Source organism: Homarus americanus, unplaced genomic scaffold (assembly GCF_018991925.1).
Source record: "Homarus americanus isolate GMGI-L3 unplaced genomic scaffold, GMGI_Hamer_2.0 scaffold30440, whole genome shotgun sequence".
In the NCBI taxonomy this organism is placed as follows: Eukaryota; Metazoa; Arthropoda; class Malacostraca; order Decapoda; family Nephropidae; genus Homarus; species Homarus americanus.
The window spans coordinates 232,151-363,446 of NW_024752506.1; the positions used below are offsets into that span (position 1 = coordinate 232,151).

General features: G+C 41.4%; 1 protein-coding gene across 5 annotated transcripts; it reads left to right on the top strand.

The window, feature by feature from the left end:
• The first annotated feature begins 57,791 nt into the window (after positions 1 to 57,791).
• LOC121855124 lies at positions 57,792 to 118,084 on the top strand. Of its 5 annotated transcripts, XM_042349989.1 has the most exons (6): positions 57,792 to 57,921; positions 67,074 to 67,110; positions 110,994 to 112,097; positions 112,616 to 112,720; positions 114,234 to 114,422; positions 114,852 to 118,084. In XM_042349989.1, the coding sequence occupies exons 3-6, from the start codon at positions 111,009 to 111,011 to the stop codon at positions 115,293 to 115,295; spliced, it is 1,827 nt and encodes a 608-aa protein (XP_042205923.1). In that variant the 5' UTR covers positions 57,792 to 57,921; positions 67,074 to 67,110; positions 110,994 to 111,008; the 3' UTR covers positions 115,296 to 118,084. The 5 variants fall into 5 exon arrangements, with proteins under 5 accessions (XP_042205923.1, XP_042205924.1, XP_042205926.1 ...); XM_042349990.1 differs by lacking the exons at positions 57,792 to 57,921; positions 67,074 to 67,110 and adding an exon at positions 83,719 to 83,847; XM_042349992.1 differs by lacking the exons at positions 57,792 to 57,921; positions 67,074 to 67,110 and adding an exon at positions 88,341 to 88,488.
• The last annotated feature ends 13,212 nt before the right edge of the window (positions 118,085 to 131,296 follow it).

The window sequence follows — 131,296 nt, forward strand, 5'->3', positions numbered from 1 at the left end:
GGCGCCTAAATTCTCTTGGTCTCGTGGTTAAGCTATTTGGAAGCCTTTGATGAGTGGGCTGCTGGATACAGTCCTCGATGGCCATAGGCTAGACCCCCCCTCGTTAAGCGTTTATCCCTCGCCTGAAAGTTTCTTTACGCTTCTCCCACGCACCACGGGCAGTGAAACCTTCGTTGAACGTTTAATTATTGAGTGAAGGCTTCGCTATGTTCCCAGCCTCTTTAACCAACTTGCTATTCCTTTAGTTATTGGAAGTCTTCATGGTCAGACTACTATGTAATGTAAACAAACACCGAAATGTTCCCTGCAGTCTACCTCACAAAACGTTGCCACTAAAAGCCTGCCACACAAACGTTGCTCCACTATAAAACCTACTTTACCACCTTTCCCTCCCCTCCCCTTCGCCCCTCCCTTCGCCTCCCTACCCCATCACGTAAAAGAAAAAATCTCGTAATTAAAGAATCGAGGATGTGTCTGATTTATTTACTCCTCTTAGGAAATAAGAGATGACAAAAAAAAAATGGCGTCGTAATTGCACACAGAGCCTAGAGTAATTTAGTCAAGTCATTACCCCATTCCCTCTTATATCACGTTTACATCATTATACATTTACTTATTTATTCACTAATTATTCAGTTCCACTTCTTCATTTATAATAAGAGTCTTCAGATGCTTAGTCGTGTATAACCATTTTTTTTTATTGGTTGATGTATTTTGTAGAATTTTTAGCGTAAATAAAATTTGTTATTGTTTATTTGAACTTGGCAGATGAGCTGTGTGAGGTAGAACTTTATCGCTCTTGTACGGGAAACGAAACACAAACGAATATTTTTTATATTTATTATATTTTTTTTATTCTGGACCTTGGCACGATAGAAACAAGTGATGGTCCTCCTCCTCCTCCTCCTCCTCTCCCTCCTCCTCCTCCTCCTCCTCCTCCCCCCTCAGCAGTAATTCTTCCTCCTCTGAGCGGCTGACTTTTACTGCTTCGGGAACGTTGCAATCTTTCAGTGGGTGATATAGTGCTTGTTCCTCTCCCTACTACTACTACTACCACCCTCTCTCCTCTCTCTCCCTCTCCCTCTCCCTCCTCTCCTCACCTTTCCTACTTTATTCCTCTCCCTCCTCTTACTGCGACCTCCTCCTCCTCCTCCTCCTCCTCCCTACCACGCCTCCTTTACCCTCTGTCCAACGATGTCTTCCTATCCTCCCCTGTCTCTCTTCTTCTATCCTTCTTTCCTTCCTCATCCTCCTCCTACCCTTCACCTCTCTCCTTCTTCCTTCCCTTTCACGCCTCTTTATTCATAATTTCCCCTCCTCTCTCCTCCTTCCTCATCTTATTCTCTTCCTTCCTTTTCTTTCTCCTGTTCTTTCCACCTCACACAATGGGAGGGGAATAGGCACAGTGGAATGAGTTGTGAGGGATGAAGAAAGTGTAAGGAATGAGGGGAAGTTATGGGAGGTGTTGGTATAAGGGAAAAGAATTAGTGTAAGAAAAGGGGGATTAGGGAGGTTGAGGAGGTGTGGTTGATGGTGTGGCTGCAGGGATGTGGGGTGGGATGGTGGGGGTAAAGGGCTGACCAGCTTGATATTACAGGAAGTTGTGTGATCATTAATTCAGGTTTGTGTTGCGTCATACCTGTGGAGATTAACGTCGGCTGAGGCTACATCGGTTGGGGTTAGATTAGGTTTGGTTTAGGTTGAGTTAGGTTAGGTTAGATTAGGTTAGGATATAACGACAAATTTGATGTAATTTCCTCTTTTATTACAAGACTTATAACGATGATAGATTAGGCATCCAGTCTTATTTTAACTTTAGATTAACTTAACCTAACCCTCTTAGTAACACCTTAGTAATTATTATATAAAGTTTAGTATCATCTGGATTACAACATGTTTACACCGTGTTGATAAATATGTGTATTGTTTACGCATCTTATTTTAACCATTTAATTATATATTAATTATTTATGGATTCTTTTAATATATAGTTGTTGATATAATGTAGTCAGTTAGTGGAAGCAATACAACTTGGGTTATGTTAAGGTGAAACAATGAAACACGCACAGTCATTATCATGTTATGGTGATATATATAATGATTAACCCTTTGAGGACCATGATTTAACCCTTTGAGGACCATGATTTAACCCTTTGAGGACCATGATTTAACCCTTTGAGGACCATGATTTAACCCTTTGAGGACGATGATTTAACCCTTTGAGGACCATGTTTTAACCTTGCCCCGAGGACGATGATTTAATCCTCCAGTACTCAAAGGGTTAACAAAGGTAATATATATTTTTTTCCTATCAAGGTGTTAGTATATGTTATAATGAATGGCCTTTAATGACAGTAAAAAAAAGACAACTAGTAAAATAAATTAATCTTTAAATGGTAAATGTGTTTTCAAAGATGATTTAACACCTATTTTGTTTTTTATGGTGTTTTTTTTATGTTTTTATATTTGATGTGTTTATATATATGTCTTAATTTGGTGTTTTATTTACTGTACATATTTTTGGTTTTTGTGTTACTTATTTTTATTTGTTTGTTTATTATGTTGTGGGTAAAGAGAAAGTGTGTGTGGAGGTAAGTGGTGGATGTTTGCCTCGCTGGAGATGTATTGCTCGCCGCTTCTAATGAGGAGAGAGAGAGAGAGAGAGAGGGTTAGTTGCTCTCTCTCTCTCTCCTTCTCATTTTGTTATCCTTCATATTCTCTTTCTCTATATAATTTTTCTATCATCTTTCATTTTTTATCTTATTTTAGTGAAAGTAATAATGATGATGATGATGATGATGATGAGTACAACTGTTTGATAAAGAGGCGGTAAGAATTGACCTCACTGGTTCGATGTAAGAATCCTGAAAAATACTGTACAGGAATAGGACTTGTACAGATTACGTTCAACCAACATGTAAAGGACGTTATATTAGAGGTGGGACTTAGCCAGATGACGTTTGAGGATCACTAGAAGGACTTTGGTGGAGTAGGACTTGTCTAGATGACGTTTGAGGATCACTTGAAGGACTTGACCCAGATAAGACTTGCCCAGAAACAGGTAACGGCAGATACCATCAGTATACTGAAACGCGATGCAGTGATCCGGGGGCAGGGAGGCGGGAGGTGATGGAGCCCCTGAAGTTGACACCAGGTAAGGCGCCAGGTAAGACGCCAGGTAGTCTCCTAGTGGCAGCAAACTGGTCGGGTGGTCGGGTCGGTCCGCCTCCCCTACAGGAAGGTTGGAGGTTGTGTAATAGTTTGTCTTGCCATAACTCCGGCTCACATACCATTGTCGCTCAAAACAGGTTCTCTCTCTCTCTCTCTCTCTCTCTCTCTCCTCTCTCTCTCTCTCTCTCTCTCTCTCAAGTGTTCCACCTGGGCGTAAGTCAGGTTAACATAAAGTTGACCCTCTACCACCACCACATCTTGGATCGGGGGTCCTCAACAGGGTGTGTGCGTATGACGTGTGTTAGATACGGTAGGTTTGGCGTCCACGCACATCCCCAGGTTATGGCAGAGACGCTGACCTACATACGCGGGTTAGCGTTACGTCGAGGCGTCTGTCATGAGTTGCTTGACACACTGTGCATGTCGGCCTCTTTCTGGTATCATGTGTTGGTGACGTATTGCTGTAAACATTGATTTTATTAATAGAGACATGAGCTTTGTACAGTGTTAGAGGTAATACAAGTTTGTTTTCCTAGTGTGGTATATTTACGGGTTCAGATATATTGCCTCTAACAACATGTGTTTCAAAAGTTTGTAGACCTAGACGAGTACATTTTGACATATCTTGCTGTTTGATCCTTCTGTAACGTCACTCACCGTTACCAGGCCACGCAGCCCGTAAAGAAAGGTACCCCTACCCTGGATCCTCACTTCCTCACTCCCCTACATTGTCGAGGAGTCCAAGATGTAGCCCCATTCATCTTCCCCTGCCTGACAATACTTGCAGACAGCCGCCTTTATCAAGTTCACTCCGCAGATTAAAAATAAAATAAAATAAATAAAAATAAAAAACAAAACAACTTTAATCGGCCACTGTGTGTGTGTGTGTGTGTGTGTGTGTGTGTGTGTGTGTGTGTGTGTGTGTGTGTGTGTGTGTGTCGTCTTGAGTCACCTAATAATTATGTGCGTTCATTCTGGTGTTCGTGTACGTTTTAGTTTTTCTTTCCTTGACTCACTCATTCACTCACCTACCTACCTACCTACTCACTCACTCACTCACTCACTCACTCAATCACTCACTCACTCCTCCCCACTCACTCAATCACTCACTCACTGACTCACTCACCTACCTACCTTACTCACCCTCCCACAGATGGTTACCTGGTGGCTACCGAGTCATAGAAAACGAGAAGAGGGTCAGGTAGTTAGGATAATTAAGGGAACCAGCAAGTGAAGTGTGGTTGAATATTTCATCACATCATTTCCACCCTCTGATGAGTCAGTGTGGTGGTGGTGGTGGTGTTTGGGGTGTGTGGTGGTGGTGTTTGTGGTAGTGGTGATGTTTGGGGTGGTGGTGGTGATGTTTGGGGTGGTGGTGGTGATGTTTGGGGTGGTGGTGGTGATGGTGTTAGTGGTGTACGTGGTAATGGTGGTAGCGGTGTAGGTAACGATGATGGTAGCAGTTATAAGTGGTGACAGCAGAGAGGATAATCACCTAACCTAACCTAACCTATCTAACTGGTTCACTTAAGTTTGGATACAAAGTTGGATTCCCAGATGGTCGTTTGTTTTGTTCACTTAGGTTCCGATTCAGTGTTGGTGGTCGAATGGGTGTGGAGGGAAATTTAGCAGTCTCTCTCTCTCTCCTCTCCTCTCTCTCTCTCTCTCTCTCTCTCTCTCTCTCCCATCCGCCTAACCTGTCTCTCCCTCTCTCCAACTTTCCCTCCATATACTTACCCTCTTCCTTTACCCCTCTACCCTCCTCCTTCCCTCCTTCCTCTTCTCTCTAGGCCGGAGGGGAAGTAGGCCGCCCGTACACGTCTTCGCCAAACACGGCATCAAAGGGCCTTAGTGGACACATGAAGAGCGTTTTATTATTTAACAGATTCTTTAAGGGGTAAACACGACCCGACTGTCAATATCTTTACTAAATATTTTACTCAAGCAAACTCTGCAGAGTCGACTCTCTCTCTCTCTCTCTCTCTCTCTCTCTCTCTCTCTTTATTCAATTTTCTTACTTCCACGGAAAATGCGATGAGAGTGTATCTAGATGTCCTCGTGTCTGACTGTCTGTCTGTCTATAATTTCATTCAAATTTGAAAGATGTTTTACGAGTATTTTTTTTATGATCCTGGACCTCTTCTTCATGCCCCCCCTCCTTTTCCTTTCCTTTCATTACCCATTTCCTCCTCTTATCTAAGTTGTTTGTCGGGGATAGGCAGCAGCTCCCTCAATAGACTTCATTTGCTCGGCCGGCCCAAGGGACCTCTCGAAAATTACAGGCCTAAGTATGGCGCTATATTAAGAGTAGGCCTAGAAAGTCAGCGAAAATTTTTTGTCTGTCTGTCGCGAGTTTTGGTGCTACTGCGACTGGTTGTTCATGGTGTCCGGGATGGTACCTTTTGGAGGGGGGCGGAAGAATGGAGAAGGAGACGTTGGAGGTTGAGGATTTTTTCCTTTTTTTTGGAAGCAGGGATTTTTTTAGAGGTAGGATTTTTTCTTTTTGGAGGTGGGGATTTTTGTTTCATTTTGGAGGTGGGGATTTTTTAGTTGGGGGGTGGAATATATTTGGAGGTTGGGAATTTTTTATTTTTAGGAAGGTGGGGGTGGGATGGGGACGATTTTGGAGGTGGTTTCGTGACACAATACCACTTTAGGACACAGTGGCAATTTAGAACAAAGGACTACTTTAGCTTACGGACATATTATCTAAGGTAAATAATCATTACGGAAGATCGGGAAGAAGAAGAAGAAGATGATGATGATGAAGAAGAAGAGGAGGAGAAAGAAGAATAATGAATTGCTGATAATATAAGCTACACCAGGCTAACATTTGCTATACCTTCTGTTAGTACTGGTGGTTCTTCCAATTTTGGGAGCGAGATAACCTGTTGGATTGTGGGCCGGAGGGAATATAAATTAAATGCTGAATTAAGGTGAGTGTTGGGTTGTGGGGGTTGTGGGGGTTGTGGGTTGTGTGGGTTGTGGGTTGGTGTTGTTGTTGTTGACGTTTGCTGGGGGTTATGTCTCTCTTTGTTTGTTGACAGGTTGTAGGTTGTTTGAGAATGACGTCAGATACATTAACGTCTTGTAAAATATTCTGGATGGATAATGTCTCTCGTTACATGATTAATGACGTAAAGCTCGAGTCGTTAGTGTACAGTGTGTTAACTGATTGAATTGTTAATATGAAGACCATTAGGTAGTTGATAGAAGTCATGATTGATAGCGATTTGATGTATGTATGTATGTATGTATGTATGTATGTATGTATGTATGTATGTATGTATAAGACTTCAGATACATTATAAGTCATTCTGAAGTGAAAACATACAAGATTAATGGAATTTTGGGCCTGAAGAGTGTAGACTTGTGTTGTGTGTGAGGCAGATGAATCGTAAATCGAAAGAGCAAAGACTATTAAGAAATCATGTGGCTTTGGCCCAGTGAATAATTGATAATTTTAGATGATGTGGTATTTGAGGAACTCGAGGAGAGAGAGAGAGAGAGAGAGAGAGAGTGTCTATTTATTTTCTTCTGTAATTCATCAGCTGTTGATCTTAAACTTAGTGTGGGCGGCTCATAGTTAGGAAACATTAATTGAGGTGCTTGGTGGTTTAAGGTTTAAGAGGGTGAGGGGAGGTTTGTAGGGGGATAGGATGAGGGGGGAAGGGGTGGAGGTAGGAAGATGGGGTTTGTGGAGATGTTTGTCGGGGGTGGAGGAAGGAAGGGGAGAAATGGGGAGGAGAAGATGAGGGAGGGGAGAAGGTTTGTTAAGGGATTGAAGGAAGTGGAGGAAGGAAGAAGGAGTTGTTGCGGTGGGTTGGAGGAACAGGAAGGGTGGGAGAGAGTGTGAGGGAAAACGAGAGGAAGAGGGAGGAGGGGTGAGAGAGGGGGGGGTGAGTGTTGCATACTGTAATACATCCCCGATAGGTCAGTCAGTCAGTCAGTCAGTCAGTGTATCTGTGTGTTGTAGAGGTGTCGAGTGGGCAAGGAACTTAGACGATTGTAGAACTTGTAGGTAGGTAGCTCTCTCCTCTCTCTCTCTCTCTCTCTCTCTCTCTCTCTCTCTCTCTCTCTCGTCGACCATCTTCCGTGTAATAAAGAAATATATATATAAAGCACACCTTTGTCTTAGACTGCCTCTAGGCGCTCTCTAAACAATTACTGCCCACACACTCTCCCTCCATCCTTCCTTCTCTCTCTCCCTCCTTCCCTCTCACCTTCTCTCCCTTCCCCTCCCTTCCTCCCTCATTCCCTTCCCTACCTCTCTTGTACGCCATCATCTTGTATATGATCTTTCTTCTCTATCTTCCCTCCCCAACCTTCCTTTTTTACCCATCTCCTTTCCCTCTACCCACACTCCCCTCTTCTTCTTTCTTCTTCTTCTTCTTCTTCTTCTTCTTCTTCTTCTTCTTCTTCTTCTTCTTCTTCTTCTTCTTCTTCCATCCTTTCTCTACTCCATTGTTTATATTGCCTTCCTTTGATCTATCTTCCTGTCATCTACTTTATCAGGCTTTCCCTACTTCCCATCCATTCTTATCTCATTTTCCATTTCTTCTTTCCTATTTTACACTAACCCCCTCCCCTCCTTCCTCCTATTCCAGCCATGTTCTTTTCTCTCTCATTCCTCTTTCCTTATCATGTTCCTCCTTCCACCATTACTTTATTTCCTTGTCTTCATATTTTATTCCTCCTCCTCCTCCTCCTCCTCCTCCTTCGCTAGACTGTCTATATTTAATTTCTCCTGCATTTCAATTGAGGCGTCAGGCCCCCAGGGATGTGGCTGAGGGGAGGGAAAAACGGTTGAGGTGGGGGGTGGGAGAGGGAGGAAGGGGATGGATGATTGGATGGAAGATGGCTGGTAGGGAGATAGTAGGGATGAATAAATGGGGGAGGGAGTGGGATGGAGGTATAGGGAAGGGAGAGGTAGGGTAAAGGAAGAGGAAGGAGGTTAGATGTTGCTAGAGGGAAAGGGAGGGAGGAGAGATGGAACAGGAGGTAGAAGAGGAGAGGAAGAGGGGACCAATAATTATTAAATTATTCGTCTGCTTTATCAAAATTCCACTATTTATTTGCATCTTCTCTTTGATATCTTTAGGGAGTCAGGTTTTTTTTTTTCAAAGGTAGTAAAAGCCATGATGTGCCTTTGTTTTGATTCTTAATGCTAGTACACATGTCTTTGTTTTGATTCTTAATGCTAGTACACATGTCTTTTTTATTCTTAATGCTAGTACACATGTCTTTGTTTTGATTCTTAATGCTAGTACACATGTCTTTGTTTTGATTCTTAATGCTAGTACACATGTCTTTGTTTTGATTCTTAATGCTAGTACACATGTCTTTGTATTTAGCCAAACAAAGTTACAAGTGTAAACCTCGAATCTATCTCCTCCTCCCCATAAGAAAAATCCATATGAAGATAAATATTCAGAAAACAAAAGTTATCCCTCAGATTTTGTCTCTGAGAAGTTACCCATTAAAATGAAACCGTAACAGCTGTTCTCGTAGCGTAAGAAAATGACCAAAACACTTTATTACGTTGGGGTGTGTGTGTGTGTTTTGTCTCTGTTTGTTTTTGTTTTGTTTTTAAGCAATTTCCACCGTCCAGAATGATTATATTGTGTGAAAGACTCTCACGATGTAAAGGTGTGCTAATTAAATTGCACTGGCCTAGACAACACCACAGAACCTGAGGGAAATCAGAAAAACTGAGTTGTCGACACACCACATAGGTACCATCTGTTTATACCTTTGTGGGGGGATGTTGAAATGGTGTAGGTGTAGGGTGTAGGTGTAGGTGTGTAGGTGTGTGTTCATTAGATTCGTTAAAAAAGCACCAAAAATAACGAGAAAAATGCCCATGTGATGTATGTCGCATCACCAATGAGCTGAATTTGAGAGCTGAAATTTTTTGAGTTTGTGATTTAATGTTTGTTATTTACGACTGCTGAGTTGGTGATTGGGGGGTGGGGGTTGAGGGATAAAGAATAGAAGGGTAAGGTGTTAGGGTAGGGGAGAGGGTGAGGGGAAGGGGAGGGTGAAGTTGGGAAGGATGTAGGTGCGTGAAGGGGTAAGATAAGGGAATAAGGGGAAGGCAGGTTTTGGGTGAGTGGGGATGAGAATGCGGATAAATGGAAGGGGAATGGGAAGAAGAGAAGGGGGAGAAGGAGATGGGGAGAAGAGGAGGGGGAGAAGGGGAATGGGTAAAAGAAGGAGAGGATGGGGAGCAGGAGTAGGGGATTGGTTGGTTGATTATAAACTATGAGGGAATCAGTAGCGTGTAGGAGGTACCTTGACTCAAGAGACCTAGGTAAACAAAACACACACACACACACACACACACACACACACACACACACACACACACACACACACACACACACACACACACACACACACACCACACACACACACACACACACACACCACACTCACACACACACCCACACTCCACACACACCACACACACACACACACACACACACACACACACACACACACACACACACACACACACACACACACACACACACACATATACAGCACACACCACACTTCCACACACACCACACACACACACACACACAGCCCAGGGCACTTCTATACTGTGGTCGAGACGTTCTTGCATTCTAGCGTCTTCAGGTATGAGGAAGAGTTACATACCTTTAAAGAATCTAGTCTCGAGGCTTTTATTGGGGGGGTGGGTGGGTGGGTAGGTGGGTAGGTGGGTTGGATAGTTAGTTTAGGGCTGGACAAACTGGTGAACTTTATATTTTTATGATACCTTTGATAAAAAGAGACAGGTTTAGACGCTTGTTAGAGGGACATTAAGAGGAGACGTGGCGGATAACTAACTATACCCAGTATTGTCCTCTTGGAAAGTAGTTAGGAGAGGGTTATCACCTTAATGACCCGATAGTGACGGAGATCAAACCGAGGTTACATTTGCTTCGTGAGGGGAACTGATTACAAATTACATTAAGCGAGAGACATATACAGTAAGCCGCAGGTGGTGGCCCCCTTGTGTCTCGTTCTCTGCCTGAAATCACGAACGTCGTCTGTAACTTATTGTGGGTTTTTTTTTCCTTTGTTCATTCAGGTTGTTTTCAGTATGGTTGAAATGTAACTCACAAAATGGCGCTGGAAATACTTTTAAGGATTTCATTATAACTCTGTGGGTTTTTTCTTCTTCAATGTATAGACGAAAGTAGTGTGTGTGTGTGTGTGTGTGTGTGTGTGTGTGTGTGTGTGTGTGTGTGTTGAACAGGTATATGGTTAGGTCAGGTTAGAGTAGGTTAGGTTAGGTTAGGGGATAGATTCGGTTTGGTGGGATTTGGTTGGATCGTGTGGTTACCCCGGTCCAACCAATCATAGCCTGGATGATGAGCGTCTTATAGAATAGGGTGACACCATCTTGGATCATGGTAGCACCCCTCACCCGCCCCCTTCACCTTCCTTTTCGGATCATGGTAGACCAGACTCACCATATAAACAAACCATAACCACCATGACATAACCCCAGGTAGCCTCAGCAAATGGATCATGGTAGCACAGACACTATCTTACCCTCTCCACCTACCACCCACAAATCATGGTAGCACCCCCCCCTCTACCACCTCTTCTTCTCACCCCCTCTACCCACTCACCCAGGAGGATCACAGTGGCGGATCATGACAATATCCACCCAACACACACACACGGATCAGAAAAGTCCGCAAGTTTTGATAGAAAATAAAGACTGTCCCAAAACTATGCAAAATGGGTATCCGTTTCAAATCCGATTGGAATATTGATTTGTGAATACATGAATCAGAAGTAGGTAGCCGGCCAACCATCCATTCGGCTAGCCTTTACTCTACGGCTGAAAATACAAGAGGCGAAATTTTTGTGTGGGCGTTGAGTGTTCTTTTTTGTTTTGTTTTTTCTATTCTTCTATCTTTTCTGGTTTAGGTTTTGTGTAGTTTAATTTGTCTTTTCTTTGGTTTTTTTTCCAGTTTAAGGTGATTTTGCATGGGATTTGTCCAGTCTAAGCTGCCTAATTGTGTAGTTTCTCTTTGTTTATTATTATTAGTGTTATTGGTAGTTATAATAGCTGTTGTTGTTATTGTTGTTGTAGTCGTTAGTTATCATTATTATTATTATTATTAAAGAATAGATCTTGACCTCCCCCCCCCTACACACACACACACACACACAGAGACAATGTTTACATGAAGCCTTAACCAAACGTTCCCTCAAGATTCAACCACTCATGACAAACGTTCCTTAAGCCCCCCCAACCCCCCCATGTCCCTCCACCTGCCCTTACGTCCCTCAACCCCCCCATGTCCCTCCACCCCCCCCACCTGCCTTACGTCCCTCCAACCCCCTCCCATGTCCCTCAGAAGCCCCACAACCCCCATGTCCTCCACACCCCCCACCTCCCTTACGTCCCTCAACCCCCAACCCCCCATGTCCCTCCACCCCCACCCCCTTACGTCCCTCCAACCCCTCCCATGTCCCTCCACCCCCCTCCCACCTCCCATGACCCTCAACCCCCCTCCTGTCCCTCCAACCCCCCCATGTCCCTCCAACCCCCCTCCCATGTCCCTCCAACCCCTCCACTGACCCTCAACCCCCTCCCATGACCCTCCAACCCCCTCCCATGACCCTCCAACCCCCTCCCATGACCCTCCAACCCCCTCCCTTCCTCAACCCCCCATGACCCTCCAACCCCCTCCCATGACCCTCCTAGTCCTCGTTTATGGCTATTTTCGTGTCTATTTTTTGTGTCTATTAGTACAAGGACACGGGCAAACTTTCACTCTTACTTGGGAGTTTATTTGAGGAGATGGGAACCAGTTTTTTTTTTCTGTCGTGGTTTTAGGTTAGTTTATGGGTCACTACAGAGGCTTGGGTTTATGGTGGTGGTGGTGGTGGTGGTGGTGGATGAACTTGATGTGATTTAGTGACACAAGAGTTGTAAAAGAGAGAGAGGTTTGTTTAACTGTTGACGTGGAATTGAAGCACCAGGTTGTATGGTGAGATTATTATTATTATTATTATTGTGTGTATATTATTATTATTATTATTATTATTATTATTATTATTATTATTATTATTATTATACATTATTATTAATATTATTATTAATATTATTATTATTATTATTATTATTATTATTATTAATATTATTATTAATATTATTATTATTGTTATTATTATTATTATTATTATTATTATTATTATTATTATTATTATTATTATTATTATTATTATTATTATTATCATTATTATTATTATTATTATTAATATTATTATTAATATTATTATTATTGTTATTATTATTATTATTATTATTATTATTATTATTATTATTATTATTATTATTATTATTATTATTATTATTATTATTATTATTATCATTATTATTATTATTATTATTAATATTATTATTATCATTATTATTATTATTATTATTAATATTATTATTATTATTATTATTATTATTATTATTATTATTATTATTATTATTATTATTATTATTATTATTATCATTATTATTATTATTATTATTAATATTATTATTAATATTATTATTATTGTTATTATTATTATTATTATTATTATTATTATTATTATTATTATTATTATTATTATTATTATTATTATTATTATTATTATTATTATACTTCGTTCTTGGAATCTTACAAGAAAATAACAAATTCGTTCTTGTGTGTACAATAGAACTAAACCAAGAGGGTTCCAACACGCACGAGAAAAGACTTGAACGCCAACACGAGCAATCAATATACCTGGCGTTTCCCGTCACTTCACGAGCATTCATTCGCCTCCCTTCTGCCTGCATTGGCGTTCTGTTTACAAGAGATCACGGGCATTTAATTTTCTTCGTTCGATGTTGTGTTTATGATTCCAGATGATCCCAGTTATAAGTTGTGGTGATAAATATCATTGGTAGCTATGTGTTTAATAGCAATTCACACGTAGGTGAATGGAGTAGAGAAGGGCCTGGGGAGGAGAGGGGAGCATGGGGAGGAGAGGGGGGCCTGGGGGGAGGAGGGAGGGATAAGGGGGGGATGGGGGGAGGGAGAGAGAGAGGGGGCCTGGGGAGGAGAGGGGCCTGGGGAGAGAGGGGGCCTGGGGGAGGAGGAGGGCCTGGGGAGGAGGGGGGATGGGGAGGAGGGGGCATGGGGAGGGAGAGGGCGGGATGGGGAGGAGGGGGGCCCCGGGGAGGAGAGGGAGGAGGGATGGGGTTGAGAAAGTGAGGGAGAGGGAGAGAGGGAGGGGGTATGTATAAAGACCCACAGGAGAAAACCAATAAAGCTACATAAGGGGTAATTTTTTTTAGTCATGGCTTCGTGTTATGGTGAAAGAAAACGATGTGTGAGTCTTAACAGCTGTCACCTGCTTATCTTAGCTTGTGTAACAGGTAAAGAAAGCTAATTGGTGGTATTTTTACAGCTAAATTTACAGTGAGTTGATGTTGGTGTAAAAATTAAGCTGATATTTACAGTTATTAACACTTAAAGCATCTCGTATAGCTAACACTTGGATTGATTTATCTGGTATGAAGTGATGGAAGAGTCTAGTGGAGGGTGGCGGCTTTATTCTTTACTGGCATTAATAGAGAGAGGACCCGGATGTGCTCAATCTTAAAATCGTGTCGTCACCGTCGAAGAATTTTTCACCGGGGATTTTTTTTTTTTTATATAATCGAGATGAAATATTCTTGGAACGGAAAAATGTGCCAGTGACGGTTCTCTCCCTCACTCTCCCTCACTCTTTCCCTCAGTCTCCCTCACTCTCCCTCACTCTGCCTCCCCGCGATAAAAGGAGTTTCAGGAAAAGTTTTTTACTACGCTGGGGAAATTCGCAAAAAAATAAAATGTCGGGATTTTTTTTTTTAATTCGACGTGAGGTGGAAATTCAATATCCATTTTTTAATGTGTTAAATTGGTTGGAAAAAATAGGTTATGGCTGGTGGACTGTGTTCATCTGCATTTAAAAAAAGTTAATTTTGTGTAAGTGGGAATTTAAATAAAATAAAATAAATACAAATACTCAAAACTCGAACGTCTGATTTTGTTTTGTTTTACCATAATTTTCAGGCACTTTGGAATGTATGCTCGTCTGTCTGTAACATTTTTTTCTACACTGAACTTGAACGCAGAACACATTCATAATTTCAAACATGAAAAAAAAAGGTCGAACGCTCACCTGTGGAAGTTTAATTTTAGTAATGGTAGCAAAGTCGAACGTGATGGCCAGCTCGTTTCAATCCAAACATCTGCGCAAATTCTCAACACAATCACCTCAATATTACTTCAAATATTCATGTAGATTCCAACCCACAGTTCTATACTAAGTTATTTAAAGACTCGGGCGGTCGTGTGTGTGTGTGTGTGTGTGTGTGTGTGTGTGTGTGTGTGTGTGTGTGTGTGTGTGTGTGTGCGTGTGTGTGTGCGCGTGTGTGTTTAACTCTGCCTTCCATGCAGTCTATGCCACACTCTCATAGTTTAACCTAGATTAAGCCTGCAACACACCCGGTTTAACCTAGACTAGATTTGCAACACACTCGATTTAACATGGAAAAAAACAAATCAGACAACGTTAACAAAAATAAAGAGATCGCTAGACTCTCCCCTCCAGTCAAAACAAAAGCGAAAACGGGGGGGATAAAGAGGGAGTGATAAATGACAGCAATAGAGAAGTGGAACAAAAGGTCATAGTCCACAATACTGATTTAGACAACAGTTATTGGAATTTTGAGTTAAGTACGTGTTGTGTAAAGAAGACTCTCTCTCTCTCTCTCTCTCTCTCGTTTATGCAACCTCAACTTAGACTTTTTACAGAAAGATTAGTTGAATGGAGACAGGGAGGATGAAGAGGAGATGAAGAATGGGGAATGAAAATGGGATGGAAAAGATGAGATGGGAAAGAGAGAGAGAAAGAAGGAAGTGGGAGGGAAAAGAAGGACTTGGGAGGGAAGAAAACAAATTGGGAAGGAAAAGAAGGAAATGGGAGGGAAGAAAATTAAATAAGAGGGAAGAAAAGGAAATGTGAAGGAATAAAATGAAATGGGAAGAGAGAAAAGGGGACGGAATAAGACAGAAGTTCGTTAAGAGACAAGAGAGAGAGAGATTAATCGAACCGTCACCATTTTAATGAAAGTTTTAGTCGGGCAGAAAAACACAACAACAACAATATTATTGACTTTGATTTAATTGTTGTGTTTGTGTCCATCTTCGTGTGTTTGTATTCATCTGTGTTTATTTATATTCATTAGTGCATGAGAGAGAGAGAGAGAGAGAGAGAGAGAGAGAGAGAGAGAGAGTTTGAGTGTTTGATTTCGTTTTAACAAATATAATTGTTTCCATGTATGTGTGTGTGTGTCTGTGTGTGTGTGTATGTGTGTGTGTGTCTGTGTGTGTGTATTTTCATCTGTTGATTAATTCTTTTGTTTATTGCTATCCAGTTGTTTGTTTGTAATCATTCTTGTTTGTGTCGTTTTGCTTATTGTTTGTTTGTTTGTTTGTTCTCCATTGTTTCTGTTAATATTTTATCAGTTTTACCTTTCTCCTCCTCCTCCTCCTCCTCCTCCTCCTCTTATCTTCTTCCCCTCTCCCTCTTCACTTCTCTTTCCCACTCTTTCCTTGTCCCCTCTCACTCCGTCTCCTTACCGTTCTCCATTTTCTCCTCTTTTCCCCTCTCCTTCCCTCTTTCCTACCCTCCCCCCCTCCCCCATTCCACCCTCTTTACCCCACCACTACGTCTCTCTCTCCCCCATTTCCCTATACAGATTCCCCTCCCATGTCCGCCAACCTATCCATGCAGTCTCATTCCCCATTCGTCGATTTCACAATATATAATGTTAACTACACAACGACCTCGTTCCCTGAGACCTGCTATGTTACTATCTTATCCATTTCACTTCAGCTACATCCTCCTCCTCTTCTTCCTCCCTACCTACACGTTTCAAAACTTCCTGCCTGGAGCTAGCCGAGTGCTCATATCCTGGATGTTACGAAGCTATTGTTATCACGCCAGAAACATCAGACATATTAGTCTTCCTTTTCATGTCACCGACGCCTGCAGTCACGATAATGTAAAAGTGACTTAATTTATTTATTTCGTGTCAGTAGGATACAAGTGTTAACGCTATGATGTACATTATATAACTAAAGGTTTGTGTGGAACAGATGCAACAGACTGGACACTGAATCTCTGGAATACTGGAAAGCACTGTACCCAACAGCTTGCCTCCTCCACATCCCAAACTGTAACGTTAGGTACCCGTTTATTGTTAGGTGGAGTTAATGTGTGTGTGTGTGTGTGTGTGTGTGTGTGTGTGTGTGTGTGTGTGTGTGTGTGTGTGTGTGTGTTCCTTACCAATTTCTTTCATAACTGGAAGATTATTTCCCTTCCGTCTCCCGCAACACGTAGGAGCAACACACACACACACACAGGTAACTTCACCTGGCCAACAACGGACGAATAATTACTATGACAGCTATTTGAAGGGTGTTAGTATCAGTGAACGCTGTTGTTGTTCTTTCATTCTTTTTCCTTTTCTTCCCCTTTCTCCTTCTTCCTTCTTTGTTACTGTTCTTCTCACCCTTTCTTCTTATTTATTTTTATCTTTCCTTCATCATCCTTCTTTACTTTCTTATTATTATCAGTATTTTATTCCTTCCTCTTTCACCTTCTCCTTTGTTTTAATTTACCCCCAGCTGCTCATAAGGGCAGTTGTCAACATAGCCAATAAGTTACATCATATCGTGGTAGGGGTCGACAGTATATATATATATATATATAGTGGATCCTGAAAGAGCGGAAGTCTTTTGTCGTCTTAGTTTCTCTGAATTTGATGAACAGAACGTCTTGTTATTTTTCGAAACTGATAAGAAATAGGAATAGGAAATTTGCCTGTGTTGCCGAGGGCTTCCGGTGCTGGTGTCCCCCTAGAGAGGCCCTGGGAGGCAATGATAAAACGGTGATGTTTATGTTGCGTGCTATTATTATTATTATTATTATTATTATTATTATTATTATTATTATTATTATTATTATTATTATTATTATTATTATTATAAGTGTATATTGATGAATAGTGTGTTTATTTACCTATTGGAGTGTATTATTACCATTATAACACCATCACCACAACATAGCCACCCCCGCCCAGGTAAATTAACAACTATCCTCTCAGTTAATTATACTAGGGTACCTGGACGGATATTTCTCTTGATTTTTTTTTTTTTAAGTTTTTCCTTGATAATAAATTTTAAGAGACTCAGTTTTCATGAAGGTTTTATTAGGTTGGTTTAGGTTAGGTTTGGTTAGGTTTTGGTTGGGTTAGGTTAGGTTAGGTTAGGTATTTTCTCTTAAAAAAAGTTTTCCTGTTGTGTTTTCAGAAGTATTGATTACCGCCCATTATGACAGACAGAGGAATATTGTGACAGACAGATGAATGACACAACTTGATTGGTCTTCTCTATTTCCTGTCTTGTTTATCTGTCTCTTTCTTACGAATATTAAAAATAACACGGGTGAAAAATGGTGTTCCTGAGGCTCCTCTATCTGACGCCATAAGACTGTGTGTGTGTGTGTGTGTGTGTGTGTGTGTGTGTGTGTGTGTGTGTGTGTGTGTGTGTGTGTGTGTGTTGGAGGCTCCACTTGGTGTATTTTGTTTTATCTTTTTAGTATTAATTTTTTTTTTCATACATGGGAGATAAATTTCCTCCTCTTTCCTACCTCCCCTTCACCCCCCCTCCTCCCTCCCCGGTAAAACATACTTTCTACAACAGAGAGTTTCAAAAATGTTTATCTCTCTTGTATTCTGGGAGCCTTTCAGAGGTGTATTCTGCTGCATAAAAGTGTATTATATGTTGGGGAAAAAATTATATGTTGGGGGGAAAAAAGTCTCTCTCAAGCATATAGCGTAAAATATATGTCTTAAAATGTTTACACTCAGCCATATGTAAAAGATGTTTAGTGATATGCTGAGGAGAGATATGAATATATATTTATATATTTTCTCAATGAAACTCTTTAAGTCTTACTATGTAAATGGAGATACTTCCCCTTTCCCTCCCCCAAAAGAAAAGACTAAAAAGTAATCCCCAAACCTGTTATTCCTCTAGAAAACTTTAAATTATATACAAATGGATATATATTTCCTAAAAAAAATCCCTGTTCGAATATTATCGTAAAAAAATTCCTATTCTTAAATTGTATCATAAAAAAATCCAAGCCCTACATATAAAGGAATACTCTCACCCCTCCACCCCCCCCCACCCCCTCCACCCCCCCCTCCCACCCACCTCCCCCACTCCACCCCTACCCTTTTCCTCAAATTTTAAAATCTTCCTCCTCATCTTCTCTCACTCATATGAAAAGGAGATAAGTTTCCCTGAGAGAGAGAGAGAGAGAGAGAGATTCTTTCAGTGACAGGGTTAAATTTAATAGCTGGAGAGAAAGACTTATAAAAAGGGGTTAGTTGAATAGCGTACACACGTGGACCACCCATATAAAAACTGAGATATTTGACAGCTTCCCCTCCTGACCACATATGGAGAGAGAAGAGAGAGAGGGGGAGTGGGGGGGTGAGAGTTAAGGAGAGCAGGAGGGAAAGGAGAATGAGGGTGGTGAATTGAAGAAAAGAAAAGGAGTATAAGGAGGGAAGAGAGGAGAGAGAGATGTAGAGCAAGATGGGAATGAGGAAGATTGACAGAGGAAGGAGGAAAAGGAGAGAAGAGGAAGAATGAATGGGGGAAGGATAAATAGGGAGAACGGGAGGAATTGAGAGAGGGAGGAAGAATTTGATGAGAGAAAGAAAGTGGCAGGAGGAAGAGGAGGAGCAGGAAAAATATATAAGGGGAAAATAAATGATAAAAGAGAGAGAGAGAGAGGAAATGGAAAGGTGTAGAAAAAGGTAGAAAGGAATAAACTACCTGTATTTTCTTTTTCATTTTCCATTGTAGTTGAAAGGGCAGGTTTTTGTAAAGAGTGGGTTGTGGTGGACGACAGAAAGGGGGCGGGGAGGGGGTAACGAGGAGGAAGAGAGAGGGAAGGGGAAGAGAAGGGAGAGATAATGAGAAGAGCTTATCTGATGCTTGACCTTCATAGATTATATTATGTATTGTCTTCGTCTTAAGCTGAGATGAGGATTACCCCTCTCTCTCTCTCTCTCTCTCTCTCTCTCTCTCTCTCTCTCTCTCTCTCTCTCTGTCTCTCTCTCTCTCTGTCTCCATGGTAACGACGATGTATAGAGTAATGGTAAGCCTGTATTGAGTGTCTCCAGCCGAGTGTAAAATTACGAGACAGTACCTTACCTAATACGTGGCTTAATGACGGCAGCAGTTATCGTAGGAGTGGTACGAGAGAGAGAGAGAGAGAGAGAGAGAGAGAGAGAGAGCGCGTATTTAGCAGCGCCCTGTGGGTGTGGTGGTGTATCGTAGCGGCTCGGGTGCATCTCAAGAGCATTCCAGCGCTTCATTTAGTTTCAGGGAGTGAGTTCTTGGTTGGTTAGGAGCATTGAAGAGCGTCTTGTGGGTTCTCAAGGACATTTTGAAGGATTATTAGCATTTGTTTTAAGACTTTGCGAGGATTTTTACTTTGATATTATTTTGTGCATATAATTAGGTGTGTATGTTGATGTCAGGTGCATACTTTAATGTTTTCTGCATACGTTGATGTTGTGTGTATACTTCAATGATAAACTATACACATTGATGCTAGACAAATATAAACATCACCTGTGTAATTAGCCTTTATGTTATAACTAAGGTGGTTGATTACGTGTTCAAACTCTTTACCTTTGAGATGATGTTAATTATGTTTGGTTTTTTTTATCTCGGCTAGGTATGTCAGTGAGTCTACATCTTGTCAGCTGATAGTCAGTTCCTGTCAACTCCTGTCAGCAAGAAGACGCCAAGGGATGCTGCATCTTCCACCTTCTCTCCTCACCTGCCCCTCTAAGGTATTTCATTTGTGTTGCTAAATTTCTCTTGTTTGGAGATAATGATGGTAAGTGATATGTAAACAAGTTTGTTGATCTCTCTCTCTCTCTCTCTCTCTCTCTCTCTCTCTCTCTCTCTCTCTCTCTCTCTCTCTCTCTCTCTCTCTCCTGTCTGCTTTTTTTCTTTTCCTCCTCTTCCTGTTCCTATTCTTCTTCCCCCTACCCCTCTACGTCTTCTCTCCCTCCCTCCTACCTTCGCCCTTTCGTCGGCGCATGGCACATAGCGTGAATGGCCTTATCCTGAAAAAAAAAGGAAGGGGAAGGATCTAGGCCTATGGAATCGATTGGAGTGCAGAGAACGAGGGGTTGAGGGAGGGCGTGGCTGGCAGAATGTCGACTCCACCACCATTACCGATCTTGTTGATGCTGTTTCCTTTCATAACCAGACCGCTGCATCCATGTATAAACCTCACTCGTGTTGGTCACTGTCTGGTAGGATGAGCCTTTTAGGATACCTTTTAAAAATTATTCCAGTTGTTATTGCAGGATTTTGGATAAGTTAGGAAGTCTAGGATATGTTTCTAGATTGGTTTAGTGGCTATCCCTGTCGATGAGGGAGTGTAGGATACAATAGCCATTCTTAGAGACCCTATAATCCTACCTGTGATTTTTTTTCTTCCCTGGATATAGAGTTAACTTGGTCGTGCAAAACATAATTCCAGGAATCCATCCAGGCTTTGATTTTTTTTTCCTCCTGTCGATGATTGCCGAGTATATTCCTCTCCTCCCCTGATACTGCCTCTAACTCATCCTCAGGTCAGCCAGTACCTTTATACACTAATCCTGTGGTATTAAGAACCTTCTGAGGGAATTAGTACACACTGGACTATGTTTCATGAACCGAGCAGAGGCGTGACCCCTTGCGTGCGTGTGTGTGCGTGTGGGACAGCTGGGTATCATTAGGTCGGGGGTGAGGCAGGACGGGCCCACAGTTCCAGAGTCTCATTTAACCTACTCAGATGGTCATTACCACAGTTCATTATAGCACGTGACAGCCGCGGGTGATTACAACTGGGAAATTACACCAAGTGCAGCGAGATGTGATGGTATTCGTTGTTTATTTAGATTAACCGTGTTGGCTCTCTCCGAACAAATTAAGCGTGTCACAGGTGAGAGACGCACACACACACACACACACACACACACACACACACACACACACACACACACACACACTCTCTCTCTCTCTCTCAATACCGCTGGCGTCAATGCCCGTCAAAGAGCGCAGCCTCAAGCCCAGGACACAAGAAGGCTTCAAGCGGTAATTCTATGCCGCCGACCCTCTTGCCTTTCGTAGTCAAGCTGACGAGGCGGGAAGGAACTGACTTTTGGTAGCGGCTTCAAGAGGTCGTGTACTTCCAATTAAGGTGCAAATAGATGGTGCTTACCTTCCGGCTCTCTGGAGGTTGAAATTGATTGATGTAGGCGGGAGGGTGTGGTGTGAGGGTGTGGTGGAGGCCGGGTGATGAATATGTCTTAGTGCCTCGAGGGGAAGGAACGCCATTTACCTACTGATCTAACTCGCTACTATTATCAAGGTGTGACGCTGTTTTTATTGTCTTATATACACACAGAGAGAGAGATGTCTGTAGAACCCAGTGACCTATTCTACTACTCCTCCTCTTTCATATACCTTGTGTGTGTGTGTGTGTGTACGTGATGCTGCGGTGTTGGCGGTGGATTGAAAACTGCAACTGAGATTACTTGCCTGACTGTCTCTTAGGACGTCTGGTATTAAAGTATGTTATATTATCTCTCTCTCTCTCTCTCTCTCTCTCTCTCTCTCTCTCTCTCTCTCTCTCTCTCTCTCTCTCTCTCTCTCTCTCTCTCTCTCTCTCTCTCTCTCTCTCTCTCTCTCTCTCTCTCTCTCATTGATTTTTATATTTCCAGAGATCATTACACTGGTCGTATGTAAAAAACTGGGCAGAGTAGCACCGTAGAATTTATTCTCTCTCTCTCTCTCTCTCTCTCTCTCTCTCTCTCTCTCTGTGTGTACCCAATACCATATCACATTTCCATATATTAAGGTAAAAAAATAATACAAAAAGTGAACTTGATTCTTGGTGGTTCAGAGTTCAAGTTTTAGGTATTTATTAAGCGAGAAGAAATGAGGAATCCAAGAAGCCTCACTTAATGTAATGTGATATTGTGGTAGTAGTGGCGGCTCTCTCCCTCCCTCCCTCCCTGCCTCCCTCCTCTGGGTCTTGAGTCAGTGAGGAGTGTAAGGTGAGTGTATCTTGAGTCCATGAGTCAGTGAGGAGTGTAAGGTGAGTGTATCTTGAGTCCATGAGTCAGTGAGGAGTGTAGGGGAAGTGTTTCGTCGTGATGTTAGTTGTTCCTGGTTGGTGATGGTGATTGTGGTGATGGCTGTGATTTTTTTATTTTATTTTATTTTTTTTTTTTTGGGGGGGGGCACTCCCCTACATCCTTGTGTAAGGTGAAGCGCAGAAGCGTTTACAGCGCCCAACAGGGAAGCATGCTAAGTTCGTGCTTGCCTTTATGTCTCATGAGTTAAGGGCGCAGAAGCCTGAAGAGTCAAGGGCGTAGAAGCCTGAAGAGTCAAGGGCGTAGAAGCCTGAAGAGTCAATGGTTTATGTCATCAAGTTATTGGAAGCTCCAACAACTTGTCCCTGAATACGAATTCGCAACTTTCGACTTACACCAGGTACCTACTTTACTGCTAGGTGAACAGGGACTAATGGGGGCTAGGAAGAGTGTCCAAACAACTTCCACCGGCCCGGGAATCGAACCAGGTTGTGATGGTGGTAGTTGTGGAGAACAGTTCAGCGTGCAGGTCAGGTGTGTAGGTCAGCGGGGAAGGGAGGGAGGGAGGGGAGGGGAGGGGAGGGGAGGGGAGGTAACCTTGGATATTATGGTTAAGCCAACTCATTCAGTACCCCCTTCCCTCCTTCACCCTCCCCTCCCCACACACAGTAGGTGAGAGACGGAGTAAGTCAACCCATTAAAAAAAATAGCTCCAATACGAGCAATCAGCAGCGTCTGGTGTTCGCCTCCGCTCTGCCGTGACATGACTGTGGAATCTACCTTTGCTGGATGTTCGCTCGCCCCTATCTGCCTGCAGTGACGCTCCTGTGCGGGACGGGTTACTCTAATGCTGCTACCGTAAACACAGCGCCTACCGTCCCCCTTCATTCCGTATTGACATTTATAGACGCTACGGCAGACGAACTTTCGCCCTTCTTCCTACAGCGGCACTTTTTGAAGACCGGCCTGGGGGAGACACCAACCGGGATCAGGTTAATTAAGACTCACCGGCACTGTAATGGTGACAACAAGGTGAAGATGGTGAAGTATCTTGACTATAATGATATTTTTCCTAAAACCTGGTGCAGTGCCTGGTGAAGCTTGGCGGAATAGTGCCAACTGTGAGGCACGCTTGGCTTTCCCTCCTGACTTAGGCCTACAGCGTGCGTGTCTGGCCAGCGAGCAGGCCTGCCCTCGGAGCCTCAAAGGTTCGTACGTTAAATATTTCCCCTGATTGGTGATATGTGACCGCATCCAACAGCCTCCCGCCACCTACCCCACACACATGACGGCTACACTGTATGTCAAAATTGCACAGAGACTGGAGACACCTTCAACCATTAGCCAGCAACGGTGGATACAGTTAACGAACAAATCTGAGAATCTGTAGGTTTGGTTAGTAGCCCAGGGTGCGTGGGTGCCAGTAGGCCTAGGTGGTGCCGCCGACCACCACTCCTTTGCCAACTCCAGTGTATGACCCTCCCTCCCTCCCTCCCTCCCTCTCGGCCGCTCCCCCCCTCTCTGTTTTTACCAGCTTGATCTGCGGGCCAACACTGTGGTAGAGGATGTGTAGTGAGTGGGGATAGGGAGGTGGTGGTGAGGGGGGATGTGTGGTGAGTGTAAGGGTGGTGGTGAGGGTAGATGTGTGGTGGTGTGGTGGTGTGTGGTGGTGAGGGGGATGTGTGGTGGTGAGGGAAGGGATGTGTGGTGTGGTGGGGAAGGGATGTGTGGTGGTGAGGGGGAAGGATGTGTGGTGGTGGTGGGGAAAGGATGTGTGGTGGTGGGGAAGGATGTGTGGTGGTGAAGGGGTAGGGATGTGTGGTGGTGAGGGGGAAGGGATGTGTGGTGGTGAGTTTGTACGTAGGAGAGGAGAACGGGTAGTGTGTGATGGTGATCTAGACAGGGAGAAGTGGGGTAACGATGGTGATGGTTGATGGTGATGGAGGAGGTGGAGAGAGACTAGTAGTGTGGTGGTGGTGGTGATGGTGAAGGATAGACGTATAAGGGAACAGACACAAGAGGTGTATTCAACCCCCCTTCCCCTCCCTACCCCTTTCCCCTCCCATCCCATCCCCTCCTCCTCCCTACTCCTTTCCCATCCCCTCCCCCTACCCACTTCCCCTCCCCTCCTCCTACCCACCACTTTCCCCTGTCTCCCCTCCCCCTCTACCTCACCGAATTCAAGATCCTGACTGCTTCGGGGAGGGATGGAAGAGGAAGGAGGGAAGCATCTACTACAGTACATACGACCTGTCATCACTATATAGACCAATTAGTGATCTCCACTACCCTACCCCCTCCCTCCCCCCCCCTCTCTCCCTCCCTCCCACCCTCACCACCCTCACTACCACCCTAGGGAGCGTCCAGAGCTGAATACAAGTTGTGGAGCTTTTTTTCATAAACACACACACCCTCAATTTATTTCCATTGGTGCCTCTGATTTTATGTGGTCTTGTGAGTGTAATTTGGATGGGCAATTAACCTGAGCTATTAACAGATTTAAGGAGGTTCATCAGCGGTCCAAATAGCTCCAGATTCAAATGTGGAAGAAAAAAAATCCTATTCCAGATTCTTTTTATCAATGTAAAGGAAATTTATATGAGGACATTTTATTTGTATGTAAAGTTGAGCATCAGGGAGATTATGACGACATTATTTATTCATCTAATTTTATTTATTTATTTACTTATTTATTTATTTATATTATTTATGTTTGTATGGCTATTATCCTGTGTTGCAATAATTATTCTACCTATGTTTATGTCTTTTATATCTCCCGTCTTACCGATGCTTCTTCTTCTTCTTCTTCTTCTTCTTCTTCTTCTTCTTCTTCTTCTTCTTCTTCTTCTTCTTCTTCTTCTTCTTCTTCTTCTTCTTCTTCTTCTTCTTCTTCTTCTTCTTCTTCTTCTTCTTCTTCTTCTTCTTCTTCTTCTTCTTCTTCTTCTTCTTCTTCTTCCTTCTTTATTTCTTCTTCTTCCTTCTTCTTCTTCTTCTTCTTCTTCTTCTTCTTCTTCTTCTTCTTCTTCTTCTTCTTCTTCTTCTTCTTCTTCTTCTTCTTCTTCTTCTTCTTCTTCTTCTTCTTCTTCTTCTTCTTCTTCTTCTTCTTCTTCTTGCTATTCTTCTTCTTCTTCTTCTTCTTCTTCAACCTTCTTCTTCTTCTTCTTCAACTTCTTCTTCTTCTTCTTCTTCTTCTTCTTCTTCTTCTTCTTAACTTCTTCTTCTTCTTCTTCTTCTTCTTCTTCTTCTTCTTCTTCTTCTTCTTCTTCTTCTTCTTCTTCTTCTTCTTCTTCTTCTTCTTCTTCTTCTTCTTCTTCTTTAACTTCTTCTTCTTCTTCTTTCTTCTTCTTCTTCTTCTTTTAATTCTTCTTCTTCTTCTTCTTCTTCTTTATTCTTCTTCTTCTTCTTCTTTAGCTGGCTTCTTCTTCTTCTTCTTCTTCTTCTTCTTCTTCTTCTTCTTCTTCTTCTTCTTCTTCTTCTTCTTCTTCTTCTTCTTCTTCTTCTTCTTTCTTCTTCTTCTTCTTCTTCTTCTTCTTCTTCTTCTTCTTCTTCTTCTTCTTCTTCTTCTTCTTCTTCTTCTTCTTCTTCTTCTTCTTCCTTTGTATCTGTGTCTGTATTACCTGTTAATTGTCCGTACCTGTATTTTTATATGTACCTGTAATTGTATCTAAATCTGCTAATTGTACCTGTAATTGTATCGGTTACTTGTACTTTCACATTTTTTTTTACCTGGATATTTGTCTCTGAATTAGTGGCATACCTGTACTTTGTCTCTTGTACCTGTGTTTGTAACCTTACCTACCTGTATTTTATTCCCGAATTATTAAAGTAACTTAAATAAGATATAAGAATTGGCGGCATCCAAGAGCGTGTTCCCGGTGACCCCTGAAGCCTGCTGGACAACTGAGCCGATACTCTCTCTCTCTCTCTCTCTCTCTCTCTCTCTCTCTCTCTCTCTCTCTCTCTCTCTCTCTCTCTCTGGAAAGAGTTCAATCTATCCCGGGAACGATGCAAATTTTTTTTCTCGATGGAAAGTTTTCGAAATAAAAAAATAAAGTTTATATATTTTTTTAGCGATATTGGATTTTCGTAGTTTTTCTCTCTTCCGGTTCTTAAGGCTGATTTATTCATTGTTTTGTTTATAACTTTTTTTTTGTCCTTTGTTGGTGAGATACGTGACCAAAATCCTATTCTACCTAACCTAACCTAACCTAAAGATAACGTAACACTAACCTAACCTAACCTGCCTTCACCTATCCTGACCTAACCTACATTAACGTGACCTATTCCTCCACCATCATCTACCTCCATTCATTCTTCCTCCCTCCACCCTACTTCTCTCATTCCCTAATTCCTCTATCCCTCTGTCCCTCACTCTTTCTATTCCTCCTACCCTCTTGTTATCATTGCCTCCCTTCCTCTCTTTATTCATCGCATTTTCATTCTCCTCCCTTTCATTTTTTTATCTCTCTCTCTCTCCTTCCCTCCTTCGGCCCTCCTTGACTGCATTACTTCCACGCCTTACCATTTTTCCTCTCTCCCTTTTCTCTCACCCACTAATGCACTTAGCAGTCTTTCCTCACCCTTCTTGTAATCCCCTCACCCCCCTTCTTCCCACCCCCCACCCCCCCCTGTCTCCCGCGTACCCTGTTAGGCTCTCATGAAAGGGTCGGTGACCGCTGGGTATAGGCCTATGCAGTCATCAGCTAGGCCTATGCATTTTCCCACCCCACGCATCTCCTTGGGTATCCACTTTGCGTATACCCTATTATCCTTCCTCCTCCTCCTCCTCCCACTCCTTTTTTATTCCCCTCTTCCATTTCTCATCTTTGTTTCCCCATCCCTCCTCCTCTCCCCCTGTCACTCTCATCCCCCCCCCCCCCACTTTCCCTCTCTTTTCCACTCCCCTATTCTGTATTTATCACCTTTCCCTTTCCCCCTTCTTCCTTCCTCTATTATTCTCCTTTCTCTCTTTTATTGTGTCTTTCCTTTCCCTCAACCCTTCCCCTCTCTCTCCCCTTTTCCCTACTCCCCTTTTTATTCCCTCCCTTTCTCCTTCTCTACCTCTCTTCCCCTCCTCCCTTCTCCTCTTCCCCTTCCTCCATCCCCTCCGCTACTCTATCTCCCCCTTTCTCAACTTCCCATTCCCCCTCTCTGTCCTACTCTTCCCCCTCCCCATTCCTCTCCTCTGTCACCTCCCCTTTACTCCTCTCCCTCTCTACCCCTCCCCCCTCACCTCCCCTTTTCTTCTCATACTGAATAGTCCTTTGTAATTGGTATAAGTAATACTGCAAGATACTGTAAGGGGGAGGGGCGGAGGGGGGGGAGGGGAAGGGGAGGGGGATGAGTAATGGGGCAACAGTGTTCGTCCATGCAAGAGGGGGAGGGAGGTGTTGACTGGTGTGTGTGTGTATCAGAATGTGTGAGTGTATGCGTGTAAGTGTATATGTGTGTGTGTGTGTGTCGTAGGCTTAAGTACCATCTCGGAGGAATTCCCGGCGTGCACAGTTACCGGGGTGGGGGGGAGGAGGGGCCGGAGGGGGGGAGGAGGAGATATCAGAGCGGTCTTTGTGAGGGATCAACCCATCAGATGCCGTTTATCCGGTCGGTTTTCACGAGGTCCCGCGGTCGGCTTTATCCGGAGGAGGATTTTCCGAACGTCAGGTGCCGTTTACATGAGTGGCCAAAACGGCACGGACCTGTTAACGGGGTTGATAGTGGTGGTTCGTTTAGCCGAGTGGCCTCTGTTGGTGTCTATCTGGTTTAATGGGTTTTGTAATGATAGTAATAATAATAATAATAATAATAATAATAATAATAATAATAATAATAATAATAATAATAAATAAATACAATAATAATGAAGATAAGGATGATAAATAATAGCCAAAGAGAATTACATTAAACTACTGGCATAGAAGCAACGTATTTAGCAGTGTAAGACTACCGCTATCATGTAGTGTGTGTGTGTGTGTGTGTGTGTTGATCACTGTACGGCGGGAAGTAGCCTTATCTATCTTCCTTCCGTCCCTCTCTGTTTTCCTTCCGTCTCACTCCGTCTTTCTTCCGTCCTTATTTCTGTCTGCCTTCCGTCCCACTCCGTCTTCTGTTCTGCCCCTCTCTTTCTGTGTTCCGTCCCTCTCCGTCAGCCCCTGTCCGTCATCCGTCCGTCTCTTTCCGTCATCCGACCATCCAAACCATCTGTCATTTTACCGCCAAAAAAAAAAGGCGTTACAGGTAGTTATTTTCAACACCATGCGAGTACAGACGTCAAGTATTAAAATATATATAGAACCGATGACCAAGGTGGCTCTTTGAAGTATTTACAGAGCCGTAAGGTAGTCTTATATAGAGCTACCAGGGAGAATTGTCAGTATAGAGCAGTCAGGTAGAATCAGTATAGATCAGTCAGAGAGAGTTGTCAGTATAGAGCAGTCAGGTAGAATCAGTATAGATCAGTCAGGGAGAGCAGTCAGGTAGAATCAGTATAGATCAGTCAGGGAGAATTGTCAGTATAATTTATAGCCTCAAACTTTCACTCTATCTCGCCATTAAGAAATGTAACTCTATAAATTCAACGTAACTTTGCCTATTAGTCTTTTTTTCTTCCGTTATCTTCGTTTTTATTCTTATTCTTATTATTATTCCTGTTTTTTTTTTTAAGGTTTTATGGGATTTGCGTATTATTGCACACGGACAGGTAAGGACAGGTGCGATAATGAGTAAACAGAAAAGGTAAAAAAGGAAACGTAGATGGGAGAAAATGTTAATTATCTCTCTCTCTCTCTCTCTCTCTCTCTCTCTCTCTCTCTCTCTCTCTCTCATCGTCATAGTACCTAACCCCAACAGGTGAAATAAACTAGGTGGGAGGGTGGAGGTGTTTGTGAAGAGGGGGGGGGTAATAATCTTCATGTATTTCAAATCCAGTGTCGTGTTATGAGGAGAGAGAGAGAGAGAGGCAGACCGCCATGGTAACCATCTTGTAAACACACCAATCCACTTATAAACTTGCCTTGTGTATACCATCAGGTAGCTTCCACACTAATGCATACCTGCGCATAGCCTAGAGCCGTGAACCTGCCTTTACATCTCGTCGGCAGAGGTAATGAAGTCCCGTGTACATTTCGTCTCATTTTTCCCCTTCACTGTTTTGTTTTAGTTAATAACACCGAAGAGGGTATAAAGGTGTTCCCTGGGAGGCTTTAGTCCCTGCAGTCATGCTTTTGTGGGGCCTTTCACCGCGCGGAGGGAAGGTGAGGGGTGGAGAAGCTAGGGGCACGGAGGGAAGGTGAGGGACAGGTGAGGGGTGGAGAAGCTAGGGGCACGGAGGGACAGGTGAGGGATAGGTGAGGTGGTGGAGAAGCTAGGGGCACGGAGGGAAGGTGAGGGGTGGAGAAGCTAGGGGCACGGAGGGAAGGTGAGGGACAGGTGAGGGGTGGAGAAGCTAGGGGCACGGAGGGACAGGTGAGGGATAGGTGAGGTGGTGGAGAAGCTAGGGGCACGGAGGGAAGGTGAGGGAGTGAGGCGAAAAGAGTCAATGAGTTATATATTCCCAGCCTCTCGACTTACTCCCACGCAAGAGTTAAGGGGAGCAATAATTCGATGTGGAATATTCAAATAACCCCCGTTTGTCTAAGATCACGTGATTTATTGACATTAGTTTAAGGTTTGGTGATTTCCCGACCTAGAATGTAAACAATGGCTCTTGTCGTGTTCCCCTGCTAGGCCTAATAAGGGTTGCCAGAGCGCGGGAAAATCATGGGGTTGGAGCTGCCGTGTTTCGTTCTGCTTGTGAGTTTTTTTTTTTTTTTTACATTTGCCTGGGCCGCCCTCAATCCCTCTCACAGGTCTGTTTGTTTTTCATCGTGGTCGTTGTGTTTTTTTTTTAGTGTGTGTGTGTGTGTGTGTGTGTGTGTGTGTGTGTGTGTGTGTGTGTGTGTGTGTGTGTGCCACGTATAAGGAAGAACAAGTGAGCGTTTTCAAGGCCGTTTATCTTTTTTTTGTGTGTGTGTGTGGTTGGCTGACAGTGACCGAGCTTTATTACGTGTTATCCCGGTTAATAAAACACTTGCCAGCCCTAACACTTGCCAGCCCTAACACCTGCCAGCCCTGACACTTGCCAGCCCTAACACTTGCCAGCCCTAACACCTGCCAGTTTAGCCTTGACTCAGGGATAGTGAAACTGTAGCCCAAAATCTCAAATATTCCTGTGTTGAACTTTCCTCGTAACTGAAGATATAACAACACATCAAACCGGCTAACTAACTTTTAAGACAAGACGGAAAAATAACACCCCTTAAAATGTCGTCCAAATTACACTTGAGACTGTAACTACTTTGGATTTACTTAGGTTAGGTTAGGTTAGGTTAGGTTAGGTTAAGGGATAAAATAAGTTATCTTCGTGAATCCTAACCCGAGCCTGGATAATGACGTAGTTCTAGGATATGAAGATCTGTACTTGAGAAAAAACTTGAAAGATCTTTGGTGATGCAGATGTTGGATTGGCGAGAATTTGGAGATACAGAGACAATGATTAGAGACGAACTCAGTCCTTGTATTGGCAGCAGTGAAGAAGACTTTATCCATAGGAGATATAGACGTTGTGGTGTATATAAAAAAAACTTGGAGATCTTGGAAACAGGCCTATTCCATGGAGACAGATGGTATGGACTTAAGACCTCGGACTAGTTTTCCAATTGGTGGTATAAGAGATTGTAACTGGAAGAAGGACAGAGATAATAACACGAAGGGTGAAGGAACTCTCACCCTCTTTAAGAGATAGATGATGTGGTGAGACAGTAGGGATTGGAGGAGATGACCCCAAGTGAAAATGAGGCGTTGAATGGGCAGTAGAGGCCTATCCATTCAAGAAATAACTAAGAGGAGAGGCCTATCCACTGGCGAAGGAGTGGTAGGAGGCCTATCCACTGAAGAAAAAGCTAAAAGGAGAGGCCTATCCACTGGCGAAGGAGTGGTAGGAGGCCTATCCACTGATGAAGGAGTGGTAGGAGGCCTATCCACTGAAGAAATAGCTAAAACGAGAGGCCTATCCACTGGCGAAGGAGTGGTAGGAGGCCTATCCACTGGCGAAGGAGCAGAAAGAGGCCTATCCACTGGCGAAGGAGCAGAAAGAGGCCTATCCACTGAAGCGGGAAGGACGTGGTGTGATATATACTTAGCCTTGGTGGCCACCTTGACGCTCATCTCCATAATTGTGTCGTGAGAGAGAGAGTAGAGTCATGACCTCACCCGGACTGGATCGATTATCTGCGCTGAGTATAATGTCACTTAATACTCGCCGTTGTGTTGAGATAATGTCGCTTAATCGGCCTCATTGTATAGTATATTGTTACTTACTCGTTGTGTCGCCGGATAAATATATTTCTTAAAGAGTTGCCATTGTGTATTGATGTTGGTGCCAATAAAGTCTCGGAAAACCTTCATTTTTTTTTTAAAGATTTTATTGAATAGTTTATCTCTATTATTTGTACTATTAGAGTATTCCTTATTCTATTTTGACTTATGTTTAACCTAGACTATTTTATATAAGACGTATATAGCTTAATCCGCTTTAATAGTCTACTAACACCTATTTTAACCCGTGTTGTCCTTCTACAGTACGATGTCAACCTGTAGCCTCAGTTGCTTACACGATGTTGCCTGTTTTATTGACTTCTCGAGGTGTAGGTTGACGTTGGGTATTGAAATTCTTTACAACCGACCCGTTACTGGGATACGTGTAGGGGGACACACACACACACACACACACACACACACACACACACACACACACACACACACACACACACACACACTACACTACACTACACTACACTACACAGTCTCTTGGGTTTATTCACAAACCTCATTGTTTCAAAGGTTAGGCGCCTGGTTTACTGCCTGGCATTTGGAAATATTTGAGCATCGCATTTAGATTAGGCCGAGGCGGAGAATCTGGCAGTGGGAAAGTTTTTTAGGGGATGTAGGCCTAAAAGTTTTTTTGTTTTTTTTCCTCCTTCAGCGTCGCCGTCGTCGTTGTTGTTGTGGTCTTCTTTTGCTTCTGCTTCTTCTGCTTGTTATTGTTGTTGTTATTGTTGTTGTTGTTGTTGTTCTTCTTCTTCTTTTTTGTTTTTCTTCTGCTTCTGATTTTTTTTCTCGTTTTTCATATTTTTCGGAATTATCTTCTTCTTCTTCTTTCGTGGATGCCACAAGAGGTCTGGCCAAGAGATATTTAGTTCTTTGTGTTCATTATGATGTTCGTGATGCGGGAGGAGATGAGAAAGAGGTGAGAAGGAAGAGGAAGGGAAGGGGAAGAATGAAGGAAGAGGAGAGGGAGAGGAGGGGAGGGAATTTGGCTATACTATAATTCTAAATAACTTGACGATGTTAACTTGGGGCTTTGTGTTGGTCGTGGGCGGCGAGTGAGTCGGTATGACAGTAGCATGACAGTGACAAGATGTGTGATGACAGGCCGGCCTCTCATGCCAAAGGCGGCCATGGGAGGGTTGGCGTGAGAGGTCGCTGATGTGAGCTATATTACCTCTCTCTCTCTCTCTCTCTCTCTCTCTCTCTCTCTCTCTCTCTCTCACTAAATTTGGGTGCCGTGCTGTTTTCCTGGATCGTTATCTCCCCCTATTCATCTTCATTGACTACCAGTTATCCGTTCCTTTCCCATATCTTTCTCATTTATTCCTCTATCCACACCTCCCGTTCCACCTCACGTGCCTACTCCTTCGCCCTTTGTTATTCCTCTCCTTCCATCCTCTTAACGTTCTTTCCCACTTTCCCTTTCTTCCTTCCTTCCTTCCTTCCTTCTTCACCCGTTCCATTTTTTCTTCCCTCCTTCATTTTTCTCATTCTTCCGTCCCTCTCTCTTCCATCTTCTCTCATAAAAATTGCTGAAAATAAAATAATTGCGATTAATTTCTCTCACAGCCGACAGCTTAGGAGGTCCTGTATGTAACATGTATTAACTGTACTACCACTTACAGGTCAAATTGCGGTTCGTGTTCACCACTATCGACTCATTAGGTACACACAAGACTATCCACATGTCATTATTAGTGTGTGTTTCAGTGATCATATGTGCGTGCGTTTGTTTGTGTGTGTGCGTGCGTGTGTAGGCCTGCCTTCTATTGATCCCAGGCCTGCGTGTGCTGTGGGCGACCGGGTTGTGTTGGGGGTGAGGCGGTGGGGAGGGTGGGGGCAGTAGGGGGGGGAGTAACTTCAGAAGACGGAGGAAGAAATAGGTCACTAGAGATTCAGCTTATTTATTTGTTATTTTTACTCAATTTTTTAGTAATTGTTCTGGTATTATATGTAGATTTATTAGGAAAAAGTGTATCGTGTGTGTGTGTGTGTGTGTGTGTGTGTGTGTGTGTGTGTGTCGGCATGTCTAGAATCCTTAAATATGTGGTCCCGTTGGGGGGGTTAAAAGTAGTGACGCTACGCCGACAGGTCTTGAGCATTGATGTTTTTGTTTTTGCAAAATTTTATTAATTTTTTTAATCAAGGCGGGAGGAACACGATCCAACAGCTGATCAACATGCACATTGAAGAAACTTTTGCAAAAATAGTATTTAAAGTTTGCGAAAATTGGTAAAATGTTGCAAATTTTGAGTGTGGGAGGGAAGGAAGCGGGTGACGGCCACGAGGTATAAAAGTTGTCCTTCAGGGAAAATAAGAAAACTTTTATAAGAAGGAAATTTTAGATAAATTTACATGTAAGAATTTTTATATTTGGTAAACATTTCATTACCTGGTTCTTACCTTTGTGAGCTGCGCCATCTTGGGTAAGGGTACAGGTGAGTGTGTGTGTCACCATGATGCTGTACGGATAATAATCATATCCTAAAAGCTCCTGAATATATTTTTTTTCTCTAAAATATTTAAATCCCTCCTCTGTGTGTGATCGCTTCCTGAGTGTTAATACAGGTATGTGTGTGTATGTCTTACCTGTCTGCGTTGGTGTGTATAGGCTGTGTGTATGCTGCGTCATCACACACACACACACACACACACACATGGGGATCTTAGAGGGATTGGAAACTTCCCTCAGCCAAAGGAAATTCAGAAAAGAGGAAAAACTCGTCCCTCTGAAAAGCGCATAGAAATTCTCAATCCCCAAGCAAGAGGCTCGGGCTTATTACCCATAAAGTAAGGTCAGACGTGAAGACTCTCTCCCGGGCTTCAAAGGACCTCAAGAAAGGTCCCTGGTCCTTTACACAAGGTGATGGTCCTTACGCAGTTAGTATAGAGGAGGCGTAGGTTAGGGCGGCCTTTGCGTAGTTAGTATAGGGGAAGCGTATAGGTGGTTTGTTTAAGACGCAGTTTACCCAGTCCAGAGAAGAGGCGTGCGTAGGTGGTTTTTTAAGACGCAATTTACGCAGTCAAGAGAAGAGGCGTACGTAGGTGGCTTGTTAAGACGCAATTTACGCAACCTTAGGTGAGAGTAAGATTCGATAGAGGATAAAACAAGATTGGATCATAAGCTACTGTACATTAAGAGCCACTTGGAGATCTAATACCTATCCCTCACGTGCGGAAAACTTACACCAGTCAGATCAGGAAGTTTTGCCTTACTGTATACTTGAACTTGGTTGGAAAATGTTGGTGATGATTTAACCTGAATTGATGTTGGCGATGTTTATATCTTGATGTCTTCCTTAAACATTGCTCTAGAATAAATTAACATTCGTCTCGTTGATTTATTCTAGAGTATTCGATAACCTTCTACGGGGCTCCACTATCTAGGGTGCATTGACAAGCGACGGTGTGGCCTTATCAGTAAGTCTCGAGGGACCAGACACCGCTTATCACCGCGCTATCATTATACAGTCGGACACTCACACACACACACACACACACACACACACACACACACACACACACGCGCACACACACACACACACACACACACACACACACACACACACACACACACACACACACTCGTGGCCTCTTGCATAATATTACACGGATACTCGAGAGTGTGTGTGTGTGTGTGTGTGTGTGTGTGTGTGTGTGTGTGTGTGTGTGTGTGTGTGTGTGTGTGTGTGTGTGTGCTAATTAGTCTCAGGTTTATGTACCATTAACACTCTAAATCATTATAGGACCACAAGAAAACAATACACACATCCATTAACGCGTATGACTCATTTACAGAGGTGTATAATCAATTATATTAACCACTATCCCTATAACAGCACCATTACAGAAGCATTGGGCCATGATTATTGACACTAGGCCTACAATTGAAGCATTACAGAGGTATTAGGCCATGATTATTGACAATAGGCCTACAATTAAAGCATTATACTAATATCGAGCAACGATTATACTCAATAGGCCTAGAGTGGGGAGCATTATAGAGGGGATTCATTACGAGAGCGCCACCCGAGTACCTGTCCACGAGGAAAGGCTCATTAGGTTTTCCTTTGAACTGCATTGTAGGGTCTTTTGACATTTTAAAGGAGTTCAATTTTTTTCCTTTTTTTCCTCTCTGCTGTTGGCCTCGTGCCGTAAAGGAGGTGGCAGTGCTTTTGAAGGTGTTCTATTTGAGAGATTTTTTTTTTGTCCTCTCTCTCTCTCTCTCTCTCTCTCTCTCTCTCTCTCTCTCTCTCTTGTGTGTGTGTGTGCGTTTTTTTCTGTGTGTGGAGCTTCTTTCTTGAGTTTGTCCTTGTTTAAAGAGTGTGTGTGTGTGTGTGTGTGTGTGTGTGTGTGTGTGTGTGTGTGTGTGTGTTTAAACTTTAATACCTCCTCTGCCCTTTAATTTTCTATCCAACCCTTCTCTCTCTCTATTCCTTTATACTTCTATCATGTCTCTATTCCTTAACTATCCTCTCCCTATTCATCGAACTGTCCCACTCACCCTTCCCTATCTTCCACTTAATTCTCTCTCCGTCCCTAACCTCTCCTGCCTATGGTTTAGCGAGGAAATATCTCCCCTTAATTAGTGAATAAAAGCGAACTTTTTTTTGTGTAATTTTTTACGCCTTAAAAGCGTTAGAACAAAAAAGAATAGGGTATAAAAGCACAGGTCTCTTGTTTATGCTAATATCGTTCTTAGTAAAGCAGGAAGAAAATGGTCATTTTAACGTTCTCAAAAGCTGGCCAGGCAATTAAAATTTTGGGTGTTGGTAGTGTGGGGTGGGGGGGGGGGGCATCTAGGCGGGCAGGCTTTGATGTCTCTCTAACTCGGTTTTTTCTAAGGAAGGAATATTTTAATTTTTTTTTAGAACAAATATTTTTTGTTTTTTTTCGCGTGGCGCCTAATATTTTATGTGCGGGTCTTTCACGGTAAGTGGTGGTGTTTACTATCGCCACTACTTCACCCGGACCTACTGAATACCTTATTATTTCAAAGCTGCTGCTGCTTTTTTAATAAGATTGTTATATACCCGGGTTGGAAAAATGGGATGGGTTGTGTTTACGTAACCCTGAAAGTTTATATGTATTTGTAGTATATTTTTATTGTCCTTTGTATAGTTAAATATAAATATATGTATATGAAGTGCGTTTCTGTATATGTATTTTATATCGTATTATATGTACTGGTATTTCTGATAGGTATTCTGTATCTGGGAATGACTGCCAATCCACGGTGTAAGATGGTGTTATGAGGGGGTGAGTAGCCGGGTATAGGTGAATCTATGTGGCTGAAGCACCTTGTTGAGAGCGTCGTGACTACCCTGTTACACCCACCACCATCACACTCCCTGTACACATCACCATTTTATCTTGGGTGAATTTTATCCATCTACAATTCTATATACAGTAAGGGGTTGTTTACTGATCAGTGTTTGTGCTTATCGGTCAGTATCGGGTCATCAGTGAAAGGTCATCTAACAGCCAATCATCCTGTGTTTATATCTTGAAGCTGTTAAGGATAAGAGAAAAAGACACAGGGTAGAACAACAACACCAATACACAATAAGAGAACAAGAACAGTGCACAACAAGAGAACAAGAACAGTGCACAACAAGAGAACAAGAACAGTGCACAACAAGAGATAAACAAAAGACAAGTGGTCAGTGTTAGTTGTACATCATAACTACACTACATCAACAATACACGACACTATACCTGCCCAGAGAAACACAATACCTCTAAAAGTAAAGACTCAGAGAAGGAGGAGGAAGGTGAGGAAGAGGAGGAGGAAGGTGAGGAAGAGGAAGAAGGGTGTCTATCGAGGCTAGTTGTGGTGTTGTGGGGGGAATCTTATTACCTGGTTGGTTGAAGGAATATCCCTCTCCCCCTACCCCAATCTTCAATAGTTCCCGGCGAAGATTGGCTCTGTTTCCCCACACCACCCCCGTCTCTTATAGTTCCCAATAACACTTCTATCTAAATTTTCTATTGGAATGGATATCTTTCGTCTATTTGGTTCCTTCCGGTTAGAATTTTCAACCGGGTGGTGATCTATTCCGCTTCTTGCTTTAGGGGAAGGGATAAGGGGAAATTAACGGAAGAGGGGAGGGGCGTGAGAAGGACCAATCACAACGTGGTAAAATGATCCTTCAGGTTAATTGTGGTGTCCCCGCTGCTGTGTCTTTAAGTTCGTCTGTCCGATGTGTTCTAATGTGTTCGTCGATCTTCAGGACAGTATGTTATGAGGTGTTGTTGTTGTTGTTGTTGTTGTTGTTTGAGTCTTGTTGTTGGGTGTTGGTTAAGGCTCAAACGCCCATAGACTTTTAAGGAACAGTATTTACTTGACCTAGAGAGAGAGAGAGAGAGAGAGAGAGAGAGAGAGAGAATACTTTCAGTTCTTTTAATTAAAATCACGATATTTTGCTCATTAATACAATATTTTACTTACCTTAAAATAACATCACACACACACACACACACACACACACACACACACACACACACACACAATTCCCAATCAGAAAGAAAAACAAAAACTAAAGACAACAAGGAAATGTAGCGTAGAAACCTGGAATAATTCATAATGTTTTCCTTGCTACTTAAACCTTCTCTCGGAGGGGGGAGGGGGGGGGAGTTTGTTTACTTTCTGGATGTTTGATTTGAATGTAAGGAATACAATGGCGGGGAAAGAATAGAGTAGAAGACAGCTTATGGTTTATTGCCTAGGTTCATTGCTTATTCTGTTTTTATTATCGACTGCAAAGGAATAATGAAAAGAATAAGGGAAAAGAAAAGAAAAAGATAATAATAATTGATGTATTTTTTTTCTGCGCGAAGTGAGGGTTTTGTTGAGTTTCCCCCCCATGCCAAGATCCACCCTCCCCCTTCCCTCCCCTCCACTCTTTCCCTCCCCCTCCCCCTTTCGCAATGACAAAACGGCTGCTGTATAAGAGTTTCCCCGAGTGAATCAACAGGATCTGACTATGGATTTTTTTTTTTACCTTTACAAACAATTCAGTCCCTATAAGTTTTTTCCCCCCTCCCCCAAACAAGAAAGGTCTGTTGTTAATTCTTCTTCTCTCGTTTATGGCAAAAATAGAAATGTTTATAAAGATTAAAGAGAGATTATGGAGATAAACTCACACAGAAAGAGATAAAAGCAGTGAGAGAGAAAGAGAGAGAGAGAGAGAGAGAGAGAGAGAGATAAGCTGCTAAACTGAGAAGAAAAAAATGGAGACACAAAAAGAGATAAAGCGAGACAGACAGAGAGACAGAGATATAAATAGATGAAGTGAGACGGAAAAAATAGACAGAAATAAAGAGAGACAAGATGAAAGACAGAGACAGATATATAGACAGAATGAGAGACAGAGAGATAGAGACAAGAGATAGGAACAGGAAGAGAGACAGAACGGGAGATATAAACAGAGGAAGAGAGATAGAAAAAGAGGAAGAAGCAGTTGGTGAGAGACAGAACGAGACATAGAAACAAAGGAAGATAGACGGGGTGAGAGACAGAGACAGAGAATGAGAGATAGAGACAATGAGATCTCTCTCTCTCTCTCTCTCTCTCTCTCTCTCATTTCATTAACCTAATTAACGAAACAACAACAACAACAATAACAACAACACCCCCCCTTCTAACCCCTCACCCCTCACCCCTCACCCCCTCATCCCTCACCCCCTCATCCCTCATCCCTCACCTACAAGGGGTCTCTCAGTCTCTTTCCTTTAGAGATAGAGGGAGAAAAATCTGTCTCTCAGTTGCTTACATCCACCTTGTTTTAACCTTCTTTTATCAGTGTGTGTGTGTGTGTGTGTGTGTGTGTATTTTACGAGGGAGGTACAGAAGGAGGAGGAACGAGGAGTAAGGAGAGACGAAAAAAGGTGGTGGAGAGAGAGAGAGAGAGAGAGAGAGAGAGAGAGTACATATGGCATTAAAGTTCTCAAAATTCTACTGAGAATCTACCCCCACATACACTCGTCTGCCAGCCAATGTTCCACCAGTCCCCTCCAACAAAGAAGGTAAAATACGATCCCCTGACAATCTGGATCTAAAATTTTCGACACGAAGTTAGGGTCGATTTTGGTGTCAGTTAAGCAGCGCAGTATTCCAATCTTTTTTTGACCTGAGTGAAGGTGTTTTAAGTTCGGTTTAAAAAAACATCATATGACCATTTCTTATATCGCTTGGCAGTCGATTGAGTTGGCAAACAAAATTTTCTGGCAGATTCCCCCAAAATCAGGTGGCAGATCCATACTTCTCCCTCTAGAAAAAAAAAATCCGTGGTTGTCAGATTTTTGAGGAAGTTGGTTGATTAATTATTTTTAGTGTTAGAATATGCTAGTGAAGGTATCTGGCTAGCATGATGTAGGGGTGGTAGGAGGTGGTGTTGGTGAGGGTGGAGGTGGTGTTGGTGAGGGAGGAGGTGGTACTGGTGAGGGAGGAGGTGGTGTTGGTGAGGGTGGAGGTGGTGTTGGTGAGGGTGGAGGTGGTACTGGTGAGGGAGGAGGTGGAGTTGGTGAGGGTGGAGGTAGGTTGGTGGGGAGGTGGTGTTGGTGAGGTGGGTGGGTGTTGGTGAGGGGTGGAGATTGGAGTTAGTGAGGGTGGAGGTGGTGTTGGTGAGGGGTGGGGTGGTACTGGTGAGGGTGGGTGGTGTTGGTGAGGGGTGGGGGTGGTACTGGTGAGGGAGGGTGGCCACGTGGCAGCTCGTACGCCAACGATGCATAAATCTGCTTCGAATCGATCTGGCTTTATGTAGACGTGGGGGCAGTGTGTGTCCGGGGGGGCACTCAGGTGGAGGGGTTTGGCACTGCAGTAAAACAGTACCTCGTTTCTACCAATATCTCTCTCTCTCTCTCTCTCTCTCTCTCTCTCTCTCTCTCTCTCTCTCTCTCTCTCTCTCTCTCTCTCTCTCTCTCTCTCTCTCTATTAACTTTACTTCCCCACATCATTTACTTTCTTCTCTCCACTCTTTTCATACCTTTCTCCAATCTTCTTCTTCTCCTCCCTTTTATCTCCCCTCATTTTCGTCATTACCTTCGTCATTATTTTCACCTTCTGTTTGCCCAAATGTTAGCCCAAATTTTTACACATATTCAATTTGGGAGGAAACTAGGCGACTGAAGGCCAAAAGCTGTGTACAAATGTTGATCTTCGTGCAGAAATTGAAGAAACTAACAGACTTACATTTTTTTCAGTTTGCAAAATTCTCGCCCCCAAAATAGCAGAAAAAAGTTGAGTAAATTTCCTTCATGGGAGAGGAAGGCATCTAGTGGCCGAGAATGGCAAGTAAAGTTGGTCGTGTTGGAAAATGAGGAAACTTGTAAGAATGAATTTTGCAGAATTTTTAACATTTTGCAACATTCCTGTATACTGGGCTAGCCCCCTCCCTCCCTCCCCTCCCCCCCACCACCATCGGCTCCACTAGTAACGATCAGACAGGAATGCATTTTTGATATTATAAAGTCAAGATAGCGTGTATTTTTGTGTCGTTGTAGAGGATATGTATAAAGATAGTCTATTAACCCGCATATGATATCAGTGAACCCAGGTGTGCTATTAACTAGGCCACTGAATCGATCTCTTTTTAATCATCGTGAACTTAAAAAAATCATTCAAAGGGAAGTTAGTTTGTTTATCTTTTGTTTTTATGTTTACTTTATTTATCGAATCTCTTTATCGAGCTAAGTTCGTAATATTTATTTCTCAATCTAATCATAAGAGGATAAATTGATTCGAAGGAGACAGGTGTATGGACAGTGAGGGGAATGAGGGTTGGTCTACACACACACACACACACACACGTCTTTTCAAACATTTTCTTTATGTTTTCGCAAAAACCTGAGGCTGGGGCTTAGTATAGTCTAGTCCCCTCCCCTCCCACTTCTCCCTCACTCTCTCCCTCACCTCCTCCCTCCCCACTTCTCCCCTCACTCTCTTCCCTCACCTTGCCTCCCTCCCACTTCACCCTCCTCCCCACTCCTTCCTCGCTCACTTCCCCTCCCTCCCTTCCACCTCACCCAGACCATACCCCCGTCTCCCCTCTCCACCTCTCCCCTCTCCACCTTCCTTGTCATTTCTCGGTCCTTTACCACTTATCTTCCTATCTCCCTCACCCCTCTTTTACCAACCTTCCACTCCCCAACTACAACCTCTCTCCCTCTCACTCCCAACCTACTTTCCTCCTTTCCCTCTTCTGCTTCCTTCTCCCTTTATCTCCCCTCCGCCCTCTTACCCCTCCTTCCCCTACCTCAAAACGCCTTGCCCTCTCCCTTTCTTACCCCCTTCCTTCTACCTTACCCCTTCCCTACCATCCCTTTACATCACAACTTCTGCCCCCCTTCTCCTCCCACTCTGTCCACCTTTCTATCAGAGGGTACCGGATTGGTGGGATGGGGGAGAGGACCCTGTGCGCCCCTCTCCCTCCCTCCCCCTCCCTTCTCCCCCTCCCCCTCAGAAGGCTGGCATGGAAATTGTGGAGCTCCCGGGAGGTAGTAGATATGTTCTTCCATATTTTAAAGTCTATGGGTCTTAAGTCTTGTTGTTCCGCCTAGATACGAGGTTATCGAGTCTCGGATCACCTGAAGATTAGCCCCCCTCACCTCACCTCACCTCACCGCCACTATTAGTTTATTTCACCTGATGATTAAACACTAATGCTACCTCTAGGTTAAGTTAGGTTGGGTTGGGTTGGGTTATTGATAGGGTGATTAATCTTTAGGTGATATAAGTATCCTTCAAGGGGGACAATTCCGTCTGGAGGAAGATTCAAGTCATCACTTAGGGAAATTTTCACTATTTTGTAATGTATTCATAAAAGCTTGAAATTTCCCTAGTAAATGTAGCTATTAGAACGTATCTTACTGGCCGGATTAAAACTTAACATGTAAACAAAGTAGAAACAAAGTAACTTCGGAATTACATCGAATACTCTACTTTAACTGGATGATACAGTTAGTTAGACACCAGTTAGGAGACAAGATTTAGTGTTACGGTATATTTCTTGGTCTGATTGGTGTTTGTCGTGCACCCACCCTGTTGTACCACCCAGCTTGGATTAATTTTTTTTGTCCTCTCCAGTTTACTGACTTTCGTACACTGTTGCCGTAAAAAGTAGGCTCGTTTGGCGGGGTAGGCCCATGGGCGGGGCGTCACCCACATTTCCTTCATCTCTCTCTCTTCCTTCTTCTTCTTCAACTTATACCAATATCTTAGAGAATATTAACGTCCAAATCGATGCCTAGTAACGTGGAAATACATCCCTCGTATACATTGACTCCGTGGAAAGTCATACACACAGGCTGGTGTATTCGCGCCGACGTGCAAAACCTAGATGGACAGGAGATTGGCAACCCTGGCGTAGAGCCGCTCTGTGATTGGTCAGTTGTGTGATCAATGCGGTGACGTCACGGGCCATCTCGCGCGGCCAGTGCTAGGCCTAGTCTGCAGTTTTTGCACCGCCATTATTGATCACACAATCGTTGCCAGCACGACCATAAAAACACACACACAGACAAACACCCATATCCATGCAGTTTGCTCTGTTTTTGTTGATTTTGTCAATATATTCTCGTGTTGGTGTTGTTATTTTTATCGTTACCGCAACTGAGGGATTCTGTATGGAAGGAATGCATAAGGTCGAATCTTGGAAGATTTAGAAGATTTGGTTGCAGGGAAACCAGGCTGTGTTTTGGTGCCTCATAGCTCAAGCTTAGATACATATATTATTTTTTTATTCTTTTTAATTAGGTAAAACTCTCTCTCTCTCTCTCTCTCTCTCTCTCTCTCTCTCTCTCTCTCTCTCTCTCTCTCTCTCTCTCTGGATCAAAGTACACTCCCATAATCTTATTTAACTAAGAAAATTACAGCGAGTCATTGTATAATTAATATTTTATCTCACTAATTTCTATTGTGTATTAATATGTTGAACGTTTCCACCTTTATGTTGTTTTTATGAAAGTTTCCCTTGATTAACCTTACTCAGTTATAAATCGTTTTGTTTTAACGCTTCTCAACTGCGTCCCGTTTTCTGTGCTAGTCTACCCAAGGGGAACTCATTTATTTTCCCCATATATATTTTAAACATAAACTCAAAGAAAATGGGATATAGTTATTTTTGTTTATTGTGCCATTTATCACGTTTCTTACTTATTGCTCTTTCGTCTGATTTTTCTAGTATGTTTTCTCTCATTTTCTCTGTTTCTCTTTTATCTGTGTGTCTGTTATTGTCTCTTATTGTACATATTTTACTCTATTTAAAAGTCTCTAGAGGAGGTAGGAAGGAAGAGGGGGAAATGGAGGCATGTATAGGATGGAGGTGAGAGGGGAGGCTAAAGGAAGAGAAAGAGAGGAGAAGGGAGGAGAAGAAGAGAAAGGATAGGGGAGGATAAAGAGAGGGAGAGAGGGGGAGAAAGAGAGAAAGAAAGAAGGGGAGGATAAATAAAGAGAGAGAGAGAGGAGGGGAGGATAAAGAGAGGGAGAGAGGGGGAGAAAGAGAGAAAGAGAAAGAAGGGGAGGATAAATAAAGAGAGAGAGAGGAGGGGAGGATAAAGAGAGGGAGAGAGAGGGTAAAGAAAAAGAGAATAGGAAGATAGAGATAAAACACAGAGAAAGGGGAGGATAAAGAACGAGAGAAAAGATAGTAAAGAGAGGGGGAATAAAGAGGGAGAGATAAAGAAAGAGGGAGAGAGGAGATGGAAGGGAAGGGGGGGGGTGGGTAGAGAGGCCCAGTAGAGCCTTGCGTGATTAAAATTACAAGCAGTAGGGAGGGAGGCGCCAGTCCTGTGCCGCACCACCCTGATGTTTGTAGGCCTATGTGGGCTGGACACGCCTTCCTTCCCCTTCCCTCCCTTTCCCCTTGGTCTCTTCCTCACCTCCCCTTTTTTTTCTCTCCCCTCTGTCTTCTTCCTCATTTCTTCCCCTTCCTCTCTCCTCTCTTCCCATCCCTTTCCCCTCTTTTCCCCTCTCATGAGTCTTTAACATCTCCTTTGTCTACAGTCGCACTTCATCTCCCCTCTCACCCTCTTCCTTTTCTCACTTCCCCCTCTCCTCGATCCCTTTCCCTCTCTCCTTTCCTCTCCTACAGTCTTGCTTCTTCCCTTTAATGTTCCTCCTCATACTTATATTCCTCCCATTCGTTCTCTTCTGTTCTTCTCCACGTGTCCGGCAGCAGTGATGTGATTTCTACCTGCCGATTCCCGATTCTTTCGTAGGTAAAGTGGGAATCCGTGTGAATGTTGCAAATCCGAGTGGGGGAATTGGGGAAGGGGGAGGAGGAGGAGGAGGGGGGGGGGTGATGCTATTCAGGGTAAAGGGAGGAGGTGAGTATGTCTGTTCCCTCAAAAGACATCATCATATCACTATACCATGCATGCCTCCTAACGTCGAAGTTTATTGGCCGAGGCTCAACACCGTCGACCAATCAGATCGCATATAACACCAAACCCTAAAAACTGTCCACCAATCAGATTATACGTATAGCACCAAAACCCTAACACCGTCCACCAATTAGATTACGCATAGCACCAAACCCACATGAGAAGAATTAGGTTGATGGGAAACTGAAGACTATGAGACGATAACCTTTACACCTTGAAAGAATCGTATTTTGTCGATATTTCTAATTTACTTTATAATTATCTCACTCACTTTGATCTAGTATGGACAGAGGCATCATCAGGAGGCTCACATCTCCTGACTGACATCCTTCCTGTTGTGGGTTTGACACTTAGTTGGGTGGACGAATATGACACCACATGATAAGGTAGAGACCGTGATTGGATAGGAGAAGTTGCCAGCGAAGTCGTGTGTCAGTTATAGATAGACAGTCATAGAGAAACAGACATGCAGAGAGAATTGGTTGTCGAGCAGTTAACAGTATACGGCGCGTTACTAGGGTAAAAATGTAGCTACCAATGCGTGTGTAAGATGGTGTAATTATGGGGGGAAAGTAGTGAGTAAACCCTAACCCCACCTCCTCCCCCTTTACTGTTTATGTGTTCCCCTTAACCCCTTGAGTACGATGACTTAACCCCCCTTGAGGACAATGACCTAACCTAACCCATCAACCTGCCCTTTCTCATAATCTCCCCATCTCTATCATATGTCTCCTTCTCTTGCACCCCACATCTGCGCCATTATCCTCCCTCCCCCCTCCTCCCCCTCCCTTCCCCTCATTATGATCGTCCTGTGAGTGTATGTAAGTATAGGGCGGGAGGAGGTGGGTGTTTGGTGTGTAGCGGGGGGTGGGGGCAGTATACAGTATGTGTCGGTAGCGTGCGGTGTAGGGGTGTGGTCATGTCTCTTTGATGGAGTAAGCATGTCTTTCAACTAGACCCACCTGCTGAATACCGAATTGTGGTAGTGGAGAGTGTGCTGGTAGTGGGAGTAGTCGTGGTAGTGGTGGTACTGGTAATGGTGGAGTTGATAAAATTGGTAGTGGTTGGAGTTGTTGTTGTTGTTGGTGGTGGTAATAGTTCTAGTTGTGCTGGTGGTGATAGTGTTGTTGGTGGTAGCAGTAAGGATAGTGTACTATTGTAAGTGGTGGTGGTGTTAGACAGTCGTGAACGTGTGTCCTTTGATTGGAAAGTTTGTAAACAGACATAATTACCAAGTTCCTACACAACACTGTCCTGTACCTGACCATACTCGACCTCATTAAGACTTGTTAGCTCTGGCGGGGTGAGGGAGGCCGGCCCTGTGTGGGGTCCCTGGCTGTGTTGACGTACAGTACTCTTCACCTGCACTATGTATGCACTGGCTATTTGTTTTGTATTCCTGCTCTGGCTATGTGCATATCGAACCAATGTGAACTTGTATAACAATATACTGAAATACTAATGATATACTGAAAAAATAATAATACAGTGTTCACTAGCGTAGCTGAGAGGCAGTCCGCCCCAGGTACACAGGGCGGCACTTTTGGGTCTGCTCATCACCCATATCTGCAGCTACTGGAGACGTTAATCCTTCCCTTTGTATCGGCGGCAAGTTAATCCTTGTCGTGTCTGACCTAACACCTGACCCACATCATCACGGCCACGTCATGAGCTACACCCTTGCTATGAGGCCCCCCGCCACACACACAACCTGTAACCTGTTGAGGATTAAGGAAACAACTTCAAACAAGTACGCCAGTGAGCTCATGTGGTGTGGGTCAGGTGTTAGGTCAGATACGACGAGGATTAACTTGCCGCCGATACAAAGGGAAGGATTAACGTCTCCAGTAGCTGCAAAACCATGCAGTCTCGGGTCATATAAGTTCATGTACAGCCGACCAATCCACCAGTTACAAGCAATTCACTTCAGTTCTGCACAAGTCTCCATCGTGACAAGACGAGGGGAGGCTAGACGACTTTTAAGTTCTCTTGTGTTTTCGATCCAGTTATTTACTTCGTTGGAAGACATAATACTATAAGGTAAGAAATATTAAAGTATTGGTTAAAAAAATATTGATGTGACTTTTGCTGCGGTACTGAGATTAAATATTAAGATTTTGTTTCACAGCATTGCGATTTTATACTAAGACACTATCCTCACTGGGGTACAGACAAAAGCCCACACACTCTAGCTACGCCACTGACAGTGTTCCCTCTTAATGCACTATTATTTAAGTCACCCATGCTAACGTTAACGTTTTCTCTCGTCATTCAGCTGGCGGTGAGTACGCATTGAACAGCTGGCGATGTAAACACTGCCGCGTGTCCTGATATTTTCTTTAATTCAATCTTATTAGAGTTGGTGAATATTGCAGGTTAATATTTTACATAGATTTATTTATTGAAGACGCGCTCTGTTGTCATGTTATCTTGAAAATTATTCTGTACTTAAATAATCCATAATTATCATCCCTTTCCTTACCTCAATATCCCACGGCGCCCACTCTCTCTCTCTCTCTCTCTCTCTCCTTTAAAAATGTCGCCATAGTCCACCTTAAATAACTTACCATTTCGCTGTTAATAAATAGATCCCATTCTTGGTAATCTTAACAACTCACCTTTCATTTCCCAACCTTTTGTAAGAGACTTGTATAATGAAACTCTATCAGTGGCTGGATATGTTTGAGAAAAAAAAATCTTTCGGTGCATTTTGAATAATTCTGCACAAACTGTTCTCTTCCACTACCTCACTCACCCACGTATCACATTCGCCCCCCCCCCCTCTCTCTCTCCTTCCACAAGGGGGTATATAGCCAGGACTCGAGCCCACCAGACTTACGAGTTCCTTAAATCAGCAAAACATAATAATTTCGCTCTACTCTTGATGCTTCCTTCTTCTCTTCCCTCCTTCCCTTCCTCCTCCTCATGAAGTGGATGGTGGGGGGGAGGGAGAAGGAACGAAGAAGGAAAGGGCAGGGGGAGGAGGGATAAGAAGGGAAAGGGGGGATGGAGAGTGAGAGGATGGGAGAAGTGTCGTACTGGCTGTGTTTAAGGGTGTTGGAATTTGAGTGGGAGAGAGTGGGAGAGAGTGAGTGAGAGGGAAGAAGACTGTCTGGTAGAAGAGTGTCTCCTCCTCCTCCTCCTCCTCCTCTCTTTAAGTGGGTGTCGAAGGGGAGAGAGACTGTGAGTGTGGGTCGTAGGGGAAAGGTAAGAGTGAGTGGGTGGTCGTAAGGGGAGTGTAGGAGTAAGTGGGTGGTCGTAAGGGGAGTGTAGGAGTAAGTGGGTGGTCGTAAAGGGAGTGTAGGAGTAAGTGGGTGTGGTCGTAACTGGGTGGTCAGTGTAGAGTAACTGGGTGGTCGTAGGGAGTGTCGGTGTAAGTGGGTGGTCGTAAGGGGAGTGTAGGAGTAAGTGGGTGGTCGTAGGGGGAGTGTCGGTGTAAGTGGGTGGTCGTAAGGGGAGTGTAGGAGTAAGTGGGTGTTTTTGTCGTAGAGGATGTAGATAAGGGCTAGTGGTGGTGGTGGTGGTGGGAGGCTTACGGTGATAGCAGGTCGTGGTTCTTACACTATCAAGGAAGGAAGTTTTCTCGTCCCTCTACCCACATAAACACTGTCACTCCTCTCTCACACACAGATGATAAAACGTACCACAATATATATTATTCTGTATATACAAACACTTCTTCACACTCGTTTATTTTTATATTGTTGGTGACACTGAACGACTGGTGCACGATAAACAGTTCTTATCTATCTTTTTTATTGTTTTTTTACGGGAATTAGCCCACCCGAGCACTGGTCATTAACCCACACCAGGGCCTGGCGGGTGAAAATATAATAATAATAATAATGATAATAATATTTAATAATAATTAATAAAAATAGATAATAATTATAACCAAAAACTAGAAATACTAATAAAAACCATAAATAAATACACAAATGAAAAAAAATTAATCAAGAGTGAGAAACGATTTACAGTAATGTATGTTGTGTTGTCAATAGTAAGAGACACAATTGAGACCCTGCAATTGTGTGTAAATGAGGCAGAAAGTCAGATCAGCAACCTGGGACTTGGTCACAATTTTCGTGATGTCATATGGCAGCAGGGTCTACCATTAGACAACACATTATGCTTCCAGTATCTTCCCAGGCGGTAGTACCTCCCTGTTTGGTAGCTGCCTACTACCTATTACCTACTAACCAATGTACACGGTTAGCTGGTCACTGCTTACTTGTCTTTTGACCAAGGTGATTGTATAAATGTATAAGTGAGTGTGTGTGTGTGTGAGAGTATTACACACACACACACACACACACATACACACACACAATTGGTAGTGAGACACAACACGACAAACTACTTCCCCTCACAGAGAGAAATGATGAGGGTGTCCCAATGGTCCAATGTAGAGTGACGCACACCAGAGCACCCTGACCAGACCTGATAATCCCCCTCCCCCTGATCAGACCTGATAATCCCCCTCCCCCTGACCAGACCTGATAATCCCCCTCCCCCTGACCAGACCTGATAATCTCCCCCTCTCCCTGACCAAACCTGATCATCCCCTACCCTCGTCCCCCTGATCAGACCTTAAGACCTGTAATTATCACACCTTCCTTAACTACTACTTCCCATTCTCTACCTCCCTCCCACCTCCTCCTTCTCCTCAACCCTCTTCCTCCCCCTCCTTTCTTCCTTCCTCCCTCCCTCCTTCCTCTTCCCCAGTTTCTACCCTTTTCTTTCCTCGTTTCCCCTTTCCTCTGTTTTCTTCATTCCCGCTGCCCCCTCCCTCCTCCTTTTGTGTTTTTCTCTCTCTTTTACCTCTCCTTCTTTCCCTCTTCTTTGACTCTCTCCCTCCCTCACCCTCAGGTCTCCCTTCTCTTCTTCCTCTCCATTCTCATTCTCTCTCTATCAAACATCTCCCATTTTCCCTTTGCTCTATTTTCTTCTCCTTTGTCTCTCCCCTTCTATTTAAACCCCTCTCCCTTCTCTCCCTCGTTGTCTCTCTCCTTCTCTTTTCCTCCATCTTCATCCTCCTTCTCTTTGTCTCTCACACACTCTCACCTCCTCTCTCACTCTTAGCCTCTCCTCTTCTCCCTCTTCACTCTCACCCTCTCTCTCTTTCCCTCTTCACTCTCACCCTCTCTCTCTCTCTTTCCCTTCCCACTCTCACCTCTCCCTCTCCCCCTCTCATAAACGTCTACGGGGTAATAACAAGGAGTGAATCGCACTGACTTCCTGCAAGGCCATTGTGCCTCACACTCTCCTTCCGGGTCTGCATATTTGCGTTTCACAAAATTGCTTTTTCTTATTCCATTGTCTCGCGGGGTGTTTAAACTGTCCCATAGAAAAATACGTCCGGACCCCCCCCCTCCCTCAGTCCTTCTTCCCTCCCTCCCCTCCCTTCCTCCCTCCCTCCCTCCTCCTCCTCTCTCCCTCCTCCCTCCCCTTCCTTCTTCCTCCAAAAGCAATATGGATTTTTTCCAGAAGAATTAGTGCACAACTGTGAAAAAATATTACGTTTGTGTGTGTGTGTGTGTGTATACAGCCTCTCCTTGGTGCACAGTACTGTAGGGCAGCGTGGCCGGCACTACATTCGACCACCTTCACCTCCCCTAACACTAAAGATAGACACCCGTTCATAGCTTCATAAACTGGTGATGCCTCCAGTGCGAACCAGTGACCCTTAGGACAGAAGGCGAGCACTGTATCCACTCATCCACATCACCTTTTCTGCCTTTACACATTTCCTGATTGAGGTGTTCTATACCTGTGTGATTGGCTTTATTATTATTACTACTACTACTACTACTACTACTACTACTACTACTACTACTACTACTACTACTACTACTACTACTTAGGCTTCTTTGACCAGTCGTTCTCGTGTTTACTCTCTCTGAATCTGTCGCCTAATTCGGCCAACTAATTTGCCTAATTCTCCTACCTAATTGTCTTGGAAGGGTTCGACAGTACTGTAGCCTCAGTGAGTCCTAATTGCTCCTTCAGCCAGTACTTACGATAGCTCGGCTCACAGGAGGAAGTACTGCGTGACACTTAACCTCAAGGGAAACAGGCAGTAATGGTAATGACGGTAATATTGATGGTGGTGGTGTGGTGATAGTAATGATGATAGTGATGATGATGATAATGATAGTGATGGTGGTGATAGTGATGATGGTGGTGATAGTGATGACGGTGGTGATGATGGTGTTGGTGATAGTGATGATGGTGATGTGTCAACCCCTTTCGCTTGATATACAGTATGTAACATTCCCTTAGATTAAAACATTTTCAATATCCCCAAAGTTTAAAAGACGATTGTTCTTCTACCCCCCCCCTCACCTCACCTCACCCCACCCCACCCCACCCCCATTAACCCCACCAATTCGCTTTTCTTTTATTTTACGGTTGGCGAATCTTGAGTTAACGGCGCACGTGGTTTATGGGTCTATTAGATTTTGCATAGTCGCGTGAGTTTTGTGCCCAGCCGCGTCCAGACCTCCACTTTACGACAGATCCACAGCACTAGCGAATTAGAGACATTCCAGGGTAGTAACTAGTGCAATTTGAGGCATAATGAAGGGTTTGGCATTTGGGAGGCAGGTGCCGTAACTCGTGCAATGTGGACTAGGCACGCCATGACTAAGGGGGTGGGGTGGTGAAGAGGAGGGGAAGGGAGTGTGAATGGGTAGGTGTAGGGAGGGGGTTTGGGGGTGTTGTAGTGGTATAGGGAGGAAGGTAAAGAAGGTGTTGGGGGTGTTGTAGAAGCGTGGGGGAATAGTGAGGGTAAGGCAGGGGGAGGTGTTGTAGAGGAAGGAGTGGATTGTGAAGAGGAGTTGGGTGTTGGTACTCCACGTGGGGGAGGGGATGTAGGGGAAGGGGGTGATTATAGGGGTAAGGGGGAGGAAGCAGATGGCCTGAGGTGGGGGGGGGGTTAGGATGGATGTTTTGGGTAGAGAGTAAGGAAGGGGGAAGGGGTATATGGGTCATGTATTTAACATTGTTTATGGGTGGTGGGAGAGGGTGTATGTGAGTGGATATGGTACATGGTGTGTGGAATTGCGTGCGTAAGTGGATGTGTGTGTGTGTGTGTGTGTGTGTGTGTGTGTATTTGACGTATATGTTATTTTACCTCAATGAGTGCGCTTGTATGTGTCTGTATGTCTGTGCACCTTAAGACTCTTCGTGTACAACTCTCAAAACATAACACTTCACTAGTGAGGACCAAAACGACGTTATTTACCCCCACGAAAATGTTGTGCCGCAGATGAATTGAACCAGTCACATACGTTCACAGAGTTCCAGTTAGGGGAGAAATTTTAACGTAGGAACTGAAGAGTAGTTGGCCCAGGGAAGAAAGAAGAGGTGAATGGTCAAATAGGCCCCCCTGTCCTCATGGTTAGGTTAGGATAGGTTGGGGTCTGTTAGGACTGGAACTCAACAACGGAGGTGCAGCCTTGAGAATGGGGCTGTAAGCTGCTGAACGTGTGACGTGATCGTCTAGTGTTTGCTGAACGTCTAGCTTCTGTGTGTGTGTGTGTGTGTGTGTTTCTCTGCTGTGTTGGTCTCAAGAGATATTTCACACCATCCCTATCTCTCTCTCTCTCTCTCTCTCTCTCTCTCTCTCCACACCAAACTTCTCCATCTTCCTCATCTCTTTTTTCCCGTACAATTCCTCTTCCACATTCCCATTCCTTACCCTTGTCTCCCTCTCCACTTTCCCTCATCCATCTCCTCTCCTGTCCCTTACCCTCCCTCTTTTCTACCCCTTTTCTTTTCTCCTCACCCCCTACCCCACATCCCCTCACCCCCCTCCCTCTCTTCACATTCACCAAACACAATAAGACGCTGTAATTACGGGGTTAATGAGCGCCCTCCGTATTTTATTTAGGGTGACGTCACTAAATTTGGTATATTTAGTTAACCTAAAGAATATTCTGTCTTGGTCGCGCTGTAGAATATTTAAATCTGAATTGTTTGTTAGTTAATGCTTGTAAATGTATAAATATGGTGTTTATGGTCACACACACACACACACACACACACACACACACACACACACACACACACACACACACACACACAAGTATTCCCCACCAACTCCTCATTTTCCCCACCAACCCCATCTCCCACCTTATCAATTCCCCATCCCCCCGCCTGCCCCCTCATTCTCCCCATCATTCCCCATCCCTCCCTGTCTCCCCATCCTCCCCCATAAGTACCTGGCCAACAACTTACCTTTTTAATCCCAGGCCGCCGACAGATGCAAGTGGGTCCTCCTCCTACAGGATCCCTTAGGTGTCTCTTAGTCCACATGTCTCCGGCCTATACCTGCAGGGCTACGTCTCCTCTTCCTCCTCCTTGACCGTCTCCTTCCCCACCTCACCTCATTCATTCTCTTCATTTCACTCACTCACTACGCCCTCCTCCTCCCCTCCTCATTACACCCCCCCTCCCCCCCGGCCTTTACCCTTTCCATTTCCTCTCCTCCTCATACTCCTACATCTTCCCTTACCCTCTGCCTCTCCTCCGAGTATCATTCTTCCTTATCTCATTCATTCCCTCTCATCCTCACCCTTCACTCCTTCTCCTAAGTTCTCTCTGTCTCTTAACCACACTACCAGGGCTTGTGTGGCCTTCAATGTTAACAGTGCCTGAAGTTTTATCTGCCTGAACATGTGTGTGTGTGTGTGTGTGTGTGTGTGTGTGTGTGTGTGTGTGTGTGTGTGTGTGTTTAGAGTTTTCTTGGAGGTAAGCAGGTGAATACACAAATGCCGGGATTGTAGGGAGGAGTTGGAGGGTGAGGGGTGAGGGGAGGGGTTGGAGAAGGTGAGGGGAAGAGGGAGGGTTGGGTCCACCTGTAAGTACCTTAAAATCTACCTTAATGGAGACGGGACGTGGAAGGAAGCAGCACCAGAATCTTAAGCAGAGTGTAAGCTGTTCAAATGGATTCTCTAAAGGAGGCGAGTGCTGATGGAGTAATAAACGAGCGGAGGTGTGGTGCCCGGTTCTTCTGTACGGCTAATGAGGTGCCTAAGTGGTGGTGTTTGGCAGGAGGTGAGTGTTGAAGGGGGGGGGGGCAGGAGGAGGTAAGTGTCGGTGGTTGAGGAGGGTGTAGCTGAGGTGAGACTGTGTGGTAGGTGTTACTCAGGTAAATTAAACAATAAGAACCAGAAAACAGTGACCAGGTGTGTTTACATTTACTCCAACTCCAGATATAAACAGTTACATACATACATACATACATACATACATACATACATACATACATACATACATACATACATACATACAGTACATCTACTGTAATTAACCATCACTACGCTAATGGTCGATGAAATTTACCATAAAGAAGAGTTGTGTCTCATCTCAGTTACAAGAGAGACAATGAAGAACATCGACCAAGGAGAAGCGAGAGAGGTTGAGGGTGAGGGGGGGGGGGGAAGAAGATCAGAGAGAGAGACGGTACATACAAGGTGTGAGGAGACAAGACCTATGGCTTTATCAATCCTGGAGAGATATTACCGTAGACTTCTTTTGAAAGGTCTTGATCCCTGGCTCCCCCTCTCGGCTCGGCCCGTGTCATCGTCCTTGTTAACGCCGCCCACAAGTACCTCCCTCTGCTGCTGCTTCTTCCTCGTGATTAAAAGAGAGAAGGTGCTAGCTCTCCTTCCTATACACGTTGGTGTTTTTGGAGTTCACACACTCGGGAATGGGAGTTATTGTGTTGTTCTGAAGAGTGCTGCAAGGTGGGTGTCCTTTGATGTGTATACCTGAGGGTTTTATTGCTGTGTAGGCGAGTGGAAGGAGAATACAAGTGTGTGTGTGTGTGTGTGTGTATGTGTGTGTGTGTGTGACAAGATGAGATTGGTTGAGGTATTGATGGCAACTTCTTGTTCTTTGGGAGGTTCTTTTGCCCATGCCTCTCTCTCTCTCTCTCTCTCTCTCTCTCTCTCGGGTGTCGATAAACATTAAACGTGAAGGAGTTAGAGAGAAGAGAGAAATCCGGTATAGACACATAGAAAAAAGAATCAGACAGACAAACAATGATGGTGTTTGGTTGTGTCTGTAGAGGTGTGGGAGTCGTGTTACTACTGGTGGGGGTGTGTGGGGGTGTGTGGGGGGGGGTCGTATCGGCACAGGTGAGGGCTTGATACCAACGGACATTCACCCTCAGTACCATTCACCTTATCACCCCCACCTCCCCACTTCCCTATCGTTAGTGTGTGTGTTTACGTAAGCTAGTATGAAAAGGGCAATTTGCATACCTTGCCTATTGAACTACGAGAGACTAAGTTACTCCGCGGTCATTAGGAGAAGTAATTACAGGTATATATGGATTGGTCACGAAGGTTCAGATTAATGACAAATCAACACATAGATGTGAATAAAATCATTTAAGGATTATTTTTTTCTGAAACTTTTTATTGAATATGAGAAATGACCTACTTGTATATACTTTTAAATTGTGACTATATAATTACTTTATTTATGTTAGAAAATTTTAATTAAAACCGTTAAACTAAGTGACATTAAACCTTGATGTTCCAAGGTAATAATAATGATAATAATAATAATAATAATAATAATAATAATAATAATAATAATAATAATAATAATGGTAGTTGACGAAGTACCTCTCTTCTCTTTACCTCGCTCCCTAGTCACCACCTCCACTACTACCAACCACCACCATTACCCCCATATCCCCCCCTCCTCCACCACCATTACCCCCATATCCCCCCTCCTTCACCACCACCCACCACCACCTACCCCGTCCTCCACCACCACCACCACCCACCTACCCCTGTCCTCCACCACCATCCACCACCACCACCCACCACCACCCACCCCGTCCTCCACCACCACCACCACCACCCACCACCACCACCCACCCACCACCACCACCACCACCACCACCACCACCACACCACCACCACCACCCACCTACCACCACCTCCCACCCACCACCACACCACCACCACCACCACCACCACCACCACCACCACCACCACCACCACCACCACCACCACCCACCACCACCACCCACCTACCCGTCCTCCACCACCACCACCACCACCACCACCACCACCACCACCACCACCACCCACCACCACCACCCACCTACCCCGTCCTCCACCACCACCATCCATCTCCAGTCTTTCGTATGCAAATGAACGGTTCGTGTATTTTTCTATGTTTTTATTTTATGTAATTATTAGAAGGTTGACAGATTATGTAGATTGAGTGGTGTGTGTGTGTGTGTGTCAGTCAGTCAGTTACTTGAACCAGTTAAGCGACCCAGTCATTGAAGAACACTCAGTGAAGTGGATAGTCGGCCACTCAGTAAAGCAACGTCCAGTCGAATTCAACAGTCTCCAAAGAGGTAGCCAGTCATATCAGCTAGCCAGTCAGATCAAAAGCACTTCAGCCAGTCACTTCAACCAGTCAGTCATCTCCGGGGTACAGTAGATAATGCGGGAAGAAAATTAGAATATATACGTCTCTTAAAGTAAGGATAACTACAGTAAGTTCATGATATTATTATTATTATTATTATTATTATTATTAGTAGTAGTAGTAGTAGTAGTAGTAGTAATAGTGGTAGTAACAGTAGTAGTAGTAGTAACAGTAGTAGTAGTAGTAGTAGTAGTAGTCGTAGTAGTAGTAACAGTAGTAGTAGTAGTAACAGTAGTAGTAGTAGTAGTAGTAGTAGTAACAGTAGTAGTAGTAGTAGTAGTAGTAGTAGTAGTAGTAGTAGTAGTATTTAATTAAGACCTGCTCCTGAAGTCGTCGTCAAGGTGTAAAGTGTCCAGGTTTGTCCTTGTACCTGAACGTGTCATCATTAGCTAATATAATTACCTCCGTCATCACCTCCCATTGTAAATAAATACATCACCAATCATCGTCTTGCTTCTGAAATAACTTATATAATATTATTCCTTGTTAACCTTGACGGGTTTAAATGGCTTCGTCGTTGTTCGTGTTAAGAGACATTTAAATCCCCTCGAGGTCTTCTCCTTTCTGCAGTGGACAAGACGGGTCGCAGGAAACGGTGTGTGATTACAAAGTATGTGTTAAACTTTGACTGATAATTCTTCCGGTTGGGGGCGCAGTTTCATAGTTGGTGTTTTCCATAGCTTTTACCAGTGTTTATTTTTTGGTGAAATTGAGGGAAAGACGAGTGTCGGTGTGTAGCAAGACTTGTTATTGTTTTTACTGGTTTGCTTATCTGGAGAAAATTACCCAGAGTGTTTATATTATGACGGGGATTCCCACGTGAACTCAAAGATAGCACGTGTCTTCCCCACCTTAGTGCTGTTGTGGGCGCCTCTCTCCCTCACGCCTCCACTCAACTCTACCTTCTCTCAGCTTCTAACTTATCCTATAGCCAGTCGACGCTCCTGGACACAAACTCTCCATAATACCTCAGTAAATTATCTGCCTGAAAATTAAATGGACGGCGACTCCGGCAGTGGTGCCAGTGAGTGGAAAGTCTGAAGACACCTACAAACTGGGACATCCGCCGTCGTCAGTGCCGCTCCTCTGCCGCCGCTGCCACCTCCGCTGCCACTGTAGCGGCACCGCTACAAGGGAATTACGAGACTTAGGAGTCCCAGGAATCGTGAGAGTGAAGCGGAGAGTGACAGTGAGTCGGCGTTGACACAGTGGCATCTGAGGCACCCAACAGGCAACACCGTCTGGACGCCGACGTGGGTGATGAACTACTCTTGTTTTATCTCCACCCTCACGCCCTCCCTCATAATGCTTCACCTCACACTCCCTCATTCCCTCCCTCTTTCACTCCCTCACTCCATATAATTTTGCTTTTATTATGATTTTTATGTCTTCAGTGATTTATAACAGGTACATTGAGCTCACCTGCGAGAGAGTTTTAACTTCTGCAGGTAACTCAGTTTCGGCTTATCGAATTGCACATAGAATCTGAGGCATCTTAAAGGAGAACCTGCCAGGCTCTACCCTCCATACACCTTAACTTGTTATTAAGCGAAAGAAGTATTAATGTGTTCACCGGGGAACCTAAAACCCCACTGAGGGAGTGACGCTAGTGGCAGAGTGAATCATGTCATGCCCTCGCCACCCGCCTCACCCTCACAGTGCCCGAGTGAAGCACGTTCTCAGTTGATGACAAATGGTATGTGGGTAAATTTATTTGGTCACAAGGGTGCGGCGCTGGGTCACCGAAGGTCACCTGGGTAAGAATCGAACCAATCGGCACATAGAGCTCCTGGTGTCGTCTCTCGCCCGGTGTAAGACGAGTCAGGTTTGGTGTCATAAACTCATCTTTTATTGCATCCAGCTTCTGTATCTCGTAAATGGGTATTTAAATTGAGAATAAAAGCTGTGAAGAGCGGGTAGTGTGTGTGTGTGTGTGTGATACAGTGGTGGACATCTCGGGTAGCGTCGCCGTAGTGTGCAGGTCGATCCAGCCACTAAAGAGAAGACGTGGGGGTGCAGTAGGCGTCAAACTGTGAGGAAAAAAATAGAATATATGTGTATATTGATCTTGCGTCCATTAATTAACCTTATATTCCTTTCAAGAGTAAGAGCATTGAAGATGGTACGAGGTGACGATAGGGAGGCTGGGCTGGGCTGGGTGTGTGCCGCCCGTCCCCGCCTTCGTTAGTGGGCTTTGACAAGGGCTGTCTAGAGTGTCTTGGAGTGTGGAAAAGGGGAGGCGGAGAGACGAGAATTAACAATATCATTGATTTTTCTCTTTGCGTGTGTGTGTGTGTGTGTCTATGTAAGTTTGTGTACGTGTATATGATTGTGCATGAATATATGTGGATGTCGACAGTGAGGTACATAACGTGTTTAGAATATCTTACTGCAGTTTCTTCTAAGGAAGTGTTGGCGCCACAGGTGTTCCCCCCCTCCCCCCACCCCACCCCACCCCACCCCACCCCCCCACCACCTTGAACAGCACGAGGATGACCTACTCTGAGAGGCTCTTATTTTTTCTTATTTTTGTTTCTCTTTTTTCGTCTCCCTTTCCTTCTTTTGTCTTCTTTTTCACCTTATGTTTCATTCTTTTACACTGTCTTATCCATCATCTATTCTTCCTTCATCTCCTCTTCCTCCTCCTACTCCTTACCTTCTACTCCTACTCCTCCTCTTCCTCCTCCTCCTCCTTCTATCTGTCTATGATGGTGGTGATGATGATAGTCGTAGTGGCGGTGGCAGTGATGATGATGATGATGATGATGATGATGGTGGTGGTGGTGCTGGTGGTCTTGGTGGTGGTATAATAATGATGGTGATAGAGGTAATGATGATGGTGGTGGTGATGGTGCAGGTAGAAGACACTTAAAGTTGGCGGTGGAGTATTTGGCGATCCATTTAGAGGGGGCTTGTGTCCTCCGCTCGAGCAGTATCGACCCCCCTGACAAATGGCGAGGTTGAGAAGGCCCCGAGAGAGAGAGAGAGAGAGAGAGAGAGTTTATGGGACGGGATCATTATGCCACACTCAAGGCTGATGTGGTGAGTGGATGCTGTTTCTCTATGTGTGTGTGTGTGTGATCGCTTGGTTGATGGTAGTGTACGTCTTTGAGCGCCCCCTCTCCTTCTCCTCCTCCCCAGATGGCGTTCATTGGCCCAGGTGTTGATTAATCCAGGTGTTAGTGTGTGTTAATCCACTCTTAATTGATCTTATTGATTAGTCCAGGTAATAGTCTTAAATATTGCAGGTGAAGTATTAATTAGTACAGGTATTGTCTCTCATTAATTCAGGTATTATTTTGATTAATCCAGCTACCCAAGGTCCATCTCGAAGACAAAATCCTAATCCCAAACCATTACATAAATCCTACTGATGACAACCCGGTTAATCCAGAAGGTGTCACCAAGGATTTATGCTAAATGATGTCACATTATCCAAGATTTTGATGACATAACAGTTGTGACGTCGGTGACAGTTATGGTATGAGCCCTGACATCATACCAAAGAAAATATCACCATTACCACCTCATATACACTTCTATACACATTTATACACCTCTGAGTCGAAATATATATAGGAATATATGTTGTTTTGATAATAAGTTAATATAAAAGTGTTCATAGACATAAATGAATAAGTGTTAGGTTATCACTCGTGCGTAAAGGCGCCTGGTATAACTTCCTGTTGATTGGTCAGGTCTAGGCCAATTGAAATGCTCGATATGGTTTGATTTATTCAGACTGATTTAATGAGAGGTGTGTGTGTGCGTGTGTCTGTGTGTGTGTGTGTGACGGCATTTTATTAGTGATTATCTTTATTATTAGCGGTTATCTTAGTTATTAGCGAGTATCTTAGATATTAGCGGTTATCTTAGTTATTAGCGATTATCTTAGATATTAGCGGTTATCTTAGTTATTAGCGATTATCTTAGATATTAGCGGTTATCTTAGTTATTAGCGATTATCTTAGATATTAGCGGTTATCTTAGTGATTAACGGTTATCTTAGATATTAGCGGTTATCTTAGTTATTAGCGATTATCTTAGTTATTAGCGATAATCTTAATTTGGTTGCCATATAATTACGATTAAATATCTTACCATCGTTAATAATTATCTTCATTTCCTTGGTACTATATTTACACTTAAGATCAAATTTTATGATCAATTTTAATATTCTCGTTCCTTTATTTACACGTAAGTTAAAAACAAAATAACAATCAAAATTTATCACCATTTATATCAGTAATTAACAGACACCAAAATTATATAGCTGCAGGTGTTTGTTTACCTGTAATAAGAGATTAAAATAATTTGACTAAGGCAAAAATAACAAAATCACAAAAAAAAAAACATTGTCCTTCCACATGTTTTACCGGGTTAGTAAATTCAGGGAAGTCGTATTATGAAACGACCTGAAAATTCTGAAGTGTAAAAGATAGAAATATAATATATAAATAACTCTGTGTGTGTGTTGAGAAAAAAAAATATGACATTAAAATTTCAAACAAGTGAAATCGAATACGCCATGTTCTTCGAATAGACAAGTAGGTTGAATATTAGAAGCTGGCGTGTTTTTGTTTGTTTTGTTTTTTGCAAGTTGGGGAGGTCAGATTACGGTGGTCGATGTGTAATAATAATAATAATGATGATATAATAATAATTTACGGTTTATTAAAAGAGCTTGGCAGCCAGAAGGCTGAAAATATACAGTTACATATTTGGGGAATGGGTTTCGAATTACAGATAATATACAAGTAACATAAGTGACACAAATAAGATATATAATAACTTAGATGGGGATCAGCTCAAACTACAGTGCATTTCAACATAGTGACAGTGCAAGAAGTACTATTTACTGGGAGTGAATACACTGGTTTATTACAAGTTATTGATAATTTTTACAATGGTTGGGACTGGGCTGTTCTTACAGCGATCAGTTCGTGCACCTATGGGCTGGATGCGGTTGTGGTGTCGAACAGCAATTCTCGGGCTAGGGATCTCAGGTGGTAGTAGGAGCCGGTGTCGAGGATGGTGTAGCTTCTTATCAAATTTGCAGATGAGGTCGTGGTGATGGTCAGTGAGAGTCGAAAGGGTCAGTGTGTTGAGCGCTTCTTGATATGTGGAGTAGGAAGGGGAGAGAATAATCTTGCATGTGTGTGTATGTGTGTGTGGGTGTGTGTGTGGGTGTGTGTGTGTGTGTGTGTGTGTGTGTGTGTATGTATCTATGTATGGGTGTCTGTGTTGTTTCTCCGTATGTCCAACCAGTCTTAACCCCCTCCTCCTCCCACCCCTTAAAGCCAGATACTATTGAAGTAGGTAATCTATTGGTCACCACCGACTCCCGTATCCATCATTCACAAATGCCACCTCATCGTCGAGTTCAGATCACAAAACGCCCGCGAAATGTTTACGTCTGTGTGCTAAGCTTTGGCCACTGACGCGAGCAGGTGTGAAATATGTCACGGTACACGATCGATATTCACGGGGATTATGTTCATTTAATTCGTACAGTGATTAGTAATGTCTGTATGTGACTAGTTAAGGTAGAGTCTCAGTGTAATTATATTGTTATAGGTAGAAAATAAAAGTTTCTATTAAAAGCAGAGTCTTAGTGTAAATCGATGCTAATTTTGTTGTCTCCACCGACGACAAATATTATGTTTTTTAAGGACTTGTATCTGGACTCCTGGTGATAAGCTTTTGGTAATAATGATGAGAACAATACATGTATTTTATCTTTCTCCATGTAGCTCACAGAAGTTGATATATAAATGCGTCATATTTAATAATAATAAAAATAATAATGATAATAATAATAATAATAATAATAATAATAATAATAATAATAATAATACTAATAATACAATAGCAATAATAATAATAATAATAATAATAATAATAATAATAATAATAATAATAATAAAATAGTAGTAATAATTAAAATAAACTGGTAATGTTATTAATAATAATAATAATAATAAAAATAATAATAATAATAATAATAATAATAATAATAATAATTTATATAAAACAAATTAGTTACAATAAAAATAATTACAATAGAATAATATTATGTTGTAACAAGTATCATGATGGTGTATTATAGTGTTAGGTACAGAGAAATACCTGAAGACATTTGTACCCATAATGGTGTTTTATGGCGGGCAATAAGGTACTGACACTATACCCAACTCGAGATATTGTGGTGCCCCTTCGTATGATAATTTTTTTACCTTTCATCCATTAATACAAAGATAAGATAGCGGGAGGACTTTGCTTATACCCCTGTAAGTCTTGCTAGGTGATGTTAATGTTACCTTGTGTGATGTTAATGTTACCTGTGTGATGTTAATGTTACCTTGTGTGATGGTAATGTTACCTTGTGTGATGTTAATGTTACCTGTGTGATGTTAATGTTACCTTGTGTGATGTTAATGTTACCTTGTGTGATGTTAATGTTACCTTGTGTGATGTTAATGTTACCTGTGTGATGTTAATGTTACCTGTGTGATGTTAATGTTACCTGTGTGATGTTAATGTTACCTTGCGTGATGGTACTGTGACCGTTGACGAACACCTGTAATGTTAATGACCTTTGACGAATACCTGTGATATTAGTCACGTGTTAATTTAGCGACCTTTCCCGAAATATCAGTCACTCGTAAGAAGTTGGAAATATTTCAGAAGTTAGAATTATTGGGTACAAGTTTGAGCTGTAATGTTTTTGTGACAATAGTGTAGGTGTGTGTGTGTGTGTGATCATCCTATCATCATCATCATCACATTTCTAAAAGGGTCAGCAGGTTTTAACAGGCTGAAAATCATCCATCAATCAGAGACAAACGATCCCAACAACCTAACCTAACCTAACCTAACCTAACCACCAGACGAAGGTATCAAGATAACGAGAAGAAAAAACCCATAACAGTGAAAAAGTATCAAGACCGCGGAACACTAAAAATATCGAAACATGAAAAAAATTTTAAATAAAAAAAATCGCGCATTGCCTCTCATGGTCGTGTCAGTGAGGGAGGGGAGGAGGTGAAGCCCACAGACATGGTGCCAGGTGGCATTTCCCTCACTTGACTAGAATACTGTACAGTATGTGTGTCAAGACGCAGTTATTGCCACCTTGGTCCTCGACTCTGACAATCCTCCTGAAGAGCTTATATCCGGGTAAGATATAAGAGAGGTCCTTGTTAACCGATAATAATGATGATTGGTTTTTGATTCTTGATTATATGATCTCTCTCTCTCTCTCTCTCTCTCTCTCTCTCTCTCTCTCTCTCTCTCTCTCTCTCTCTCTCTCTCTCTCTCTCCGAAATGTAATGAATTGAGTCGATAACGATTGAAAATTTTTCTAGACTAAAATATCAAAGAACTGAAAATTCATGTTTTTGGCTTAGAAATCAAAGACCAAATTGTCGTAACTGAATGATCAAAAGACCGAAATATCAAACTATTCTGAACAAACCAAGACCAAGACCGAAACTAGAGACCAACAGAAGCGTCACTCTCGTAGGCAAGGGGTAGAGAGGGGGTGGTTTGGTGGTCGACATTTGGCGTGCGTGGTGTTGGTGGCCTCAGAGGTGGTCGGGGAGATTCATGCAGAATTCACAGGTGATGGAGGCGCCCTTTAAGACCATCACCTCTGTCGCGATTTACCTACCTGTGTACCGTCACCTGCTAGAGGGTTCCTGTTACGTGTCGTCACCTGCTAGATGGGCCCTGCTGTGTGTGTGTGGGAGGGGGTTATAGCATTTTGGGGGTATAGATCAACACATACATACATACATACATACATGCATACATACATACATGCATACATACATACACCGGCTCTCTATCCAATATAATGAAATAACAACACATTATGCTGTTTACCAGAGAGGTTGGGTTAAGTTAGTGTTAAATCAGGTTAAATTTGGTTAGGCTAATTTAGCTTAGATTTAACTTGGTTAGGTTAACTTAGTTTTAGTTTGGATTGGTTAGCTTATCTTATGTTCGATTAAGTTAACTTAGGTTCGGCTCAGTTAGGTTAGGTTCGGTTACGTTAGCTTAGCTTTAATTAGGTTAAGTTAGCTTAGGTTAGCTTTGCTTTAATCAGGTTAGGTTAGCTGAAGTTAGCTTATCTTTAATTAGTTTAGGTTAGCTTAAGTTCGACTAGGTTAAGTCCGGCCAAGTTAGATTAGTTTAGCGTTAAGGTTAGGTTAGGTTAGTTTAGCTTAGGTTCGACTAGGTTAAGTCCGGCCAAGTTAGATTAGTTTAGCGTTAAGGTTAGGTTAGGTTAGTTTAGCTTAGGTTCGACTAGGTTAAGTCCGGCCAAGTTAGATTAGTTTAGCGTTAAGGTTAGGTTAGGTTAAATTAGCTTATCTTTAATTAGGTTAGTTTAGCTTAGGTTCGACAAGGTTAAAGCCCGGCCAAGTTAGATTAGTTTAGCTTTAAGGTTAGGTTAGGTTAAATTAGCTCATTAATTAGGTTAGGTTAGTTTAGGTTCGACAAGGTTAAAGCCCGCCAAGCTAAATTAGTTTAGCTTTATGGTGGATAATGTTTTGGTGATGCGGAAAATGTGTATAGAAAGACGGGAGTTACGGTGTAAACACGAGATAAAACTACGACAACACGGCCCCTTCATAATGGTGTGTTGGGGAACCCGGTGAGTGTTGTGTAATCCCTCTTTTCCCGACGACCCACAACACTGATAAAATACCCTGAAATGATATGAAACGTTATGTGTTATTATGTTGAAATTGGTGAAAATAGTTTTGTTTAATTTGTTATTTTGGTTGTGGTGGTGGTGGTGGTGGTGGTGGTGGTGATTTTAATAATAGTGGTGGTGTTAGTAGTAATGGTAGCGGTTGTTGTACAGTAGTAGTAGTGGTGGTGTAGGACTTCAAACAGCGAGCCTTCTTCGACATCAGGATTTTTGATCCCATGGCCGCATGTCACCGTAACTTAGCTCTCGATGCTGCACACAGGAGGAGCGAGAACGACAAGATAAGGGAATATGGGGAGAGAATTCAGAACGTTGGTCAGGGCAGCTTCACTCCTCTAGTGTTCATAACCTCTGGTGGGATGGGACCAAGTGCAAGATGTTTCTACGCCAGACTCGCGGAGGTGATCTCCGAACAGAAGCAGCAGCCCTGAAGTTATGTGACAGCCTGGATGAGATGTCGACTGTCCTTCTCTCTCCTTCGGTCGGCTTTGCTCTGCCTCAGGGGTACGAGAGCTTCGGCCCCAAAGCCGACAACAGCTGCAGATATTGACTATGAGGCAACAGTCACTGAATGCCGCATAGATCTGCGGCTCAATTAACTCAACACAGCTGGGTAGCTTCTTATGTATTAGGATATTTATATTAAGGTAATAAAATGGTGGCGAAGGTGTGGCTATAGGGAGAGGCTGGAGGCCATTTGAAAAAAAAAAGTAGTAGTGGTAGTAGTAGTAGTAGTGGTGGTGGTAGGGATGGTACTTGTAATAATATAATAATAATGGTTGTAGTAGTAATAATAGTAGTTAGGTGAGGGAGGAGGGGGGGGGGAGTAAGCTATCGTGCTAACAAGTAGTTGCACCAAACCACAACACGGATGGTTAATGTCTAATTACCTCGTTTGTCCACCCGACAAGGTTTTTGCACGTACTAATTACCCAGCTAGTTCGGTACTATACAACTGTTGTCTATTGTGTTTTTATTGTTCCTATTTTACGTTCCTAGTAGTTGATGGCTTTATTGATTTTTTGTATTTATGTTTCTGGCTGATCCTCATTGAACATCTTGTCACGCGTTTATCCACGTTGATCGCTAACGTTGACCATCAAAAACCCTCACAGTTCCTCGTTAGACCAATACTCTCTCGGTTTTTTTTCATCATTGAACGCCCAGTCACCATGAACGGCCCAGGGTCGTGTGCTGAACGTCACACATGGGTGGCATTTAAGTCACACGTTCATTGATTTTCTGGTGGTGTTAGACTACACCGTTTGTGTGTGTGTGTGTGTGTGTGTGTGTGTTATGCAGCCCGTGTGTACGTTATATACACCGCCATCTCTATGACTACACACGGGAGGTGGAATGGGGAGGGAGGGAAAGAAGTGATAGGGAGGGAGGGATGGATTGATGGAAGAGGAAGGAGAGAAGGGATGGGGAAAGAGGGAGAGAAAGAGAGTGGTGAAACGGAGAAGGAGAATCAGATGGAATGATAATTGTACAATAACAAGAGGGGAAGAAGAAGAGGAAGAGGGAGGGATGGACTGGGTAGTGGAAAGGGGAAGGGGAAGGGGGGTGGTAAGGGAGGCGAAGGGGGAGAGGAAAGGGAGGAGTGTATATGAATTAAAGAGAAGGAATAATAATCTTTCTAACAGGTGATTTAATATTAATCATTAAATTTTTTTCTCATTACAGGTACGCCAAGAAACCGTCAGGTGCGCAGTTTGTGAAGGTCAGTTGAGAGAAAGAGAGAGAGAGAGAGAGAGAGAGAGAGAGAGAGAGAGAGACGCACTTACAAACTCATAATACATACATACATACATACATACATACACAGGCATTTCCAGGCTAGTACAGTGTCTCTCAATTAACAACGAACACCTGTGAAATCATACCTGTCTCGACTTTACCTGACTATGTATTAAACTCACTGTCTCAACATAATAACAGTGACAACGTGCGTGAACTAAAAGAGGGAGGTTAACTAACTACGTATGTGTAGTCGAGCATAAAAATTCCTGTTTACCTGTGTTTAATAACTGTACCCAAACCCAATTATAGGTGACTGTAACGCTATGTATGACTTGTTAATAGGAGAGATCTTTAATTATGTACACTGGTAGTTGTAATTGTGAATAACTCCAGATAGTGGTAGTTGTTGATGTCAGAAGCTATAGATACTTATAGTTGTTGTTATGACAGGTAACAGATAATTATGTGAGGGCATGCAGGTGTGAGGCAGGCAGGTGAGCTTAAGGGAAGCGTCAACACACGAGCTGGGTATTTCCTAGCGTGGCAGGTATGTCACAGCACAGGTATTTCTCACCTGCACCACCACACGGATTATTACAACACACTTCTCAGTTTCCTTACAGTTACCTGATATTTTAAGAGATGTTTCTATACCACTAAATACACGCTGTGGTGAGTATAACTGCCCGGGAGGAGAGTTAAAGACCACAGGGAATAATTTTAACATATAAGGCCCTAGAACTCTCACTTTATTGCTGGTATTTAGGAAGAACATCGCTTAGAGGTCAGTTGAGGTTCCCGGGAGAGAAGCTGTCAGGGTTTCTAAGGAGGTTTGTGATTATTTAGGATCACTACAGATTGAATTTTAGGTTATAGTGGTTCAGCAAAAGGTTGTTTCTATACCCAGGAGGCATGGCAGTAGGTCAGGCTGGTGTGGTAGGTAATTGACACAAGGTAACCAGTACTCGGGTCGACACAACGGTGACCGTGGAACTAGTTATTAGCTGCGTTTAGTCGCTCTTGATAAATTCACTCAAGCGGGAAGAACACTTTCCCGAAAGGACACGTAATGTGGGTTTTGGGTTGACTAAAGCAGTCTTAAACAGCGCCACCACAGGCAAAAGGCGGGCGAACGGTTTGCTTAGCATAGTGTACATAGGCTGTCTTAGAGAACCAACGTATTATATATACTGTACGTGTTGAAGGTGACTCAATGACACAGGTTGAGCGCCTTGTTGTTGTAGCCTCGAGATTTTATTTTATTTATTTATTTATTTATTTTTTTACGGGGATTAGCCCACCCGGGCACTGATCATTGACCCACATCGGGGCCTGGGGGGCAAAAATGTTATAATAATAATAATAATAATAATAATAATAATAATAATAATAATAATAATAATAATAATAATAATAATAATAATAATAATTACAATAATAATAATAATAATCGTAATAATAATATTAAAGAACCATAAACAAATGCAAAAGTGAACAAAAAAGATCAAAAGTGAGAAACAATATATATTGTGTTGTGTTGTCAGTCGTAAGAAAAACAACTGAGACCCTGCAACTGTGTGTAAATGAGGCAGAAAATCAGATCAGCAACCTGGGACTTGGTCACAATTTTCGTGATGCCATATGGCAGCAGGGTCTTCCATTAGACAACACATTATGCTTCCAATATCTTCTCAGGCGGTAGTACCTCCCTGTTTGGTAGCTGCCTATTATCTATTAAATGTATTTGTAATGTATCATATAGGTAGGAGTCGTAAGGGAGGGGCGGAGAAGGGGAAAAGAGAGAGAGAGAGAGAGAGAGAGAGAGGAGGAGGTTGAAGGTGTTGCATAATACTCGACCGTGTAAGGGTGTGGTGGTGGTAGTGGTGGTGGTGGTGGTGGTGAGGAGGAGGTAGAGGGTGAGGTGGGGTGGGGTTGGATGAGGTGGGGATAAATCTCTAGCATACGGGGGGCGGGGAGGTATGGGTTAAGGGGGCAAAGGAAAGATGAGTTAAAAGCGGGGAGGAGATTAATCTTTTAAGTTTGAAAAAAAAGATTATATACATCATATGTATGTCAGGTTCGTATGAGGTCAGGGATATGAAAGGGGGGGGGGGTGAGGGAAGAGGAGGTGAAGGAGGGGGGATGATCTAGCTGTGGTTGTCATTTCTTGAGTGGTGTGTATGCTTTATTAATGTGTTGGCTGGAGAGAGAGATGATTGACAGAAACAGATAGACTTATAGCTAAAGGAGACAGACAGACAGAGAGACAGAAAAGCAGCAGTAAACATAATTATCTCACCACCGTCTCTCTCTCTCTCTCCCTGTGGTGATACAAGTATAGTCTCTCACCCATATTACCGTTGTCTCACCTGGTCTCTTTACACCTTAACTCACCTCACCTGTCGGGGGCTTCAAATTATCGAAGACTCACGAGAGAAAATAATTCTTAGCTACGGTAAAATCTTATGACAATTTCGACGACTTTCTGAGCTTTGTATTGGTTTAAAGGAGTCGGTAATATATGTTAATGGGAATATGTAACGTGGGAACTTAAGATGAACTGAATTCACTGACACCATTCACACTATTGACTGAAAGGATATTTTTTTTCTTCCTACCATTCTGCTAAAGGAACGTGCGAAGGAACACTAAACGATGAGTGAACTGAAAAGGGATGAATACGCTACCCTTTTTAATTTTCATTTATACGTGTTTATTGAAGAACTTAAAACTACAGCAGTCATGTTGCTCAGGTTCCCGATACAGTAGGAAAAATATTTATATATTTTTTTATTTTTTTATGAATTTTGTAATGTATTTTATCGATTGAGAAAGATGAATTATGTTAATACAGCACACAAGTGAAATACAGTTTAAACTTACGAGAGTCCTGTAAGCAGAAGCGCCTAGACATTACTGTGTGTTTAGGTCGGTTACACTACAAAATCATGGAACATCATCTGAAAATAATCATATGACGTAATAAATAAACGTAGGAAAATTATTATCGATAAATATAAATAAAATACAACTTATCGGTTTATAAAATATACTATTTTTTATGTATTTATTCATTTATTTGATTTTATTTATTTTTTATTTGTTTTAGAATTTGTGTGTTTAGTGTTAACTGAACTGTGACGGATATTCAAGTTTAGGTGGAATAGTTGGCAGCGGTCAACCCAATATAGTCAAGATTGGCCTTCTAACACGTGTACCTGTGATTATAACATCACCTGGGGGACGCTAGGTAAGGTGTTGGCCAGGTGGGTAGGTGTGGGTATTGTCAGGTGGTGTTGGAAATACCAGGTTAGTACATTACACGGTGTGATGTTCAGATGGTGCCTCATAAGGTTGTCAGATGGTGTGATGTGGTGTTGGCAGATGTTGTGAGGTTGTCAGATGGTGTTATGCGGTGTTGTCAGATGGTGTTATGCGGTGTTGTCAGATGGCATTATATTATGTTTCCCGCATGTGTTTTGTCGTGTTAGGGTAAATTGTGTTGTGGTGTATTGTGTTGTCAAAACTTGTGCTAACAATGTGTGTATGGTGTTGTCAAGGCAATGTTGTGACAGCGCTTTGTTTTGTGTAGTCAACATTTGCTGTATCGTAAGGGTTTATTCTGTTGTCAGGGCGTGTGTTGTGTTGTCAGGGCGTGTGTTGTGTTGTCAGGGCGTGTGTTGTGTTGTCAGGGCGTGTGTTGTGTTGTCAGGGCGTGTGTTGTGTTGTTAGGGCGTGTGTTGTGTTGTTAGGGCGTGTTTTGTGTTGTTAGGGCGTGTTGTGTTGTTAAGGCGTGTGTTGTGTTGTTAGGGCGTGTGTTGTGTTGTCAGGGCGTGATGTGTTAGTCAGGGCGTGTTTTATGTTGTTAAGGCGTGTGTTGTGTTGTTAGGGCGTGTGTTGTGTTGTCAGGGCGTGTTGTGTTGTTAGGGTGTGTGTTGTTGCGTGTAGTCAGGGCGTGTTGTTGTTAAGGCTGTTGTTAGGGCGTGTTGTGTTGTCAGTTGGCGTGTGTTGTGTTGTTAGGGCGTGTGTGTTGTGTTGTTAAGGCGTGTGTTGTGTTGTTAGGGCGTGTGTTGTGTTGTTAGGGCGTGTGTTGTGTTGTTTGTGGTGTTGTTAGGGCGTGTGTTGTGTTGTTAGGGCGTGTGTTGTGTTGTTAGGGCGTGTGTTGTGTTGTTAGGGCGTGTGTTGTGTTGTTAGGGCGTGTGTGCTGTTAGGGCGTGTGTTGTGTTGTCAGGGCGTGTGTTGTGTTGTCAGGGCGTGTGTTGTGTTGTCAGGGCGTGTGTTGTGTTGTCAGGGCGTGTTGTGTTGTCAGGGCGTGTGTTGTGTTGTCAGGGCGTGTGTTGTGTTGTTAGGGCGTTGTGTTGTGTTGTCAGGGCGTGTGTTGTTAGGTGTGTTGTGTTGGCGTGTGTTGTCAGGGCGTGTTGTGTTGTTAAGGCGTGTGTTGTGTTGTTAGGCGTGTGTTGTGTTGTTAGGGCGTGTGTTGTGTTGTCAGGGCGTGTTGTGTGTTAGGGCGTGTGTTGTGTGTTAGGGCGTGTGTTCTGTTGTCAGGGCCTGTTGTTAAGGCGTGTGTTGTGTTGTTAGGCGTTGTTGTGTTAGGGCGTTGTTGTTAGGGCGTGTTGTGTTGTTAGGGCGTGTGTTGTGTTGTTAGGGCGTGTGTTGTGTGTTTGTCAGGGCGTGTGTTGTGTTGTTAAGGCGTTGTGTTGTTGTTAGGGCGTGTGTTGTGTTGTTAGGGCGTGTGTTGTGTTGTTAGGGCGTGTTGTGTTGTTAGGGCGTGTTGTGTTGTTAGGGGCGTGTGTTGTGTTGTTAGGGCGTGTGTTGTGTTGTCAGGGTGTGTTGTGTTGTCAGGGCGTGTGTTGTGTTGTTAGGGCGTGTTGTGTTGTTGTGTTGTGTTGTCAGTCAGTGTGTTGTAGGCGTGTGTTGTGTTGTTGTGTTGTGTTGTTAGGGCGTGTGTTGTGTTGTCAGGGCGTGCGTTGTGTTGTCAGGGCGTGTGTTGTTGTGTTGTGTTGTCAGGGCGTGTGTTGTGTTGTTAGGGCGTGTGTTGTGTTGTTAGGGCGTGTGTTGTGTTGTTAGGGCGTTGTGTTGTTAGGGCGTGTTGTGTTGTTGCGTGTTGTTGTTAGGGCGTGTTGTGTTGTTAGGGCGTGTGTTGTGTTGTTAGGGCGTGTGTTGTGTTGTTAGGGCGTGTGTTGTGTTGTTGTGTTGTGTTGGGCGTGTTGTGTTTGTGTTGTGTTGTCAGGGCGTGTGTTGTGTTCTTAGGGCGTGTTTTGTGTTGTTAGGGCGTGTGTTGTGTTGTTAGGGCGAGTGTTGTGTTGTTAGGGCGTGTGTTGTGTTGTTAGAGCATGTTTTGTGTTGTTAGGGCGTGTGTTGTGTTGTTAGGGCGTGTATAGTGTTGTTAGGGCGTGTGTTGTGTTGTTAGGGCGTGTGTTGTGTTGTTAGGGCGTGTGTTGTGTTGTTAGGGCGTGTATAGTGTTGCAAGGACGTGTTTTATGTTACTAGGACGTGTTTGGTGTTGCTAGGGCGTGTTTTGTGTTGCTATGACGCGTATTGTGTTGCTAGGACATGTTTTGTGTTAAAAAAAATGTATTGCGTTAGTAAGCCGTACATTGTGTTGTTAAGACGTGTATTGGGTTGCTAGGACGTATATTGTGTTGTTAAGACGTGTTTTGTGTTGCTAGGACGTGTGTTGTGTCCTGGGATGTAACATACTTCAATGGTGTTGGTAAGGTGACAGTGACGTGTTTTTTGTTACCTTACAGTATGTATACCTCAGTGCCGTCATATGCGACTCGGAGGCCCTTATTACTTCCAGGTGATCACACGGCCAGGTAGAAACACCGTAAACACTCTAATCAAACATATATGATCTGTATAATCGTCCACTTTGTGTATTCTGTCTTTTACGTGTTATCTGATGCGTGTATCTGAGTCTTTATTGGCTGCCGTCTTGGAGAAAACCTGCACTCTGATTGGCCGTCTTCTTATCATTGTCGCTTTTTAAACGTCTCCTCGGCCAGTGGTGTGGCTCAGAAACTTGGAGAACACGCCCACCTTTCCTTCGTCATGTTTCAGAAGAAAAAAGAAAAGAATAATAACATTAGAGATTAGTTTTGGTATTCGAGAGTCAGGTTAGGCAATTGTCGGTGGGGGGATTTGGTTTATTTCTTCACTTCTAGGAGATGCAGTTGGTATTTCTCAGAGATTTCATTTGAGCAAGGACTGCTTTAGTGTGTACGTGTGTGTGTGTGTGTGAGAGAGAGAGAGAGAGAGAGAGAGAGAGAGAGAGAGAGAGAGAGAGAGAGAGAGAGAGATTATTGGTATGATCAATTGGACAGGTGTCAGAATAGACAGGTTGACCACGACAGTGATAAACAAGTAAACAAAATAACGATAGACAGGTGTTCACGGCTACGACAGACAAACGCACACAGTAGCAATAAACAGACAGGTGCAGATAGCGATATACTTACAGACAGCGGCGATAAACAGGTAGACAGCGGCGATAGACAGGTACAGTCAACGGCGATTGACAGATACACACAGCAACGATAGACAGGTACAGTTAGAACCGATAGAGAGTTACAGATAGCGGCGATAGACAGAGACAGCAGCGATAAACAGGTATAGACAACAGCGATAGACAGATGGACAGGGGAGGGAGGGTGCACGGTCACCTGGCATCCGCTGTCGATAAAAATAACTTGTTACTGTCCACCTCCGGCCCAGGTAGTGTGTGTGTGTGTGTGTGTGTGTGTGTGTGTGTGTGTGGCAGTGTTATCAACTTAGTCTCACATCTATCTCTCCCTTTAAGGTCTTATTAAATACACTTCTTGAGGGTTTCTTATTTATTGTCATTAGTCATACTGTTTACGAGGAGATGCTGTTATTTTATTATTATTATTATTATTATTATTGGTAGTAGTAGTAATAGTTGTAGTAGTAGTAATAATAATAATAGTAGTAGTAGTAGTATAGTACGTAGTAGCATTAGTACAGTAGCAATAGTAGTAGTAGTATAATAACAGTAGTAGTAGAAATATCAGTAATAGAAGTAAAAATAGTTGTTTACACTGTGTTGTTATTATTATGCCCAAGTATTTAGTATGACACATGTAGCTCGACGCATCACAGACCTCTTTAGATGTTACAGCCTTTGTTCATGCGGGAAAACCCCCTCCAGAGCCTCGACTGTGTGCTGCTGTACTGTACCTGTGTTGAGAAGAAGGTGGGGAAGCCAACGAACCAGCCAGCCATCTGTGTGTAATAAAATAATAATAATAATAATTAACGGTTTATTGAAAAAGTTCTGCAGCCCGAAGGCTGAAAATAAACATTGGACATAAATGACTTATTACATACATTGGTGGTTTAACAAAAGCCTTCATTAGAGAAAGGTGTGTGTGTGTGTGTGTGTGTGTGTGTTAAGATTATCAAGAGCTATTTTTATTTAATCTATTCTTTTTTTTTACATTTTCTTTCATAATTAACATCACAAATTATGTTATTACTCAACCACATTATTTTTTTATTACCTAATTAAGTTATCTCTTGTCTACCTTATTTATTTTATTTTATTTTTTTTTAGGAATTACTTTTAATTTGGATGTCATTAAAAATTATCGCCTGTACAGCATCAACTGAAAAAAAAGCCTATATTTTGCTCTTATGCTGTACCGTCCTCACTATCTGCAATAACACACCATTATCATCGATATATCTAATTCATTTATACAATTATCATTAACATATACTCCTTGATATTTCACCATTGACCCCTAAAGTGGTAAAAGGCTTCCCTCCTAATAATCACCCTGCATTAACCGCAATAAAATACCTTAAGTGATATTTTATTCTCAGATTTAAATTCCTCCATCAGTATACTTATAATATTGATTAGATAATGTTGGTGATATTATACACAGCCTCACTCTTCACCTCTAACCTAATGTGGAACAAATCGCCACAACCACTTCAAGTTGTTGATGTCTTTACAATGTTCAGGTTCCCCGTCAGGAGTTCTCGGGTGGGTTTTATTGTGTTTATGGTCGGGTCTTTTTCTGTTGTTTCTCGTTTGATTTTTTTTATTTTTCGTTTTTTGTTTTTTTAGATTTTAAGGAATTTTGAGTTTTGTTTTAGGTGTCAAGGGTACTGTATATAGTGTGTTTGGTGGTATGATTAATAGTAGGCCTACTCCGTGTACTACGAATTGATATTACATTACGCCTCCTCTCCCTTCCTCATTTCTCTTTCTCCTCCTCCTCCTCCTCTTCCTCCTTCTTCCTCCTCCTCCTCCTCCTCAACACGGAGACTAAAACCACAAGTAATTTTTTTTTTTTTACACCTACAAACTTCATCATCATCGATATATTATTTAGCGGTGATGGGGAGAAAGTTAACGGGGTGGGGAGGGATAAACGAGTATTTATGAGGAACCTGTTTATGAATGGCTAAACGAAGGTAAAGTTGCTAAGTAAGCGTAAAGTTGCTAAGTTAGTAGTGGGTGGGTGGGTGGTCTGGTTTGGTTCATTTAAAGAGTTAATACAGAGGCTTAGATTAACTTTTGTAACGGTGGTTATGGTGAATTTTAACAACCATGGTTTTTTTATTTTTTTTTTATTTTATATATTTTTAAGTTTCACCTAAAGTACTCTTACAACCTCTATGTCATTCCACCATCAACAAGTACACCGGATAAGTGTACTCAAATATTACAGAGTACACGAAGGGTATACTGTACAATCCTCCACTCAGGTAGGGAATCGAACCCATGACTATATGATTGTTGAGTCAAACCTTCTAACTAATTGTTCCTGTATAATAACAAATAAGAATAATACTGTACTTCTTTATGATATGTTTTATTTGATCATATTACAGACTAAACAACATATATTACATAACCCATTACAGTGTAGACGAATGTAGTGAAGATGTGAGAAATGAGATGTTTAAGCAGACAGGTGAAATAATACGAGACATTTATACGTGTTGTGTTTTATGGAATAATTGTATGTTGATGTAACGTCATGTTGTATGTTGATGTAACGTCATGTTGTATGTTGAGGTAACGTCATGTTGTATGTTGATGTAACGTCATGTTGTATGTTGAGGTAACGTCATGTTGTATGTTGAGGTAACGTCATGTTGTATGTTGAGGTAACGTCATGTTTAACGTCATGTATGTTAGTAACGAATGTAGTGTTGTATGTTGATGTAACGTCATAATGAGATGTTGAGGTAACGTCATGTTGTATGTTGAGTAACGTCATGTTGTATGTTGAGTAACGTCATGTTGTATATTGAGGAGTAACGTCATGTTATACGTCATGTTGTATGTTGAGGTAACGTCATGTTGTATGTTGAGGTAACGTCATGTTGTATGTTTGTATGTTGTATGTTGTAACGTCATGTTGTATGTTGATGTAACGTCATGTTGTATGTTGAGGTAACGTCATGTTGTATGTTGATGTAACGTCATGTTGTATGTTGAGGTAACGTCATGTTGTATGTTGAGGTAACGTCATGTTGTATGTTGAGGTAACGTCATGTTGTATGTTGAGGTAACGTCATGTTGTATGTTGATAATGTTTTTTATGTAGTTTTGGTGTCACTATAAAAACATTGGTCATAGTCTATGTTTATTGGTGACCATATGTACGGCAGGCGTCTCTTGGGAACACCTGTAGTCACTCACCTGTGCTGTTTACCTGTACATTAGTTACCTGGTGATCATGTGTCAACAGTACATATATGTGTCCCAATTATTATTATTATTATCATTATTATTATAGTTATTATTTTTATATTATTAGTATTACAGCATTATTATTATTATTATTATTATTATTATTATTATTATTATTATTATTATTATTAAGTAGAAGATATCAGCCACTTCTGCGTTAATTTATTGGTTACATTGCCCTCAGAGGTTGATGAAAGTGAAAAAATTTTGCATATCACTTTTCTCATTTATTATTCACACCGACGACATTACACGACCAGTGCAGTGTGTAGTGAGTCCCTAGTGTCTTGTGAAAAGTAAAAAGAGTAATTAAATATTAAAGGTGTGTGTGTGTGTGTGTGTGCGTCAGTCATTCGTGAGCAAAGAACGACATTTAAACTATGAATATTAGATTTTGAAAGAGAAATATTAAGCTGGTTTATTTTATACAGGGTTTCATTATTACACGTTTAAAGGTGACTTGACTTAACCTCTCTCTCTCTCTCTCTCTCTCTCTCTCTCTCTCTCTCTCTCTAGTGATAAGAATATAAGGGTATGTTAATATAAGCGGCTGGGAGATTCCTTCATTATGCGGAAGGACGTGTGCTAGGAGAAGGCTAGGTGGTGGAGTCCTTGCTGTGACCTCCTCCTCCTCCTACTCTCTGTCTTCCCTTTTTCTTCCTTCTCTCAATCCTCTTTTTCTTCCTCTCTTACATATTTAATACTCATTCTTCTCTATATCTCCTCTTTATCCTCCTCCTTCTCCACCTCCCTTATACATGAATAGAGATACATATAATAACTAAAGGTAAATGAAGAAATACCCCCTGTAGACGAGGTAGAAATAAAATAATTAGAAGATGATGAAATTGAAAATACACAGATGAAGTATTTGATAGATAAATGAAGTGAGATTAAACGGTAGATGATATAGATAATGGTAGATACATTTGAAGTAGAAAAGAAGTAGATGAAATAGATTATGTAGATGTAGTAGATTTACTTAGTTTTTTTTTAAGATAACTGTGTCATTTTAACGAAGTGGGTGGGTGTGTGTTTGTGTGTATTTGTGGGTTGGTTGCTGGGTAGGTATTTATGTATGTGGGTTTGTGGATGAATGTGGATGTATGTGTATGTATGTGGGTTTATGTGGGTTTGTGGTTGGGTATGAATATGTGGGTAGATGGGTATGGTAGCGTGAGGGTGGATGATGTATGAGATGTGGCAGACTAGACATAAGAGCTTAGATGTATACAGTACGGTAGATTTTCCTCGTTACTGAAAGACGTAGAAATACTCTTAACTGGTCGACTTTCGCTAACCTAAACATAACCTAACCATAACATAACCTAACCATAACATAACCTAACCTAATCATTACACTTACAGAAAATTTTTTTACTTCAACACTTAAAGAAGGTAGAAGCTGATACTGAAGAGAGAGGGAGCCAGCGAAGACCTTGGGGGACGCCCAGGTTGATGACGCCAGATAAGAAGAGGTAGTCTTGGTTAGGTACAATGAAGGTCTTTACTTCTAACAGCAGGAGAATAACTAAAAAGAATAATACATGTGAAGATTATAGATTAGGTTAGATTAGGTTCGGTTTGGTTAGGTTAGGTTTGGATAAGTTAATCTTACGGTGAATATGGCTAAGGTGTTTAATTTTCAGTGATCTCATTAACATTTAGGGTTGGTAATGATAGAGATATTATTACTACAGATACAGTATACGGTCTAGGGATATTCCAAGGGGCCAAATAATGATATATATCGAATGTGTTGGACTTAAGTGTGATTGTTTGAAGTTTGTCCGGCCATTCCGTTGTAGTAAGGTTGACGTTCACTTTATCGAGATCTAGAGCAGCTGAAGTTCGGGTTATCCAAGTCTAGATTTCCTTCTCTCAACCCTCTTTCTCCTCTTCTTGATTTATTTAATACTCATTCTTCTCCTTCTGTTTATCCTCCTCCTCCTCCTCCTCCTCCTTCGTCTTCTCCTCCTTGTCCTGTATACGTCGATAGAGATATATAAAGTAACTCAAGATAGATTAAGAGGTAGACCAGGTAGATATAAGGTAATTAGAGGAATATGATTTAGTTGAAGTTTCAGGTCACACACAGTTTAAGTGGACGTCTCTCACTCTTCTTCTCCAATGTTTTAGTTTTTCTATTTTTCTCTTTATTATTTTGTTTACACATTTACGACGCGGCAAAGGTGTAGATTCCTTTTTCGACATGCAATATAACTCAGAATTTTAATATCAGCATGAAGCCTTATCAGGAATTTAGTTTTTACGTTGGAGCTTGAGATAAACATGCCTCCCTCCCGTCAACAACTGAGCTGACCTATCTCAAAGGTACAATTGTTGTTCTCTCACACCTCCCTAAACACCCCCTCCCCTCCCCCCACAAACACACTACAGTCCCCTCTCTATCACCCCACGACAAACACTGGCCTGAAAACTTACGATAAAAGCCACCAGCCAATCGTAACTTGCCAACGGTTAATACCAAAGGAATTTCACCAATCAGAGGCCATTATTATCATCCCTGCTTTAAAACCTGCCAACCAGAGCCGCTCTTTTACGCTAACAGGAGTGGAATTATTGGTGCTTCGTGTGCTGGTAGTGGTTGAGGGAAGTGCTATCTGGATCTCTTGATAAACACGTGATGTGACTGTGCACGCACACACACACACACACACACACACACACACACACACACACACACACACACACACACACACACACACACACACACACGCCCTCATAACACCATCTGTGAGGGAGTTTCTACACTACGTGTCTGCTGTTCAACACCTCAGCTCACAAGATCTACGTGACCTCCGCTGTAAACATTAATCTGTATGTTCACTGTATGTTCCTTCACCTTTCTCTAATGAAGGCTTTTGTTAAACCACCAATGTATGTAATAAGTCATTTATGTCCAATGTATATTTTCAGCCTTCGGGCTGCAGAACTTTTTCAATAAACCGTTTATTATTATTTATTATTACACACACACACACACACACACACACACACACACACACACACACACACACACACACACACACACACACACACACACAAGAAACTAAATGAAGGGAGGGAGTAAAAGAAGTAAAGTAGCAAGTAGGGTTAGAGAGAGAGAGAGAGAGAGAGAGAGAGAGAGACTGTATCTGCCTTTTGGAAGTCTTTGTCGCCGGACCCAAGAGCATCGCTAAGTGGAGACTGTGATGCTGATAATTATGATTAAATAGAAAAAAAAGTACTCCATGTTTTTGTTGCATTGCCCTGGTACTCAGAATTAATTATCAGGTCTTGCATCTGGAGTACAATTTGTGCAGCTCTACATAATCACAGTTGAAATAACCTGGTTAATGCTGATGGTAATAAACGAACAGTAATAATAATAATGACAATAATAATGATAATGACGATAATAATAATTTTTCCATTCATTTATTTTTTCTCCAACTCTCCTCCACATCTGCAGGGCTAGTGAGATTAACTTGACAATGATAATGATGATAATGATACGAACATTATCAAAAATTATTACGATTTTAACGATTTTTACACAAGTATGAATTTTATTTTGTATCTGGAATGAAAAACTTAGTGAAAAAAGGACACGTTTATTTTTATTTATTTTTTTATTTTCACTGAACGAAACATTACGGATTACAGGGGTTATTGATGTCAGTGTGTAGAAGCTTTTAATTCAGTATACCTTAGTTAGGTTAGGTTAGCTTTAGGTTGAGTTTAGGTTAGATTACGTTTGGTTAGTGTTTGGTTAGGTTATGTTATGGCTATAGGTTACGTTCATTTTGTAGATTAGCGTGAAGTTTAGGTTACGTTAGTTTAGGTTAGCTTAGTTTAGGTTAGTGCTAGGTTAGGTTAGGTTAGGTTAGTGCTAGGTTAGGTTAGGTTAGGTCAATTTTGTTGATATTTTTTTTTGTCCCGTAAATTTTTGTTCTACCCACACTGGTGACGTCACGCTGTGGAAATAAAGACTCGCTCTACAAAGTTCATAATTTTTTAAGTTAAATCACGAGAAAATACGACTTTGTCTCTTATACGTGTTTCTGTCTAACTGTATTTATTTATTTATTTATTTATTTATTTATTTAACTAAGGTTTGGTGTTGTACTCTCCTGTCTATAGTGAGTACGGTGTTTTTTGTTTTGTTTGTTTTCTGTTTTTGTTTTTTGTTTTTTTTATATGGTGTACTGCAGCGAGTGAGTGTGTCGGTGATAAGAGGACCCACAGCTGCAGCCTGGAGGAGGAGGTGGGGGGGAAGGTCCTGTTTTATTCTTTCCTTTTCTCTCCTCTGATCTGTTACTCTCAGAGCCAGGTGTTATAGAACGAGTCTTTCTTTCTCTCTGTTTTTATTCTTTTCCTTTTGTCTACTTTTATCTCTAGCACTCTCCCCTCCCCTCACTCTCCCCTCCCCTCACTCTCCCCTCCCCTCACTCTCCCGTCACCCTCCCCTATGTTTGTGTCTCCCTCACAGTCGTACCCAGTAGGAGGGGAGGGAGAGGAGAGACAGGGAGGAGGTTGACTCGGTTGAACTTTGTGCAGGAGACGTGCCATCTCCCGCGCAGGTAGATATGTTATCACCTGATATAACCGTACTGTTCTCCCCCCCTCCCTCCCCCCTCCTCCCCCCTCCCTTCCCCCCCCTCGCACTCTTTCACCCCCTAACCCTACCTTTACCCTACTTATGATACCCATTCTTCCTCTTACTTGTTAAAGCCAACGTTTTAGCTAATCTCCAGACATTTTTGTTACCATATTTGGTTTAAATTGTTTTTAAATAATGGGGGAATGTGCGAGGCTTACGCCCTAACGGCTGGGGTGATAAGGCGAGTAGTCTTCCTGGTATTGGTGGCGAGGTTCTGGGACCTCTGTCTGAGACCCTCACTCCCGCCGGATTCGCATGTGGGGTCTAGGTTATGATTAACACCTGGTAATCGTGTTCCTAGAACTTGGGGACAACTCGGGAACCACCAGCCAGTTCTGGTGAGTCCTTGAGAGGCCGACCTTGTGTGCTGATGCTGCTGAGTCTCGCTTGACGGTGTCTTATAATATATATATATATATATATATATATATATATATATATATATATATATATATATATATATATATATATATATAATTTTTCAGTAGTACAGGTGAAGATTTTGGTGGATTAGGCTACACGTCTGAGACCAAGACACCTTTCTGCTGAAGGGCGCCAGGTCGACGACGTCTTTGGATTTGGGTCAATTGGTACAGTTACGGCAGCGTTTGTCTCTTGTGTTGTCCTGGTGCTGTGCCTCACCTGCTGACACACACACGCTGTACCTTCTTCTCAAACTATTGTGGTGAAGGAGAGACTGGTGTCACGCCACGGGGCACCTCTACCTTCATATGTCCTTCTGTATGTTCTCTCACTGTCGGTAACGTGGAGAATATTATTTAATATACAAAAATTTCATTGAAATATGAAAATAAAAACAATAAGAATATTATATAAATTTAACAGGCTGATATATGATCATTTAGTCAATTGTTTACTTATGGTGCTGGTAATTAGTGACCCAAAGTTTATGAGTCACTAAACATTTAAACAAAAAGAAACTATTTTGACTCTCCGGGAAAAAAAAATACAGCTGGGAGGAGGAGGAGGAGGAGGTATCCGCTGTTGTTTGCGACGTTAGATAAGATTGTCACTGATAGTCTGGTAAAAAAGGTATTTGTTTCTGTGCGAGACCTGCGATACTGGTGGTGTGATGGTGGTAGTGGTGGTAGTGGTGGTAGTGGTTCTGGTAGTGGTAGTGGTGATGGTAGTGGTGATGGTGGTAGTGATGATGGTACTAGTAGCGGTGGTGGTGGTGGTGGTGGTGATGGTTATGGTGGTGTTAGTGGGGGTGGTTATGGTGGTGTTGATGGTGTTGGTGTGTGTGTCTGCCTGCGTTGAGGGGTGATGTTAGGGCGGGTCAGAGAGGGTGATAGTGGATCTGAGTAGATGCATTGTTATTATTCATGGTGACTCGCCCGGTACTCCAAATACTTAACCCCCCCATGTGTGTATGTGTGTGTCCTTTCGCTCGTGCCGTCGCTCCCACAAAACTCTATTGAGTGATTTACTGCAGATGATGGTACAGTTCCTTGATGGTTAGAACCTCACCTCACTAAACAACCCTCAACATCAGAGAATTGAGTTGTAATTATTATAGTAACTGTAGTAGCGATTGTAGTAGAATTAGTAGTAGACTGTAGTAGCGGAAACATTAATAGTATTAGCAGCAAGGGGCATGCAGTGTAGGAGCCACAGTAATAGTGGCAACAAACCACAGATTCTTGAAGATTCGTCAGTTAATTCCTGTTTTTTCGTAACTTGAGAGAAGCGACTGTATAGTGTCTGCCTAGTTTCGACGCCACTTTGACTATGCTTGTGTCTCACCTTATGTCAGTCAATGATACGTGCTCTGAGATAATATCAAATTACGGGAAGTACGAACGTGAAACATTTAAGGAGAACGTGAAATCATCCACACACGAGAAATCAATCTTCACCTGGAAAGTGTTTGAAGATAAGTTCCTTGAACCCCGAAATGTGTCCATCGTTCTTGCAGTCAGGTTGGTTCCAGGCATCGACCCACTTAAAACATCAAATACGCCTTGTTGTTGACCTATTATTTCCCCTCGTTTATCGTTATTACTCCTCTTTTATTTTTATTGAGCAACATTGTGTCAGAATGTCTCAAGAATATTTAATGAGACAATATATCGCGCGTCACGGCAAGATTAGTTTGGGCGAAGATAAGGAGTATCTGATAAAAAAAACCCACCACGAGAATTCGGTGTGTTCGGGGCACGTTTGCGAATTTAGAGCGCAGGGTGCAGTGATACAGAGCGTTGTACCGCACCACACGCTCACCCCACCTACTCTTCGTCAGCAACTTCGTCCGAATTTTCTTCTGCAGTCAATCCTGCGATCCATCTACCCAAGTGAGCTGTGTTTTAGAGTTCTTGGAGACATGTGTGATGGTGGTGGTTTTCGTAGAGGTCGTCGTCAAGCAGTGTATTTGAAGAGCTTTTTTTGGGGAGGAGTCGTACCCTGTGTAGTTAACAAGTCCGTGTGGCCTTTGTAATCGTTTTATTTTAAGTTTTTTAATTGAGTAGTGATGATATTTTTAGAGGCATTGTGGTTGTTTTTGTTTTATAAGAGGAATAAGGCGGCTTGTGTGTTAGTGTGTCTATTGTTCTGTGGTTATGGAGATGGGATTTGTTTTTCTTTTTATTGTAGGAGAAGGAAGGAGAGTACCGCGTAATGACTGCGTTTCGGAGGGCCGTGTGTTGGTGGTGTGGCGTGAGTGTGTGTTGTGGTGTGGTATGAGAGCGTGGTGGTTGTGTGGCGTGAGTGTGTGTTGGTGGTGTGGCGTGAGTGTGTGGTGGTTGTGTGGTATGAGAGCGTGGTGGTTGTGGTGGGTGGTGGTGTAAGCTGTACAGGATTGTGTATAGTTTATGTATGGTTACGGGAAGCTTAATAGTTGGGTATAGTGATAATATATTTTTGTATCTCCGAGAAGGTGGACATTTCTTGGCAGTTTCAGAGGGGTAGTGGTGATGGGTCGTGTATTTTGAGAGGTCGGGTAGTGCCGGCGGTTTCAGTGACAGCGGTTTCAGTGACAGCGATTTCAGTGGCTGCGGCGATTTCAGTGGCTGCGGCGATTTCAGTGGCAGTAGTTTCAGTGGCTGAGACGATTTCAGTGGCTGCGACAGTTTCAATGGTGGTGTTGAATAGATGGTGGTTATGTAGTATAGTGGTGACGATGGTTTCGGTACCTAAATAAACCGTTTCATTCGGTCAAGTGTGTCAGTCATGTCACTCGGTGGATTTAATCAAAGACAAGGAGCGACTTTGTCATCCTTAAATCCTACAGTACACAAAAGACAGGAGGTGCAGCTGTCCATAGAGAGAGAAGAACCTTGTGTGGTTAAGGTAGACGGATAGATCTTTGTGTGGACAGATACAACAGCAAAATTGCCTTGTGTGTGTGTTAAGGTGGGTTTTGTTTTCCATATCTAGTCCTTGTAAAATGTGTCAGCTTGTTCGTAAGTTGATTTTAATCATTTCTTATTCGTGTGTAATGGCTGCGTTAAGGGGTTATAAGTAGATAAATTACCCTCACGTATATCTGATTATTTATGTAAAGGTTGATGTGTTAAGTCTTTCACAAGTGAGGATATAACGTTGGTGGTGTGTAATACAAACATTCACTCGATCGCCACTGTATATAAACCAGTGCGATATAAAAAAAAATATTGAGACACCATGTAAACTTATTATACAAGTACATAAGTCCCTCTTGTGTATATAAACAAAACGTTTTATAGCGAGAGGAAGTTGGGTGTTGTGTTGGTCTTGTGGTTACAGTCTAGAACCACCAACAGATAGGAGAAACAGCTTATGGACTCGTATGTGTTGTAGAGAGATTGACAAAGAGAAGACAAAGTAGAATGATGGGTTCAATATATAGAAGACACATCCCAGCAGCCATTAAATAGAGAGGATATTGATCTTTGTCATAAACACCAGCACTATTCCTCAGCGCTTACGTTAACAAAGTGTCTGGTGCCATCTGGTTACAAAGAGAACAATGTATTTGGTACAGGTAGAGTCTCATCGTAACTATGCCGCCATTGTGGATGTTAGTTTTGCTGTACCTTATGGCAGCCAGTTTTATGCCTATTTTTTTTTTTCCATTGATGATAAAAATTAAACTTCCTTAACCTTTATTTTTCATATAAAGTTAAACGTGTTGTTCTATAATCTATAATATAACAATCTGGGCCCCGGATCGTGTGTGTGTGTGTGTGTGTGTGTGTGTGTGTGTGTGTGTGTGTGTGTGTGTATAAGCCTTCAGAGGATGTGGTTCGGAATTCTCAGTCCTCCTTACGACGGTTTTAGTACAGTCTCAGTGTAAATGCGACTCCAACATGTTTCCTATAGTATATCCTATCTCAACATATCAAGGAGGAAAAATCCACCTGACGGACTTAACAGAATCTGCCACAGGCCCAGGGTGTGTGTGTGTGTATGTCTTTGTGTGTGTGTGTGCGTGTGAATGAGTGAAATGTTAGTCCTGGCGGTCCTCCCTCCCGTTCACAGTATACCCTGCTGCCAGCCTTGTATATAACCCCCTGTATACCCTGCCTGGTCACTTCTCCCGGCGAGTGACCACATCCTGCATATACCGTCTTTGTGTTGCAAGAGAATTAAATTAAATCATGATTCACTGGTGCGCCGCTGTACAAAGAGTTATGGTCTGTTATTAAGGAGAGTTGTATTAATGCATGAGATATATAGTATAATGGCGGAGCAGAACCTTAATATTCTACGATTCAAATAAAAAAAAATCCCGTCGTAAGAGGATTTCAGAACGGGTCATCGCAGTGGATTTATGATTGTCGTAATCTGACATTATACTTAGATTCTGTCGTAACTTAAATGCGTGGGTTTTTTTTTTTTTTTTTACCCCCAGAGGAAAGCAATTACGGAATAGGTAGTGAAAAGTCGGGGAATTTTCTTTGGAATCTTAAATCATCGTCCCGTAGTAGATGTAACAACTCATCTGATTGGGGTATAAATTTGGCAGCTATTTTACCCGCAATGCTTGTGACGTATCGTAAATCAATCACTTAGATATATTCCTTAAATCCCCAGTAAATGTAAAATACGGATTAACTTACGTAAATTAGCGGATACGGGTTGATGTTTCTCTAACTGTTGCCCTTTAAAAGAATTTGGGGCAGGGGGGAAGACATGAAATTGAGACCCTCGACTGATAGAGCTACAGGAGGTATTTCTCATTGGGTGTAATTAGGGAAGGAGATGTACACTTGGTCCTGTGAGTGGTAATATTATTATTTAATTAACTACAGTGGTGGCGGCGTGTCTAGAGTGTTTTTTGTATATTGCCTACACAGTATCGTAAATGTAATGTGTGTGTGTGTGTGTGTGTGTGTGTGTCAATGTAGCTTATGCAACAGAAAAAATAAATAATGCCTCCTAAGAGACCAAACTGGACTATATTTCTCACCCTGGGATAATTTAATCTGTTGCGTTGTCTAGCGCCCACCTAATCTAACCTAACCTAGCCTGTTACAATAAGTCCAACGCTCACCTAATGGCATCTAACGTATATAGAATTAATAGCAATTTAAAAACACCACCACTAACGCCATGCTATTTGAAATCATAGTATAAATAGAAAACAAATCCGTGATTGACTTATAAAATTAATAATAGCAAGAAAAAACTTTGTTGACTTTTTTTACTCAAAAGGATAAATAACAATTAAAAATAACACGAATAACTTCAATCAAATTAATAACAGTTAAAAAAATAAGTAATCGCGGTGAACGTCTACAAAGTGAATAATAAAATATAAATAAAATGAACTCCATCAAAACCCATGGCGACGACCCGGCAGTCTCTATACATACCGCACTCCTCTAGCATGACTCCATTACTTTTAAATACGTGTATCACCGCATTACCTGTAATTATCATGTATTGTTATGTCTTATTACATCAAAGAGGAGACTTGGGCCTAATGACCTGTGTTTTTTTGTGGTCATTAATCACTGGCCATTAACCACAACAAATTAATCCAATCCAAACTTACCATCATCATTTTTCCACCCAATTTCCTTTCTATTTTCAACTCTCTGTCTGTATGTATGTCACGTTATCACTAAATCTACCCTGGTTCCTAATTGAAGTCGCTATCACGCTGGCTGGCTTTACCATCGAGCTCTTACAAATCCACTATTTCCGTGGACCATCTAATCACATAAACGTCTACAGCTCGATGACCCCCTGCGGCCTGTTGAATCATTTTACTGAATTATATACTTAGCCAATGACAATTAGTATGTTTTCATTTGATTGTTTACTTTGGGCTCCGTGTGGCCTGTTTGCTGGTCGTAGTAGACAGAGGCCATACTAATAGCAAAATAATGTTTACGTGCGAATCTCCCAGTGCTGTGAGATACTCGCCAAGTCTGAGTGGAAAGGGATGCCGTCAAGTAGTGATCTGCCGCCTGTGTTGTTGTGGTGGTTGGAGAATGACAGATATCGGTACGCTCCCTACCTCCCTTCGCCCCTCCCTGTTAATAGTCACCCTGCAACTCCCTACTCCCTAATGCCTGCCTGCCATCTCTTCTACCCCTTAAATACCTGGCAGACTTTCATGGCAGGTAACCTACTGAGTGGCAGACAGACAGGCTCGTTAAGAACCAGGGAGAATTGCACCTGTTCAACCATCTTACCTCATTGTATAGGTAAATAAAACATGTAGGCATGGACAAAGTGTGTGTGTGTGTGTGTGTGTGTGTGTGTGTGTGTAGAGCAACAATATTGTAAGCGCCGGACACTGGTGTGACTGAGCGCTGCCTGGCCTCGTAACACACACACACACACAGTGGCGTAGACGAGACCCCCGCCTGCACTGTGCTGTCACCTACCTTCCTTCAGTCTCTGCCACATAATACTTTATTATGTATATTCTGGATGAAGACTCCCAGCTCGTGTGTCCTGATCTTCATCCCCATAATCGCCGCTGAATCTTCTGAACTAGTAGTGTTAGTACTCCACATTATTTAAAAGTATCTGATTATCTTAACCAACCTACAGTGCATGTTGTCATTAAGTCATTAGATTAAGTACCGTTTATTTAGTGTCTTTGGGTGATATTTTTTATACGATTTTGTTTTAATTGTTTATGTTTTGTTGTTCTGTTTTTGTTTTCTGTGGTAGGCCGTGTTTTAAGTACCTTTCACTGCCAGGGTTCTTAAAACACTCATCACTGTCTTTGAAGAATTAAGCCAATATTTCGTTGAATTTTAATGTGATTTTTTTTATTGTATACAAATCACGTGATCATAACTCGGAAGTAAAGTAAGAGACCAGCGAGACGTTGGTGTGGGTGTGACAGCTGTATAGTGAAGTGTTAAGTGAGATAAGCCCTTATAGCCTCGGTGTCCACGAATCACAAAGAATACTAATTTTTACCATTGTCACCTAAACTCTGGTGTTAATGAGCGACTATCATTAACGTAGAGCCTTAGTGTTATTGCGTATGGTTTTTTTATTTATTTTATATATTTTATTTTTATTTTTTATAGCTTAAATGAGGCACTTAAGGTGGAGGGGGGGGGGAGGGGTCTCAGTTATGAAGGGAATTTCACATATGAACCTTTGGAGAATCCTGATCCAGTGAGGTACTCGTGCTGTCCCAGGTTCGATACTCCACTGAGAGCATGGTGTTTGGCTGGTATCCGGAAGGGCCATATATCACCTGTCCTCTCGATAAAACCCACCTGGTGTGTGTGTGTGTGTGTGTGTGTGTTTGTGCGTGTGTGTGTGTGGACCATCTCAAGGTTAGGCACCCTACCTTATTTCACGTGATGATTAAAAACCCAACCTAACCTAAGCTAATCACCTTTTCTGACCGGACTGATAAAAGTTCTTGACGACGGAGGGACTCTTACTTCCCCTGAGTCAATCATAAGTCCCTTTAAATTTTAATTCATGTTCAACGTATTCGGTTATCTTTCTGACACACACACACACACACACACACACATACACACACACACACACACACACACACACACACACACACACACACACACACACACACACACACACACAGTAACAGAAGAAGAGGAGAGAAAGTAAAATGAGAAAAGTTAAGGAGGAAAATAAAAATAAAAGTTATAAAAGAGAAGAACAGAAGGCGAGAGGAAAGGCATTTGATAACAAGAATTAATTTGAATAGCAGTAAAATATTGTCGTGAATTTATCCGAAAAAAAAATGTATTGTAGTTGTAGAGGTGATGTTAGTAGTAGTTGTAGTAGTAGTAGTAGTTGTGGTAGTAGTAGTAGTAGTAGTAGTATTAGTAGTAGTAATAGTAGTAGTATCAAAAGGCATGATAAAGAATTCTATATGTCTATTTTGTCTCAAGTGCCAAGTGAACGTTTAGGTAGTTTAGGTAGAGTCTTGGTATCATTCTGGTGACATTTTCAGACTAATTAAAAAAATAAAAATTAAGCCAATTAAGCTATTCCCTTATCATCATCCAATTACGATTAAAATTCACCTTAGGAACTTTCTGAGAATCTAGATTTGACTTATTCTTGTAAAAAAAAATCGTAAATAATAAGCATCAGTATCCATATAGACAGAAAAATATATATAATACAAAAATTGCATCAATGTTAAGATAAAATATTATAAAAAAGTTTGAAAAGTTTTATAGATTTTTCTTTACATTTATAATTATGGAGGAGGAAACTATGAGAAGTAATGATATCGTTTTAAGTTACAGACCAACGAGTTTATTACTGCAATTAGTGGTGGTATTTAATTTTTTTTCATAGGATGTAAAATAAGAAGGGAGATAGTACTTAATTATGAAGGTTAGTGACAAATCTCCTCTCGTATTTCCGTTAAGCAGTCTCCTGTAACTATTTATAACCTGTATTAATTAAAACAGGTAAAATGAACCAACCTAACCTAACCTAACCTTACCTTACCTTACCTTACCTTACCTTACCTTACCTTACCTTACCTTACCTTACCTTACCTTACCTTACCTTACCTTACCTAACTTAAGAAGGTAGAATTATACAGTGTATTCTTTGTGTCAAAATATGTTGAGTTACTTTGATGTCCAAAAGTTAAGAATGCCTTAGGATGAAACATATTTAGGAAACTCTCTCTCTCTCTCCCTCCCCATTATAGGAAAACTCTTTGTATGATAGATCGTGATTATGGCTACTATAATCACTGACCATATTAGGTGTTTTATTTCTCTAGTACAATATACCAGACTCAAACCCTTAATATCAAACAGGTTTCCTTCGTCGCTCCACCTTCTATAAACACAAACAATGAATAATAAAAGTATAATTATTTAATAGGAATATATTACTTCGAGTATAATAGACACGTTATACTCAAGTAGATGTTCCTGGCTGGTTTTCCTAGTATGTTTGACAATCGTTGGGGGGGGAAATTACATACCTCTCGGGAAACCACAACCCCCCTCCTCCCCTCCTCCTCCTCCCTCCTCCCCTCCCCCTCCCTCCCCTCCCCATAAAATTTCCCTTGTTGATGTGTACAGTACCCTTGATACCTGTCCAAAGCTAAGGTGTGGTCACAGGTATGCATATTGCCTTCCAAGAACACTTTTACCTGTCTTCACCTGTCGTGTACACCTTGTTTTGACAGTGGGTGACCCTAGGCTGAAAATAATGGTTGACTTCGTTATAACCACGGTTGAATATCTCTCTCTCTCAGGACAGGCAGATGTATAGGGCTGACTGACGCGCCCCAGAATTCTGAAACTACAGTGTACTTGGATTGTGTATGCCGGTGGGGTACTTTCCTGAGCACTCATTAACACACCTGGTACACCTGGAAAGATGATTGGTTATGTGGATTTGAATTGGTTTCATTATAATTTAGATTACAGTAATTGAGTTTTCATTATAATTTATATATATACAGAATATTAATATATATATATTTTTTTTAGTTAATATTTAAGAACAGGTATTTTATTAGCATTCTATACTATTTTACAATGACTTATGGAATTCGTAAATTATAGTTGTTTTTGTCTCGTAATGCACGTGTAAATATTGGAGAGGGGGGGGGGCTTCCATTGGTGATTGTATACGTTTAACTAACATAGGATGAGAGAGAGTGAGAGAGAGAGAGAGAGAGAGAGAGTGTGTGTTATATAAGCATCCCAAATACGATGTAATTTTCTCATTGCATAACTTGGTTCTCTTATTATTTTTGTTATTATTACTACTATTATTATTATTGTTATTTTTATTATTGGTGTAGGTGTTACATATATATTTACGGCTCTGTAATTTTAATATATCGATTCGCCTTGCCAGAGTTAATGTGCTGTCGAAAACGTCATCGTATTCTTAGAGATAACCCTTGTGCCATCGAGGAGCTTCTTGGTTCATTAGCCCCATTTTTTTTTTTTATGGAAGACTCTACGTTGTTTGGTCGACTTTAAAGGAAGAAAAAACAAATAATCTGTCTTAATGGTTTGTTTGTGAAGGATGTAAGTCGATCCATTGTTTTGTTATTTTTTTCGGAAGGGACTTGAAGATTATAGTGTAAGATGCCAAGGGGGCTGACACGGTTTGGCATCCTGTGTCATATGTGTAGGTGGTGAGGGCAAGCGGCGGTGAAGACAAGATGGCGGCAGCTCGAGACGGTGACAACGAGTGTAAGAGAATTTTAATATGACCACTAGAAAAAATATATATATTAAGAGCTCGTTCGCTATTTTTTTTTCTTTTCTCATTACTGGAAATATAATGATGGTACGCAAATTGGTAACTTGAGTTGAAGAATATAGTTAATGCGACGAAAATAACGTTAAAATTACACCTGAGCGTTTGACATTAAGTTGAAAGATATAAGTAAATCCTTAAAATAGCGGCCGAATACGCCGTTTTGGATATGAGTTAAGGGACACACTGAACATAGTACATACAACGAACCTAACTAACCTAACCTAACCAAATCATACATCGGTGATATCTTTAGTGCAGTATTGTCAGGTTACAAAGTTATCTGAGCTGTACAGTGGTCGGCAGGAGAGAGGGACGGAGTAAGCGTGGGAACATATCTTTCGTAAAAATCTTTTGCTGGGATTCCCGGGAAGTGTACACAGTATAAAGTCGCAGTGACCTAACCAAGATCCTGTTTCTCAAGTGACTGATTGACTGACTGACTTAGTTATCCTCTTCATCAATTAACAACTTGCTAACCAGTTATATAGGTGGTTAGCTTGTCACAGTCTCATCATTGGACATTTTTGTTTTTAATTTTAATGGAATCTTTTTTTTTTCTATTCCTTTAACTTTGATTTTCAGAAAGTCTCTCTCTACCTACAGTGATTAAATATCGGTGTAAATTTTAACGCCATTTAATTATAAGTAAGTTAGATAGATATTAGTATTCATACACCCTCGTTATTATAATAGGTTATATTAGTTTACACTGGGATATGTCACAATATAGCTCTGGTAATATGTTCACCAGAGTATTTACACAATATATATCACATATTCACATATACAATACTCTGTTATATAATCAGGGGAGTTAGAATTACATTACATAATTATCCGATCTGGTGTACACAATATTTACCGGACTGTATGGAGATGAAGGTCCGTTATATCGAAATGTCCGTTATAGATGTGAAACCGACCATCTAACGGATTGTATACTGAATAAAGTCCGTTAAATGGAGGTTTCACTGTATCTAATATGTGATTTAATATTTTTGTTCTTATAAATTTTAATTATTTTTTCTTCTCTTCTTCTTCCTTCGTTTCCCTTATTTCCTCTTTTATCTTTGTATCTTCCTCTTCCTGCCTTTATCATCTCGTTTCATCTGTTCCTTTGATATCCTTCTTCATATATTCTATCTATTATTTTACTTAGTTATTTTACCTTTATTTTTATTTTCCTTTTGTTTTTCCCTTTCTCCTTTCCTTTACTCTTTTACTACACTCTCCTTTAACCCTCTCACTCCTCCTCCTCCTCCTCCTCCTCCTCCTCCTCTTCCTCTTCCTCCTCCTCCTCCTCCTCCTCCTCCTCCTCCTCCTCCTCCTCCTCCTCCTCCTCCTCCTCCTCTTGGACGCTTGGCTAATATACATAATTAATAACATTCCAGAACAGAGTAATAACGTTATTTTTTGTCTTACCTGAGTTAATAACGAGGTAGTACCCGAGTCGCCCCAGGAGTTATGGTTTAGTGTGTGTGTTGTGGATTTTTGGAGGTTGTAGTATGTTGTAGGTTTTGGAGGCGTCTTGGAGGTTGTGATTGATTTAGGTTTTGGAGGCGTCTTGATTGATTTTTGGAGGCGTCTTTGTGATTGATTTAGGTTTTTGTTTGATTTAGGTTTTGGAGGCGTCTTGGAGGTTGTAGTATGTTGTAGGTTTTGGAGGCGTCTTGGAGATTGTGATTGATTTATGTTTTGGAGGCGTCGTGGAGGTTGTTATTAATTTAGGTTTTGGAGGCGTCTTGGAGGTTGTAGTATGTTGTAGGTTTTGGAGGCGTCTTGGAGGCTGTGATTGATTTAGGTTTTGGAGGCGTCTTGGAGGCTGTGAGGTTTTGGAGGCAATATTTTTGGGGGAAGGTTGTAACGATCTCCCTCTTGGATGATGTGACCTACTATCTTATTCAGCGCCACAATCTTACCCACACTCACAATCTTACCCACACCCACACTCTTACCCACACCCACACTCTTACCCATGCCCAGGTCACGCCATGGGTCACTAACGCCAACCAATAATAATGACAGATACGAGTTCCTTCCGCTGGTCTAAATTGCTTGCACACTTATCCATTGACTCTTCCTTTCCTGATCAACAAACTTACACTCACCGTCTATATATATTTATGCATCCATCGTGTATTACCCCCCCCACCCCCCACCCTCCCTTCCCCGCGGCAGCACAGGAAGTGTAGACTCATGCTTCAAGACTCCGAGTATTTTACGTCGGACAGAGGGTTTGGCATGTGGCTGTGAATCACGTTGGTGTGGGATTTGGTGTATTATGGTGTAATCTCAATTGGAAAGTGTGTGTGTGTGTGTGTGTGTGTGTGTGTGTGTGTGTAAAAATCTTTCTATATGTCGTAATTATTATTTAAAGGTTTACATGTGAAATTTCATAATGACAATTAAAATCTGTACGTTTCTGTGTGAAATTTATCATGACGTAATCAAAATGAGAAAGTGGTTAACATTGGTACAATAATTAGGTATAGTGTACAGGTGCATTCACAGGTGTGTCAATATTACTGCAACTTTTGTTAGTTTTTTTTACGGTTAGAAAGACAAGTTGCTTAATGATAGATTAAGGATACGTCCATCTTAACCGGTTTGTACACTCATGCCCAGAGTCGCTGACCAAACTAGGAATTAGTGTACGTGTCCGAATGTGACGTCATGTAAGTTGGGTGTGACGTGGCTCAAGGTTGCATACATGTGCTGGTGCAAGGTGTTGAGGACTGCTGGGAGCTGTTGCAACAGGAAGTCTTATAGGATGGAGTACCTTTCACTTAGAATTTCCTGGTGTCGGTGAGCGGGATGAGGAGGAGTAGTGGGGGGTTGGAGGGGGGAGGGGGATGATGGTGCAGGAGAGACCCGGGTATTTACTGAGTTGGTCAGGATCTCCGAGAATGAAGCAAGCCACGGACCATCACCGCCACGTACCTTCGACCTACCAGGAACTCTTTTGAACAATCGCCCCAACAGTGAAAGCTTTTGCTGGGGGTCTAGTGCAAGGTTGTGTGTGTGTGTGTGTGTGTGTGCGTGTGTGTGTGTGTGTAATAATAATAAATAATTAACAGTTTATTGAAAAAGTTCTGCAGCCCGAAGACTTATTACATACATTGGTGATGTGTGTGCAACAGTAATTAGTAAATGGGTTGTTATTATTACATCCATTCCTTCGCTCTTCCCTCCTTCCCTCGCTCAATATTTTTCCTTCCTCAGTCCTCCCATCCCTCCCTCTCCCTTTCCTTCCCTCCATCACTAAGGTTGAGCAGGAGCCATGAGTCAGCCTTGACCTTAAGACCTTTGTCAAGTCTTCACCATGTTCTTGTCACACACACACACACACACACACACACACACACACACACACACACACACACACACACACACACACACATACCAGTTTGCGGTTTTATTTGTACAAGATAAATAATGTCTAGCGTTGTGCGTCACTGTCTTTGTCTTCCCAGAATAAGGACACCCCAGTCCCCCCTGTCCCCCCCCCTGTCCCCCCCCTGTCCCCCCTGTTCCCCCTGTTCTCCCCCCCCCCCCCTCAAACTGTATCCACTCATGGTTGGTAAAAATTGATGAAAATTTATGTTTCTTTGTTTTTGTTTGGTTTTATTAGGTTTAGTGTTGGTGTTAGTGATTTTGTTTGTTTGTTTTTGTTTGGCGTGGGTGTAGTGTTTTTGTGTGTTTTTGCTGTGTTGGTAATAACGTCATTAGCATTAGTAAATTACCAGGATTATTATTATTATTATTATTTTTAAGTAAATAGAAATAAAAAAAATAAACTTTGTATCCATCAACTCATCTTAACAAAATACTACTTCTGTATTAAGTACTTCATGTCGTTTAGTTATTACAGAAACAGACACGGATACATATTTCAGGGTTACAGCCATACACAAACATTGTACAGATAGATAGATAGATAGATAGATAAGTGGTGCGTGGCTAGAAAGATAGATAGATAAATAGATAGATCATACTGATTCAGCATGTTCATACAGAGTTCAGGTATACAATGTACGTAGACAGTGTAGGTATACAATGTACGTAGACAGTGTAGGTATCAGTTTGCATTATGTTACTTCTTCATCTTCTTGACGGTGAAGCGTTAATTTCAGTTACATTTAACATCTTTATTCTTTTTTCTTTTCTTTCTTCCTTCCTCCCTTTCTTGTTGCTGTTGTTGTTGTTCTTCTTCTTCTTCTTTCCTTCATATTTCTTCTTCTTCTTCTTCTTCTTCTTCTTCTTCTTTCCTTCATCTTCTTCTCCATCTTTCTTCTTCTTCTTCTTTTCTTCTTTCATCTTTCTTCTTCTTCTTTGACTTCTTTTTCGTCTCTTTCTTCCTACTAACCACAGTTAAACATTATTCAATCATCAAGCACCACTACCACCACCACTACCACCACCACTACCACCACCACTACCACTACCACACCTCTTTCTACGAACACTACATACGAACCAACCAACCAACCTGTCTTGCATATAAATTAAATCATTCTTGCTATTTTTTTTCGTTTTTTTTCAGTAATTCCGAGGTCATTTTTGCTACTAAGCTTTTGCTCCTCTTGCTGTCATCGAGTACCACTTAACTGAGGATTGTAAGCTTTATTTAAGGGCATCCAACTGAGAACTGTAAGCTTTCTTGTAGGGTATTCGACTGAGGATTTGCTAAGCCTTATATTCCGTCTTTAACTCTAGGAATAGTAATTTTCCAGGAAGGGGACAATCACGTGTGTTTCTCAATCCAGTTTCTGCTGCTTATATTCTGATGAAATCGGAAATGCATATTGCCCATTGAAATTGTTATCGGAATTATTGTTCAGTATATCAAGGACTTAACTTCCTGCAGGACGTTAACTATCAGCAGGATATACTAGGATAAGCTGTTGGCGCCTGTGTTTAATGGCCCTCTGGTTTGTTTCCCGGTGCTGTCAAAGATTTTCAATTTTTTTATTTATTTATTTTTTATTTTAACCTGGTAGACTTTTAGTTCTATTCTTCCTGCCTGGGTGTGGACAGTGCATAACAGTTGTGGTGTAAATTGCCATGTGTTATGATCCCAGCTTAAAGTGACTGTCAGTAATAATTTCGAGCACCTTAGTATTGTGTGTGTGTTAAGAATATTACCGCCAGTACACACAGTGGTTACGAGTGTAGGAGTAAAACATTTCCTTGTTTAGAAAATAGTTCAACGATATATTTTGTTTTAAGATTTATAACCAGTTTTCTTTACACATCATACAGTTGTTGGCATTATATATTTACAGTTCGTTATATAGATTACTGCAGAAGTAAACTTTATATCCACCATAAACAGTAGTGGTTCAAGTGTACTGTCCTGTGGAACACCTGACAAAATAGACGAGGATTTTAAGTTAATCTTCATGAAGGGAAACATTGTTCTTCTCTTCCGTTATAATTACTCTATACATTTTACATTAGCTAAGACTCTACAGGTGTGGCATAAGGAAAAAAACCCAGATGAGTAATGAATTATTATAAGCCTTTTTTATAACTATGGTTTGAGCGTAAACGGGATATCGGGAAGGAGTTCGGGAGGAAAATTCTTAAGGTGGATGAGTCAGTCAGTTAATTAAGAAATTCGACCATATAACTAACTAACTCAACCTGAAAAGTACTAAGCATGTTTCATTAAGGATATGTTGAAATTTTTTGCTAGAATATTTTAGTTTTCTTTCTATAGTTTGTCTTCTTTGTCATCTTGTTCTGTGACTGATAAACTGCAAGGGAGAATTTGTCCTCACTTAACTCTTAGCCAACACACCAAGGGCTCTACACTGCATCCTCGAATACGTTTCCATACACCCTTACCTTATCAATCTCCACCTTATTATTATCAACATTATCTATCTCTGAGTATCTGTGTTTAGGCTGAATATATTTTTAATAATTATGATTTGAATAACGTGTGTGTGTGTGTGTGTGTGTGTTTTTCCTCATGATTTCGGCCACCTTGCGTCATAATAGAAAATAGCTTGCAAGAATGACCATGTGATAACTATTGCCATTTTCAGTGTGTCGTAGTTTGCCAGAATAGTCATGTAAGAAACTATTGTCATTTAAAGTTTATTGTGGAGTGAGTTTTGGTGAGGAGGGGTGAGTGAGGGAGGGGGGTGTGAGTGAGGGAGGGGGACGGGCGCCTGTTACTGCTGACATTAATGATAATCTTTGCCAGTAAATGTTTGAAGGTTATTTCTGATAGAAAGTGTGTTGAATAAAACTAGTGACCTGTGTGTCTGTCTGTCTGTCTGTCTGTCTGTCTGTAATGAGGTTATTTCAATTTTCATGTTGTGTTTAAATATGTTTGTGTACATATCGTGTGTTCCTAAAAAAAAAAATCACCCGTATGTGCATATATATATATATACGATACATACAGGTATTCGAAGGTATCCATGTGAACTCATCCTTCAACCGTATACGTATATCAACACCTCGGTGATATGGCCGCCCCACACGTAAGCAAGACACTACTGAGACGAACTGGGAATTGAGCTGAGTGGCGGCCAGGTAACACGAGGACCACCTGGTGTCGTCCTCGAGTTACTAGGTCACTGTCACCTCCCTCCCCCCCTGGCCTCGTCACTGCCCCCCTCCCCCTGGCCTCGTCACTGTCACCACCCCCCCTCGCCTCACATTCACCTAAGTCTCACCGTTTCACTTCTGTTTCCCGGAGCTGTGGACAAATACAACACAGGTAGTTCAGGTCGTCGTGAAATTTCAAAATCATTCGTACTGTCAGTTTTGTGTCGTTGTTGAAGTTAGTTTATCAAAAGAGTTCTCGTGGAGTTAGTAAGAGGAGGAGTGAGGGGAGAGGCGGGGAGGAAGTATGTTTGTTCGAACCTTTCAGAATCCGTCTTTGTGTCGTGAGCCACTTAAGATACGTTCTGACATTTCTAGTAAGGAGAAAAAAAAATTGACATTGGAACCTTTGAGAGTGGAGCACCTCGCCTGCATGAGACCTGATTCGCTATGATTTTCTGGGTGACAATTTTCTCCTGATTGGTATTGAGAACACAGTTATAAGTTTAAATCGAGTCTGTGTGTAATTTTGATGCCATTTTTCACGTTCCTTTTTGTGTTCTAGTTGTAAGTGAACTAGTTAGATACATTTAGTTAACAGGAAAATTTAACATATGAATCTCCTTTTAGTAATAGGTATCCTAGGCTGTGAATTATAAGGTTGCAAGGTTAACTTTTCATCATAATTGGAGATGTAAAAACGACCATGACTTAAACATTTTAAAAAAAAATCACCTTCACAATGACATCAGAGTCAGTTTAATGAAGAAAGTTAATGTAGGATTTTTTTTTTTACTGTGAATTCTGGATCATGGCTGCCTCGGCTCCCTGACCGTCCTGTGCATTTAAAAATTCCTATAATAAAATTCTTTCTTACTGAAGATGTAAGAAGATAATAATAATAATAATAATAATAATAATAATAATAATAATAATCCCTCTCGTCCGGTCATCTCCCCCCCCCTAACACTCCCTCTCGCCCGGTCACCCCCCCTCTAACACTCCCTCTCGCCCTCCTCCCTCTCGCCCTCCCTCCTCTCTAACATTCCTCGCCCGGTCATCCCCCCCCCAACACTCCTCTTGCTCATTCTCCCTTCCTCTCTCTGCCTCCTCTCGTCCAGTCATCCCCTCCCCTCTCTAACACTCCCCTCTCGCCCTGTCATCCTCCCCTCCCTCTCTGCCTCCCTCTCCTTGGGCATCTCCCCCCCTCCTCTCTGCATATTCTCCTTCCCTCTCCTCCTTCTTGGTCATCCTCCCCCCCCAACCTCCCTCTGGCCCAGGCATCTCCCCCCTAACACTCCCTCTCCTTGGTCATCCTCTCCCCCCCAACACTCCCTCTCCTTGGTCATCCTCCCCCCCAACCTCCCTCTCGCCCTGGCATCTCCCCCCTCTCTAACCTCCCCCTCTCCTTGGCACCCCCCCAACCTCCCTCTCCTTGGTCATCCTCTCCCCAACACTCCCTCTCCTTGGTCATCCTCCCCAACCTCCCCTCTCGCCCTGGCATCTCCCCCTCTCTAACACTCCCTCTCCTTGGTCATCCTCTCCCCCCCAACACTCCCTCTCCTTGTCATCCTCCCCCCCAACACTCCCTCTCGCCATGGCATCTCCCCTCTCTAACCCCTCCTCCGGGCATCCCCCCCAACCTCCCTCTCCCGGTCATCTCCTCTCTAGTACTCACTGCGCTCCTGTGTTGACCGTCAGGTGTATTCCGGCCACAACACCGAAGGAACATTCCGGATGCGATAATGGCTTGAAAAAATCACTTGTCTCTCAGAAAATGTGATCCTGCTGCTGCCTGTGTCAGGTACGGTGGCGGGTACAGTCCTGATAAGGTTTTCTCGTTTGAAGTTTGAGTCGTCATATTACGTAAGAATTTTCTGAAGACATCCAATCATTGTTGATGGTGAAACAGCTCTCGTCAGTCCTGGAACACAAACACGACGAAATCTTAACATCTTAGACGAAAAATGCGGTGTTTATGATGAGTTGTTGACGTCAAGATCAACAAGGTTGGTAGCACCAGAGGCAGCCAGTGCTGTTGACAATATCTCGGCAGGAAAGCAGATAATTCCGATTTCCTCTTAGCGAGTCGTATGAGTTATAAATTTACCCTCCGTTAAGAGCAGCGTATATATTGTGTTTAAAATGTAAAGTAAAAATTTAGTGTTGTTCGTGACAAACAGATACGTAGTTGTTGTTGAGGCGACGGGGCCGGGGAGGATGAGTGAGTGCGTCATACGGGTACACCTACCTTGGGGTACAGCAAGGAAGGTGTGCGGGTCGTACTTGGATAGTCTCTCGTCAGGTGTTTCCGGGAGTATCTCAGGTGTGGCCAGGTGACAATAGGTATTTCTTCGTACCTTTTTCAGGCCGTGAAAGAGCGCCAGTGCAGGCAATAAGTGGAAAGAACATTCATCAGACGTATCTTTGACAAGTGTGATTGCGCAGTGAAACGAGATTGCGCCAGGTTCTGTGTTTTTTAGTAGTGGCGTTTTTTATGCTAGACGCCTTTATGAAGTGATTACAATGAAATTTCGTGTTGCGAGAATAACCGCTTAGTGAGAAAGAGAGTTTGATAAGCTCCTGCGTCTATCATGTCAGTGGTGACTATCAGAAAGTGCTGCCATTTCCCGCCAATGGTGGCGATAGTCTGAGCAGCCAGATTCTCAGAAGCAGGTGCACCACCTAATGTCCACACTCGTCCTCCTGTCAGCTGCAATAGTTTATCTTTAAGAGGAAAGATTGTGTAATAAGAGTGAGATGGCGACCACAAGGGGTAATTAGCCTCCGAGGGTTAGGTTAGGTTAGGCTAGGTCGCCTTCACTAACAGTGTTCACCTAACAAATACTTCACTCAGACCCTCGCCAGCAGTGTATGTGAAAGGTCTCTCCTGAACTACTTGGTCAGCCTCGCTGGTTCCCTCGAAAATCCCGAATTATCGGAAAGGCCTCTCAGCCACCCTGGGTACTGTAGATGAGGGAGGAGAAGGCGTAGTTTGCTGCCGTCCATTAAAAGATAACATGGTGGTAAGGTATCGGCGTACGGCTTAATCTTGACGGTTTTTAAATGAGACGCAAAAGACACGAGGCGGCAGCCCGGGACCTGTTATCAATCTGCCCCAACTCCGACACTTCCAAGAGTCACCCGCTTCCCGTAACTTAACTTATACGTTTGCACGGCACTCATGGGTGCTTGATCGCTCACCCTGATGTTTGTTGCCAACGAGACGACTTGCAGCATGTAAATTAATCTATCATTGACTTGAAAGTCACATTGCCAAAGCTGCAAGAAAAATTTTCAGGCTTGATGTCACGTACTGTAGGTGGAGGTGACGGTGTTGACAGGAGGAAGACTTGGACTACAGACAGTGAAGGAGTGTGAGGGAGGGAAGTGTGTGTTGTGGGGGAGAGAGGGAGGGAGGAAGGTGTGTGTTGAGGGAGAGAGAGGGAGGCAGGGAGGTGTGTGTTGAGGGAGAGAGAGGGAGGGAGGGAGGTGGGTGTTGAGGGAGAGAGAGGGAGGGAGGTGTTGAGGGAGGGGAGGTGGGTGTTGGGGGAGAGAGAGGGAGGGAGGTGTATGTTGAGGGAGAGAGAGGGAGGGAGGGGGAGGAGGGAGGGTGTGTTGAGGAGAGGGAGGGAGGGGAGGAGGTGGGTGGGGGAGAGGGAGGAGGTGTGTGTTGAGGGAGAGAGGGAGGCAGGGAGGTGTGTGTTGAGGGAGGGAGAGGTGTGTTGAGAGAGAGAGGAGGTGTGTGTTGGGGGAGAGAGTGAGGAGGGGGAGGTGTGTGTTGGGGAGAGAGGGGAGAGGTGTGTGTGAGAGAGGGAGGGAGGTGTGTGTTGAGGAAGAGGGAGGTGTGTGTGGGAGAGAGAGAGAGGGAGGGAGGTGTGTGTGAGAGAGAGAGAAGGAGGGAGGTGTGTGTTAAGGGAGAGAGAGAGAGGGAGGGAGGTGTGTGTTAATGGAGAGAGAGGGATGGAGGTGTGTGTTGAGGAAGAGAGAGGAGAGAGAGAGGGAGAGAGAGGGAAGTGTGTGTTGTGGGGGTTATGAACAATAAGGGACAGTAGCCATAAGTATAATATGTGTAATGAGATAGAAAACATGAGAGTGTATGAAGCAAAATACAGAAAGATGAAGATGCTGTCAGTACATACAGTCTATATCGATGCTGTCACTACTTACATCACCAACACCCTCGTAAAACTATACCACAGTCTAATTTTACTGTAATTTATGTATATTTTACCTGGGATCTTATAACGTAATGGTAACGAATTATAGGAAGCATCGGCAATAACGTTTTAATGAATACCAGGAAAATTTTGCTTGGCCATTAGTAGTTTAGTGTGTGTGTTGCGTTGAGGTCGACCTTGAGACTAAGCAAACATGAGAAGCAGGAGCACTGTGAACACCTTCAGTCATAAGCACCTGGTCTTGGTCTTGAGATAAGTAATATCAGCCTGCTGTACAAATCAGGGATCCTAAGATAGTAGAGAGGGAGAGAGGGAGGAAGGGAGAGAGAAAGAGGGGAAGAGAGAGAGAGAGAGAGAGAGGGAGAGAAAGGGAAAGACAGAGAGAGAGAGAGAGATTAAGATCAATTCCGCTTTGCATTTACAGTACGACCTCTGTTGACCTTGACGATGGTGGAGAGTGTTACCGAGCACCCGTTGACCTCGCTGGTAGCCCCACCCTACCCTACCCCTTCCCCACCCACCCACCCACCCACCACCCGCGGCCTCCACTCTGGTCAGGGACAAGATAACTGTCTGCATCACCACTGACTGTAACATCCTACTCCTGGGCTGTGACAGTCATTCCTGAGTGCTGGGCTGACTGTTATTCACTCACAAACTTTAAAGCTTGAAATATGTTACGTTGTGTAGGCTAATTAATATCTTGTGGCAACTTAAAAATAGAAATATATTATTATTGTTTTTCTGTTGATGATCTTAGTAACAGAAAGTGTCGTTAATAATGTGTTATTATTATTATTATTATTATTATTATTACTTATTATCATCATCATCATCATTCACAATCAACTGTAAATTGTATTCAATATCATCTACTAACAACTAAAATGTCGTTTACACTCACGTAACGATTTAGTTCTGAACGTTGGAAATAATCTATGGTGAAATGAGTGAGTTAGGTTGAGTAGAATGAGTTAGAATGCGAATAGGATGAGGTTGAGAGGTGGAGAGTGAGTGAAGGAGGATGGGTGTCACTGTGTTGGAGGAGGAGGAGGGGGGGAGGACAGTTGAACATTACCGAGAGAGTTGATTTGGGAATTTCCGATGTGTAGTGCAACTCTGGGTTTTGTGCCTTTATGTTTGTTCTGGTTGGAAGCTTAAACAGGGGTGAGGGGGGAGGGGGTGAGGGGGAGGGGTGGGGTGAGGGTACAATCACTTGTGTTATCTTATCTTTTCATCGTCTTCTTTCTCTTATTGATAGATACTGCGTAAGCTTCGAAGAAATGGTCGCGTGTTGCCCCCTGCGAGTATAGGACAAAATGTCCCCCGGACAAAATCCCTCCCCGGACAAAAGCCCCCTAGGGCAAATTATAATAAGAATTTTTTTGAATAATTATTATTCTTCATTATTTACAGTTTATGAACACTTCTCTGGCATATAAAATATAAGACTACAATTCCTAACCTAACCTATTTTGCAATTTAACTGGGGTTTTTTATCTGGACCCCGTTGTCCCCAGCCCCCTCTCCCTCTCCACCCATCTGGGGCAAACGTAGCCAAGGAGAGCTGATTTGATTTGACTTAAATAATATAAAAAAAGACACAAGTTATTGAATTTCACTCGAGTGTTTTGCCTGTGTGAACTGCTGCAGTATGTAGGTCACGATAAAAGGTCAAGTCACCAGTTCGTGTTTCGATCGGTGCCACATCAGCAGAGAGGTTTGATTTTTTGTTGTTGTTGATTTAATTCTGTTAATGGGGTCATAAATTGGGTGGAGTCGGGGTTGTGATGGGGGAAGGAAAGAGGGTGGTAGGCCAGTGCGTAAATTCCGTAAGTAAGTACAGGATTACTGAAGGTTTAGCTGTAGCCTGGAACGTCCGACGACAAACCACTTGTGATTCATGGTGCTGCTGTTGGGTATTTCCTGACAGGCTGGCGCAACTCTCTTACCTCAAATTTCGCTCAATTGTCGATTAAATGTCACCGTGCGAAATTTGTATTTATTGTGTATATAGTCAGAATTAGTTGATGGCGTGGGTATATGTGTGTATATATTAAGCGCTGTAATGTGGTGATTAACGAGACAAGCGATGTTGAATGTAAAAATCAAAGGCAAACAGCACAACAACAAAATTCAGAGCAATGAAATGTGATAGTGATCCCCCCCACCAAGGTCGCCGCCTCACCAAGAAAACGGGCGTCGTGGACAGTCAGGCTCTTGCACCACCTGGCTCTGGTATTTCCCGCCGGGCTGATGCAAAAACACGCACGATTTTTTTATTACAACTATCCAGGTTATCAGCAGTTATTTCATCATGTTTAGGGGTTATTATCAGGGTATACCTTCCGGTGGTTGTAGCGGTAGACAGGATACATGGCGACGCTGGCGGTGATAGTTAACCAGTGACCACCTGAGTTGATAAGCTTATTATCACCTTATACACCTAAAGCTCTCCGTCAGTCACTTATTTACTAATTAGTCTTTACACCATATCTAACTTTTCACTTGATTGTTTTATATACAGTTGCTGTACTGTACTGTACTGTACGTGTTACAGGTCACTTGTTCAGGGTCTTCAAATATATGACAGGTTTTTGTTGTATTCTTGACTTACATGACAACAGTATTAATGTATTTTAAAAAATGGTATATATATATATATATATATATATATATATATATATATATATATATATATATATATATATATACATTACTCACTTCAACAAACACAGTCCCATTTGTTCGTATAGTTACCTTTTAAAAATTTTCCGTAAGACGTCAAGACTTAAATCGGTGTTTTTATTAGACGATCAGTTCCCGGAAACTCCCCTCTCATCTTGCCACAATTTCCTAGAGTGGCAGCCTCTCCCACACCACGCGGCCCACCATGCATCAGGATCTTCACTTCTGCGAACCGCTGTCGAGGTTGCAAAGTTGCGAGAATATTGCAAAACCAGTGAGCCGGGCCGGCACGTGGGTGTTGGGGGTCATGTGACTTCGTCCCTCTATTCGCCGCTATCGTTCCCTCTCACTCTCTCCTTTATTGGCTATTTCTCCCTTGCCGCCTCCTCCTCATCTACCAATACATCAGTTATTTTATATCACAGATCTTGGTATCAAATACTGGGAAAATATCGACGAGCAATATAACAGAAGAACGAATGTTTGAGTCATTCATTGTGCAACGAGTGCTCACTCCGCCCTTAAGCCTGGCCGGGCCGCTTCCCCGCATACGTCATTGGAAAAGAAAACGGAGTGCATGCCCCGACTGTCGTTCATTCTAAGCTGTGGCTCCGCGCATTGCACCTCCTCCAGCACACCACTGGTCACTACCCCGATATTTAACCATACGACTGGATACTTTTAACCTCTGAAATCGCCTCATTTTAAGCACACCAGTGACTTATGTGTGTGTTAGAGGAACTGTACTAGAGAGTGGTGAGTGTTGGCGCTTAGTGCTCGTATCGCGGCTGTGTGTGTGTGTGCGACACTCGCTTCGCCCCTCCCCCCTCCTCCTCAGCTTGGTGAAGTGCGAGTATTTTTAGTGATCTTAAATGCATGGCTACGAGGCTACTGCAGCTTATGCCCCTGAGTTGGTCACGGATAAACACTGGTTTAGTTTGCTCCTTGGCAAGGCAAGAGCTGACTACTCCCCTCCTCCTCCGCCTCACCTCCAGGATATGAAGCTGCGAGAGGTAAGGCTTCTTGGACGCTTAGCTTGTGGTGTGTCTCTCTGTGTGTTTGTACCTGAAGAGTAAACGTTTAGGTCCACGTATGTGAGTATGTGTGTACCTGTGTGGGCGTGTGTATGTGCGCGCGTGTGTGCACGCGCGTGTGGGTGTGTATGCATCTTACGCTTCTATGTGCTTGCGTGTGCGCGAGTGTACATGGGTGGGTGAATATATTTTTATAACGGAAAATGAATTGTGTTTGTATGTAAGAGTGAACCTCAGTATGTGGACGTGAGTGCTACCACGTGTGTGTGTATGTATGTGTGTGTGTGTGTACATGAAATTTTTTTGCAGGTTTACGTGCGCCATTGCATGTGTATGTACCAACGGTGCATCTCCAGACATGTGTGTGTGTGTGTGTGTGTGATAGCATCCATACATACATACAGTATACTGTATATGAGCCTCTCAGCTTCTGCCACTAGCCATACACAACGCTTCCACTAACCATTTCCCACCATAACCATATACCCGTATTAAGAGCTCTCGGGGTACTATTGCCATACAGGTACTTATGATTTAAAACCAAGAGATGAATTGCCGTGTTAATAAGGGTGAACATCCGGATTATCTGACAGGGATTCTCAACTCTCCGCACACGTTATATTTACGTCACTTTAACCTATTCTCCAGGTAACACATTTCAAGTGATATTTCCACTTATGTTAATGAAACACATTTATCGTGGATTGTACTGTGAATGTAACACTATAGCTTCGTTAAAATGTTTGTGATTGTAATTTAACCCCTAGATGGTTGACAGAAGTTAACATTTAATAACCCCACACCACTTTTGTCGCACTGTTACATTAACGCTTGGGGTTAGTAGGTCAAGGTGATAAATTAACCTCGATACAACACCACTGAAAACTCGCTGTCAGGTGTATTGTAATTAACCTGATCAAGGTACAGTAATTAGCATCAAGAGTTTAACAGGTGCACTAAATTTACCAAGACACAGGTACAGTGGTTAACCTATAGCCATACCAAAACGCTAATTAACAGTGACTCAAAAATACAAAATAAATTACTTAAAATTACTGTAAAATTAATCCATAGAAAAGTGTGTGGAGAGATACTGTGGTGGAGAGATGCTGTGGTGGAGAGATACTGTGGTGGAGAGATACTGTGGGGGAGAGATACTGTGGTGGAGAGATACTGTGGTGGAGAGATACTGTGGGGGAGAGATACTGTGGTGGAGAGATACTGTGGGGGAGAGATACTGTGGGGGAGAGATGCTGTGGTGGAGAGATACTGTGAGGGAGAGATGCTGTGGTGGAGAGATACTGTGGTGGAGAGATACTGTGAGGGAGAGATGCTGTGGTGGAGATACTGTGGTGGAGAGATGCTGTGGTGGAGAGATACTGTGGGGGAGAGATACTGTGGGGGAGAGATACTGTGGTAGAAATATGCTGTGGTAGAAATATGCTGTGGTAAAAATATGCTGTGGTGGAGATATGCTGTGGTAGAAATATGCTGTGATGAAGATATGCTGTGGTAGAAATATGCTGTGATGAACATATGCTGTGGTAGAAATATGCTGTGGTGGAGATATTTCTGCGATGGAGATATGCTGTGATGGAGAGATGATATTATGTATTATAAATACCTATTATTTAACCTCCATCATGTTAATTAGTCCGTATAACACCTTAACACACACACACCACATAATATAACGTATAATTCAGTAGTTACGAGGTTACTGTAATCTTGTATTCTACTTGTAACTTGATGCTCTAAGGGATGGCATCAGTAAAGAGGGTATTAATATATTTCTTTTGTAGTTCTTTTGTATCACTTGTTAAAGCGGTGTGTGCGTAGGGGAGGGGTAAGAGAGTGGCGCAAAGAGGGTGGTCTTGAGAGAGAGAGAGAGAGAGGGAGGGAGGGAGGGAGGGAGAGGGGGGTAACGTAACGTGTGGTAGACGATAGTATGAGAGTGGAGAAGGCACAGTACTTATCTCAAGGAAAATTTATACTACAATAGGCGGAAAATAACACTCGTGTATAACCCACTCACTTCACACAGTATAATAATTATCGGTGAAGATAATAGTCAGTGCCAGATGTTGCAACAGTCGTAGATAATTAGACTAACAAGATTTAAAACGTGTAAACAAGTCCCTTAAATGTCTTTGAAATACTTGATATTAGTATGAAAAAATGCATTTAGATATGTACTTTAAGTGTAGAATGTGGAGGTATGTTTTGGGGTGATGTTGGGGGTGATGTTGGGGTGTGTTGGGGGTGATGTTGGGGTGTGGGGGTGATGTTGTGGTGTGGGGGTGATGTGGGGGCAATATTGATGGTCTAAAGTTTGCAACTGTGAACACCAGATTGATAGTGTGATTACGACCACTTAGCTCCTCCCCACCTCCATCGTCATTAGACCCTATCCTTGCACTTCACCTCAGCTGGGAAGGCCTGTTTGGGTCATTTGGACTTTCTCATAATACGTACAACAATCCTTTTGGCGTAAATACTACTATTACTGCTACTACTACTACTACTACTACTACTACTACTACTACTACTAATAATAATAATAATAATAATAATAATAATAATAATAATAATAATAATAATAATAATAATAAATGTCATCTAACGTCCAGTAAATTATTTATTGAAGAAGTTTGTATTTTGGATAGCCTTACATAGTGGTAGGTGGGAGAGGGAGGAGGGGGGGTTGGGCAATAATTTAGGTAGAAGCACTAGAGCATATAGAGAAACCTCAGAACGCAAACAGAGCAGCACTAGAGCCTCTACGGAGCATTAGAGCTTCAGGTATAGAAGCACTACTGGCCTAAGTTTAATCCTGGAGTTGAATCGCTATATGACCCGTGATCTCTCCTTACTTCATATTGACCTAAAACTTCCATGACAACTAGACCACAAGGTATATAGCATGCAGAGTGCCTTTTACCCAGACTAACTTGGCTGTTTAGAATGTTGATGTGAGGAATAAGTAAGCCCTTGATGGTGTAGATTATGTGTCAGACTCATCGCGAGGAAAAGTGGGTAAAAAAAAAAATAGTGGAAGTGATGTTAGCTGGCGAGGTGGTAGTGATTGATGCCACTCACTTCTACAGGAATAGTTCGCTTATATTATATACTAATATATTTTTTTTTTCTCACTTAGGGGTGTTTTTAATGAAAGGAAATTATAATATGTAACTACGGTATTGAGTGAGTGTAACCTAACCTAACCTAACCTAACCTAACCTAACCTAACCATGACTAAAATGAATGAAGAAAAATACCAAGTTACTAATCTAACCCAGCTACTGAACTAATCTAAACCAGCTACTTAACTAAATCCGACTTAGCTACCTAATCTAGACCTGACTACCGTACTAATCTGACTAAATTACCTAACTAATCTAACTCAGCTTCCGTGTTAATCTAACCCAACTATCTAACTAATCTAACAGTAACCAACTAATTCGGTGGTGAGTTACGCTGCTGGAATGTACACCGACTGGTCTACCGTTATACTTCATACAATTTTTTTAATATTTGTTTATTGATCGGCAAAAGTGTCCAATATGTCCACTTCTTTACACATACACACCTCCCCCTCGAGTATACCCGCTATAGTCACCCTACCCTCGAGTATACCCGCCTCACACTCAAGTTTACCAACATTCCACAATTCTAGACATAATCCCTAAGCTTGAGATATGAATGGGCCTCAAGTGATGATTATGAATAAGATTACTGCAGCTAGTCTTCAGATATTCACACCGATAACACTTATTACGCAATACTTCGGTACTGTTTGTTGTTGTCAAAACTCCCATCACTTTCCCGCATTACTGTAGGTAGAGTTTAAGGTTATTCGCCAGTCTGTTAACGGGTGGGTGGGTGTGAGGGATATATTTAGTAAAGGAGTGGGAGGGTTGGGGAATGAAGTGTCTATCAGATCACGGGATAAGAACGTGATACACAGACTTGTAGATACTGGAATACTACAGGAATCAGGACGCCATCGTGAAGTGTTTTGTGAAGGGAGAGGGAGGGAGGGAAGGGTCACAAGAAGTTCAAGAACGGAAGCATGACACAGTAGACAGTAATGCAGCATGAGCCAGCTCCTGTTTCATCACAATTTGTACTGACATTATCGTTTGTGGTTGTGTCTGACAGGAAGGAGTGAGCAGCTGTTGTTTTATGGCGATGAACCAACTTGTATGTTTTATATCCCCTTGAAGGTGTATACATTTATAAGTCAGTTGTTTCTCCAGTTTTGTACTAACGTGTGCTGTTTCTGTCCAACAGGGAGGGTTCGGCACAATGGGGAGCAGCTCGCAGTACTGTCTCCGCTGGAACAACCACCGAAACAATCTGCTGGCGGCCTTCGACCAGCTCCTGCACGTGGAGGCATTCACCGACGTAACACTGGCGTGTGAAGAGGGTGTCACGCTCCACGCCCATCGCCTAGTCCTCGCTGCATGCTCCTCCTACTTCCAGTCACTCTTCGTCAACGCCTGCGCTGCCAACCACCCCATCGTGGTGCTGAAGGATGTGCGGGCGTGCGACATGCGGGCCCTGCTCGAATACATGTATCGCGGCGAGGTAAACGTCGAGCACGACGCCCTACAGGGCCTCCTTAAAGTGGCTGAGAGCCTCAAGGTCAAGGGCCTAGTGGAGGAACTGGGCAATGACACGGCCACCCGCCGCCTACCGTCCCCACACGAGGCCGCCCGCCCACCCATTGCCCCAGTGGATACCCGCCTTCACCAGGAACTGCCTCGTTCTCGACCAGAGCCGCCCACCTCCACCGCCCCCCCGTCTGTCTCTACCCATGAACAGGTCCGCCTGTCTTCCCCTACACCTCCCCCCTACTCGCTGCCCCTACCAAGTCTCCCTCCACACCGCCCACAACATCGCCCAGACCACAGAGACCACCGCCCAGACCACAGGGACCACAGAGACCTTCGTTTAGACCTCAGGGACCACAGAGAACACCGAGACATCCGTGAACTAGACCTTCGCGAGAGCCGTGACCTTCGTGATCTACGAGACCATCTACTAGACCATATGAGAGATCCACGGGAGAGCCACGAGCCCAGAGATACCCACACACCCGGGAGCCTCGACTCAGAAACCCGCCAGTCCCTCTCACTAATCCCCCCAATGCCTCACATGAATCCACACTGCCCAGACTCTCCGCCACACAAACGCAAACGGCCTCCCATGTTAGCTGACCCCATGCTCTCCCCGACACCCATCCTGCGCACGGCCTTAGGACACACCCACGGGTTCCACGGGCCCGACATGAGCTCGTTGGTGTCCCTGGCCTCGTCCATAATGCCCCTGCCCGGCCTCCTCAGCTCACACGTGCCCCAGCTCATGACACACGACCATCGTGACCACATGGAGGTAAGCATATATACTTCATTCGTTTCCCTGTTACTCCTCGAAGGTAATGAGTACAGTATACAGTTTATCATTTTGTACAGGTGTCATTAGTAGCTAATCATTGTGTGTGTCACTACCTGTTCATATTATTCCTCATGTGCAGCTCTGGTTGGTACTTTGGTCATATTATATGTCAATTGACTTATCATGAGCATCATTAACGTGAACTTACTGTAAATAATGTTCATGTAACTGAAAGACAGAGGACCTGTATGACTTGCCATTCTGACCTTCGTCAGTTGTTTACGAAGTGGTGGTGATGAGCTCAATAATCTTAGTGGAATGGTTATTAAACCAGTGAAAACAAAAAACACTGAACAAAAATAGATGAGAAGGAGCCTGGCATTTGTCAGTTATACCTGTACAAATTTAAATAAACAAATAATTTAGACTTCGCCTGGGATAAAGCTAAAGTATTCAGGTAACTGGAACCTAATGAAATCTCTTGAGTTAAACATTGTTTGTTATTATTGTTGCAGTCTCCATACGGAATCACCACCAAGAAGGAGCTTCACGATGATGAGTCGCGAACCTTCTCTGACATATCACGAGAGGACGAACAGGATAAAATAAAGCTCGAGTCGGTAAGTACCAGAAGGAGAGAAGATGATGAGTAGAGGCTCAAAGTGAAGCAAGGTAGGAGGGAAGGGAAGGATTAAAAGGGTACTAGAGGAATTTTTACCTAGACATAAATTCTCTTGCTCTGACAAGTTATTATTATTATTATTATTATTATTATTATTATTATTATTATTATTATTATTATTATTATTATTATTATTATTATTATTATTATTATTATTATTATTATTATTATTATTATTCGTAGTAGTAGTATGGAACCAAAGAAAGTTTCATAAGAATTGAAGTTTGGTATTGAAAAGTAGTTGGGAGGGAAGAGAGTGTAGGAGAGTTGGTAACAAAGAAAAAGTAAGAGATGTGTGTTAGAGGTAGGCAACCCTCATTGGCTTTATAGCTTATTTCTTAGCGTGATAGTCTTGAAATCTAGAGGTCACTATTAGATATCAGGGTCAAGGGTTCTCAGCATTTGTTCTTACAAACTCGGTGATTGGAAGCGAAGATATGCTTACAGTATGTCTAGTGCAGTACAGTACTAGTATATGGGTCCGACTAATTACCCAAATGTACCCAAATATAGCCGGAATGAAGTCAAATAATGGTCCTAGATGAATAAATCGGACTGCCAATCACTTCTCGACTAGTATTTGGTGTCATAAAGTCAAAAATAATTGGTAAACTTAATTTAATCTGAGTTGTGTTGTGTTAGGTTAGGTTAGGTTAGGTTAGATTAGATTAGATTAGATTAGGTTAGATTAGGTAAGGTAAGGTACATGCACTTGATCTATTAACTTAGATTAAATTAAGTTTACCAATTTTTTGTGACTTCTTGACACCAAATACTAGTCGAGGTTAGGTTAGGTTAGGTTAGGTACATGCACTCGATCTATTAACTCAGATTAAATTAAGTTTACCAATTTTTTGTGACACCAAATTCTAGTCGAGAAGTAATTGGCAGTCCGATTTATTCATCTAGGACCATTATTTGACTTCATTGCGACTACATTTGGGTACATTTGGGTAATTCTTCGCTCCCTCGGTACATGCACGCAATCTATTAACTCAGATTAAAGTAAGTTTTCCAATTTTTTGTGACTTTCTGACACCAAATACTAGTCGAGAAGTGATTAGCAGTCCGATTTATTCATGTAGGACCATTATTTGACTTCATTGCGGCTATATTTGGGTACATTTGGGTAATTAGTCGGACCGCTAGTATATGTATCCATGTATTCATACATATTTGTATAGCCAGACTTGTATACTGTATATACTTAAAAAATATCCATGAATGAGCACATGACTAGATAAATAAATACTGTAAATTCATTAGCTCAAATACATTCTTGAATGTCATTAACATAAGGTACATGGATTCACAGAGTACATAATCACTTACTATCATTTATACAAAGATTTTAGATACTGTATACTGTATTGTTATAATATTGCGAATTGCATGTAGGTAGATATCTAGCAGTGACAATAAGAGTTGATAATACTGATGGTACCCTACAGCTAGCCAATGGACCTCTGCTGCCAGACTTCAACCCTTACCATCTGGACCCAAATGGCTCCTCACACTACAGCAACTTTGTCAGTTATGTTCCGACCCCAAAGCCAGAGTGGAAGAGATACAAACAGTACACCAAAGCAGATCTCATGGATGCTATTGAAGCAGTAAAAAATGGCATGACGGCTTTACAGGTTAGTAGTTTTGTTGGATGTTAATGATGAGGATAGTGGATAGGGTATGGAAGATCAGAAATCATAGAGGAATTGAAACTGTAGGTTTAGAATTAGGTTAAGAGTAGAGAAGGGAAATATAAAAGAAATAAAACAAGAAAATATATGAATGCAGAGAGTAAGCAGATACTGTATTTGTACTGTACAGTATAGAAATCTGGCCAAGTGAAGAATTGTAGAGGATAGGGAGAAACATTATCTAAATAATGGAATTAGTTGAAAATAAATACAGTACTGTACGTGACTAGATGTAGTGGAAATTGTTCATAAATAATAGCTTAAAGGACAGAAGTAAGAAATAAGATAGTGTTGGAGACTGTCTAATGCAAGAGAATATTTTTACATGAAAAGAATAAACTTAACAACAACTAATAATTATGGTACTTGCAGGCCTCTCGGAAGTACAAAGTACCATCACGAACACTTTATGATAAAATCAAGAAGATGGGCATCCATACTTTGCCCCGTCGTCTGCCAAGCAAAAAGCCCTCCCCATCTAGCACTGACCTTGATGGAGGAGCTCCTGAACCCCATACCCCACAGGAGGCAACAGAGACTCCATCACAGGACAGAGACTCTCTTCAACAGGACCATGAGAAGCGGCTAAGTAAAAGTCTACCAAGTGATGAAGATGACCATTCAACGTCTGGAGCACCCACAGTAGATGATGAAGAGGAGTCCTCCGCTTCAACCCCAGCTGTAGGCTCCTTCTCTCTTGTTGGTCGCAAGATGTATGAAAATGGAAGTGGAGGGGAGACCTCAGCCACACCTCTTGACCTGACAGACACAGACTCACTTTTATCTAAGAGACCAGAAATAGAGGAACGTGCTTAAAGAAGTAAAACAGGTTACAATTTGTATATTCCTGTCACTTCAAATCAGGTCCAAATGACCTTGACATTTAAGTCAGGTAGATAGGTTCAGGTGGTCTATTCCCTTTTGGATTGTGTCACAGTTTAGTTGACCCAGTTCTGTAGGTCGAACCACTGTTTGCACTCAGGTTATCTGGGGTCGTCTCAGCAACCAGTCAAAGTCTTGGCAATGGGTCCAATAAAGTGGCCCTGGGAAAGAGGCTGACCTCCAGCTAGGGTTGTGATCTCCCCGCTCCACAGTTAGTTGAAGATAGTTTCCAAATTGTAGGGTATTATTTATTTTTCTGTATTATACAAGCATTTACAAAATCAGGAAAGTTATTTAACCATCACAATTTGGAAACAACATTACTAATTTCATTCCAAATACAATTATTCTTATATTATGAATGTACCAACAATCCTGGGCCACCTACAGCTTCATCGGCAATGGACACAGTCCATATGCTTGACATAGCTCAGGGTATTCCCGCCTTTCAACAGCTCATGCCGTAGTCAAAAGATGAGAACAAAATTTCTTGTGTAAGCAGCCAACTGCAATATGAATGTCTAAAATACTCAATCCATCACATGGGAATATAAATCTTACATACAGTCATAGATATGTTGAGTAATTCAGTCAGTTTATGGAGAATCCTCTGCATACAAAATACTGTAATTGTTAATTGCAGAACAGGTCAACATTTAGTGAGACTGGGCGGGAGTGTCCACATACTCTTGTGTCTGTGACTCTTCTGCTGGTGGACTGGCAGAAGAACTGTGGGTGCATTAGGGTGGCAGTTCGGCAGGAGCTAAGGGAAATTTACATTGATTTAATAATCAACTGTATTTGTGTAACAAAGTGTAATACAAATATCTGCTGATTCTTATTTATCATGAATTAAACATATGATATATGCTGTCCTAATTATAATGTAAATAAAATAAGATATGAGTCTCTTGTCAACTACATACCTGTTTCTTGCCATCTGAAGGCCCCTTTTCACTATGTGGTAATCAAAACTTACCTAATGTAACTCACCATTTCCCAAAACTAGTGAATGTATCCATAGTTGTAAGATTGCAATTTTTCTTGCTCTTGATGTATACTGAAATACCTCACCTAAACCAAGGACAATTGTATACGACCCACACTTTGAAAATTAATTACGCTAGAAAAGTATACGATCAGAATTATATATCTATATATATATATGTTCAGATTTAGCTACGGTCTTAATGAATGCTTAGGTTTAGTACGAACAGTTGTGTGTGAATTAGAAGTTGTTTTTTTGTTATATTTTAGTGTGGATGATATTGTAGATTTAGGTGTCATGTGAGTATACGAGTGGTAAGAAATTGAGCTATCCATTTTCACCACAAAGACTCTGGTTGTTAAGAAGCTACATTCTGACATAACACAGATCATTTTAAGGGAATTCTCTTAAAAAACAATTAGAAAATAAGGATCTGTGTGAATTATCAGACTGTAAGTGCAGAAGATATGAGAAGAGAACTCTTGTGAAGTTTCTGTGATTGTAATGAGCAGTGCGATGCTGAGAGCGAGTAGCCGCGGTCCAAGACAGTCTTGTGTGTGTCTTCCCCTTTCCTTTATGATTGAACAAAGGAAGTAAAAGAAGTTGAAGGAAGTGCATGGCTTGATAAAAACGTAAATAGAAAGAGATGGTGTTTAAGGTATGAGTGGATGGCAGTGGTACACCTGTCCGCTTAAAATCTGTGAGGTTAAATAAAAGTCTTGTTCATAAGACACTTTATGTTTGAATTCATGACACTTTGATACCTTGCATACATCACTGCAAAATTAGACTTATTATATGTATAGGAATATATAAGAATCTGAACTACTGTGGAGGAGAATTACATCGACTTAGAATTAAGGATCTGGCCATATTAGGTCTACTGTGTTGCAATTTTGAGAGGTAGAGAAATCATGGATATTTAAAATTGGTATCTGTTTGCAAAGAATGCTCAGCAAAATTGCACCCTAAATGTTGTTATACTAAACAACAGTTGTGTCATCACCAATCACATTTCAAATATACAGTATATCACTGAAAACAGAAGAACATTACCACACACATACAGGTATATTAATAAAACCTCATGTGCATGTTCTTGTGTATGTGCATATACACATGCACACAATTATGCACATACAGACATGTACTCTGGACATGCATATGTATACTTGCCAACAAAAGTCCTGTTGCCTCACCAATCACTTCATGAACCCAATGATACAGAGGCCTGTGAGGTATCTATATCACTGGGTTCATGAAGAGGCAGGTGAGGCAACAGGACTTTTGTTGGTGAGTGTACACAGACACATGCATTTATATGCACACTCATACATATGCCCATGTATATGTAGACATTCATGCACACATACAGTACTGTACATCTAAACAAAATCTACAGACATGTGATATGTATAAACATACATAAGCATACACACACCAGTTTCAGTGTATGTTTACATTGTGTTCACATACAAAATGCAAGTCAACCAGACCTTAAGGATTTAAAGAATCAATTCTTTGTGACATTGGTTCAAGGATAACATACATATTACATAGAAATTGCAATACTGTGTCAGTAAATATTCAATATTTTCAGAGCTCAAATAAATCTAAGTCCAGTCAGTTAAGAAGAAAATATACTGTAGTTTGTAAACTTTTATTTAATGCTAAAGGTGTTTATTATTACTGTATTGCCAAGACAAGTAAAATAATTATATCATCACATACTGCACCTTGACTCCATCAGTTTCCACAATGTGTACATACATTATATATATTTTTTTTTTGGTATTTTCCATGAAAGTTGAGCCTCGGTCACCAAGAACCACCTTTAGAAAAGTTTCTCTTCTGATCATTTATGAATTGTTTTACCACTGGTGTTGCCCATAACTCAATTTACTGTTTTCAGCTTTACTAAAGGAAAGTTTTATTCACAGCAACTGCAATTTCAGGTTTTCTAGAATAATGAACATTCTTGGGAACTAAATAATTTGACACAGTTCATAATTTAAAGTACCGGTAGATACAAATATTTGTGAAATTCTCAAACTATTTGGTTTTCTTTTTAATTAAAAAATCAGTAGTACAGTACATTCATTCAAAATTTGACCTCAGTTCACAAAATAAAGTTGAAATTAATAAGTAATTGAGCCATTAACAAAACAGTATACAGGTTAATTTCTTAACTAAACAGGCATTATATAGAGGTGTTGTATCTTAGTCATCAGTCAAGTCACAATATATTTCATTATTGTTTCTAATCCAATACATTGGTATTATTATAACAGGGTCCTATTTTTAAGGCATGTATTTAGCTAAGTTTCTTTTGGTTGGTTAATTATGCAGTCAATGTTTTGGTACACCTAGCCAGAGTTGAAGAGAGTTTGCTTTAGTCTCTTGGGGCACCGTAAGATTTCGACTGTAATTATAAATCTTTATTTATATTAGTTATTAGTTTATTTAAAAATCATTTGAGATACCAGTGCAGCCGAAGTAGGTTAAGGCAGTGCAAGACGAGCGTAGTAACACCTGCTGGGGGTGTGGTCTGAGTGGGGAGGGGTGTGGTCAGAGTTAGGGGTATGGTCTGTGTGGGGGATGTGTAACAGCATGATGTGATGGAAATAATTATTCGGTTCACTGTTGTCACAAATTCACAATGCATTAGAGAATACAATTCAGGAATGTCTGTATTAAATTATAAATGATATCACAGATATACAAAATACTGTATAACCTAAATTGCTTAAAGGCCAACTCCAGTCTCATTTCTTTTTCAGTGGTAATCTTGGTATACTTTTCATAAAATTGATAGTAACTTGAATTTTTTTTATTTACTGTATTTATTTTTTTTGACGGCATTGTCTTGCTCAACAACCATTTTGACTCCTTGGTGTTGTGTGTGACGTCAGTTTAGGAAATCTTTGATAAATCACAATGACACCAACATTACAATACCGTACATATGTACTAACTTATTTTAATATAATTTCTATTTAAAAAACTTAATATTGTACTGTATAGTATGATGTAAATTCGTAATAAGATAAAAAGAATAATATGGTACTGTACAGGTGTTAACTATATACAGTACTGGACAAATCCGTAATGACTATTGATATATTATTAACAAGACCATACTAGCTGCCTGCTAAGTCTCCAGACCATAAGCACTCAATCTCTTAGTCGTCAAAACATATTTTATTCGATGTGTATGTGTTTTTTAATCATAAATAAATTACATACCGGTAATTTATTTATATTTTTGTGGGATTTTAATTTTGGTGTCTGCAGTATAATATACTGTACTTGAAAAATTATTTGCCATTGAGAGTCATCTATTCCTCTTGCAATGTCAGGGATACATATACAGTATCAAAATACTGGCAATTTTTCCGCAAAATTTATTTCATCAAATATATTTTTAAATGGTGGTTATAGGTTTCATTATTGTTTGTTTTTGGGCATGAAGATACACATGGGTGTCACTTTGAAAAATATTTCTCATATGGAGTTGTCCATTAAGTATTTATATTTCTTATAAGAAGAATTAAAGCGAAAGGATTTTACTGTATGATTGTTCCATATACTTTATATGCGCAGAAACAGAATATCTTGTACAGTAATCTGTACAGCATTTAGTATACAGAGTACATAGTAGAAAACAAAAATCATGTTATTGACCGTCCACATGGCCTACACAGCCCCACCACCAGACACACACACCCCTCTGAAATAAAAGAAATACGTAATGTGATACAGACATTCAACTGTGATCTGCTGGAGCATCTTTCTTCAATGAAATTAAAAGTATACGATGAAATCAGTTTTATAATGAGTTACAAGTCTGCCACTACTCCGAGAAGTATGTGGAGATAAAAGAATTTCTATGCAGTATCTTGTGCAATAGGTATAATATGCTGTTTTTGGTTTACTGAGATAATTATTATTTTCAGCATCGGTCTCTCTTAATTTTATACAAACTGCAAACTGATATCATAAGTAAGTGTTTCATAATTCATGATGTTTTGCACCTGGCCATTGTCTTTTGCATGTCACATTCCAAAAAAAAATTAAAAAATCAGACAAGGATGGAGGAGAGTAAAATGATTACTTAAATGAATATCACTAAAATTACCTGAATTACTACACCTCAATGGTCAGTTGACAAACACATGCACTGCACAGTAATATTGGGATTTTTCTTGAATTACGTATTTGTATTTTTGTAGACACTTCAGTATTTTTGGAAGTTCTTTTGACAACACTACAAATGAACTGTTTAAATCTAATTTCTTTTAAAACATATCCTTGTTCTCTTGTACTTAAAGGACTTATTAGCTTCACTATTTGACACTTAACATTGTATGTAGTTTATCTCTTCCATACAAAGAATAAATATACCTGTACAGCATACAGGTATACATTGTCCGTATTACATGCTTTGTAGGTGTATGGATATTTTTAACGACTTATAATTAATTTAATGCATTTTATCTTTTTTACAACCAAATCATAAAAGAGAGCCATGGCTAAAAATTAATTATTAAGACAATAAGTGAATCATCAAACAAAATCTGATACAGTTATGGTTTAAACAGCCATGAGTTGTCTATATTAGAATGTAATGTACAGAACATTTGGGAGTACAGTACTGTACAGTACAAGATACACCTTTGAAGATCTTCACCCAATGACATTTCTGATCACATGAACCCCAACCATGAATGGATTTGGGAATGCTGGATGGGACTAAAATTAAAATACATTACCAGTGCTAATACTCCTCTATACAGTACTCATAAGGCCTCTGCATTAGATTCATGTGTACGAAACTTTGGTAGACTACAAAATTACTATTAAAATACATTCTACTTATAGTATAAAGTGCATGGTATACGAATATAGGTGTTAAGTCGTGTAGAGTTTTAGGCCAGTAGTATTTCCTAACTACTACTCACAAGATATACGTAACAGGTGTCTTTCTTTCTTACTGGGATTCTTGAGTACTTCCAGGGAGGTGTTATTTAAACATGGTGAAGCAACTTACATTCATCATCATACAAACTCACTGCACAGTACAATTATCTATCACCAATTAAAGTATTGGTATGACAGTGAAGGAGGGTTATAGATACTGCTATGATATTCCTGTCATTCTTGTTATGGCAAATGACAGAGATAATACCCCAGAAAATGCTAGATTTATACTCCACAGTTGATTTCAGCATCGTACAGGAAAAGAAGGCGCACGAAGGGGATAACGAATTTCCAAACACAGACTGTAAAGGGTAGTTGAGGCATAGGTCGCTAAAGACAGGATTGTAAAGCAGATGCAAATGAGTCAGGAAGCTTGGTTGGGCATAAATGGCTAACCTGTAAAGCATTTGTAGAGCGAGCACAGGTACCTCGAAAATAGGCATTATTGATGGGAATAAAATAATAGTTGGTCTTTTAAAGTAACCTAGATTTCTTTTATTCTTCTGGAAATTAACTGAGTTTTAGTTTAAATCAATGATTCTTCAATAGACATGTGTGTGCGTGTCAATGTCCAATTAGTATGATATTTTGATCTACCCCAAAAATTCAGATTTGTAACAATACTCTTTATCTTAACTTAATTCTTGGAAATATTATAGCATATTGTCCATTACTCACAAGGAAACAGAGAAAGCACAAGACAGGGATATATTGAGTGAATTGGTTAAAGTTGGACATGGGTCACATTCAGCTTTGGTGTGTAAAATCATCAGTGGTGGAGAGTCGGAGGGATAGACTGAACTATAAATTTAAGTTTTCTTTCCCTTTTAATGGTTTGGTGAAGGAATTAAACAGTGAAAATCTTGAAAATAAATATTTTAACTACATAGTCTAGTTCATTACAGTATATGATGATATGGTAAAAGGTACAATTATTTATACAGTGTGCACTATTTTATATCTGTAGCAACAGTAGTATTTACTGATAACTATCATTGTATACAGAACTCATGTACAGTATAGTTCTATTTATGGCTCAATAAACCTGGCCTATTCCTATGTATTACCTTAGTGCTGGAAGTAGAGAACTTTCAGATTGAGGATCATGCAATGCAATGACAGCATGGGAGCCACCCAGTATGCATGGCAAATATTTCTAATGAGTGTTCAAAGGAAAATGTATTTCCATGAGTTCAAATTATAAATGTATAAAGTGTTCACATGATATTTATTGTCCCAGTGTTCACACTGCATCATATCAATTAAAGATATTTGTACCTATTTTTACTTTGTGATTTTGCAAGTACTGTACAAAAGTAAACATCTTCAACTCAATACATGTTGTACAAAGAATTTAATGATGGTACAAAAGCATTAACTTTTTGACTCTGTTACCTGAATGAAATAATGAAGGTAGACATTTATTGACCTTACGAGGTACCAAAATAAAGATTTTTGTCATTGTTTGAATATAAACAGTCTTTGTTTATAAGTCCTTCAAGGCTTTTTGCTAAACCTTTCACAAATCTCTGCGACTCCTGCCACAGGTCTTGGCTAAGTTGTTACTTGTTGTTGTTTACGTGTTGTACTGTTAAATGATCAACGAATTTTTTGCACCAATGTTGTACTGTTTAAGTTGTATTGCCAATGAGATGGGTGGTTGTGGCTGATGGAAGGAGTAAGTGTGCAAGTTGCTAGTCAAACTTTATTCCTGATTAGCCAATCCGGTCTGTCACTCAATTGCTCCATCACTGTCTGCACACCATCACTCATGGCTTTACTTGTATCCTAACTACTGTCAGGAATTACAATAGTTTTACTATTGACTACACAATGTCAAAGGTTTAATATAAAGCATATACAACTGCCCTGTTAATTATAGTTCAGAGTCTGATATATTATGTAAAAAAATAAATATAAGATCTAGCAATGGTACTGTATTTGTGGCTGGCTTCTGGTCAGAGTACAGTATGTCCTATGCCTGGAGGTGGGAAGGGGGGTGCTGCAGCACCCTAATATTTTTTGTATAAGGTGCTATAGTACATTGCACCACAGATTATCTAGGACATCAGAATTAATATTCAGCACCCCTTGGTAAAATTTGGTTCCCGCGGTACTGGTCCTATGTAACAAAGATTGAATACTGAGTTATGACTTGAGCTAGAGTGATTACTTCCCAGCTATCATTTTACTTTTGAAAATAATAATGAGCTGTTATTATTGATACTCAAGTGATAATTAAGAATTCAAGTTGAGTGAAAGCATAAGTTTCTCATAGAAACATGACTTAATACCATGTGTGGTTGTAGAAAGTTATTCAAGATTGTATGTAAGAATAAGAAAGTGCACAGTGATCACTAGGGACATCCTTTACTCCCCATCAGAAACATTCATACATATGGTACAGGTACATAAGATTTACCATTAATCACTGATATGCTCAAATCCTTTCATGATAAAATTTATTAACTTAGTAACATTGAATATCATTAAAACATTATAATATTATCTTCTTGTGGGGTGAATTAGCTAACTGATCATTTGTGCATTTTCCTCAATCTAAATGTCAGGGAAACTTCACTTAACTCGGGGAATTGAAGTACAAACACCAGTCAAAAATATAAGCCCAGTTCATCAACAAGAGTGGTTAGGCTTTTCTCAGTCTCCTAAACTGGAGTGCTAATCTGAGTTTTTGCAACTTATTAGAAATTATCTTTATTATGCAAAAGTATTCTTGAGGACACTTAATGTATTCATTATGCCTTTAAAGCAGAGTCATCCAATGGTATTTCTTACCTATTGCATTGCTTATCAGGAAGGGGAAATCCCAATCAGGAAGCTTGTTATTTCTATCAAATTTTATCAAAAGGAAAGTGCAACTATAAATCCTTCTTGTTTCTGCTAAGCCTTAGAACAGTGAGCATCCAATTAGGTCTCTTGTTGACTAAAGCAGAGTTTCTCAAAGAAGGAGATTACTGCAAGAGTCTTAATCACTCTGATTCTGAACACGGGTATATTTTTTGTTCTCTTTGGCTTGTCATGATATTTGTGTTTTAAGCTAAAGAAAGATAGAACTCACATAGTAATCACTTTGGATGCATAGTCTATGCATATATTAGCCAACCACTGTGTAGTCACTGTTTTGGTACAAACCCCAAATGTAGCAGTAAACTCCAAATATGCTTGTTTCATCTAAGACTTTGTTGAACCAGTTGTGGAGAAGTGAGTAGTTCTGGCCGTTACAGACAGTAGAAGGCTCATGGTTTATATTATTAAGCGAGCCATAGAAATGTTGTCTCTTGGCTACAACTTCTTTCCTCCTCCACATACACTTGGCTAATGCTCAACACTTGTTATATATTGGTTGTGTAGTTGTACTTATATACTGCCCTGGCGCCTCTCAGGTCACGTGATCTATATATGTATTAGAGGTGTTTTTTGTCCTTGTGATTTCGAAATTGAAGCAAAGAGTTTATAAACAAGAAGGTCAGGTTTGAACATGTTCTTGGTCAGGTTGAGAATATACACTAGAAACTACTAAGGTTAGGGTAACTTTTTCCCTTCTTTGTTCAAAAGACTGAAACTTCTTGCTGGAATTTCGAACAGGACACTTTTTTTTTTCTTTTCTTTTTTTCATCCAATGTCGCACGGGGTGGGTAGGTGTATATCCGTGTCAGTCATGTCCGGAGTGCATCGTAGGTCCAAATATTTGTAACTGTAAAAAAAAAAAGTGAACTGAAATATTTCCTAATTTCAGTGCCTATCAACTCTCAGTCTGTATGTACTGTGTCAAAGTCTCCACCTCCCTCACCTTCAGTCCTCTTTTCTCAGAACATAATAGCCCACAGTACAGTCACCACAGTTAAGTATTGATGATGGACAGTTTTAGTAATCAGACTTTTAGTTACTTTCTCGTACTTTTATTGTTCTCTTTATTGTCTGACAGAAACGAGATAAAGAAATATCTTTATGCTTTTTGTGATACATGAAGATGGTACAGACCTCAGTGGACAGATTGTTGATTTACAGTTAGTTTATAAGTGGTTTTCCTGTCAGGTTTGTTAGCGAAGGAGTTAATCCCTTGGTAATCAATAACTGGAAGTTCAGTACAGCTCAGTGTTAAAACTTCTGCTCCAATATGTGTGTCTGTTAAACACTCTTTTTCCCAATCCCATTAATTATGTGCAATATAGACCTAAGCCTCATAGTTGATCCTGCCATCGGTTGTCAAAAAACATACAACTCTACAGGGGGGTCAGTCAGTTGCTGTAACAAAAGGGGCAATAACACAATACCTCGCACAGGCAGGTGAGGAACTGTATATGACAGGTTACCATACATGTGATTTAATCAGCTGCTGTAGTCCTTATTGGATTTCTTATACATACAGTATTCACTTTCTATACAGATGATGATAATACAGTAAAGATACATGTGCAGTATCAGTCTTATTATAGGATAACAATAAGGTCTACAGCTTCTGATCCCCATCTTATATTTCCTTCCTATTAACTCAAGGCAGACCAATGTTTTCTGACTGAACTCAGGTTAATGCATTATAATCAAAATATGTAGCAATGTAGTCATCTCTGTAGAGTGCCAAATGTCAATAGTGGCTCGGATCCTTAGACAACCAATTGAGCTTGGGTCAGAAAGATCTACCTAACAACGAATAAATTTATCACCAAGAACAGTAGTCCAGCATCATTAATGCTCTTGACTCAGCCAATGAAAGGTGGTTAAGAATACGAGCCAACAGGTAGAATTAATGCCTTCTTCTGTAAGCTTGTTGCTCAATGACTCCTGAAAATGTTGGAATGTCTCTATGTTAGTCACGTCATTTCCTCTCGATAAACTCGATCCTCCAGTGATACATTTTTCTTAATTTTTATCTCTTTCTCTCCCTCTCTTCCTTGTAATGACTTAATTAATCCTGCTCAATTTAACATTGTTTAAACCTGTTGCTTCTATAAAGTTACCAATTATCCCGAGCTGACTGACTTTGTTAATGAACATATTCAGTATACAGGTATACTGTAATGTCCCAGCAAGATGCAAGTTCTACAAGCTCTGTCATACAAAATAAGTGTAAAACTCACACACTTGATAAACAGGCAATGGAGATGACTTCTCATGTCCAAGTTAGTGCTGCTGGTTGAGTCAGAGTTGACTGTTAATTTTAATTTATAAAACCAGTGAACATGAAAACTGATAATTGTCACTCAGTACAGAAGTACTCAATGGCTCAAATTTATTTACCTACTTCAGTGTTGATTGTAGTGAATCAGTTATAAAAATCTTTCCCAATCATTTCTTCTCTAATGAAAATCTAAAGAATGATACTAAACTTGTTTCATCAGTAAGATAAAATATAATTTTAAATTTAAAAAAAAATGAAAAGAAAATCATAGCAAACCAAACATGTTAAGGTATCAAGTCATACCAAAAGCATGTGGAAGAGGAAGAAAATCTGGTCTTTCGCACAGAGGTCTGTTGAAGTTAACTGCTCAGACTGCCTGTGAAGATGTACTGTACTGTATCTTAATTTGCAGGCAGATGGTCCAGCTTGCTTCCATCTTCTGTGGTATCCCTGATTATCATGTGGATATGCTAACATCCTACCTCATGCTGTACACAGTATGCTACTATTGGTTATATGTTGAGCATTGTATATTTGTGATTATAAAATTTGCTAAACTCGAATATACTTTATCATAGAAGTGCCAGTCCTTGCCCACTGAGATTGATTAGTCAGCACAGTCATTTAGAACCTGTTTCTTATCTGTAGTTTTAGGGTAGACATGATTTCCCCAAACACCAGTATAAAAAAAAAAAATTTTATTGGCCATTCTGATATGTTTTTGTAGAACATAATATTTTACTGCACTCCCACATCTCTAACTTAATTTCCAAGTTCATCACAATCACTCATAGTCTTATCAAGGTGTAACTTAACACTATGTTTTGTACTGACACTTTGCCCTCTGATTAAATGATATATTAAAGAATTATTTCTCATCTTTGGTCAGCTATATTGATCTGTATCGTAATGTGTGATCTATTCAGTTAAGTGTACTGTACTGTATATACTGTAGTTATATGATCTTGTTTTCATATTTACCCTGTATTATGATGTGTTTTTTTCTCACTTTATTATCAATATTTTATAAACTGAAATAGCAGAACTTGATTTTTTTTCTTTTCAGCTGCTGCATAGTGATACTGTAGTAATTATGCTACCATACTTGGCTGGTGGAAGGTTTTGTCTTATTTTTCCTCAATGGTGTTTTATAGTGTGCAGGACTCCAGTGCACGGTGTACTGTATGTATAGATCTAATTTAACTATTATACTGTATTTTCCATTTTTTACTCTCGTCCCCAAAGATATCACTTCACCCCATGTATATTATTATACTTGCAAAGCTGTTTAGCCTCACTGCATGGGCTTGTTACAAATGTGCTTATATACATATATATATATATATATATATATATATATATATATATATATATATATATATATATATATATATATATATATATATATATATATATATATATATATATATATATATATATATATACAGTATATTGTTATCATCTCCAGTTTTGCTATTTCAGAATGGTCATGTACACACTTCAATGCTAATGTATTTGTATTATTCGTTGGTAAATATATGTCCAATAAAGGTGTTAAGGTATTATTTCATTAATATCCTGCTTTTCTGCTTATATTTCATATTAGTGCACAACAGACTTAAATTAAAAAAACAACAGTGTACAGTATTATGAAATATTTGGTTAGGGAAGAAAAACTGAATGCTTTCCCAATAATGACTTTACTCATACTATACTGTACAAGGTAGGTAGATACCTACCTTGATACTGTATGCTTTTACAAACTTTAAAGCGTCATAATGTCCTTATGTACTGTATATAACAGATACATTATTGTGAAATTTGCTTTGAATTAATATTTTCAGGTTTATTAAGAGTCCTATACTGTAACTTATATAACAAATTTATTAATATTATATTAACTATTTGTGTGATTTTCTAGTATATCACAACAATGTCGAAGTGCAACCTACTAAATTCCCAATTCGAGGTATTGTTGCGAAATGCCAACAGACTCGACTGGCCAGGATAGATCAATAGCGCCACATGTTAAGGTGATCGATCATCCTCAGGGCAAGACACGCCTTTTAGAGCTGCTTGCCGACTATAGACATATAGTAGCCTTGCCAGGGGAAACGCTAGGTCAGACAGATTTAACATCCCATCATATAGCGTTAAAGGAGGGAACCAACCCTATTTACGTACCAGCTTATAGACTACCTCATAGCCAGTGCGCTGTAGTGCAAGATATGGTACAGGGTATGTTAGATGAGAATGTTATTAGACACTCAAAATCCCCCTTGAATAGCCCATTATTCCTCGTCCCGAAAAAGGATGGTGGATGGCGCCCTGTCATAGATTTCAGGCGCGTAATGATCAAACGATCCCTGATAGGTACACTATGCCTATCTTGAGTGACATATTGCAATCCTCAGGCAAGGATAATGCGGTATTTAGCAACTTAGATTTGCTTAGTGGGTATTGGCAAAATGGGAAATATCTACTTTCTGGGAAAGTTGGTTAGCTACTTATCATAGAAAACGGGAAATTTGTATCACAGAAAATGGGAAATATCTACTTTCCGGGAAAGTTGGTTATCTACTTTCCCGAAAAGTAGATTATCTACTTTTCCGGAAAGTAGATTATCGACTTTTCGGGGAAGTAGATTATCGACTTTTTGGTAAAATATTTACTACTTTTAAGTAGATTATCGCAGAAAACGGGAAATTTCTATCACGAAAATGGGAAATATCTACTTCCGGGAAAGTTGGTTATCTACTTTCCCGAAAAGTAGATTATCTACTTTTCCGGAAAGTAGATTATCGACTTTTCGGGGAAGTAGATTATCGAAAGAATATCGACTTTGTTAAATATCTACTTTAAGTAGATTAGAAAACGGGAAATTTGCAGAAAATGGGAAAATCTACTTTCCGGAAAGTTGGTTATCTACTTTCCGAAACTAGATTATCTACTTTTCGGGAAGTAGATTATCGACTTTTGGTAAAATATTATCTACTTTTAAAAGTAGATTATCATAGAAACGGGAAATTTGTATCATAGAAAATGGGAAATATCTACTTTCCGGGAAAGTTGGTTATCTACTTTCCCGAAGATTATCTATTTTTCCGGAAAGTAGATTATCGACTTTTCGGAGAAGTAGATTATCGACTTTTGGTAAAATATTATCTACTTTTAAGAATTAGATTATCATAGAAAACGGGAAATTTGTATCATAGAAATGGGAAATATCTACCGAAAGTTGGTTATCTACTTTCCCGAAAGTAGATTATCTACTTTTCCGGAAAGTAGATTATCGACTTTCGGGAAGTAGATTATCGACTTTTGTAAAATATTATCTACTTTAAGAAGTAGATTATCATAGAAAACGGAAATGTATCATAGAAATGGGAAAAATCTACTTTCGAAAGTTGGTTATCTACTTTCCCGAAAAGTAGATTATCTACTTTTCCGGAAAGTAGATTATCGACTTTTCGGGAAGTAGATTATCGACTTTTGGTAAAATATTATCTACTTTTAAGAAGTAGATTATCATAGAAAAACGGGAAATTTGTATCATAGAAAATAAATATCTACTTTCCGAAAGTATATTCATTCCTGAAAAGTAGATTATCTATTTTCGGAAAGTAGATTATCGACTTTTCGGGGAAGTAGATTATCGACTTGGTAAAATATTATCTACTTTTTAAGAAGTAGATTATCATAGAAAACGGGAAATTTGTATCATAGAAAATGGGAAATATCTACTTTCCGAAAGTTGGTTATTTATTTCTCCCGAAAAGTAGATTATCTACTTTTCAGGAAAGTAGATTATCGACTTTTCGGGAAGTAGATTATCGACTTTTTGGTAAAATATTATCTACTTAAGAAGTAGATTATCATAGAAAACGGAAAATTTGTATCATAGAAAATGGGAAATATCTACTTTCCGGAAAGTTGGTTATCTACTTCCCGAAAAGTAGATTATCTACTTTTCCGGAAAGTAGATTATCGACTTTTCGGGGAAGTAGATTATCGACTTTTTGGTAAAATATTATCTACTTTTAGAGTAGATTATCATAGAAAACGGGAAATTTGTATCATAGAATGGGAAAATCTACTTTCCGGGAAAGTTGGTTATTTATTTTCCCGAAAAGTAGATTATCTATTTTCCGGAAAGTAGATTATCGACTTTCGGGGAAGTAGATTATCGACTTTTTGGTAAAATATTACCTACTTTTAAGAAGTAGATTATCATAGAAAACGGGAAATTTGTATCACAGAAATGGGAAATATCTACTTCCGGGAAAGTTGTTATCTACTTTCCCGAAAAGTAGATTATCTACTTTTCCGGAAAGTAGATTATCGATTTTTGGTAATTTTCCGACTTTGTATCACAGAAAATGAAATATCTACTTTCCGGAAAGTTGGTTATCTACTTTCCGAAAGTAGATTATCTACTTTTCCGAAATATCGACTTTCGGGAAATATCGACTTTTGGTAAATATTTTTATCATAACGAAATTTGCATCATAGATCAGAAAAATCTACTTCGAAAGGTTATTCATTTTCCTGAAAAGTAGATTATCTACTTTTCGAAAGTAGATTATCGACTTTCGGGAAGTAGATTATCGACTTTTTGGTAAAATATTACCTACTTTAAGAAGTAGATTATCATAGAAAACGAAATTTTGTACAGAAAATGGGAAATATCTACTTTCCGGGAAAGTTGGTTATCTACTTTCATAGAAAGGAAATTTAGATAACCAACTTTCCCGGAAAGTAGATATTTCCCATTTTCTGTGATACAAATTCCTTTTTTCTATGATAATCTACTTCTTAAAAGTAGGT

What these genes read in the sequence shown, in the direction of transcription:
- LOC121855124 (XM_042349988.1), top strand. Translation starts at nt 106,539, where the DNA reads ATGCATGGCTACGAGGCTACTGCAGCTTATGCCCCTGAGTTGGTCACG. An exon ending in ATAAAATAAAGCTCGAGTCG is followed by an intron (nt 112,721 to 114,233) that starts GTAAGTACCAGA and finishes GGTACCCTACAG; the next exon opens with CTAGCCAATGGACCTCTGCT. An exon ending in ATGGCATGACGGCTTTACAG is followed by an intron (nt 114,423 to 114,851) that starts GTTAGTAGTTTT and finishes TGGTACTTGCAG; the next exon opens with GCCTCTCGGAAGTACAAAGT.